We start from the raw sequence: 121,896 nt of genomic DNA, 5'->3' as shown, positions 1-121,896 counted from the left end.
TTCTTCTAAGTGACATTCTGGTGGGTCCATTCTGGTACCTCCTTGCCTGTGCACTCACCTACCCAAAACTGCCACCAGAAAGTCATTCAGGGCAAATCTAACAGATTGTCCTGGCTCAGCAGTCAAAGTTGCAGGCACTCACAGGGGACGGTCCAAGGGTCGTGTATGTGGGTTTTTCAAACCACGGCAGAAATGGAAATTGGCTTGTTGGACTTGCTTCTTCCCATAAAGGTTTCTCTTTCCCTGATCTTTTCTTCCTCATTTTTTTCTCTTTGCTTTCTGTTCTCCCTTCCTCTTCTTACCCCTTCTTTCCCCTTCTCCACTCCCCTCATTGCCTTCCTTCTCTTCTCTCCCGAGGTGCAAGCTGCCGTCCCGCTCAGGGGGTGCCTTCACCCTTTCCCTTCCGAGCACGGGGGAGCAGCAGCCCCGGGCGCGGGCGGACCCCCCGCCCCAGCCCGTGCCCGGCACTGCCCCGCGGTGCGTGCGCAGGGCGGCGCGGAGCCCCGCGCGGGGCGGGCGCCCATCCCTCCGCCGGCCGGGGCGGGCCCACCGCCGTCCCCTCCTCCAAGCCCGCGCCGGGGACGAGATCGCCCCGCCGCCGACCCGAGCGGCAGCCGCGGCCGGGAGCGGAGCGGGCGCGACGCGGATCTGCAGAAGCCCCTCTCCTCCTCCTCCTCGCCCTCCCGCCCGGCAGCATGGCCCGGCGCGAAGCGGTGGCCGCCCCCAGCCTCTGCCTGCTGCTGCTGCTGCTGCTCCGCAGTGGGGGGCTCTTTCCCCCCGCCGCCGCGCAGCCGCCGCCGCCGCCGCAGCGCGGGAGCGTGTGGTGCCCCAGCCGCTGCCTCTGCTTCCGCACCACGGTGCGCTGCATGCATCTGATGCTGGAGAGCGTCCCCGCCGTGTCCCCCCAGACCACCATCCTGTGAGTACCCGGCGGGGGCTGCCGCGGCGGCCCGGGGCAGGGAGGGGGGCGGAGGGAGGGAGGAAGGGAGGGCAGAGGAGAAGGCGGAGGAGGGGATGGATACCTGGGGTGAGAGGCACTGGGGTGGGTGGTGGCGGAGCCTCAGCTCTTTGTCTGCGGTCGGGGGAGGGGGCCGGACCCGCGGCGGTGGCTCTGCCCGAGGGGCCCGGGTGTCCCTGCACTGCTCCGGGGCTGCGCTCGCTGCCCCCGGCCCCGCTGCCCGCTCGGCCCCGCCGTCCGGCCGTGCCCCTGCTCCTGGCCGGCTCTGGCGGCGCGGGGTCGGGGGGGGTCGGAGCGGTGCCTCTGGTTCTGCGGAGCTCATAGAGGTGGATGTTCTGGTTAGCTTGCGGGCGTTTTGTCCCGGCTTAGTCGTCCCTAGGAGGATTTCAGTACTTCCTTAGTATCCTGCTTAAAAGCATATTCAGTCGGCAGGGGGATCGACAGGGACATAGGTGGCACTTTTGCTCAATTCTTAGACATGTTGGGGATACACGAGCAAAACGGGACCTAGACCCTAGGCTTTCTGAAAACTAACCCGACTCAAATTCCTGCAGAGACTTGTGAACATTAGTTAATAACCATTTTTGTAGTTCAGGCACAAATGTGTCAGTTGAAGTGCCCGGCAGTTCCTCTGGTCGCTGTTTTGGGTGGGATTGCATTGCTGTAAAGTTCAGTATTGACAATGATTGATGTTTAGTTCACATTGATTTGACTGAAACAGCTACCTTTCCAGCCATATTTCCCTGCAATAAAGGCAAAGCTCCAAGTGAACATCACACGCTATTTTGTTTCGTGGATTACTGAGAGGAACGGATTTGTTCCATTGACCTGCTTATATGTTACTTGGGCTCAGAAAGCTCTTGGCACCAGCCCTGCCCTTTCCTTGCACACACGCAGCCGTGGAAGCTGAGCAGAGCTCGGCCCTGGGAATTTTCTGCAGGGCCTCCTGTCATAAATTAACTTGTGACTTTGTCAGATATTTTCAAAAGGGTTCTATAAAGCCTTGCTCTGTTTCAGCTTCCAAGTATTATTTAATATGAAGAGTACAGTCATTTAACATTAACTGAGTCCCTCTTTGGCAAGAAGTGAAGGCTTTTGGCAGAATGGGATTAGTCCTGCAGTACTTGTAAACCTTTTAGGGAACAGTACAGGAAGTGGGTGGTTAATGTTTCTTACATTTGAAACAAAGTACATTTACAGAACACTTTTTGCCTTGGGATTACAGGAAACCATGTAAAGCTAGTTTTGTGAATCATCTTAAATGTAAAAAAAAAAAAAAAAATCTTAGAGTGTGGAGTCAAGTCTTAATGGCTTGGTTTCATCTTAAACGTAGAAGGGTCTGCAACAGCAGAAAGTATTAGATTAAACCTCTCCAGGGTGGAGCTCCCCTTACGGTGGGTATTTATAATGTTGCAGTGAGTCAGAGGAGAATGTGTGAACAATGCAAGCATTATACTCATCTAACTCCACTAATATATCAAATTGTCTAGTATCCCAATTCTGAATTATCATTCCGGTACAATGTAAGCTACCATGCTGCAGAAGTAATGCAAAAGAAGTTAAAAATATGTTTTCAGCTTGACAAAGAATGACCATTTTCAAAATATGCCTGCGGATGACCAGCATTCTTCAAAACCTAATGGTGAAAGGTCTTGTAATGATGGTCACTTGTCATCTAGTAATAAGTATTATGCTTTCTGGACAACTGACTGTGGAACTATTATAAATAAAATAGGTAGTAGTATTACATCTGTAAATACTCAGTTACTCTTTCTGCTACAGCTTTGCTGAATGGAAAGGAGCTGGGTCAGAAGATTGTCGGGCAATAGGAGTCTTTGGGACAAAGAACAATGGTACAATTTATTTAGTAATCAATAGTTTGACAGTACCAAACAGACATAAATAGCTTACCTGTTTTATATAAATTGCCTACTTTTAGCTATATGATGTACTTTCAGAATAACTATTGCATATCTGAGGTACTCACTGAATTACTAGACAGTTTATCACTCATTTTTTTAACCTGCCTGCAATGTTGAACTGTAGTTCTACACTGCAGTGTTAAGCGTCACAGAGGTAGCCCATCACCCACAGACTGGTGGGCTTTCTATACTCAAGAACAGTTTCTGTTTTAAGCATGGAAGTAAGCAGTTATTTCATCTCTGGTTTGACTCTCACTGTCACTCTTTCAAGTGGAGTCTGTATATTAAATGTATTTTCTTTAGTAGTGGTGTTGATAGATAATTAAAAATAGTAAATTAATTTCAATCGAACACCTTCCCCTTTAAGGCACAAATTTAGGAAATCCTGCAAAGTGTATTGCTGATAGGTTAAGTCCATTTTTACTGGCATTGATAAATTCCACATTCTCATCTGTTTTATTTCTTATTTACAACATAGATTGACTGTGCAATGTAATTTTGTAAGAAAGCATCACCACAAGTTTTTCCTCATTTATAAGTATTTTGCTGAGTACTGGTTCTGAAAAATGCCCCATTTTGGAAGCTGAGTTGACTTTGCTCTACTTCACATATAATTTGTTGCATGAATTAAAACAGCATGGGGCCCAGACCAATGGTGCAGCCAAGTGTTTTCCCCCACATATCAAAAATGTCTACTCAGGCTTTTTTGAACACTGTACATAACATTGCTAGTTGCTGACCTTGCCAGTGCTACTCCTGGCTGTACATTTTCTCACTCTCTCTTGCTTCTCCCACTTTCTGGCACTTCCCCCTTCCCTGCTGCAATCTGGGATCCGTGGTGTTACAGTGGGGATACTGCAACACGTGTATCAGACAACGAGGCCCGTGGAAAAGAAATATATATGGACTGATTCTTGATAGATGTTTCAGAGAGATGTTTATTTCTCCAGCCACATGGATGGCTGAGGATCTGCCAAGGAACTGCTCAATCACAGGACCCGAGGGTCCTTGCCCACGCAGGGGAACACAAAACAACCAATGGGGAACGAGGCTGACCAGGGGCAGGGAAACCCCGTGTCTCCCCCCCAGGGCCCCTCTCCCAGGGCTACATGGCAGGGGGGAAGGGACCCCAACACTTCACCCATTTATTTTTAACAAAAAGAGATTTAAAACTTAACATTGAAAACAACTGGATAAACATAACAGGAACAGCTTCAAAACAAAACAAGCCGCCCTCCTGAGTCTTTAAATGTCCAAACAGATTCTCTGGAACATCTTAAGGCTGACAGAAGGCAGACAGGACTCTCTGAGCATGCTTTGTGGGGAAACTGAGGCAGGAGAGGGTTTCTTCCATTTGTACCTGTTGGAACTCTAAACAACAATAGTTAATTTCTTCCCTCCCCCTCTTCATCCCCCACTCGGCATTGGAAAGGGATTTTTGGGGAAACAATTGTCAAAGGCATGGTTTTGTGAGGGAAACCATGGGTGAAAAAACAGATTGGGAATACACTCAGGGTAATAGGATATAGGATAAAAGGGAAAGGTGGGATTAGGAAATAGAGACTGTAGGGACTGTTTATAATGAGGATATTGTCTAACATGACTACGATTTTTAGCATATATACTGCCTTTTACAGAAACACCATCAGGTCCAGTGACCTCTGCTGCTTGTAACCCTTTTCTACCTTGCACAATTTTGAGCTCTACTACTTCTCCATCTCCTAAACTTGGGATGTATTTTTCAGGGTTATTCTTTTTAATAGCAGTTTTATGAACGAATATGTCTTCTTGGTTGTCACATCTTGTTATAAAACCATAATTTTGTTTAACATTATACCATTTTACTATTTCTAAAACCTTAGCTACGGTGATTTTTTCCTTTTTCCGAGTGGCTGCTGTTTTCTGTCTCGCTGTGTTTTTGCTTTCTCATTCTCTTTCGCTCTCCCCCGTGTTTGGACTGCCAGGGTTGTCAGTGCTGCCGGGGCCGTCGGGGCTGCTTGTGCCTGTGCGCTCTTCCCGGGGTGGCATTCGGGGCCACGCGGGCCGGGCCGGGCCATTCAGCTCCCTGTGCGCCGTCTCCTCTGCTCTCAGCTGCGCTGCCGCTGCCTGGCACCATGCCCACATCTTGGCTGGGCCCCCGAGCGACAACCCCCCCGCGCCCTGCTCCAGTGTGCGTTTTGGCTGGGCACGGCTCCGCCCCACCGCCACTGCCGCCCGCACGCCGCTCCTCTCACGGGGCTCGCTCCACCACGCGCTGCGCGGGGCCGGGCGGGCACCGCCGGATCGCGCTGCTCCTGCCGTGCCTGGCTCCGCTGCCGACACTGCAGCTCGTGTCGCTCCGCCTGTGCGCGGGAACTGCCTCGCTGCTGCTCGGAGAGTGCTCGGTCCATGTGGCCGAGGCCGCACAATCCCCAAGGAGGCAGATTTCCCTTCGCCAGGACACAGCTGACGTTACTCAACAGTCTTGGTAATTAAATAATTTTCACAAAAATATTCTTCCATCGGCATATATTTTGACTCAGAAATTAACTGTGTCCAAACAGTCTTCCAAAAGTCTTTGGTAAGAATCAAATCCCAAGAAATGTAGAAAAAGTTCTTAAACAACCATGAAAGGAAATGTTTCAGTTCCTTTTGAGCTTGAATTAAGCGAAAATTTACAAATCACTGTTCAAGAATCTTTTCAAGTTTAAGATAAATGTCCATATGCAGCTCTGAGAGCCATGAGTCTTTCCATGGTTCCTCCATAATTTAGAGATGGAACAGCAAAACGAAAACAAGATGAGAAATCCAGAGTTTCCTCACAAATCACAGTCGCTGTCCTTAGGGATCAGTGTCTTGCCAGCATTTCCTCACCATCTGTTACAGTGGGCATACTGCAACACGTGGATCAGACAACGAGGCCCGTGGAAAAGAAATATATATGGACCAATTCTTGATAGATGTTTCAGAGATGTTTATTTCTCCAGCCACATGGCTGGAGCTCTGCTGAGGAACTGCTCAATCACAGGACCCGAGGGTCCTTGCCCGTGCAGGGGAACACAAAACCAATGGGGAACGAGGCTGACCAGGGGCAGGGAAACCCCGTGTCTCCCCCCCAGGGCCCCTCTCACAGGGCTACATGGCAGGGGGAAGGGACCCCAACACCATGATTTAGATTGCTTCTGCGGGGTGGATTCTGCCAGCTTTGAAAGAGCTCATAAGCATGTGGTCTCAGCCAACGTGAGATTGTTACCTGGGTAATTTGTTGGATTAGGACCAACATCCCAGTCCTGTGCTGACTTCCCTTAAAAATGGAGACCCATGTCCAAAGTGGTTTGAAAAACTACTTCACGCCATAAGTACAATCATGGAAATTTCATTTCATCTCTGACTAAATATAGAGTGCTTATATTCACAGAAATTGCTGAAACATATTTATATTAAACCATTCAAACAGTTGAGGAATTTAAAATTCTGGGTATGCCCTCTTGCTGTCTCCTCTTCCCATAATTGTATCCTGTCTTACATTTTTTAGGGGATTTCTGTGTTCTACAGCAATTTCTTGTATGTGATGTAGGTAATTCTGACAGGAGACCTTTGAATATTGATGAAATATGTTCCTATTTGTATCTAAACGCAATCCAAATCCAAACCTATCTACAGGACTAGTTACACATACTCAGACCAATACTGAAATTTGTTCGCAGTTTTTCTTGGCAGCACCTCATTGCTCTCTTATTTCTTGCTAGCTGTACAAACAAAATTGTATTCACTGCATTTGTGTCTAACTGTCTGAAAAAGAAACTAATGTTCTGTTAATAGCAAAAAAGGTAAAAATTGACAAAAATATTTGTTATGAAAGAAAGTGGGACTTGATTTGCACTGAGAATGACATGCAAATTATTGAGAAGAATTTATTTTTCAATAAGTCATTTTGTATTTGCTATGTGTGATTATTACTTTGGGTCGCCTGGATGTCTGCTATGAATAAAAAACCTTTTCAACATGCAAGTATAATTTTAAGTGATCAAACCTTAATAAGACTTCTTAAACTGCAGTCATTCCAGCTGAACAGCTCTTGAAGATAGGCTCTGAAATGAAATTGAAGGGAACAGTCTGTGTTGCTCGTTACTACTTTTGTTACATAATTGTAACATATTCTCAACATTGGATAGTTTAGGGTGTGTACTTTTTAATTTACTCATTTATCAATGTATTTCAATTTCTGGTTTGTAGTGTAAATTTCAGAGGGAAAGGGGGAAGTGTTAGTCATTTGATTTTATGGTGACTTTCTAGAGAGCTGAGTAAGAAGTACTTACATTTTTTTCATCTCTCCATAAGAACTTTTGGTGGAATCTAATGTACGTTCATAATGCTAGTGAAAACCATTATTGATGCTTCCCAAGAGCATCTGTCTTAATACAATTAAAAAACCCACAACACTAAATTACACAAATCACACATCTGTTTGGAGAATATGTGAATCACTAAAGAGGTAGGGGTAATGGAAATGTAATGACATTTTGCATTTCATTGTTGATTTGTGCTAACATTATACCTCTTAGCAGAGGCATTTAGGAAAATGAAATGGCTGATATGTATGGAGACTGTCAGTGCAGGAGTCTCTGGGCTGTCATAGCAGAAATCTTACTGCACACTGCAGATCTGCTGTTTGAAATGATGCATTTTCAGCCGGCAAACAGCCATCCCATTTTCATCTGAAAAATAAAAGGTCCTTGTGTCTGATTAGATCTTTGAAACCCTTTTAGAAAAATTCAAGTAGATTAAAATTAAGACAAAATAAATCTACCTCATCACTGTGAAGGGCAAAGGATTGCAGTCTCAAATGTGGACAGTGAGTAAACTTGATCGCTTCATGGGTGAACATCAATTTGCATGCAGGAATTAGTCAAGAAATATGACACCAGAAGATTTAATTCAAGATGCAGGGATTTGTACATACTTAATGTTAAAAAAAGAAGTACAGATATAAGATTTATTTGAAGGGTTTGAAAATAACTTAATACTGACACAGATATTGACAGACTCCTGGCTGGGCAGCAAACTGCATTTGATGCCAGTGATGATTTGCTTGAATGACACAGAACAGTGGGTAAAGCACAAGATTATTTCAATAAAAATTATCTTCTGTCTTCCTTTATAGAAATTTTATGAACAACTGAAGAATTCAATTGGAGATTAAAAGACCTATATTTAGATCTCCATACACACGAGTTTACAGCTGTATTTGGTTTGTGAACTTCCCTTCTAATGAGTAGCAACTCTGCCAGTACAGTTCATAGTGCCTTGAGCAGAATTCAGGTCACTCAAAAAGGGACACCTTTATTTGAAAAAACAATTTCTAGGCTCAGAATACCTTCCCCAAAAGGGCCCAGGTCCCAACTGGGCCTGTGCCACAGCTGCTTGCCCTCAACAGATGTTTCAGATAGTCTAGGACATCTAACCTCCAGCAGGCACCCGCTTGTCAGACAACTGAATTAAGTAGCTGGTTGGGCAGTTTATTAATTTATTTGTTCCTTCTCCAGCATAAATGTGTTGACTAGTCTGTTGACAGTAAAAGGAGATTAAATGCCTGTATGTAGATGTTGATATTTGTCTAAACCAAAGTTTAAAGTATTCTTCAGATGAGAATGCTTTAGTAGAATTTTCAACAGAAAGAAACTACTTGCAAAGAGTAGTCAAAGGAGTCATAAACAATTAAAAAAAATTAACTTTCAAAATACATAAATTGTTGCTAAAAGGAGAGTATTTTCTCTCTATTAAGCCCCATCCTGTGTTCCAACAAATCAAGTGGATACTGCAAAAGATACCAATTCTCCCCAGCAAAGCAGCTGTGGAGGGTGTGGAGGATGTAAAGCCTGCTAAAGCCATTCCCAGGCAGTCTGGTTGTACTGCTGATGGAATGAGCCAGGACCAAGGCATGAGTTGTTAAGGAGACATTTGCAGAGCTTGCAGAATGTGTTTGGTTGTTAGCAGGGGGCAGAAGGGCACAGCATTGATAGTGTTTGACATTTACTGGGAGACGGGAGGCAAAGCTGCTGAGGGCTGCAACAGAAGGCCCAAATGAGCCTTCGCTTCGAGTCACCGGAGTCACTGGTGGGAAGATATTTTTGTCATCTCGGCAGTATGTTAGCCCTCATCAAATTCTTTGCTGAAGAATTGGGAAACATATGCAACAACATCATACCCATCATTTCCTGCAAGGAGCTTACTGTACACTTAACACACTGTCATTGGAGGAATACATTGTCATATATTACAGTGAATAAATACAATTTCTGGTTTTCATCTTGTTTTACTAAGATGTTGTCGCGGGTTGGGTTTATAACCGGGCGGAAACACCAATTTAGTGTAGTGGTTTGGTCTAAAATACTCATTACTGTTTATCTTCTGTGAGATAAGAATTAGGAGAAATGCAAAGCAGGCACCAACTTGAATGAATATAAAGAAGTTTATTAACAGACCTAAAAGAAGAAAAGAAAAAAAATTATACCACCTTTAGAACTCTCCTCCTCCCCCCACCTTCCTCCCTTCTCCCACTGACAATGTAAAGACAACCCTTAAGATGTTCAGTCTGTTTACCACTTCCATAATAACCTTGTTCAGTCCATTTAGAAAGAGAAGTCTCTTTTTGCTCGTGCTATGAAAACAGTATCACACCGAGACAGCCACCCACTTCCAAATATTGTTCAGTCCATTTAGGAAGAGGAGTTTCTCTGCTTGCGATGTGAGTCCCTTCCCCCGACTTGCAGCTTTTCCCGCAACTGCTTTCGAGGGTCCACTCTTGAAGTTTTTCGGGGTACAATTTTAAGGTTGAGCTGTTCAGAAAAAAAACAGAGGCCCTTCTCCTTCCCTGGGAGCAAAGGGTCATCTTCATCTTTGAGACTATCACTGGAAGCATCTCTAGGAATTGAGGTTTTTCTCCTTTCCTCTTTGGAGCAAAAGTCCTCATCTGGTTCATCTGGTTCATCTGGTTCATCTCTCTCTGTCCAAACTTCTCATGAAATTACAGCTGCGGCAGCATCTGCCTATTGCTTATGAGTTGAACACTCCACCCCCCATATCTTCATGAAATTACAACAGGATACTCTGATATATCATAGCTTCACAACAGACTTTCAGCTTTAAGCATCTCCTCTCTCTCTTCCCTCAGGTTTTCAGCTCTTCACAGCAATAAAAGGGTTAATCTCACCTCGGCCTTACAGCTGGAATGTGGCTTATCGCAGTTGGTCACCTGACCTCTGCCGGACAGAGGTGCCGCTTTGCTGAATCTCGGCCGCAGTGGAGAGGGGGGGGGTTCCGAGCCGCTCCGGCTGCCCACGGCAAGGCAGTGGGGGGGGGGTTCCACAGCTGGAACAGGCCCATGGCTCCAGGCTGGCCGTGGCCCGGCCCGGCCTGGCCCAAGCAGGGCCTGGCCGGGCCTGCTGGCCCCTGCACGGGGCCTGCAGCCACCTGTCCCAGCGCCGGAAACGAGAGAGAGCTTGGGGGGGGAGTTTGTCTATTCTTAAGTGTGTATCACAGAGGCGGTCACAACTTTAAGTGGCTTAAAGAATTGTCCATATTCAAACTGGCCAGCTGATAGGTTCTATCAGGTCCCAGAGGAAGCTGTAAGCACCCCTTAGCAAGGATATCCCTTCCGGGACTATGCTTGCTAACCTATGACATTCTCCACCCCTCGCCTCTGTGAAGACACATTTAAGAATTATTATCAAAATTACATTCAACTTCTGCTATATTCCACCCCTAGGTAGTTCAGTACAATTACAATATAAGTTTCTCACTATCATGCTACTTAACTTATGACCTAATACTTGCTTTGCCCAGTATTCCTCCTAATTAAGCTTTATCTCACAGATCTCATCAATTGCCCGCATTCTCCACCATTTTGTCGCGGGTTGGGTTTATAACCGGGCGGAAACACCAATTTAGTGTAGTGGTTTGGTCTAAAATACTCATTACTGTTTATCTTCTGTGAGATAAGAATTAGGAGAAATGCAAAGCAGGCACCAACTTGAATGAATATAAAGAAGTTTATTAACAGACCTAAAAGAAGAAAAGAAAAAAAATTATACCACCTTTAGAACTCTCCTCCTCCCCCCACCTTCCTCCCTTCTCCCACTGACAATGTAAAGACAACCCTTAAGATGTTCAGTCTGTTTACCACTTCCATAATAACCTTGTTCAGTCCATTTAGAAAGAGAAGTCTCTTTTTGCTCGTGCTATGAAAACAGTATCACACCGAGACAGCCACCCACTTCCAAATATTGTTCAGTCCATTTAGGAAGAGGAGTTTCTCTGCTTGCGATGTGAGTCCCTTCCCCCGACTTGCAGCTTTTCCCGCAACTGCTTTCGAGGGTCCACTCTTGAAGTTTTTCGGGGTACAATTTTAAGGTTGAGCTGTTCAGAAAAAAAACAGAGGCCCTTCTCCTTCCCTGGGAGCAAAGGGTCATCTTCATCTTTGAGACTATCACTGGAAGCATCTCTAGGAATTGAGGTTTTTCTCCTTTCCTCTTTGGAGCAAAAGTCCTCATCTGGTTCATCTGGTTCATCTGGTTCATCTCTCTCTGTCCAAACTTCTCATGAAATTACAGCTGCGGCAGCATCTGCCTATTGCTTATGAGTTGAACACTCCACCCCCCATATCTTCATGAAATTACAACAGGATACTCTGATATATCATAGCTTCACAACAGACTTTCAGCTTTAAGCATCTCCTCTCTCTCTTCCCTCAGGTTTTCAGCTCTTCACAGCAATAAAAGGGTTAATCTCACCTCGGCCTTACAGCTGGAATGTGGCTTATCGCAGTTGGTCACCTGACCTCTGCCGGACAGAGGTGCCGCTTTGCTGAATCTCGGCCGCAGTGGAGAGGGGGGGGGTTCCGAGCCGCTCCGGCTGCCCACGGCAAGGCAGTGGGGGGGGGGTTCCACAGCTGGAACAGGCCCATGGCTCCAGGCTGGCCGTGGCCCGGCCCGGCCTGGCCCAAGCAGGGCCTGGCCGGGCCTGCTGGCCCCTGCACGGGGCCTGCAGCCACCTGTGCCAGCGCCGGAAACGAGAGAGAGCTTGGGGGGGGAGTTTGTCTATTCTTAAGTGTGTATCACAGAGGCGGTCACAACTTTAAGTGGCTTAAAGAATTGTCCATATTCAAACTGGCCAGCTGATAGGTTCTATCAGGTCCCAGAGGAAGCTGTAAGCACCCCTTAGCAAGGATATCCCTTCCGGGACTATGCTTGCTAACCTATGACAGATGTATTTTTGAGCAGTAAATATTTAACATTTGAGTGTTAAAATGCTAAATATGTGTTTATTCACAGAAAGATACCATTAATAAGTAAACCCAAATATCTGTTTGACCTCATATCTGTTCTTTGAGGGTGACTGAAATGGCAGCTTGTGAACAAGTAGACAGTATAGAGCAGCATATAGTAGTTTATACCTATAATAATTTGCAGATATGGATTTTTGGGGCTAAAGATATTTCCATATTTTACATAGATCTTGATGGATCACTCCTCCACAAATTGTTTAACCTCTTTTTTCAACTAATTTGGCTGTTAAGTTACACTCATAACTTTCAGTGACAAGGAGTACTACACAAACTACATGGTGGAAATTGCTCTCTTCTCTTTGAAGCCTGAAAGTTGTTAGCTTCACTTAGTGTCACCCATTTCTTCTATTGGAAGAGACAGTGACTACTTGAACCCTCTCTATCATTCCAATGCCAGCCATTATTTTATGATCTTTCATCCTAAGTTTCTTCATTCCTTTCTTTTTAAGGTTGGAGTCTTCTCAGTGAACGGTTGGTACTCTTAATCTCTCATCATCTGGACTATTACTTCCCCATTCTGCTGTGTTTTGAGGTGAGGGAATCTTAACTTTGCCCAGTATTTGTATGGACAAATCTGGTATGAGGGCTAACTGGGCATTTATAGGACAGCATTAGGATGGTGTCTGTTTTTATTTTCTCTTACTTTCCTAATTATTCCTAACATGATATTTCCTCCTCTTGGAGTGTTGTTTTTTGTTTTTGTTTTGTTTTTTTTTTTTCCACGGACCAATCAAGGGTAGCTTAAGATCCTGTCTGCAAGTAGTAATGATCACTTCTAGGCCTGCCATTTTATTTGTAAAGTTTGGTTTTCTACATATACATTATTTTGTATTACTACATGCATTAGGTCTGCATTTTAATTGACATTCATGGACTGTTGACAGGTCTTTTTGCTGTTCTTCCTAGTCAGACTTTTTTAAAATAGATTAATATTGTAAGAAAAACTTTGTTCATTCTGTGGTTCATCACTCTTCCATTTAGGAATAAACTGAACAATGCAGAACTCAACACAGCTCTCTGTGAAACTCTACTGGTGACTTTTCCCAACGATGAAAATTCTCCATTTACTACAAATATATCTTCATATGCTCATCTGGACTGTGTGGAATATTTGCTTCACAGCTGTTTCAGAAGTTTCTCTTCTAATTCCCAAAGCTTTGGGAGTGTGGACTGTTGTCAGCAGAAGTTTTTTGTTTGTTTTATAAAGCTATAAGGTTTATGCAGATCAGTGGATTGCTTGGTGGTGTTGTCTACATCCCCAGTTCAAAATCTCAGTTTTAAACATTTTTCTGTCTTTCTGATTCTGTTTAACAGAGAGCTTCTGTGCCTCTGCTGTTACTCAGCTTTCCCAAACAACAGCATAATTAAAAAATGATGAGTTAAATGAATTTTCAGCATTACTTTGGGGAATTTAGGGGCATGAGGGACACTGAATAAGAAATTTTTGTATAGCAGAGACAAACACGGGATTACTCATTGGAAAGAGTAGGAAATGGATGCTTGGACATGAGTAAATATATTCTTTCTCTCCTAATTCCCAAAGGCAGCTGGTGGAAAAAAAACAGGGAGATGCCTATCCTTACATCATCAGCAGAGTCTGGATCTGAAACACAGGGAGAGGACTGTCTCACCTAAAACTGTGGTAAACATGTGTCTAAGAGAAAAAATATGATTAATAAATATTCTAACCTCCTCTGTTTTCTGAATAGCCCCTACTTCTCTCCCAGGTAAGGACAGTGCTCATTAGAGATGACATGGGGATGTCATTAGCCAGCAGAAAACTTCGTCATTTAGGTATTAAATAAATGTTAGGCTTCTCACGTGTACTTATGGATTGCCTTACAAGTAAGCTAAATTTAAATTAAAAGGTTGAAAGTCTAGCAGAAAAGAAAACTACGAAATACAGCCAGTAAAGAACAGAGCTTGGCATTAAGATAGAAGGAGATGGCAGAAAGAAACCAACATAATAGAAGAAATTGATATTACTACTATGACATGAAAAAATAGCAGACAGCTATTCAGGAAATAAGAAAAGAAGAAGAGAAATAGTGCATTATGTTTAAAATTGCCTTTTTTTTTTTTTTAATTATGAAATGGCCTTTACAGGAATATTTTACTGTGTGTAATGGGTAAAATGAAAATGCTAGATTAATGTTTTGAGACTCCAATTCTATTTTTAACAACTGAAAAGCAAACTAAATTTTCATCCATCTTGATTCATGTTTTAGAATGGTATTTTTTCAATTATTTCTTTTTGGACTCAAATTTCTGAGACTTTCAAATCTTACTGTAGTTTGTTTACAGTATTTTGTGATCAAATATTTTGTACACTCTAGATCTCATCTTGCAGAACTTACTCATAGCTTTGTATACAAGAGTAATCCCCAGGCTTCTGATTTTTCCTGGACATGAACATTTGCTGAGTCTCTTTCCAGCAAGCCAAAGTGTTTACATCCTTATAGGATAAGACTTCACTTGCAAAAAAGATCAATTTATAAAGGTGATATTTAAAATCTGTATCACACAATCTAAACATTTAGAGTTGCTTGTCTTTCTGGTGAAGTTTATGTATGAAAAGAAGTTAGTATTTTAAATACTTGTGTGTATGTGTGTGTCTGTATATTTATATATACACATGCTGTACATAATCTGTGTGTGTATATATATACAGTAAAAGGGAAATAACTGAGCTAAGTTGTCTTTATCATTTGTTCCATTTGGATTTGATTAAAAAAACCCAAACCAAAACAAAAATAACTTTAAATGTTTTCTTATTGCAAATGTGGGCAGGGTTTCAAGACAATCCATAGAGATGGTGCAACGAGAGCTGACGGAGCTGGAACAGAATGACTCAAATATTTCCTTTTCCTTCCTTTGCTTATCAGGCTGCCAAATTTAATTTCTTTTTGGTATGGCATTATTACTGCTGCTAATAAGAGTCAAGTGATTCTTTTAAACAGAAAATTGAATGTCTATTACAAATAACAAAGACTCAAAATTTTGAGAAAGAGACATGAAGGAGAGATTAACATGGTCTCTCAGCTTCATGTCTTTTTGTTTAATCTGTATTTACAAAGATAAGCAAAAACTAGGACATTAAAGAGTTTGTGCAGTGCCTGGCAGGGTTTCTTGAAACCATGTGAAAGTTTGTAGAATGAAAAGTGTGAAGTTTTGTACAATGTGTGTCCTCTCTTAGTTTTTTTTCTGAGTTGTTTTTGAGTTTTACTAAGCAAAGCAATGAGCAAATGTTTTTAACTCCAAATTAATTTTACTGCCTGTGACATTTCTTCCTTTTTGTTGTGATCTGTTGTTCTTACTTTCAGATTTTTTATTCTCTTTCCAATTGCCACTCCCTGTATCTCTCGGAAATATTTTCTTTCAGCATTCTTTCCCCTTAAATCACTTATTACAACAGACTGCTCATTGCCTGGCTGGTCTAAAAAAGGAAAAATATTACTTGGTACACAGCGTTACCTTAACTAATGACTGGTTTTGGTAAGCAGGATGATGACTGCTAAGTGTCAAGTTCTTTGTGTTGTGTTAGCCAGACTAGATTTAATAGCATTTTATTAGCCATATTGCTGATGGTTTCCTTTGTTGGAGAAAAAATATAGCATAAATAAGTCCTTTTGTGCTTGACTTATCTCTAGGCAGTGTGAGCATCGTGACTGGGGCAGCATGAAATTCAGTGCAGACTTCTCAAAACAGTTAAATTCAGAGGCTTATAGCCTCTGTCCAAGGTCCACCAAGCAAATACTTCACTTTTCCAGGATTTTGGTTGTCTACTTTGCTATAGAATTTCACTATTTAGTGTCTTGTGGTGGCTTCTATTTAATGAAAAACTATCATGATAATCAGATTAAATCAGTCACCAATATTCAAATCTTTGAAGTGTGTCTAAATGAATGCCTTGTAATGTTTTAAGGATGAGAAGCGAGAGCTTTTTTTCCCAGATTTTCCAAAATATTTTGAAAAATATGTGGGGCAGTGTGTGTTCTGGTGCACAGATAACTCTAGTGGGCTATTCAAAACTCAAATACAAATAAATGCCACGTTACATTGTCTGCTAAGATAAAGTAAAAAGCTAGAGTAGCAGTCTGATGGTGTTACATATGTATATAAAAGTACATGGCCTATCAAAGCAGGATGCCTTTTAAGGGATATTTTGTCAATCTTCGGGGTAATTGCTAATTTGGGTTCGAGAAAAAAGTTTTGGTTTGGTGGCGTTTTGATAAACTCTCCGAGAAATTTTTACAGACATAGACTGAATGAGAAAATTCAGATCTTTGGTAAGGTTCCAAGTCTCCAGTAAAAAGGGCCTAAGCATTTGATTTAAAGTGCCAGTAAAAGGAGATACTTATATCAGGCAAAGAGAACTGCAGAGCTGCAACAGGGCTGTAAGAGCAGTGAGAGCAATTTGATTTTGTGAGTTGGTGGCTTGCTTTGGCCAGATTCAAGGCATTAACTTCCTGATTTAGTTTTATTGCTCTGGGAAATGCTTAAGTAAATGCAATAGCACCTATGTAGGGGGTAAAATCAATAAAAATATTTGCTAGTTAGACTTTTATGTATAGCTAAAGCATATTAATTTGTAGATTGAAGACTTAATTGTTAAGTGTGTAAATAATGGCTACCAGACATTTATTAAAGGTCTGTAAATACCTTTCTTAGTATGGTAAAATCTATACTTTACTGAAACCAATTTTTAAAACTGAAGATATTATTTTTTTCTGACTTTTCTATCAATAATCTAAATCACTTGAAATTTCTAAAATGCTGATACATGTTGAAACATTTTTCTTGAGTCAGTAAACCACAGTTTTGAAAACTTAGCCAGAAAATCCTCTTATCCTCCATTGTGATATGAGTATTTTCTTAGAAGTTTTATACAATGTCAACTTCATGTACTTTCTGGAGTAGATGTTTTCTTTTTGATATCCTCTATTTTACTTCAACAGTTTGGATACATCTTGCATGGGAATAATTGAATATAAGATTTGGAAAGAAAAGAAATATGTAAAAAGAGTCTGGAATCCAGTATTCATTAGAGATTTCCAACTGAACAGTAATTAATTGGCTGAAAGCAACGTTTATTAAAAAAAAATAACAACAAAACAAACCAGCATTCAGTGTCAATCTTTATACTGGTCATATCTGTATAAAAGATATATATCCATCAATAGGTATAAGATAGAACTGTGTTTTGAAGAAATTTCTGGGATTGCCAAACACCTCAGATAGTACAGGGGAAATTTGCTGGTTTTGATGAAGTTGCAATGCGAACAAGTAAAACAGATATAAGAGGTAGGCAAGTAATTTGTGTACAGCCCCCACACTCAGGTTTGTTATGTAGGCCAGTTTTATAACTCCATGGCACGTGTTTATAATCCCTTATTCATCAGAGAAAAAAGTAAGAACAAGCTGGTTTAGTACTCACCATTTAACAATATCAAGTTGAATTCAAATTAGTTTTGTCCTTTCAATATTGGTAAAATTTTGAATTCCCACTGTACATAGAACACAGATTCCTTAGATGAGAGTTTTTCATTATCTTTCATTTACTTTTTTTTTGCCTCTGAATATCCACAAGGATTGCTTTGTAGTAGTGCTAGAATAGAGCAACTACCTGTCTCACATGTCAGACATTGTGACAGAATTTGTATCCTGTTTGGTTGGTTGGTTCTTTAAATAACCTTTATATACTTATTGGCTTTTGCGGGCTGACCTCACTTTAAAAATATCCTTATTTCTCTGAAAGAATATTTCATTTTTCAATCTTCTGGACAGTGTAAACAAAAAATTGCTTTAAAAAGAAGCTTATGATTAGAGTGGAATTAATTTATTTGGTTTTTTTAACATTGAAATTTGGAGATAGTTGGACATGGTGGTAGACCCATAAAATAAATTGGTTTTGCCATCTGGACCCACATGTAAGAAATTTCTGATAGCATCAGGATTTGTAAATCTTGTTGAATGCCTTTGCCGATTTAAAATTTGGGGTGTGTTTTGTTTTGTTTTTTTCTTGATTGGTGTCTCTTTCATTATGTAAATCTGTTGGTTTTAACTGCATAGTGACAAAGCTTCGGTGGGTGGGAAATAAAATGTTGATTCAACTCAGGCTTATCTTTAGCTGTATGGTTTGGACATGGGAAGGACTTGTCCCTCCAGAGACACGAGCAAGTGTACAATCTCTCAGGAGAGATTTCAGCCACTGGACTCCTGTAGTAGCACAACATCTGATGCCTGAGGAAATTTTACCAGTAGAAAGTTTTGCACTTAAGTGCTAAGTACTGGGTTTGTGGCTCGAAGTCTTCAGCCTCTTCAGTTCTTGAAGTGTCTTAAGTATTTGTGGAAATCCCAGCCATGAATTGGCGTTTGTATGCCTTTGGCTCAGAAGGGTATATTTGTACTTCTGACCACTCTTACAGCAATGATAGTTTAGCTGTGGGCCCAGAGGATTCTTTTTCAGTTGAACTTAAAATTTGGTGATTAATATTTCTGGGAAATAATTTTTTCACTGGCTTTTAAGCCAAATATATGACATATATGGCAGTGGTCTTAGTCAAGTGGAATTATACTAATTTATACATTTTCAAGACATGCAGATATGTGGTTTTGAGTAGTAGAAACAGTCTAAGAATCTTTTATTCAAAGATGAAAATTAATTGGTAAATATATCTGCTTATTGAAACTTAAGATTTTTAAAAAATTTTTGGCTGAAAATACTTGTCAAAATTTTTTATCTATTTAGATTGCATATTAAATGAAAATAGTAAGTCTAATGTATTTAAGTAGCTGGTCTATTTAGTATATTAATGCTAGTATATACCTACTTGTTTTATTCCAATTTTCTTTTTTAGTTAACAAAACAGATACCCCTTTGCAGCTAAAAAAAAAACCAAAAAACTCAGAAACACCCTGTGAGTGGTACTTGGCTTTCTTTTGGCTGCTGGGTACCAGCAGTAGTTGCTTATTCCTGCCCGTGGTCTTCGTCATTTCTCAGAGTTAGCTGAAAAATAGGCAAGGGAAGAACATTTGGTTTCACTCGGAGTCATTTCCCTGGTTTGGTGGCCTGTGGTATCTGAGAGAGGGTGGCCTGGGCAGATGGTAGGAGGAGGAGCTGGCTCCTGAGGAAACCTGCTAACCTGCCCCTGGCACCTCACCAAACAGGACCTGCCCTCAGAGAAAACCATAAAAATAAGCTGAATCTGTGATACAGCTTGAAGGGGCAGGTTTGGACACACAGAGAACTCTAAGTGCCCCTTCTTGAGAAAAAGCCCCCTTCCACTTTCCTTCCTTGCCAGGGATGCGAGTTCCACCAGCCCCTGCTCTGTGCTTCCGTGGGCTACTCTACCCACCTGCCAGAGCAAATGTCCTACCTCAGAAATGTCTGCAATTTTAACTTACACAAATTAATTTTTAATTAATGTCCCCTCTGTTGAGTCGTGATGCTAGGTATTAATTATGTGGATACTTTAAACCATCTGATATTCCTTAAAGGCAGGTTTGTACTTAATTTAATATTTTAGAGATAATTCTGGTATTTTCATTCTACTTTGGCAAGAGTAATCAAGTGTTTGAACTTTTTTTTTACATACACACAAGTATGAAAATGTTGTTCTTTATGTTTGAACTGAGGAAAGACCCCTTGAGAATCCACGTTTGCTATTTATTACATGTTACTGGGGCAGTAAGGCTGCTCTCTATGTGGCCCAAATAGTATTTATAGCTAGTTTGTATGGGGTAATAAAAGCAAGAATGTAAGTTGAAAAGTGTTCAAAATAGAAAATCAGATTGAATTATAACTTTTAAAATGTCATTACACTGACTGTGAAGACTGAATAAGGGTAGAATTATTTTTAATTTTTTTCAGAAATGACCTTTTTTCCATTATGAACAACATGGAAGTGCGTAAAAACATTTTTCTGTCTACAGATGTTTCATACTTTTTTCTGGTACCTTCAGTATTGTGTCAATAGGACAGAATAATTACAGAGAGATTTAAAAGAGTGCTTTCTAATAGATTGTTGGCTTAATGCTGCCAGTATTAGAACTGCTAGGAAGAGGGTGCATGACAATGCAAAATAGATGTGATCTCCTGAGGCCACTGGAACTTAAAAATACTGACAAACACACAAGACTAGTAAGATTTACTTTGAAATTTCAGATGCATCCATAATTTCCAGCAATCCAGTCTTCCAAGCTGTTTTTTAAGATGGCCAATCAATTTAATTTAGGTAGAGAAAGAAGAGAAGAAATGTGCAGGGGAAGAAGTTGTAGGCTAGTATTACTTAGTTCAGTTCTACTTTTGCAATGTGAGGTAAGACATGATGGGTATTGATTGAGTCAAGTTATGGAATATAATAAAAATGTATAAAGCATTATGTTTATTTTTAATCTTTTATTATTTTCTTGATGCATTCTGTAAGGTAACTTGTTCCCTAATGAGTAGTAGCTCCAAAACTGTGTTTTGTTTATAATTTTGATATTTGTGGGAGGATGGACATGACCTAAGAAGAAAAGGGAAGCAATAATCCGTTCCCAGACATTCCCTTCCCTGAATGTCATTTGGTTGGGTACTTTAAGGTTGAATGTCTTCTAGTAGCCACTTGCATTACTCTTCACAGGGAGAAAACAACTTCTCCCAAGAGACAGGAACGCCCAGTTGCCTGCCATGGGGCTGTCTGTGCTCATGAGGAGAGATAAATATCCGAGGAGTCCTAAGAGCCCTGTTCCTCTGAGTTTGCTTTGCCAGGAGCAGGAGGAGCTGGAGGCAGTCAGAAAGTAGCTAACTTATCTGCTCTTGCAGCCTGTCATTAACGTCAGGAAGCAGAAAATTCCATTCCAAGAGCTGCAGCTTTTTCATTGAGGTGACCTGGGACTTTCTGTGAAGTGGAAGGAAGAGCTGTTGCTTTGTCTGAAACCAGGAATCCAGCCTGCAGCCAAGTCATAGAGTACCTGAATTTTTGTTGTTACTCTTTGTGCAAGCCAATAGCATTTCCATTTTCATAGTAAAATGTCCTCAGCATTCTACAAGAACAACTATCTATATAAGTTATAACAACTCCTCTAAGTCTGTTGGAACTTATCCCTGTATTGGAAACAAGTGGGAAGTACAAAACAGTTGGAAATATATTCCAACAAAATCTCCCTTATGTAGGGGGAAGAGTGACGCATAGATTTACAATGAATAAAGGCTTTTGAGTCAAATTTAGATGTTATTTTTAGATGCAGTAATTCCTTCAATTTTTCCACATCCTTTGGCTTGATGTTGATCCTGTATTGTGGAACTTCTTTTTGAATTGAAGGAGACAAAATGAGCATTCTTTAGTAAGGTCACTGGCATTTTAGATGCTGCATGTTATTTATTGGCATAATAAATATGATACAAGCTCACGTGCACTGCATCAAGGAGGCTGCCTGCCCCAAGGAAAGAAGTACTTAAACTGCAGTGATGGGGAAACCACACTTTTTAGTTTACCTGTCCAGTTTGTTCCTTCATTCACAGCCCTCACTCTCACCCCTGTTTTCAGCTGTAGGGTCTTTGTTGCAGAGAGTTCAACCCCGCACGGATCCTTGCCCAGCATAAGGGGTACCCAGCTGGGTGCTCCTGTGGGAGAGGTGCTGATGTGTCAGAGTTAGAAGGAAGCTTAAGGCACTCTGGTAAAACACACGTGATTATTTTGTGTTGGTTTTCAATTATGAATATACACACTATTTGCATTCATTTTCCTGACAGTAAAGAGAGAAACAACTAATCTGCTATAGAAAAAAATCAGACTAATAACAGAGTTGCAAGTATTTTTTCCTACCCTCCCCTATTTGAAGTTTTATGATTGCTTTATTTATTGTTAAATCTTACAAGAACTGCTGCAAAAAAAAATATGCATGAACTTCAGTGTTTGGACTATTTTAAGAAAAATGGTCAGTGCTGTTCCTCACTTAAAGCTGTTTGTTTCTGCTGAGCAGAAACTGAAAAACATGCTCAAGCTGAAAGTTGGAAGCAGGATGAGACTATCCTATTTTTAACAGTGAATATAGTTAACTACCAGAATGACTAGGCAAATAATTAGGTTTTGCTTGGTCTTGAATCACAGTTTTATATATTTCTCAAAGGCATGGCTCAGCTCTGACAGCAATAATTGCCTTAAGACAGGAATTTCTCTATTATTGTATGACTTGTCTTGTGTGAGAGGTCAGGGATGATAATGTTTCTTTCTGGCTTTCAGTTCTTTCCTCTGAGAATATCAGTATTTCATGGATATAGAGTTTAGAATTAAGCATCCCTGTGAGACAGAGAAATGCAGAAACAGTATTTATTTTACAGAATGGTACATGGGAGGAACAAAAGACTAATTTATGACTGTAGAATAAAAGCAGAATTTCTGTGGGCTTTTCACAGTAGTAATTCACAGGACTGCTAACTTTAAAAGCAAACAAAACTAGTGCATTTGTTTCAGTAGTTCATGCTAAGCCTTAAACTAGTCAGCTTCCTATTTTGATGTCTTCTTTAGCCTACTATAGAGGAGAAACTTAATGTTTTTATTCCAAAGTCCAGTTGAAACTGGATATTCTTAAATATTAAAAAAAGGAAACCAAGAAACAGTTGCATCTCCAACTGTCACTAATCCTCTAAAATATTTCAGTGTATCATAGCTCTCTATACACAGACTGTGCCAAACATTAGATTGATCCAAGACCTTTACTATCGCGGATTTGTGTTAGGACAGCACTCAGACACAACTGTTGTGCTCTATTTTATTGGGCACAGCACAAACACAGGACAAAAAATTAGCCCTTTCCCAAGGTTATTTCTGTGAAAAATAATCAGTAATGAAACGTGGCTGTGCTGTCAACAGCCTTTTCACTGTTTGGTTGTAGCAATAGATCCCCCCGAGAGGAATAAAGACAGATTTTGCATTTTCTTGGTATTTCTCAGACTGCAGAAACAGCAATTGCATCTCTTTGAATTCTATTCATGCTGTTAAAAGGAGCAGGGTTTGGTTGTGTGTGTGGGTTTGGTTTTGTTTGGTGTTTTTTTGTTTTTTTTTTAAGATAGCATGGGAATTAGAAACCATTATAAAATAAAATTTCTAATTTCAAAATAATTTCTGTAGTGGATGGATTTTGGAAGACTCTGAAAGTGGATGAGACAAAGAGCCACAACCATGCCAGGATAAAATTTCCATGTATAATTTTTGACAATTAAGCCTACAGACTTAAAACTTTGGACCAGCAAATCCCACTTGAGTCCTTTCAATGGCACTTTTAATGGCTGGTTGGAAAAATTGGCAACAAGGGCAGCAAAGGGATCTAAAGACTTAGTAAGACAACACTGTATTGCATTTCACTGAGTTAACATTTAAATGTTTTCCTTTCAACTGTAATGGCAAAATTATTGTTAGTTAAAACAAATCCTTAGCTCTTGGAGAAGGATATAGCATAAGCTCTCCATTCACCAAAGCTGTAGCTGATAAAATAGAGTTTTTAAGACATGTGAGCATAAAGTTCCGGTCAACAAATCTTACATATTTGTGCAAATCAAATATTATTTTAATTAGATAATTGATAGCTCATCTACACTTCATTTATACTTTCTGAAGCATGGTTTTATGATCAAGGTGAGTACTGCCAAATGTTCTGCATCCTGTTCTACAGATTTCAATATTTTTGTGGTCCTACCATTTACTTTTGTTACTGAATTTACCGTATACTAAGTATTATTGACTATGATACCCCCTCACCATGTGAGAATAATGTTTTAATTTCTCATCTCAAAATGCAGTGGCTTTTTTTATGTGCTGCATGCTAATGTGCAGATAATAAAAATATTGCAATATAAATCAGAGAAAATAACATATTATATGTAATAATAACACTCGGGAAGAATTAATCCAGAAAATGAATTGCCAAGAAAAAGGAGAATGATATAATTTTGTTTGCAAAAGAAGCTCTAGGGCTAAATCTGAAAAGGAGGCAAAAAGAAAATAATCTTGGTTCCTCTGGTATTCTAGCAAATGTTACACTGTTATAGAGAGGATTACTGTAAGTAGTGCTATATCTGCAAGTAGGGTTTGGTTTTACTTTTTTTAAGTGGTGGCTGTGTCTTTGTTTGTTCAACAAAGTGACACATTTTTTTACAGGGCAGTAGTTAAAGCAGCATTAAAGTGCCATTGACATCATCCAGTTACTCCACTGACTTGATTATATAACCTCTTTTGTGCAATTTTCATGCTCTGCTCTGTTTGAATGTTTTTACTATGCTGATGGCTGTTTTTCATTTCCTGCTGGGATGACCTTGAATAAAAAAAGAATAAGAATAAAGTAGACATAAACAATGTAGTCTTGCTGGCATTTGCAGATCTTTTGTTCTGTATTGAGAAACATAGCAGTTTGGTGGTCAAGATATAGGTTATTTCTGCTGGGTAGTAATTAATCTGCAATGGTTAGAAAAAATTTTGTCTTATTTTATTCTTTTGGATTTAGCAATGGTAAAGTTAACCAGTTATAACAATTCCTACCTTATGAACACATTGGAAAAGTGCTAAACCCGTGATGGTAATTCTCTAACTTAAATTATTGGTTTAACCTATTAAATCTAATAGATCTACAAATCTAGTATTTATCTATTAAATCACTCCTGTCTTTTTTTTTTTTTTTTTTAAAGAAAAATGAGATTAGGTAGTTTGCACCTTTTTTGCAGATTCAGTATATATCATACAGCTGAAGCAATTGATATTTTTCCATTTTGTCACTTCTTGTTGCCAATCAGCATTTCATAACTAGCCTTACAGATGAATGAGTGCACTGTGTTTCACATAAACTGTGTTTCACATAAACTGTGTTTCACATAAACATCTTTTCCAGACTGTTTATATCTCTTAATATCAGAAAGTTATGACAATGAGAATTCCATAATTTTAAAGTAGCTTGCTGTCCTGGGGTGACTTTATGATGTGTATCCCCTATCGCTGCTCTATGCCCAGAAATTATTTCTGCCACTGCCTCCTTTTACTTTGTCAGATTAAAGTAATGAATATCATATTATCATACCCTTTACAATTGCTTATAGAGGAAGAGGTTTAGCTTTAAATAGTTTTCACTGGAGCTTTTAAAAGCATCTACCTTTGCAGCAGAGGTTGGACATTTGAGAACCTGTCCATTTAAAAAATACTTAAGACAGTATTGTTCTTTCAGATATTTCCATTTTGCTGCTGAGGTGATTTTGCTTAGCTGAGGGAATATCTCTAAAGTTCATTCATGTCCTAAATCAATGCTGAAGTACTGGTTAACCCTTGAAACAAGGTAATGAGATACTTACCTTCACTGCTAATAAAAATCAGGATTTGGTTTCATTGGTAAATGCTTTAGTATTTTGCTTTTAAATGAAGACTGATAATAAAAGTCATCAATGCCTCAACATGACATTTGAAGTGGATTTCATCCAAATTGCCTTTGTCTTGTCTAAAACTAACAGATACACGAATATTTTCAATTTAAAGTATGAAATTAGATGCTTTCAATATGACAGGCTAATAAAAATGCAGCTCTTCTAAACTTGAGTTTAAATACATTGTTCTAGTTTGCCAGTGGTAAATCTGATGCGTTTGCTTTATTCTGTATTGACAAATACTGGTTTTGGAGACACTCCTAGGATATAGGGGTTTTAAAAATTATTTTTGTTTCACTGACTTTCCTTCTCATGTAGTGTTTCTTAGCATGAATGTGTGAATGTGATTTTTAATCTATGATACCTGGGAGCAGTATGCTGGTCAATATATTTGCCTAGAACAAATATAACAAGTGTAAGTGCAACTTGGTGTTTAGGTTGTTCTGTTTGCATCTAATATTAAGCAAACTAAGAGGATATTTTCATTTTTGGACTAGAAAAACTTAGATGCTGGGAGATTAACAAATTGTTAAAGGGATCTTCTAAAGTTGTGAAGTCAAGGTGATATGAAATAGTAGGTCTAACCAAAAAGTATTAAGTAAGACATAGTTTCATGTAGCAGAATTGGTTGGCGTTAGTACAACTAATGAATGCTTGGTTAGACCAGCTGTGTGTCCTCCTCAGCCTCAACAGTGAAAATAATAACAAATTTATTTAATGTGAGAAGGAAATAGTATCAAAAGTCTATTTTTGCATTTATCTTTTTCAGTATCAGGAGAGGTGCAAACAGAAGATGAAATTGCACATTATGCTTAAAATCTTTCTTTTGACTTTAGAGTTCTCCTGTCAAGCATTTTTTAATAATAGGGAAAAAAGTGTCTAAAGCAAACTAAGTCATCTCCCTTACTTTAGTCTAAGATTTTGGGGCTATGTTGGTGATTCAAGCAGATGAAGTTAGAAGCTCTTTCCTTATACTACATTTTGTAAATTTGATTGTTACACCCAAGCAAATGAGCCTTAAATGAGTTACATTTTGCTTTCATTTCTGTCCTGTAGCTAGGAAGATGGAAATGGATAACCAAGAATCCTTGCAGTTGTGGTACTAGCTTTTAAATCTCTTTAACTGCCTCATTTCTGTGATACGCAGAGAGTTTTTTTGTGAATGCCCTGACATTATGCTTTGCATACATACAATATTTCTCAAGATAAATGTTTTTAATTACATCATCACTTAATACAGTGTTTCTATATCCATGTTTCAATTGGCTAATTATATGTGTATATATAGAGAGAAAGATGACTATGGAAGAAGCAGTAGCATAACATGTTAAATTTTGGTTTTAATTTCTTTATTAAAGATCTTAATATTGTGTCATGATGATTTTTTTTTCTGACACAGATTAAAATTGAAAAAATGGAAGCCATTTTTAATATACTCTCTCTAGCAATGGAGGGATCTCTGGGACATCCTCCAAGCCCTAATAAGTCACAGGGTGTGCAGTTCTCAGGCAGAGATGAGAAGTACATGGCTGGGGTGGAGTAAGCAGAGGAGAAGCCCTGGTGTCTTCCCTGCTGCTGCTCCAGTAGTTCTTCATAAGGAATTTTCACATTTGCCCTGCTTAGGATGACACCTTTTGTAGTAGTTGCTGACTAGTGAATGCTTATTACCTGAGATCAATAGGTTATCATCAGTGGAGTGATGACTGGGGGTGACCAGTTTTGGTGTTGAGTATCCACAATCTGATCCAAAGGTGGCTGCCTTTTGAGGCGCGTGATGAGAGCACGATATGTTCTTCACATCCCTACTTTAAATCCATTTGATTTAGAACAGTTAATGATTTTTCTGAATTTGATGAAGCAACATAATCTTTAGAAGTCAAGCATATACAAAAAGGGATCTGAAATAATGTTATTAAAATACGTGAATTCTAACCTTTTATGAAAGTAACTGAAATTAAAATTCTTACTTTTCACCCTGTATGTTGCTTTGCAATAATTAGAAAAAAAAAAAGAATAAAGGAAAACTGCACTTCAGGCGTTTTATATAAAAAGTTAGAGTTTTACGTTCGAGTGTGGTTTGATCTAAGTAAAAACAATCCCCTCTCTCAAAGAGATTCCTGTATTTCAAACAGAGGGATGTGAAACTTCTTTAATGAATTTTTCTTGTAAGTCGCTTGATGTTTAAGGTCAATGTTGTACTGTTTGCTGTGTACTGTGTGTGACTGTCATGTTATAAATATTTATTAAGGTCTTTAGTTATTCTAAAGGGTTATTTTGTGAACTTGAAATGAATTCATATGTCCTAATATTGCCATACCCCATCAGGATTTGTTAACAGAGAAACCCTATCTTTCATTACTGCTGTCACTGCAAGCTTTAAAGAGGGTGTCCTGCTGTGCCAGGAGGTACCACAGGAACATTGGATCTTATGGGACAGTAATGTTTTTTAATATTTATATATTTAGAAATTTTCACTGTGTTTAATTAGATAAAAATATTGTTACAAGTTAATTTTCAGTGCTGAATTGGAAATAGTTAAGAATGTGCAGTCTAAGGAGGAGAGACAAATGGATGCAGTTAGTTCCAATAAAGAATTTTTTAAGAACAGGATTTATTTTCATCCAGACAAAAAGTATCTGCAGCACATTTCTCATTTGCTTTGTGACAGAAAACATATACAAATATTGTATTTAATTATCTGCCATACATCTGGGTCTTACAGATCTTCGTACAACCCTCTTCAGGCTCCTATGTGCTCTTCAGGCACATAGGAAGCCTGCAAAGCGTGTGTGTGCACACCCTGCTTGGCACATGTCCTGACCCACGGCTGTTTGTAGGGCTGTGGGACCACGGCCATTCCAAGGCACTGGAATGTGAATCTCAAGGGCATCCAATTGCTAAATTGACCGCCTGCTCCCTGGCACGTTCTTGGCCCACGCAGCCTCGCGCTCTGCCGAACATTTCCTGGTCATGCTCCATGGATTAGCACAGAGCAGAGCTCCTGAGTGGAGCCAGGAAAATAACCCTGAGAGTATTCAGGTTACTGGCTATCATGGGCACGTTTTGTTTGTGTTATTCAGGCAAGACATAATGCTTCAAAGTGATGGGCTTAGCTTCTGTGGAAGCCTGTGTGGCTGAAGTGGATTTTTCAACTTGAATTATGTTGTCTAGCTGCAATTTTAAGAAGTAAATATTTTCAGTTTGAAACATAATAAAAGAGACAATCTCACATAGGAGTTTAATGTATTAGATCTTTTTAAAAACCAAATGCATGACATTTATCTTTGGCTTGTTATGCAAAAGTTGTTATATACCCTAAAATCCAATGCCATCATCACAGGTGTTTGCATTTCTTTAATTGGTTCTTTTAATGCCTGAGGTGGCCACCGAAAAACAGAGGCTAGACAAGAATAAGGGAATAAAGGTAGGTATATATTTGAAGGGCCTTCAAGGTACGCCCTGGGGAGTTAAAAGGCTACACTCAAGATGGACCCTGGGTCACAAGTTCTTCACACTTTTATAAGTTTGGTCTATTTGCATATCAGGATTAATTCTCCAATTACAACCCCAGTTAATGATGTAACTATCCTAAGTTTGCCCTCCTCTTCAGAGGCCTTAGTTTACATATTTTGGGGCCTGGGACAATCTAGGTGTCCTTGGAGAGCAAACCTATAGTGGCTTTTTATGTCTAACTAGCATAAGAGAACAGTAGCTAACAGGCAACAAGAAACTTCAGAGTTACACACTAGGCAGTACAGGATTTGAAAAATATAAAAGTTAAAACCTAAGGCATCAGTTTCATTTACTGTTTAGAGGTTAGGAGGGGGGAAAAATGACAGTCAACAACTGGGTGGCCTCCCTCATTCTGCTGTTTTAACCTCCTGGGGCACTCTGGCTGGTCAGTGGGAGTCAGGCTCGCTGAACCCCAAAGCACAGCATCCAGCCAGGATATGTCAGTTTGTAAAAGCAAAATGGGGAGCAATGAAAAAGGTGAAAGAGAAATGAATGGGCAGGAAACAGGCTTTTGTGAATGAAAATCATGTGGCATGGTTGGGCCGGAACTAGTCAGAAAAAAAGGGTCAAGAAACCTCATCATGCTGATTGATGGCACATTATTTTAGTAACACCAAATGCCTTTGAAGATCTGCTTCATACTGGGCTGCTTGTGCTACCCATACTCATTTTTCGTCCTTAACACAGTCCTCATTCCTGCTCTCCAAGGGGATGTTTCTGGTTGCTGTTGGGCTTTTCCTCTGAGCTCTTCTGTTCCCTGAAATCATTCAGTTATCATAAGCTGGATATAGTGTCTGTATGCTACGGGGCATGACATTTCAAGCCTGAGAAATGGTGCTTCTGATTAGTGTGGAGTGTTTTGGGGTTTTTTTTCTATGACGGTGTGACAATGGTGACTCAGGTTTTTTTTCTTTTTTTTTTTCTTCTACTGAGTCTGATTTTTGCCAATTCTGTTTGATGCTATCTTTCACTTCAATAACCAGTCTTGTGTATCTTTTCCCCTAGCAGTTGAACACGTGGTTTACAGAGATTTCCTCTATTGTTTATATGAATGGCCAATACCACACCCCTTAAACTAATGTATGCAATGTAAATTCTATTTCCTTTATCCACTTGTGTATTATCTCGTTATATAGGGAGATTATGACAGTTTGACAGAGTTTCTTCTTTAGAAATCTACTGTAGTTATGATTTAACTTTTATCTTCTTTATTTGTGAGTCACTTGACTCTTAATTTTGGGGGATTTTGTGCTGAAAATTAATGAAAATACTTTGAATGAACACTGAGAAATGCTACTTCCTTTGAAGAAGAAAATCCTCTGAAAGAATGGACCAAAATCATAATCCTGCACTTAAGTAAGAGTAACATTGTTTTTTTCCTCAAATTTTAATGAAATTGTAGTAGTAACTTTAAACAAAACATATATATTCTTTATAATTTTACTTACAGATACCAAGTGTACTGTGCTCTAGAGAAAACTTGTGTGCTGTGTTTTATTGCATCTCCTTTTTTGCATACCTTTATGTAGAATGAAAATGGATGGGTAGAATTTCAAACTTCAAACTGTGTTCTTTAGGTTTAACAGCTTCATATGAGAAGGGTAATAGTGTTAGGAGTTGAAATAAATACCACTAAATATGGTATTATATGCGGCAATAGTAAAATAATATAAATTACTTTGTTTGGTGTTCCTAATCCCCAGTTATCCTCATGACTGCAGAGTAGATTGGACACATCAAAAGGGGGTTCGTTTTGTTGCTGACCCAGCAGGCTGGCTCCTTCCTTACGTTCATGAAAGTTAAATTTTTATTTATTGTCTTTGTGTCACTGTAGGGAATAGGCTTGCTTTTCATATGGATGAATGCATATTATTTTATAGCTAGAAAAAAATTTTTTAGGAGCTAGATATTGCTACTTGTAATGGTAGTTTGAGGCTTTTGAAAAATAATCAGTTTCCAATATTCCATTCATGAATATTGAATTTTTTGCACTTTTGACTATTTTTAGCAAAACTAAAATGCTGTTTTGGAACACAATAAACTTTCAGGTAATCTAGAAAAAGCTAGAAAAGTAAAGTGGTATGTCATGTCCAATGATTCTTACAGAGGGATCAGCTGTATCTTCTTTCAGTGCAGGATATGACATTCCATGGTTGTTTAGAATATCTTGGGACCTGAGGTTCAGTGACTCAGAGGCAGCATCTCTTTCTCATCAGGGACATACATATATGAATGACACATGAAACATGTGAGTGATGAGCAAAACATAATGCTGTTAAGGTAGAACTAAAGAAGGTGCTTTTGTGAAGAACAAGTTAGCGCTCTGAAAATTTGTGCTTCTAAATCTGGAAATCTTCAATTCGCTGAGTGTTGAGTAAGGGGTCTGTCCAGCATGTCTACAGTCAGTTTAACTAATAATATAATCTAAATAGAATTAGTTTAACTAATTAATAATCTAAATAAGAGATAGCAGTTTGCATCCCTCATTTATTCCAGTCACTGACCAAGTATTTCAGTTGAGTGTAATGCAAACAGAACCACACGTCTAATCCTTTCCTTGCAATGAACAGTAGGCAACATCCTAAACCACTTATGTAGAAAAAGTCCTTCTGAGGCCATTATTCCAGAGCTGAATAAGCCCTGATGGGTGGATTAATGAGGAATGATGTTTAAGTATGCTCTTTATAAAAAGACTTCAGACAACTATACCTCTCATTAATACAGCCTCAGCCAGTTGGGTTGTATGACATTAGGATGCAGCTGGTGTTTTGTCTGCTTTTCTGTATTTCCTTTGACCAAATACCAAATAGCAGAGAGACTTTTGTTAGCATATTACCTGTTAAAATGCAGAGCATATTTATGTTTTGATTGAGACCAGGTTTGGTTCAAAGATTGCAGTTGTGACATGTTGATATCCTACTTTTTGAAAGCAACTGGTAAGTGTGTGTTCTAAGACATGGCATCACAGTCTTTCGGATTTTACTTACTTTCCATTTGCTTCCCTTCTTTTTGCTTACCAGACACTATAAGGCCCCAGTGTCCTTGGTCTGTTGCTAGAGAAGAGGACATACCTGTCCTCTATTGCCCTGCATCTTTTCCCCTGGTGCTGTAGTCCCCATCTCACCTGGGTGCTCTCCCAGGAAACCTGTCCATTTTGCTTATCAGGCAGAAAATTATTTCCTGTTTTTTTTTGGGATTCTTTTGCATGGGTTTATTGTTGGTTCTGACCAGTTGGTTAAACTAATTTTGAGCTGCTGTAATACAATAGCCAGACATGGAGCCAGGGGAGAACAGGAGGTGGTAGAGGTGAGACTGGCACAGCCATGGTGTTTCTCCACATCCCTGCTCCATTTTCCACCTTGCTCCCTGTCCCTGCTCTCTCTGTAACACTTAGCTTGAGAAATCAGTTTCCTTCCTCTTGGAGAAGTTCTCATTTAGCTATAAAGCTAACGGGAAACTGAAGATGGTAGAAACACAGAAAAATTAAGAGACAGTAAAATTAAATAAGGAAATGTCTAGCTTCAGGCAGCTGGGTTTACATGTTTTAAGAGCAAGATAACATAGGGCACTTAAGCCTCCTTACTCAGAACTAAAGAACTGAGTAGCTTAAAAGTCTTGAAACCTGTCTCTTCTTTTCCCTGAGTTTTTTCTGATCCAAATGTTTCTCTATCTGTTTATTTATAATAAGCATTTTTTTCTATGATATTCTTTACAAACAGCTTTTAAAATACAGAGACAATTCAATTTAGTGAAATACTCAACAACCCATTACAAGTTGCTTCACTGTGGAAGAGAATATACTTCATGACCACAGGTTTAACTTAGATACAGCCTTCTGCTGACCACTGAGGTTGGATTTGGTGAATCCTCTTCTTAAACTTGTCAAACAGGATTTGTCTTGCTTTGGTCAAAAGCTGTGATTTATGGACAGAGGCTGGTCAGTCATCACAAAAGACTTGTGCTTAGTTCAGTTTTTCATATGAAAAAATATAGCTTTTTAAATAACATGATTCTTCTTTTTTTTTTTTTTTTTTTTATTCCACAGAGACCTAAGATTTAATAGAATTAAAGAAATCCAGCCTGGAGAGTTTAGACGGCTTAAAAACCTGAACACACTGTAAGTTCTTTTCAACCCTGAGACCCTTTCCCTTTTGACTTAATATGATTAATTTGATAATGTGGCATATTTGCTCACTTTCCACAGGTAAGTAGTTTGAGCTCTAACATTTACACAGGTGAGAGAAGTGGGAGTGAGGACCAAAATATTTGAAGGCAAACCAGGTGTATGTCTATCAAAATAAGAAAGAAAATTATTTGCGTACTAGTATCTTGTTACTATACTTTAATTGAATTTAGTGAAAAATGCAGACCATTACTGTATAATTTTTTTTTGACATCATACTATATTGCTTTGGTGGAATATCACACAATAAACCATGGAGTTACAAAAAAGCTGTTCAAGGGCTCAGATGTGCAAATGTGTTACAGTTATAAAATATTTGACAAACTCTAATGTTTTGAACCTTCCTATTCTAATGTGCTTACCAGGACTGGCAGGAATCAGGAGGGTTTGTTCCTACTGAGCTGCTTTTCATGAAGGTCTTTGTTATAATATATGATTGTGAAGAAAAGTCTTTCAGACAGAGCTTTTACAACCAATAATACAATTAGTATAAGTATTGTCATTTTAACTTTTTATCTCCTCTATCATTTCTTCAGGCATCACTTTTAAAACAAATACATGCATGTTTCTCTTCTTTAATGTATTAGCAGGCACAAGGAGGAATTAAGATAGAAAGTTATTTTGACTTTTAAATGTACATAACTTATGATTGCAAATGTGACTGTTTCCCAGAACACAAGTAGTGTATGAACTGAAATACAGTAGTGATATCAGTGAGCTTTGGATCACTATTTGTCTGCAGGCACATCATGACAAACATACTGACACATCTTGTACTCTATATTCACACCAGAAGAAATTATAGGACTTTCCCCCCAAAAGTATATTGTCCAAATCTGTGCTGCCAAGGTATTCTTACAAACTGTCCCTATTTCCAGTCTCCTTTGATCATACCTCTGTTTGCAGGTCATCCCCAGTTTTGAGTTACAATTTCTGCTAGATATCCAGCTCAAGTTTTAACTATCACTGATCTGATATCCACAAGTCCCAAATAAAAACAGGTTGTATTAAGTTTGAGCTCCCTTCTCTTTGCAAAACTAGTGTATGATGGATGAGTGGAAATCTGTGGATACACAGTTGTGTTCCTGTATAATGTAAAGGACTTGGTACACAAGATACTGCTAAGAAACAGCTGGGAAAAATCACTTTAATGCACCTGCTAGTGACAAATCTTTGTCAATATAATTTTTATCAGTTTCCAACTGATCTGTAGATTTGATGTGGAAGGTTTCCCCTCCCCTTCCCCATTTCATCTACATATCAGATACCTGCAAAAAACAGCATTATTCCACTTCTGGGGTTTTTTTTTGGTTTTTTGTTTGGGTTTGGCTTTTTGTTTATCTTTGTTTCTTTTTTATACTATTTTTTAAATATTTTTTCTTATTTTTTTTTAAATTTTGTCTGTTTTTTTCAGGTTTTCACCTTCAAGGTAGTGGCTGAGCAGCTGTAAGCGTATAACCTTTTTTTTTCTCTAACAGTTACTCTTGGGAGAAAAGCATTTTCTATTTATTACTATATTGCACCTGCTTTTACACTTTTTTTCCCCTAGTGTTTCTTTATGTTAAAACAAATGGTTGTTTATTTCTTTTTGTAGGCTTCTAAACAACAATCAAATCAAAAGAATTCCTAGTGGGGCATTTGAAGATCTTGAAAATCTGAAATATCTGTAAGTTAAATGAGTGTCACGTTCTTCATCACTGTGTAACACCTTCTTCAGTGGGAAGTGAGATGGTGATTACTCCCTGACTCACTATATCAGGAGATAAACTGCGCTGAAAATCTGTGAAATTAATTTATGGGGTGGGGGCAACTGTGTTTCTCTAAGTATTTGCTAATAAAAGACTGATATCTGTAGGCAATAAATTTTAAAGGAATTACAAGTCGCTGTTTTTTATATGCAACTTATAATTTAAAAAGGGATACATCGATAGGTGGAGGAAACCACCTTTTCAATGGTTCACTGAAATCTTCACACAGGTTCTTTTTGCGTTTTGGAAAGTGGTTTAAAACTTGCTTGTCCAAGGGTTGTGTCTGCAGAAGCTTGTAACATATGTAAGCTTATTAGCTATCCCTCCATTTTTCACTGAATTCATAAGTGAAAAATTCAGTCAAACTCAAAATACCAGAGCATGTATATGATTTGCTGTTAGTTCTAGGTCTTCAGTCATCCTGTATATTTTAAGCCTAACTTCTTCCATTTTTAAAAAACATACCAAGAGTATGAATTATATGAGTAAACAAAAGGCATCAAAAGTGTTATTTTTGTCTGCATAATAGACTAAAGCTGCATAGTAAGTTGTCATGGTTTCTCAGCTCTAGTTTCTGGAGTCGACCTTTTGGGGTGTCATTTTAAAAAAGTTCCACTCCATTCTCTTGGAGTATTGATTGATGGTTGCCTGAATGACTGTACAGAAAAAAAAAGGTCACATTGAGATTTCATTGCTTTGGAAACAATTCAGAAGGTGAATTTTCCATGTAGTTTTCATGCATGAAGCCTGAAGAGCTGTAAGGAGGTGGGAGAAGGGTGAAAATCACATATATTTGTGTAGACACATTACCTGTTTTTCCAAGTTGTGCTTGATTACATTTCCTGCTCTCATTTTTATGTGTATTGTCTTTCAGTAATGAAATTGTTTAACCTATACAAAATAGGAGGGAAAAGAATATTGAACAGACTGTTGCCAGTGAATGATTGAAGTCCATGATGATTGTATTTGTTACAAGATATGTTTGTATGATGGTTCTGGTAGTGTAGTACATAAGGTTTTACTAAGTGAGGTTTGCTAAACTTCTTTCCACAGTCAGCAACTGTACAAAGATTTTTCTCGATTCTTATAAGTTATTTATTTTCACATGCTTGCCTTTGCCTAGCTGTAGTAAACCTGAAATAAAGCTCAACTATTCAGTGTGTTCAGTTCAATGAAAGAGCGAAAAGAAATAACTGAACTCTGGTGTTTTCATATATGTGTAGTAATGGTTGTCAGTATTGTTAAGAAGAAGATCTTTTTGCTTTCTTGTTGTTCTCTGGAAAATTTAAATATAATGCTCAGTGTAGTAATTTATTCAACTGCAGAGAGCTCTTTAAAGCTATTGGGTTTTTGCAGAAATAAACTTTAAGGGGTTTTCTGCCTGTTTCAATGGCTGTGATAGAAATGTTTAAATTGTACAGCCTTAAAGTTACAAAATTTCTGGTACTGGTCAGGTTTCAATACAGAAGGCTTAAATGTAACAAATCAATACTGTTCAGCAGTGAAAGTTTCAGCTGAGTGACTGAATGCTAACTGTATTCTGTGAAATGAAGGGGACAAACCAGAACATTTCTTTCCAATAGGATCCACTAAAGTAGAAATTAGGGGAGAGAGAGTGTACAAAGTGAGAAATACTGTTCAGAAGGTACTATTATAAAGTCAAATCATTTGGAAAAATTGAGGTTGAGTATCATCTGGTCCTGTGGATATTTGCAAACCTAACTTGTACTGTCATGTTTCATAGAACTAGATCATTGATCCATGCTGTTACTCGTGTTCTTATGAGAACTTGTACTGGATTGCTTGTGCTTCTGAAAATGTATAATTTGCTGACTAATTTTAAAAATCCTGTCATTTCTCAGTGGCCCTGATTTAGCAAAATGTGAGTATATATAAATATAAAATCTATAACAATTAGTAAACATGCCTTTATAAAACTAAGTAAAAATATTTGCAATTATATATTTATATATAAAATATATAAAGTATAACGCAGCAAATTTGCTTTTTTTTTAAAATCCAGTCTCTTAGAGATAGATATTAAGATCCATTCCTGTATGACTGCTGAAGATCAGCTTTTTTGCTTTTTTCAATTGAAAAATTTTTTCAGCAGGGTCTAAATCAGATTTTCAAATGCTTCTTTGTACTATTCCTTACTGAATTTGAGTTTAGAGTTTTATGAGGAATCTATGTTATCAGAACTATCTGTCTGAAGAACCCATTTTGACAAAGAATAAAGATATTTTCTCAATTTTCTGTGCATTAAAAATATTAATCACTGTTAAAGTTGGTCTTTACATCATAAAATTGTATACATACAATTTTTTAACCTTTTTTTAGGATTTTTTATTATCTTGTTAATCATGTAATTGAAATTTTGACAATTATAAAAGCAGTTTTGTGTGATTTTGCTGTGCTGTTTGTGGTAATAATTTGGTTTTGTATTAATATACTAAAGGTTAAAATAAAGAAATGTTATCATTGTTATGCTGTGAAACTAAGAAGGTACTTTTTTTCCTTTTTCTTTCTTCTTCTCTGCCTTTCTGTCCATCTGTGTTTATTTCCTATCCCTTAGTCTTGGCAATAAGGCTCTTTAGTATGCTTCCCAACCTTATAATATAGATGCAGATAAATTTGTGGAAGCTTGGTAGGATAATCCTTCCTAGGCCTAAAAGTCAACAGTTTATTCTCCAAGAGAGAAGAGTTGGGAATTGAGGGTAGACACATTATTACCATTTCAACATGTAGAATATTAGAGGATTTGGAATCAGAAGTGGAAAAAATGAAGGTAAGGTAAAAGAAATAATCCAGGAGGAGATATAGAAAAATATATAATATAGATTAACTATTAAAAAAACCTTTCTAGATAAAGAGAAAAGGTATTAGACATTTACAGAGCAGTGAGCTAGAAGATAGCATGAAGGAAGTGAAAGAAATGGAATTGGGAATGAAATTAACTGTGTCAACAACTTTGCATGTTCACTTGGTATGAAATGGATAGATGAGGAAACAGACATGAAAGTATTGCCACAAGCATATTGTAAATGGTAATTAAGACTGTATGAAATGTATCAGTTCCAGAAATGCTAACAGGAAGCATGCAAGTTTTGTTTTGTGTCTGGTGAATGAAGTAATAATGGTAGATGACGTGGTATAGGTTGGCCAAAATGCAGAATTTTTGACCTCACCCTTTCAGAATGAGATTGTCACATTTCCTTCTGTGCCTTCTGCTGCTCTTGCTATCTTGGTCATGTTACTTTCTCCTCTGGGCACCCCCAGTGATTCTAGATCTCTTTTCTTTGCAATTCATGTTGCTGGTTCCACTGTCTCCTTCATGTTCTTAGGTAAACTTGTCTTTGGATGTTTATTTATGTGTGAGATTTAACTCTACAATGCCTGATACTGCTGTTACTTTTTGCCTGTTTTTCTCTCCAATTCCAAACAAATATATTTGGATCTTACTTTCCTTGAATCACATGATTTTTAATTGGTATATTAAAAAAAGAAAAAAGGAAACCCCCAATAATATCCTCATAGGGAATCTAGCAGGTTTTTTAATGAAAGCTACTATTTTTCCCTAATTTTCTGGTAACTGATTACCTATTGGTTCATTTCCTAAGTATATGACCAGTACCTCTGATCTCTAGCAGCCTTGCTTGTGTTTCTGGAAAAAATGCTCTTTTTTTTAAAAAAAAACCCCACTTCTAAAAATAGGTATTAGTAACTGTCCAGAAATAATTTAATGTCTTAATAGAATATATCCCTTTTTCATCATAATCCACTGTTTATTCATCTTCTGATATTCAGTTTTGTAAGAGAGCTTTTAGGTAAATTAAATGGCAAATTATTTTTTCCCTAATTGTACTAAATTTGTTTTCTGATAATGTAACTGAGATAAATTTTGAGAATGTTGATGTTAAAATTTAGCAGTATTTACAAAGTTTTACTTGTATAACATTGTATGTGCACAGTAACATTTTAGAGAGATGAATATATTTGTGAGTGGTACTTATTTGTGCTTTGTATTCTGTCATGTCTCTCTCCATTAGGCAAATTTTTTTTTTTTTTCCTGTTACTATCCTCAGTGAAACAGCTATACAATTAAATGGAAGTTTGGTTAACACATTTGTCATAGGCCATGTAGCCCTGAGGTTTCTGGGGTTTCTCTGTGAAGGGAGGATATGATGGACTGAGGTTGGTTGAGTTTCCTGCAGCTGAGGGTTTTCTGGTCAGAATGGAAAGAGCTCTGGTTTAAAGCTGAATCCCAAGTTAAGGCTCACTGCAGTGGCTTGGTAAGAGCACCTAAAGGCTGCTTCCCTTCCCTGCAGTATGGTGGTAAAAGCCTGCAATACTACAGTCACTATCCCAGTCTGATTCACCTCTGATTTTTACTCTCTGCCTTCTTTTGTCTGCAGAGAGTAAATACCAGTTATATGAATTATTGTGGTAAAAATTTTTTAAAAATTGGATGAATTCAGAGTTTTTGTATAAAATTATTGAAATGCCCACAGGAGATAATTAACTGAGGGTGGTTATCAAAACTGTCTAAGCCCACTTTGGTTCTCTGATCTGACCAGAAGTTTAGTACTCAGAAATAAGAGGGATTTCCACACTGCCAAGTGGAATTAACTGTATTAAGAAAGATAAATAACATTTCAGCTGCTCAGTCCTTGAAATTTTCTAAGTTGTGAAAAGTTAAAATTCTCACAGGAAAGCAAGATAGGAATTTAATATCAAACAGAGAGGAATATTAAGGAGACATAACATTGTAATGACTGTGATCCTCAAATGAATGAGTAAATCTGAGTCAAAACAAATAATTTTAATACAATTTTTTTCAAATAGAATAAAAACCAATTCCACGTATAAAATGTGTAATGAATTTATACTCACTGTTTCTAAATTATTTTTAAAGTTTTTACAGTAATTTCACAACAGTAGTTTTTTTCTGGTTTTGAGTATTTTAAAAACCTCAGAAATTTTTACTTCCATGTTACCTGTTCTTGGAGGAACTCTGCTTTTTATTCAGATGCATATCTACATTAATAAAGCACACAGTCTCTGTATATTAATGTGTTGGATTCTCAGCAAGCAGTGCATTGGAAAAGTTAATTTAGACTCAAAGGAAAGATACTACTCCTTACTTTTCCCCAAAGTTGTCATTAGTTGAACATTGAATACCTACAAGCTCTTTCCTTGTTGGGGTCTATTGTGAAATGTTGCCCATTGTCACATCAGTGTAAAAACTTCCACCAGCTGCAGCAGAGCCAGTATTTTTTCTGTTGCATCAAAAGGAGTTTGCAATATTTCCAGTAACTTACCGTAAACTGTAATAATAGAAAACCCAAAACCACTACCAATAAGATGCCTGCTAATGAAGTAATTTCAGGTACAAAGTCTCTTCATCCCCTTTTCATAGAAACCCATGCCTGATTAACTGAGTTTCAAATCATTTGTCAAATAATTGTGAAAAAGTTCTTAACTGCAAACCTGTTCCTATCCTAACACAAGAAGAGTGACTGACACTGAACCCCCCAAGTATTTTCATTTGCTGCCTCCATGCAGAAACTGTAGTCATCAGCTAAACTGTGATTTTTCTCCAATACCCCTCACTAAACCATCCTTGCTGCTAAGAGCATGATGAACATGATCACATACACTGATCCTTCCTGATTTAGTTTATTTCTATAAAAAAGGTGTAGACAACACACATGATCATACTGATACTCTGCGTGTTTATTCTGTTTATATTATAGAGTATCAATGAGGACCTAATGTCCATCTCCTACACAGTGATAAAACAAATATACAGTGCTGCTTTATGGATGCAATACCAATACTCTAACTGGTATTTTTTGGTAAATATTCAAAAGGTGACACAGACGGAGTTACAGAAATTTCTCACTGTTTGTTCTCCAAGTCCAGAAAAAGACTCACTCTATCATAGTTTGAGTATTTGTGCCAGTATTCAGATATTTTAAAGAAAACAAGAGGCCTGTGGCATCCCTGCTGTGTTCCGGTAAAGGCACTTCTAATGCAATTCTGTCCCATTGAGTTGAATTTATTTTGACTTTTAGCAAACCAATCAAGAAAACAAGGGACAAAAATCCAGTAAGTAATACCATGAGCACAGGGAAGCCCGGGACCATCCGAGTATTAGCCTCAGGGCCTTCAAGGCCTCAGACTTTTGTCTTTCCTAGTAGTCATCTGGGATGAAATCTCAAGGACAGAATATTTTTATGTTTTTAGTTTTTGATTTGTATTTTTTTTCTAATATGTAGTTGAAAAACTGTCTTCACATGTCAACTTAATTCTTCTTTTCCACCTTCATGTAGCTCTTGTTTGTGTACTAATATTACTGATTGTTTCTTGTTTCAGCTATTTGTACAAGAATGAAATCCAGTCAATTGACAGGCAAGCATTTAAAGGACTTGCCTCTCTAGAACAACTGTAAGTGCCTTTTCTCTTCTGTGCTGTCATCTCCATGGTTCCCCTGCAGAGGAAAAGTGCACGCCTTGATCAGTACATCCTACCTGCATGCTCTGCATGTCTGCACTCCCTGGGCTGGGCAGAGAGCCCTATAATCATTTGCATGTGAAAAAAGCACAATTGATCTCTGTGTCAAATTCCTCATTTCTGTGTTTGTCTTTTGTTTGTGATTTGCATTCCTGATGTCCCTATACATTGTTACATAGCTTTGACAAATGAGAATTTTTGTGGGAAATGTTGAAAACTAATGTGTATTGCTTAGAGATAGATTCTGCTTTCATTTCTGTAGGTTTTTATATCACAATTCCTTTGACTGCAGTACTTTGTTTTATGCAGTGTAACTAAAGCTGAACTAGCCTCTTGAAGTTTAACCCAGTTTTGTTATACTTTGAAACAAGAATAGATTTTTTTAATAAAAACCTTGCTATTATTTATATGTGTTAATCATTTCCATATATAGATGTTTAATAAGTTAGGAAGTTTGTCATTTACAGTGTAGATGTTTCAGTAATATCCTCCAGAAAGATTGATTAAAATCAAACTTCTTTTCCTGTATAATGAAGAATAATTTCTACTGAAAAAGAATGAGGAATGCAGTCCTAAGCATGACAAACCCAGTTGTATTGATTCCATTAAGTTTATAATCACTATAGGAGAGACATTGAAGTGCTGGCATGAGTCCAGAGAGGAGCAGTGAAGCTGGTCAAGGGGCTGGAGCACAAATCCTGTGAGGAGCAGCTGAGGGAGCTGGTGTTGTTTAGTCTAGAGAAACAGAGGCTCAGTGGACACCTTATTGCTCTCTGCCACTACCAGGTGGTAGTGAGCTGGGGAGTGGTCTCTTCTCCCGGGTAACAAGTGACAGGACAAGAGGAAATGGCCTCAAGTTGCACCTGGGGAGGTTTAGATTGAATATTAGGAAAAATTTGTTTATGGAAGGAGTGGTAAAGCATTGAAACAGGCTGCCCAGGGAAGCAGTGGAGTCACTCTTGCTGGAAGTGTTCAAGAAAGGACTGGACTTTGAAGTCATGGTTTAGTGATGAACATGATAGTGGTGCTAGGTTGATGGTTGAACTTGAAAATCCTAAACGTCTTTTCTAGCCTTAACAATTGTATGATTCTATGATCAGAAAGCATTGCTCTACATTCATTGTGGTAATGTTTAGAAAAAGGAAAAAGTTGTCAATGTGTAGTTGTTTCAGGCTGACTACCAAATAACAGTAGTCACCAATGAGTTTTGTAGTGTATAAATTGGGGGCTGAATATAAATTTTTAAACTCTTGAAAGGTATCAGTGTATTACAAGTTCTCTATATGTATCATTTTCCTTGTTACTGTCAACCTCTAATGGATATTAGTAGACATAGAGTATATATGAAATAAAATGACACTTCATATGGGTACAAAATCATGCATGCTCATTTTAGAGTGCAACAGATACCTTTTGAAGGAAGAGTTTCTCTATAATATAGAACTATTAATTATAAAATATATTAAAATATGTAATTTTTTTCCTTAACACCTTTCTCTTCCTCCTCCTTTTACTCTAGAAATTATTACTGCACCGTACTACACCAACTGGTAGGGCTTACTTGCATGCTAATAGCAATATTTAATTTCTGTGTGGAATTTCAAATACTGAGGCCCATTTATGGAATTACTGATGTTTCCAAAGTTATGTTCTTCCTCATGCCACAAGCCTTATATACTGCAAGTGGCAACGTTTGTCCTTTTTTCTTTTGTTCTTTTTTCCTGTTGATCTATGTTATGACTGAAAAACATAAATCACTTTGAAATATTAATGCCTTCTGGGTGCACTTTTCCACTCTGTGGCAGTTAAACCTCTCTGCCTATGGAGATATCACACTGTATCAGCTTAAGCTCGAACTTCTGAGACATCAACATTATTCGGTATGAAATGAAATTTCCAACTCGGGGTTTGAGTCTGATCTCTAGGTGGGAAGTATGGAAATGGAGCCTGGGACAGTCACTGCTCATTGCCTGCCCATGTGTCATGGCAGCACCTGCAGCTCCCAGGGGGTGGAGGGCAGGTACTTCCCCACTGCCTGCAGCAGAACTCACTGCTTTCTAGAGCTCTTCTTCTTCTCTCCTAAACAGAGAGCTTGCCAGGAGGGAAAATGGGAGCACATGAAGCCAGTGGCAGGCACAGAAATCAATTTAATGGAGAGTACTCTTTGAGATTTTTAGTTTGTAAGAGATTTGGAATTTATGCATCTTTAGCATAAAAATATGTTCTGATTCTACAGGGTCTGTTTAATCACACTATCTTTGGAGAAAAACTGCTGAAAAGACAAGAGTTACTCTTGGCAAACAAGTTCCCAAGTGTCCTGATTTCAGTTTTAAACTGTATTGCCTACTAAGTCGATGTTTCTGCATTTGAGGTCTCTGTGGCTTCAAGTTATCAAACACATTTTGCTACTGGTTGTGTTAGCCAAATGCTCTTCTCAATGTTCAGCAGAGTTCTCAGAAGTAGACTACATTTCAAGGAAAGACTTGTTTCATAGCAATTTCTTGTACTCCAGTGAAGCAGAATTCAACTGATAGTTGCATTTTTAAAACACACCTAAACAGTAAAGCAAACACATTTCTGGTGATTGTTGTTGCTTTAACAAAAACTAAATGTAGTTAGATTTAGGAGGCCTGTTGCATGTATAAGGGACAAAAAACCCCAAGTATTTACTGCAGCTGGCAGGTTCCTCCTTAAACCTCTGCGGCAGAATTCTTAGCTGCTGATGTAGTCAAAATAGCTTTTCCTTTGGAAATTTCTGCCAAGGGAATAAGATCTATGAATCAGATCTTGAAACCCGTTTGTGCTAAATTGTGTGTTTGTGTGTAAATTCTGAAGAAAAGTCGACAGTTTTAGATACTTGAACACATTGAGCCATACATATTTCATCAGCTAACTTTTCACCTGTGGTTGGCATGAAGGGACAGAGTCAGCTGATGAAAAGTAGATGCTTAGTACCAGTTTAGACACTGTTAAATCTGCAAGACATATGTTTGGGTCTGGCAAAGGCAGCAGAAAGCTGCAGGAAACTTACATTTTTTCAGAGCAGCAGCCGGAAGGCAGACAGAACACCCGAAAGGCAAGGAAGGCTGCCTCTGTATGCTTGGGCTTAGACAACTGCTCTGTGCCTCTGTGTGCCTGTGCTTGACAACTGAATCCCACCTGAAATGTCACAAATACCCTGCCTGGGAGGTAATGAGTTTGAATCCCAAGATCTAACTCTAAATGGAGTCCATTTCCAGATGTGTATTGCTTTTCTTCCAAATATCTGGCATATTTTTGAGATCTCAGCTTATGAGTTGTATGTATCAGGGACAAAAAGTGTACTCCCCAGTATTTAAGTAGTGGGATCCCCAAACACTGATGGAATTATTAAATCTGTTTACCTAATCCTAGTTATGCATTTTCTTTTAACTTTCATATTAACATACTAATTTTGCTCTTTATAAGCTGTTATTAGTTATGATGTAGCTTATGAACATATACACATATTTATGGGGAATTTATAGAAAAAAAGCATTAACTAACATATAGTGATGCAGTTTGTTATATTAAGTTTATTTCCCTCAATTCAATTTTCAGTATTTTTGAAATGTTGCTATTTTTTGTCTTATTTTATACTACAAGTCCCTGATTTTTGCATAACTGTATGTCAACAGTTATGCACATGTAAGACAGTGGAGTCTGTGTAAAGTTGCTGATAAACTATCTATGGGAAGGAATAATGAAAGATAATTAATTAATAAACAAACAAACCCAAAAGGTATGATGGGGCCTTGAGAAGTATATCCTTATTATTCTACAATAAGATCAGCTAGGGACAACAAACTGGAAACAGATACTCATCTAGCCTTATTTTAAAAGTCCTCAGAGAGTATTCCATAATTTCCTTAAGTATCCTGCTCCAACATTTTATATCATTACTACAGCATACATTTAAATCTTTTTCCTTGTGGTTTAAAGCTGCTACTTCTTGTCCCTGAGCAGGGAAAGCTCTGATAAATGTGAAAAATATATGTTTGTTCATTCTCTTTCAAATAACCCAAATGGCAAACATGCTGTTTGAATATTCAGAACATAGATTATGCTCAGTTAATGGGTTAGTAAGTACTTCCCCAAAGATGTGATGATACTATTAGAAAAAGAAGGTTGGCATATATGATAAAAGTCCTCCCCCACAAAAAATACAAATCTACATAAAATATAATACTAAATTTAGTGCTGTGAAAAATGCCACTGGGACTGAATTTTACTGTAAATTTTTGTCCTACAAGATTAATAATAAGAAAGAAAATCTATACCATGCTTATTTGATAAAATCTTTATTTTCCTCTTGGTGTGTTTCATTTGGACTTGTTTCCCCTATAAGTATTTCCTTTCCTTCTGTTTAATTCTTTATAGTGAGTTTAGAATTAAAACAGAAAGACACATAGGTATTTAAAAATCACTCTTGCATGCTTTTGCTTTCAATTTTCATTCTGGAAGTCTTTTTAATATCTAATTTATTACATGATACTACTATTTTTAGAGTGTTCTTTACTCTGAACATAAAAGATGCCTATAAAGATATGCTGGTGTGAGATTATTTCCTGAATATGATTACCTTTAAAGTGAATTTTAAATCCAAGAAATTATCATATTAATTAAAATATTAAAACATACTTTTACATAACATTAATGTGCTACATAGAAGAAAATAATAGAAGTGATAAACCCAAGTGATAAAACAGGATTAAAGTGTAGGTCATAATGCCAAGAGTTTTTTATTCTCTTTATTATAGATTTAGAATACAATCTGGTGTCTGCATCTACTTATTTTGAATTACACTTGGTAATTATTTTGGCCAGATATTTAACACCTTGTTCTATTCATAAATTGCATGATAAGTTGCTCAGGATTTTTTAGGCCATAATTTAAGACCTGAAAAACCCAACTAGCTTGTGTAGCCCAACTGCTATGAAGCAGTTAAGAGTATTTTTCAGCTGGATTTCATGATTTGATTTTTTGAGCTACTTTAAACAGCATAATATCTTACGAGGTAAAGTTAACTGTTACAATGCTCTTCAGCATCTGAATTATTGTATCTGTGATGATGTGTGTTGTAAACAAGGCAAGGTTTATAACAGAGAGGTTTTTTAAATTTGTTTGGAAAAACAAGATGAGCTTTCAGGCACATAAAGTATTCATTACATCTGCAATTTTAATAGTCTTGAGTACTAAACAGCCATTATGGGCTGCTGCTTTGAGTTTAGCTATGTATACACTACTTAAACCATCTGAGAGAGGTATTCTTTTTCTCTCTTTCTAATTTTACCTCTGATTCATGGCCCTGAAGAAGGAAGGGGTTGTGTGCCTCAATGTGTCTGCTTTTACCAATATTATTTGTTGTTCTAATAAGAGGTGCCTACAAATCTTGCCTTGTCAATGCCAAAGAAGTACAAGAAATTGATATATTGGGAATATAAAGAGATGTGTTTGCAAGGTGCTCATGAAGCATAAAATTGCAAGTAGAATTAAGAATGTTGAATAGGAAAAAATCACTGCTGCCTGCAAAAGAAGTAGCGTATGTAATTTTTTTGCAAAATGAAAGCTGCTTCAGAAGTAACAAACCGTATAGTTGTGCCTAGTTTTTCCCTTTGTCCTTTTTCATTGCAATTTTCCCCACCTTGCCTTGCCCCCTCCCAAATGCTGCTGATGCTGGAAGGTGGATGAGCAGAGCCCTGGCTCTTGGCAAGCTGTGCCTGCCCACCTCATGGCTGGGCCATGCCTAGTCTTTGTCCTGGCAGTCCTTCCTCACTGAGGTCTCTCTTCTCTCTGGCGAATCTAATGAACCTTGCAGTAAATATCTACCTTTGAGATCTCTCATTTTAATTTAGAAGAAATTACCCTGTATTTTCAAAGAGGAGATGAAAACTGGCAGTCACAGCATGATGATGCAGTTCTTTATTCCTTATGCTAACAAGACCATACTCTATGCTCGATATACTCTGTGGCCATGCGTTGCATTGGCAGTAGGCAGACTTGACACTCTGATGTGCTTGATCACTCCTGTGCTGATTTATTGGCTTTTTCTGTGGTCCCCATTCACTGCTCCCTGGCATCGCTCGCTGGCTCGCGCTCGGCCTGGGAGGCTGCCAGGCACGTGCCTGGCTTCCCTCTGCGCGCGCCTTCCAGGGCTCCCTGCAAGGGCTTGGCCAGAATCGCCGCTTCTTCCCTTTCTCCTCTCTGCTCAGCCGCCATTTGGCTCAGCGCAGGCCAATCCCCGTGTCCTTGCCCTTTTCATGATGAGGGATTGATTTTTCAGGAGATACTGAGCTCTGAGTTGTTCTCACTGTTTTCAAATGACAGGCTTTTTCGTTCTTCAGACCACAGTGATTTCTGTATATGCACATTCTCCAGAGGTTCCTGAGTTTGTCAGAGGTCAAATAGGAAACTTAAGGAGTTTTGAATACATTGGATATAACCAGGATCCAAGGTCTATTTATAATTTTCACACTTCCTTGTGCCAGCGTTATCTATTACATCTTGTTTCCTCATCTGCAAGGTTACGGAGTATCTCCACAAAATAGTCGCTGCTGGAATGATCCTGCCTTTGCAGTCCATTTTCACAACAGTTACAGATTAATAGTCTGGCTAATTGTCTTGTTATGTTAACTTTCTCAGTTTTACAGGATTAAAAGCTGTATAGATTTATTGTTGTGTAATATTAATAGCTTACATAAGCATCAACAGAGCATCAAACAGCGCCAATTGCTGAGAAGCCCTTTGTCTAAAGTAAAATTAGTCAAACTTGGGTTTATACTACAAATTTGGTTTTGAGAGCATTAACAGCTTTAAATGCCAGTGTTCATGGACTAGAGAAGGTTACTTCTCAGCATTTTTTAAATTTTCACTCACTGAAATGAAAACATTTTTCCACGAAAAATGTTATTCTACTGGAAACTGTAAATGTTTGCTAAATAACCTGTAACATTTTTCTTATAAAAAATAATAATTTTCTCCTTTCAATAAATTTTTTCAAGCATGCATACAATGAACATTAGGCTTGGCAAAATAGTGTTCAAAGTATTATCTCCAAAATCTCCAAAGCAATGTTTGGGTATTTTTGCTTATATATGTACACACACACACACACACACACAATGTAGTGATCCACAAACCCTTCTTTGTTTGTCATGTCTTTTATTTCTCAGATTCAAGTATGAGATTCAGATGGTAACAGAAAAAAGCTGCTACATCACTATGGCCATTTAGATCTGTAAACAGCATGGAAACAATAAATTCTTTAAAATATTTCACCTTCATTAAGAAAATTGTTTCAGTATTTTTCTTTTTGTTTAACATATTTTCAGGTATCTGCACTTTAATCAGATAGAAACATTGGAACCTGAATCCTTTACTCATCTTCCAAAACTTGAAAGGCTGTAAGTTTGTTTTTCTTGGGGTAAGATTCATAAGACAGCTTGCTTCCTTGTTTGAATTAAATCAAGTGTTTGAAACTAAAAAATAATATTTTTATCATTGCCATAGATTGTTTTTAATCCAGGTTTTTTGCTGTAACTACTACATAGTCTTTCCAAGAGCACTTTGGTGAAGCTGACCTTAGAGGTGTGCAGAAGTGAGCATTGCCTGTGGTATATTTTTCTTTTGCAAAACTATTTCCCAAAGATCTGTGATTCATGTTTGGCTAAAATAAATGTTATGAATGAAGAACTAGACAATTTATTTAGGATCCTTTTTTTAAATTTCTCATTTGAATGTTTATGAACTCCCTTCCTTGTGGTTAATTACGGCTTCTTTTTCCCCACATGGACACACCCAAGTACACCTTGGAGGCCACTTAAAAATTGCAGACAATGAGTTGCTGAACAGGTTCAATTTTTTTTTTCTTAAATTTTCTTAGATTACTTTCTCTTGAAAACTGTCCAGAAGAATGTAAATGAAATGAGTGCATCACAAAATCTGAATTATTACATGCATATTTCTATGTTTTTAACAGGTTTTTGCATAACAACAGAATAGCTCATTTGATTCCTGGAACATTTAGTCACTTAGAATCTATGAAAAGACTGTAAGTAAATTGAATTATTATTGAACTAATGAAATCTTAAATAAGCCAATTAGACTGTATCTCCTCTTGCAATATTTATCTTCCTTCCAAATGCCTTTTATGGTGTAATTGTTTTAAATATTAAATATATTTTTTTTTCAACTGTACTCCAGTTGTTTATGTGCATAGATTGAGAACATTGTTTCATATCTATTTTCTTTAGTTACTGACTAAAGTTTATTTCCTATATTGAGATTGTTTGTAATCATTGTTTTATAGACTAAATAATATATATGGATTGTTCTTTGTGTGGTAAAAATAATACACATTCTTCTAATAAAAACTACCAGAATACCTATAGGCAAGTTAGCATCACCAGTATGGCATGTTGGCTATTGTCTGTGTTCACGGATAGAGGTGTTGCTCCATTTAAGACCCGTGCTGTTCCTAGCAGAGTGGTTGAGGCTTACTAACAGAGCTGTGGCTGCTCCTTGTTTTGTGCAGGCGTTTGGATTCAAACGCTCTTCACTGCGACTGTGAAATCCTGTGGCTGGCGGAACTGCTCAAGACGTACGCGGAGTCGGGTAATGCTCAAGCAGCAGCTACCTGTGAGTATCCACGGAGGATCCAGGGGAGATCAGTGGCCACGATAACACCAGAAGAACTGAACTGTGGTGAGTTTGCTGCTTCCTGATTTCTTCTTTAATGGGTTGCATGTACCTAAACTGTATATTTTTGGAGGGCTAGAATTTATTGTTCTATTTGAAAACGCTGACCACCTCTGGTTAATATTGGTTATTTCCAGAAATCTCTCTGTGTTCCTTCTCTGTTTTTGTGTGCTTCTGACAGAATTGATTGCTTTTACCCTTCAGCCTGTCTTTAAAGAAACAAATAGTAACCATGTTTGAAATTTCCCCTTGAAGAATTAAAGGTGATTATCCTGAAGGAGTTTATTTCTCCCTTTTATATTTCAGTTCTGATCATAACAGGATTGTCAGCTAGAATCTATGGTGTTGCATTAATATTATTTGGTGTCCTTTATTCCCTTATATACAAGGGAAAGAAAAGAAAGAAGCTTTACTGAATTGCTCCTGATGACACAGTTCTTGCCTTTAAAATATTTGTTGCTGTTGTAGGAATCGGGGTTGGGCCACTGAATTATTTTTTTACTCAGTAATAATTACAAGGAGTGCCCCACACAGGCACTGAAATCCTCTGTCACTGAGGATTAATGGACAAGCACCTTGGTAATCTTTATGTTTGCCTGTATTCCTTCACCCTAGGGGTGCAAAAGCTTGGCCCCATGAGCACCCTGGGTCTTGGCCCAGCACCACTTGTGTTCTGAAATCAAAATGTAGATTTCTCATCAAGCTATGGGCATTTGACTGTCCTCCTGCATAATGAAGCCAAGGTATAAAATAAGTAAATTGTCCTTTTGGTTATATGTTGGATATAACTCTGATCATGAGAACTATGCCCACAAGCATCTACAAGGTTCTTGAGAAAGATGGTACAAAGGGAATTTGGTGCAAGAATAATGCACATGGCATCCTAGAAGCTCTTTGCATATCTAAGGAGCCTGAATATGGAAGCTGCAGGAAGCAAGCTGTACAAATTACTCTGTGAGGCAAGTTATGCAGTTATGCACTGATACTTATCTAGAGGAAGTTATTTTAAAGGGCACTTGTACTTGCTGCTTTAAAGTTTTTCCTTCATAGGCAATTTGAGTCTCTGTCCAAATAAATAAAACAGCCACTTTAGAACCTGATACAAATTTGTGCAATCTATTTCTAGTCTGCTAAAAGGTCCTAAGGAACAATGAAGGAGGTCAGAAATCCCACAGTCACTTTTGCACAGGGAAAAGTGCATTTAATCCTAATCATATTCACATTTTAAGTCAAAACATTTGTGAAAAAATATTTTTTACAAAATTTATGGTAATATTTTTATTTACCAGTTTTTAGTAGTTTTAAAATAAGTAAGAGTTCTTTGTACATTTTATTGTTGATATAGAGAGGCCAAGAATTACATCAGAGCCTCAGGATGTGGACGTTACCTCAGGGAATACAGTGTACTTCACTTGCAGGGCTGAAGGCAATCCTAAACCAGAAATTATATGGCTTCGAAACAAGTAAGTATAAAAGAGGAAGAGAGAAACTTGTACATTTGCCTGTGTGTGTGTGCATTTTGGGTGCATGTCCATGTGCTGTATATGCTAATATATGAAATAGTTACAGATAAAACATACTATAATTAAAATAAGCATATGAAGTAATAATGGCCCATATCTTTTTTATTATTAATTCTAAACACTTAAGAGCTGCTAACTAGAAAATAGTATTACTCTAACACTGTTTGTAAGATGTTCAGCTGCAGTATACCTGCAAAGCTGCTCATACCTGTAATACTAAATCATTTTTATATAAGTACCAGGCAATCCACTGTGGACATGTTGCATGTAATGTTGTGGATTACTTAGCATTTGCATATGTTTTGGGGCAGAGCAAAAGCTACTTTTTTTAAGGACTCCAGCTGGATAGAATTAAAATTTCAGAGAATGTCCTTCTGGAGCCCTAGCTTCTCAGAGGCAGCTTCCCTCCAATGTGTAGCTCTGTGCCAGGAGAAGAGAGACATCAGTTTCCAGGCTCCTCAAACCCGTACATGGAGGGCAGGCAAGTCCTTATATCGTAAGATTGTAGTGTAATTCAGGTTGGAGGATGTCTCCATTGCAGCTTTCTGCTCAAAGCAGGATTATACCAGGTTGCTTTATCCAGATAGGTCTTAAAAGCCTCTAAGGGTGGAGATAGAACAAGTTGTCTGGGCAACCTGCTACATATCTTTTCCTCACCACTTAGAACACGGGGGAAGGTTCTGTAAAGGATGACTATCTTTCAACAGCCCAGGGCCAGCCTGCTGCAGAGTGCCTGCTCAGGCTGTGCCCAGAGCCTGGCTCCCTCCAGCAGCACTGGGCACAGCACAGCTGAACCAGCCTTGTGTCGGCACATCTCCCCCTTAAACTGGTGTGAACTTACAATGGACACATGAACTGTGAGTTTGCCATCAGCAAATCAGACTTTGGCTTAATTATGTTCTTATACAAATGGAGAACCTGACCTGGAACATAAATTCCCTTACAGTTTATATAAAGCATTTTAGTTTGTTAGTTGCTGATAAAATGGCATGGTTTAGAGTCCTGGTTCTGTATCTTCCTGCTGATGTCAGTGAGAATCCCATGTGCAGCAAGGGTACAGCATGTATGAAGTATGTCAAGAACATGAACTTGAATGGTATAATTATTTCATTAAAATTTTCTCTGGCTCATGTACTTTTTATAATACACAAAGAAAACTTATTCAGAATACACATGAGTTTTAAGAAGAAATTTGAGCTTGGGGTGAGCGATTATTGACTCTGGCTTGTTTCCTGGCTGCATGAATGAGAGCAAAGATGTTTGCAAAGTAGTTGAATATGGCAAGATTTCAGTCAAAAGCCATAAGCCTGATGAGGAGTATGTTCAATAGATCAGTAGGCTGGGTTTTGTACATAGGAGGTGTGATCTCATCCCTCCTCTGTGCTTTCTTCATCATGTAGTGAGGGGTGGACTGAGAAACAGTTGCTTTAATAAAACCCCTTAAGACTTAGTTAACGTCACAGAAACTCATCCATGACGTAGCCTGAAGACATGATCTTAACTTATATTTTAAACCAGTACAAATTAGAATCAGGTTCATTAGTCCTCCTAATCCAGGCATAAAGATGATTTTATAGCAACTAACCTCTCTCGTAGTAGAAAGTATCTTGAATGTTGAACTTGCATGACATACTTCCAGTGGAAAAAGTTTAAATTGTTTTGCCAACTAGAACAGCCTTTTAAAGATCAAGTATGTGTATTTTGTTCACTTTTTTCCCTGTAAGCTTTTCCTCATAAAATTGTTTTGGCTTTTCTTTTTGAAGATGTTGTTTTTCCTCTTCTTCTCTTTCGGAGAATATTTAAAGTTCTACTATTTTATAACAAAGTAAAACTCTTTTTTCCCCCCCCGCAAGCTATTTTGGGTAATTTATTTATTTTCCTGGGTTTTATTTTTTGGCAGTTTTCTGTACTTGTGATTTAAAGGTTTAACTCTAGCAGATCCTTTTCTTCTCAGTAATGAGCTCAGTATGAAAGAAGATTCCCGTCTAAACTTGCTAGATGATGGCACATTGATGATTCAGAATACTCAAGAAACAGACCAAGGCATTTACCAGTGCATGGCAAAAAACGTGGCTGGAGAAGTGAAAACTCAGGAAGTTACTCTTAGATACTTTGAGTCACCAGGTAAAGAACATTAAGTCTGAATTTTGCATTCAGATGGAGAGTTGTTTTCATAATAAGATTGTTTAAAATTAAAATACTTGGGTGCTTGACATGTAGATTTGTTGGGCTTGGGCATCATAAGAACCAGATCATGAAGCTTTAACATCCCTAGAACAAAAATGCAACACAGCTGAATAATTAATGTTTATTGTAGATCCGATTTTGTTAATTGTCTTGTAGGCTTTAGAAGGGTTAGGAAAAGAGATTGTTACATTGCAACATTTCTCAGTGCAATAATGTTCTCTCTGGATACCTGAAAACCACAAGCTGCTGAACAGGCCACTCATGGAAGCTTTGGCACACTGTGCAGACATCCTTGCTCAAGAACCTTTTAGCTCTGTCTAGGCAAGGCCTCATGTTTGCAAGGACTAAATTCTTGTCCAGGACTGTAATGTTTTTAAAACACAGACTTTGCTGTGAGAACATTTTGTTTTGACACACAGCATCAGGTAAACTTAAAATGTCACTGCAAATTACTCATGCACTTGAGAAAAGTTACTTAAAATGTCGCTTAATCAGTTTTGGCTTTTGTGCGCTTACAGCAATTTTTAGCCTGTTTGTTTTCTGGGACTCAATATCCATGCCTCTGAAGAGACCTTTATAAAGATCAGTGTAGGAGAGCAAAAAGTTTGAAAATTATTTTAATGAGAGTTGAGAAAAAATATCAGTGCAATTGTGAGCTTTTGTTTTTATCTACTGACGTCTGCAGTTAGATTAGACTTAAAGCAACGCAGAGTTTGCATTGAGAACATGGTGGAACATGTTGGAACACAGCTATTAAAACCCCCCTAGGTGTCCCCAGTTATAGACTATATTTGTCTAAATTAGAGCTGTGCAAGCTAAAAAGCTGCATTTAGGCATTGCTGTTTTCTCACAGCCCGGCCAAGTTTTGTGATTCACCCACAAAATACCGAAGTGCTGGTTGGAGAGAGTGTTACCTTGGAGTGCAGTGCAACTGGGCACCCTCAGCCACGAATTACCTGGACCAAAGGCGACAGAACCCCTCTACCAAATGACCCTCGAGTCACAATAACTCCATCAGGAGGACTTTATATACAAAATGTCAAGCAGGAGGACAGTGGCGAGTACACCTGTTTTGCAACTAACAGCGTAGATAACATCCATGCGACTGCCTACATCATAGTCCAAGGTAAATAATGTTAGGCTAGGAGCCACATATTACTTGATATTGTGTGGGTTGACAGAGCCAAACTAAAAGCATCAGGGTTTTTACTTTTAATTGTACCGTTATAGTCCATAGGGATGTTGCTATACATTTCACACAGAGTAAGATATTATATACTATTTCCCTGAAAATTTTCATTGATTATTGTCAGAAGTTTGATTTTTTCGAATGTTAATTTCCTATGTTTTGTTTGTATGGAGGAACAAACAAGCAGTGTCAAATTTTGAATAATTAAATATTTTCTGTAACAGGCAGCAATGCTAGAGATTAGAATTTGTGCCTGGAGAACTAGAAATGGAGGTTTGAATACAGATCTGTGCTACTTTTCTTCTGTAGATACTTCAGTGAATATGGAAACATTTTCTGCTGAGTGTGATAGAAATTATCATTCTGCCAGCAGAGGCATTAGCACAGCTTTTCTGCAAAGCAAAAGTCAAAGTATTTGAACTTGTGATTGCAATAATTTTGGTATTGCATGTCACTAGTGTGATTATAAAGTGTTTGAGAACATCTATCAAAAGTCCCCTGTATATATAAATAATATTTTTTTGCAAACACTTTCATGCTGGAACTTTTATTTCCAAAATACTTTGAGTAACCTTCAAATTTTAGTTTGCTTCTGTTCTCATGATAAAGTCCTTAGCTGGCAAACTGTTAAGACTTCAAATGCCTTGTTAATGAGCTCTAAAGCTGTACAAAGCAACTTGTCTGTGTGGTTCGTTCATTTATTATTTACCAATTGATAGTTGTGTTTTGAGAGCTGAACAAATCACTTCTCACATTGGTATTGCACAGTGTTGCTGCAGAATCTGGCTCACACTCCACTCATTGCATTCATGGAAGAAAACAAGCAGCTCAGGAAGGTTTTGATTACATTACATTTTCTTCACAATTTAGCTGGGAAGTTCTGAGCCAAAGAGAAGAAAGTATTTTTAATCCAGGGAACACTCTAGTTTGATTCTACAAGTCTTACCTTTTATTTTGGATCTGTGACAGTAGATCCCATGTCTTCACTGACATCAGGGCCAGGTTTTGAGGGAGATGTTCCTTTTGCACAAGTGGCTGCCCTAACTCTCTTCTCTTTAGGAGTCACAATATAAAAGAATTCCATTAGCATCTCTCTTCCCACTAGTATGAACTATTTCAACTTGCACAGGAAATAGTATGTAATTTTGTCATGCATTTTTCAGTTGTTTTTTTTTAAAACAGCTTTATTTTCTCTTTGGTAGCTCTACCTCAGTTTACTGTCACTCCACAAGACAAAACAGTGATTGAGGGACAAACCGTTGACTTTCCTTGTGAAGCAAAAGGTTACCCCCAGCCTGTTATTGCCTGGACTAAAGGAGGTAAGTGTGTTCCATTCTTACTTTTAAACTACTAGGATAGTCTAGCAGGCATATTGGAATCACTCCTTCATTGAAAAGAACCACATGTATTTGTTTAGATTCTTCAGTCTCTGAAGGGAACAGTTTGTTTTCTGCTTTAGCTGAGAAAGGCAAGGTGTTCCACAGAAGGCAGCTGCCCACACATTTTTCATTATTAAGTAAAAAGGAGTCACTAAAATATGTGTCCATAATAGATTCCCAATAATAAATGTTTAAGAAATATGTGGCAAATTGCATGTAGCAATATGTATCACTGCTGTTGTACTGCAGAAGAAATGGAGATGGCTCTCATTAACTGGAGGTCTGAAATAAGGTGGGATGTGCTCTCTTCAGAAACCAGAACAGTCCAGCCTGTAACTGGCACCAGTGTGCCAGCATCCTGTCACTTAATGCACATTGACAGACAAAACCGGGTGCACTCTGCTGACTGTTTTATCAAGTTTTGGCTCTAAAGGCATTAAGCCAAATCCAGCAGGAAGAAATACTGTAGTGGATGTTTTATCGGTAAGCAAAATTTCTGGTTGATTCAAGTGAAATAGCTCTAGGAGGCAGAACAACTCTTAGGAAATTCTAAACTATGGTACATAAAGCAGATTCTTAACAAACTGTTGATAATTTTGATTCTGATAATGTCCCTGTTTCTCCCTCTGCTTAGAGTACTCCAGCCATATGAAATGTCCAGAAAGTAAGGATAGGGTACACACACTGATGTGCCTTCATTAATCTTATATTCCATTAATTTCAGGGCCATGAGTATTTTTCTGTGGATTCTCTAGGCCTAGGCACATGAGATGAATTGTGTCTTACACACATGGCAATAATATGTAATTAACAGTAGCACATGTTGGTGTTTTTATGCCTTCTCATTTGGATGCTTTAGCATGCTCCTTAAATGAAAATACTTATTTCTACTACAAACAGAGAAAATATCAGCATTATGATTGTGTGCATATCTATAATTTGTTTTCTTTTCATGTTTATCTTCTTAGAAGTGAAGGTTTCAAACTTTTTTTCTAGGTTTTTTTCTGGGTTTTTTTTTGTTTTTTTTTTTAATGGGGTTTGTTTGGTTTGTTTGGTTTTTTTTGTTGTTGTTTGTTTGTTTTTAAGAAACTCTAATTTTTTAATTTAATTTTAATTAAATTAAAATTAATTTAATTCAAAAATTAATTTAATTTAAATTTAATTAATTAATTTAATGTTTTATCAAAGTTAAAACTTCCTGGTTTTCCCTTTTTCTGACACAAATGGACTTTGTTGCTGTAAAGAGCAAATGATGCTGTTGTGTGTTTCAGGAGGCCAGTTGTCTGTTGACAGAAGACACTTAGTTCTATCCTCTGGAACCCTGAGGATTTCCAGGGTTGCTCTGCATGACCAGGGACAGTATGAATGCCAAGCTGTCAACATTATTGGATCTCAGCGAATCGTTGTATACCTGACTGTACAGCCTAGAGGTATGTTCTCCATGTACAGCTGCTGGGAAGAAAAAAAAAAAGAAGTATTTAAGCTTACACTAAAATGCACAGTTCCATGTGTGCTTATTTCCATGCCTTTTTAGATCCCAGGTGGTTTCCAATAAATAACATGTCTGGATACTTACCAGTATTTGTACAGGGTATCATTCCTTTAGAACAGTCTTCTGGGAAGGAGGTTTATCTGATATAGTGTTTTTTTTGGTAAGAAGTGGAGGTTTGCTTTGAGGATGACAGTATTCCTATTCTTGGAAAAATATTTTATTTTGTGAAAAGTCTAGTTCCAATAAGGCTCTATACTGTTAGTTAAATAGTGTTATTAACATAATGTTTTATGTCCAAAACCAGAACACTTTAGTTTACAGAAGTAGAATGAACTTCTCAAAGAAAAGTATTCCTTATACTGAAAAAAAAACTGGCAAAAGAAAAGTCCTAAAAAACCAACCCAAAACTTTTTTTTTATGGTTTTCTTCAATTAAATCTAAGTAAGGTACTTCTAGAATAAATTATAATCATATTAACATTCATATTCATATTCAATTTATTTGAGTACTTGGATGTTTAACTGAATTCAAGGAGATAAAACATGTAATTCAAAGCATTTCTTTTTACTGACCTAATTTTAAAATGTATATTAGTGAAAAAGGCTCAAATGAGCTTAGAAGTTTGTCAGAAAAAAATTCTATTGATTTTTTCTTAGTTAAGAGTAGTATTAGGAGACTGATTTGTCAAAGTTGCGATGATATTTTTTAACCTATATAAATTGTTGATTAAAATGATATAAAACAAGTATCAGTTTAAAAAAGTTTTATAGCTGTCCAGCTGTGTTAAATTTTACTGGACCTGAGTAAAGTTTAATAAAACAATTTTTGTGCAATTCAGGTTACAAAATTCAGTCATCAAAAGACAGTAAATACAAGATTGAAGGCTGAATATGCAGCCTTAATTTGGAGGTCTCCACAGATTATTTGCAATGCTGTTTTCAATTGTGCAAGATGAGAAATTTTTTTCTTCTGGGCTTCTAACAAAAGGACTGTTCATCTGAGGAATGTCTAGTCATTGGTCACTGTGGTTAAATCAGTGTTAATGAATACAGATGGATGGTCCAGGTCTGTTTGCTTGGCATTGTGCAGCTCACATCCACAGACCCAGACTCTCTTACCTCCCAGTGCTGGACAGCTGCCTCTGGATGCCTTGTTTGAACTGGTTTCTGGTCCTTGACAGCCATTTGTGTATTAGCAGTAGGGCCAGATTTGGTTTGTCTGCAGTGGAGCCAAATGCTTCTCTGTAAAAGCACAGCCCTCCCACTCCCTGCTGAATATCAGTATCATGACATCTATAACATATCAGTATATGTTCCAGCAGAAACAGAATTCTTGATGTCGTCATAATCCTGTATGTGCTTTTCATGATGATATCTGTGTCAGGCATTAATCTGGATTTGAAGAAAATGAGAATTTAAAAATACATTAATTTTATTCACATTGGATTTAGGTTAACAGTGCACTCTGTCATTATAACTGAAGGTGATTTTCTGATGTTTTAAGGGCTGAGGCTCATAGGTGTCACAAAGGTAGGAGCTCTGTTGAGACTCAGTGCCTCAGCAAGTCAGGCTAAGAGACTCAGTTGTATGAGTTGTGGAAGGTTTTTCTTTTTTCATCTAAGAAATGGCAGTTTTTGCTACTTAAAAAATTTAAAACTTAAAAAAAGTGACAGAAGTTAATGCAATATTCATTCTAATGACTTTGTACAGATTCAGCTATTAACAGAATTTTTTTCAGAGCTCTAAATTAATGGAACTTAAGTGGTTTTGACAACTAGTTGCCTATTATGTTAGAAGTTAAGAGTGCTTTAAAATCACCCTGAAGCAGACATCAGGAATAAGGCCATAGAATTGTTAAGGACCTTTAAGATCACCAAGTCCTACTGTCAGTGTAGCACTATGCCATGTTCACCATTAATCCATGTCTTTAAGTGTCATATCCACACATTTTTTGAACACTTACAGGGATGGTGACTCTACCACTTCCCTGGACTTCTGTTCCAGTGCTTGACAACCCTTTCTATGCAAAAATATTTTCTTATATCTAATCTAGACCTCCTCTGGTGCAACTTAAGGGCATTTCCTCTTGTCCTGTCACTTGTTACCAGCCCTTCTCTGGACACGCTCCAGCATCTCAATGTCTTTCAAGTAGTGAGGGGTTCAGAAATGGACACAGCACTTGAGGTGTGGCCTCACCAGTGCTGAGTACAGGTGGACAGTCCCTGCCCTGGTCCTGCTGGCCACACTATTGCTGATACAGGCCAGGATGGCATTGGGCTTCTTGGCCAGCTGGGCTCACTGCTGGCTCATGTTCAGCTGCTGTCACCAGCATCCCCAGGGCCTTTTCCAGCAGGCAGCTTTCCAGCCACTCTGCTCCCAGCCTGTAGCACTGCAGGGGGTTGTTGTGATTCCAGGGCTCCTGGCTCTTGGCCTTGTTGAACCTCATACAATTGGCCTCAGCCCATCTATTCAGCCTGTCCAGCTCCCTCTGCAGAGCCTTTCTACTCACCAGCAGATCAACACTCCCGCCCAACGTGGGGTTGTCTGTGAACTTGCTTAGGGTGCACCTGATCCCCTCATCCAGGTTATCGATGAAAATGTTAAACAGGGCTGGCCCCGATACAGAGCCCTGGGGAATACTGCTTGTGACCGGCCACCAACTGGGTGTAACTCCATTCACTGCCATCTCTGGACCTGACCATCCAGCCAGTTTTTTATCCAGCAAAGAATATACATCCACACCATGGGAAGCTAGTTTCCTCAAGGAGAAAGGAATTTAATCTCTAAAACAAAGTTGTAAGCAACTAGAAGCGTGCAGATAGACTCATATAATCGATTAAGAAGTGTTCAGTAACTGATAAAAACAGAGTGCTGACCTGTTTTTTGATCATCTTTTGCACCAGTTGTATTTCATACTTCATCAGTGTATCATTTGGCTTTTTTAGTGACTCCTGTATTTGCCAGTGTTCCCAGTGACATGACAGTGGAGGTTGGCACAAATGTTCAGATCCCATGCAGTGCTCAAGGAGAGCCAGAGCCAGTCATTACATGGAATAAGGTACTACATATTCAGTCATTACAGAAAGGCAGTGGCCTTTCCATCTCTTCATAATGAACTATTGAAAGTGCACATTGTCAATTTGTTGCTTCCTGTGGTGTCTGAAAACATTACCTGAAGTTCAATCAGTAAGTATTTAATATGGAGCATATATATAGATACTAAACCTGAATTTTATATAGATAAATATACATATGTAGTTATGCAAATTATCATGCAGACCAGCTAAAATTTGTAATGTATGCCTTATAAGGTCTGTGTATTTAGTGACAGGTCTGTGTGAATAACCTACTAATATTCACGCTGTTAAAGATATTATAGGTATAAAACAATAAGAAATGCTGTATTGGAGCCATTTTTCACTGTTAGGTTGAGACCAACCCGGACAGGCTTTGTTTACTTTCTGGTAACCTCTTTGATTTCAATTGGTGTAATAATTGCTATATCAAACTATAGAATATTAGCAGAGTTATCAATGAATTAATGAGTTGCTAATATTGATATTAATTTTTTCTGATTATATGCTTCTCTTCAACTAGTGAATATTAGAAATGTACTTTAATGAACCTTAAATAGCTTCTAAATGCATAGCACATGAAGAACTGATACATATAGAGCTCTTGAGATCTATTTCAATTGGTCAGTTTTGAGAAAAATAGAATACATATGTTCTCAAGAGGTGCTATCTTATTTTTGGGTCATAGATTTTATGTGGTGAAAGCCTATTAAAATACTTTGATTTATAAGAATGAGTAATTTTAGAAGTAAAGAAATTACACTGTACAATTTAGCAGTACATGTGATTTTTCTATGTAAGCTTATCTAAATCTATCTGACTGTGAACTTGGCATACAAAATAGAAATGTAACATGTAAGCTAAAAACAGAAGAGAAAAAGATGACAAAAATTCATGTATGAAAACAAGTGTGTTTTGAATAAGTAAACTTTGGGCTTTCCTGCAGGATGGAGTACAGGTAACTGAGAGTGGAAAATTTCATGTTAGTCCAGAGGGATTCCTCACCATTCGCGATGTTGGAACAGCCGATGAAGGCCGCTATGAATGTGTTGCCCGCAATACCATAGGCTACTCCTCTGTCAGTATGGTGCTTAGTGTAAATGGTAAGATACATGACTGTGAGGTATGAGTTAGGTTATTAGTTTTGTTCCAATTGCCTAATCTGTAAGATGAAAAAAAGTTGTCAAAATACTAAACTAGTTATTTTATTCATATTTTTATTTTTCGCCCATGATTCTTTTCTTTCTTTTTTTTTTCCCTATATGAGTAAGATGGTAATGTCATAATCTCTCTAGGAGTAAAGCTCCAAAACCAGCTATGATTTGGGCTCAAGTTAATCTTTCAACTCTCTTCTTGAGATATTATTTAGAGCTATTAGAATTTGCTAGTCAAATATCCAGTCTAGTTTTTAGTGATAACTTGACAAAAAACTTTTCGGGCATCTTCAAAGGGACACTTATAGCATTTTGTTGAAAATGAGGCTGCAACTATTGCAAAACAGTTCAGGAAAGTCATACAGACCTTAAGAAGCTAAAAAGAGAAAACAGAAAGAAAAGGAGAATATTTCATCTTTTTCTAATTATTTGAAAGTAATAATGGCAAATAATAGTTATCAACTATTATTATGTAATAAGTGGCAATAAAGCAGCAAAAGAGGCTAAAGAAATAACTTTGCTACAAAGATTGACCATAGTGCTTTTCTGACTTACTGACTAAAACTGCTAATTTTTCAGTTTAATTTTGATGGAAAATAAAAGAAAACTATGATTTTTGTCTCTCACTAGGGAATATAAGATGATAGTTTTGTATCTTTGAAAAATTAGTATACAACAGTGATTCCTTCAGTATTTTGAAGATTGGTGTGAAGATTTCTTCAATATATTGGATATTGTTTCCCAGTGTTGTTTGGGATATTCTGTATTTTGTTTACTAAATTGATAAAGACATATCAGTGATTTTTCTAATGTATTGCTTGCCATGGTATCAATCACATGGTATCAATAAAACTATGATGTTACCTGCCTTAGGTTGCTTTTAGTAGACTATTAATCTATACTTTCTTCAATGAAAAATATTTCTTTAATCTGTAAAGATTATTCAGGAGAAAAATTGAAAGGCTAGGAATCATTCAGTAATAAGTTTCCATCTACATGTATGAAGTCAGTAAAGGAAAGAAAGTCCATGCAAATCAGTTAGTCTGACTACTCTGGAGATGCATAGCAAAAAAAAGTTTTTGTTTAGGAAAGATTAGCTAGTTCTCAAGTCATTAAGAGCCCTGAAAAATGTAATCATGAGTTGAAAAAAACCGCAGTGGAAATGAGTTTCATTCACTTAGTACAGGTGTAAATTGATCATTCTCATCTGCTGAAATCAGCAAACTACAATACTTGGTGATTTGCAATAATTAATTGTAATGTGGTTAATTTCTTCTAAACTGTAGCATAAATAAACCTAAAATTACTGAAACTACACTTAATTAATCTGCACTCCATCTGAAACGGTGAATGAAATTTCTCCTTCAAACTAGTGGGATATGAGACGCTGTTTTGCTACGCCTGCTTTAAAAACTGAAGCTCTCAGAGGAGCAAGGAGGACAAGTGGACAGATGATAAATATTGGTTAATTGCTGTGTGGATAGTATTTGTAATGCCACAGCCAGAAATGCCTAAAAATTTGCATGTCAACATCTGTTTTAAACAAGGCAATGTTTTATGAACGTTTCTAAACCAAAACACTTTCCTAAGATTGAGACCAAGTAAAGGCCAGTGTATAGAAACTGGGGACAGGTTTTGCTGTCTGTGTTGGATAATATTTTAAAGATGCTTTTCTTTAGTCATTTTCTTCTGTCCTTTTCCGTTGTTTTGTAAAAGTCATTCCCCTTCCCTTCCCAAATCAAAAAAAATATTGTGGGAGACTCTTACAAGGAGCTTTAACTTCTAATATTTATCTGTCTAAAAAAAGAACTGCTAGCACTAAATAGTCTAAACAAAAATCAAGTACTGTATAGTTAACATCTGACCAAGGTTTATAATTCAGCCCATGTATACCATTAGTCAGAAAGATAGCCCTGCAAGTAAACACCAAGTTTACATTTAATGCAGACAGCACTAAGGAAGGTAACCAGTCACCAGATTTTTGCAGACTGCAATTTTGCACTCTTCAAGTCATTCAAGGCACACAAACATTCTGCAACAACTAAAATGTAAAATTTAAGCCTGTAAATTACATTTCTTCCTAAAATAAGTAGCTTATCTGATAGTGTTTCTGTATGGTTGCTATTGAAAATGAAGCTGTCAGTCAAGGACAGTTGGTAATCAGGAGAGATTAGGGACTATGGCCCTCAGGCACTGTGGAAAGGGTCAGCTCATTTTGGATGCTGGGAATATATTGCCAAAAGCCTGAGACTGTCCTCAGGGCACAGAAAGGGGCTCCATCTACAGCTATAGAGTTCCAGGGACTGTTTTATTTGACGGTATAGATGGTTAAGTTTGATTAAGTGGGTCTAGACTATGAAAGTCATGTAGACTAAGCTGCCACTTAGGAAGGAATAATGAAAAGTTGCCTAGGAAAAAAAAAAGTCATGAAAAGCTTGTACACAACAGTTTGTACATCTGCTGATTTTATTCCAGTATATTTGCTTTGGACTTTCGCCCTACTTTACCCTTCTTCCTGTGTGACTTCTCCAATCTAAACACACTCTGGAAATTGTTAGCTGTTGCCCCCAGATCCGGTAATTCTTAATTCAGACTGAAAGAAAGGTTATTAGTCCTAGATATGTTGTACAAACATCCAGCTGCAACTGAGCACTGCATAATAAGGCCTGTGCTTTATTGAGTTTGCAGTGCTGTGTATAGTTGTTAAATAGTGTTTAAGCATGTGATTTTTAATCTAGTATTAAAAAGATAATTTTAAAGTAGGAAACAAAGTAGTGATCTAAATCTAAAAAATATTTACTGCCCTTTTAAGTTAATCTGTGTGTCTTATTATACTAAGATCAGGAGAAGAACAATGCTAATTTATGTTCATTCAATTATGTAAATTATGTTCATTATGTACCACTTGCAGCATATTCCTCTAAGCCCTTTAAATTCTTACATTGAAATCAAAGGAGAAATCTGCGTTGACTTCAGTGGATATAGGTCAGGCTCTTGATGCCAACACCTGAAACCTGATAATACACACACCAGAAAAAAAACCCTTAATGATAATAATAATTCACTTTTGTTTTTTATCATTTACACTTGAAATTGTAGGTCTAATTAATGGACAGCTAAACACTGTATGCACTTTATCTTGGTTTTGAGTTATAAGCTTGATGACTTTTAAGCTTAGGTTAACTTCTGTTTTAAATGAATTTTGTTCTACTTTAATGTGCTGTGATAGAATTCCAAAATGGTTAAGAATTTTATATTTGGATAAACTAATGATGGAAGAACAAGGGTTTACTTTGTAGAACTGAAATGATGTCGTGTCTAGACTCTGTTTTATGGAAGTATCTTTTTGCGTGTGGCCATTTAGGCAATAACATGTGAATTCCTTTTTCCCCAGTTCCTAATGTCAGCCGAAATGGAGATCCTTTTGTGCAAACATCAATTGTGGAAGCAATTGCAACTGTAGACAGAGCAATAAATTCAACACGTACACATCTGTTTGACAGGTATCTCCTTTTTTTTTTTTTATTGAGAAGTCAGAATTAATTTTGTATATACTAGAAATACTGGGAGATTTATTAAACAAGAAACCATTTTATTACTTAAAAGACATTGTTAGTGTCTGGTTGGTTCTGAAAATACTAACAGTTTAACATGTAAGGATTCCTATTGTTTATACACTCCTGCTGAGATCTCTGTTCACTGCAGCAGTTCTTCCGCTGAGATAATGTGTATTAAACTGCTACTAAATATTTAATTACTACTAAATATTTAAATTTTTATTATTTTATTGAATTTTTTTCTTCTTGGTTTGCCTTCCGTTTTGAGATGAGTAACCAAGGTATGTACTAATCACATTGCTGAACATTTACATGATTTATGTAGTATTGTTGTTTTGTAACTCCTGTGTACACTTACTATTTTTTTCCAAATTATCTATCAGTCGTCCTCGTTCTCCAAATGATTTGCTAGCCTTATTTCGATACCCAAGGGACCCATACACTGTTGAGCAAGCAAGAGCTGGGGAAATATTTGAAAGGACATTACAGCTTATTCAAGATCATGTACAAGATGGTCTAATGGTTGACCTGAATGGAACAAGTCAGTATTCTTTCCTTATTTTTCTATTTTGGCATGTATTTACCTTTTTAAGTCATTATACTTCAGGAGACATTAATTTTTTAAGGCTTGGTCCCAACTGCAGAACGATTACATTGAAATCAGTGAAGTATTTGACTTTGCAAAACTTTACCAAATTCCGTCTTTTGTTTGCACATTGTTCTGTATATAACTCTAAGCTCTCCAAGTGGAGTGTTTTTTTTCATGTTGGCATATTAGGAAAAAGTTCAGATTCAGATTCTTCTGCTGGTCAAAATCAGTATAATGGAAGTGCACAACACATCCTGTTTGTTCATTCCCTGTGTGTTAATATATTAGGACCATTGTCTCATAGCAGAACAGACTTTTCTGTTGTGTGTTAAAAATAAGCAGTGTTTTGTTTCTGTTTCTTTAAGAAAAACCATTTAATATCAGCATGCCATGGCAAGGAGGAAAGATGACATAACAAGAAGGGTTTATATACCTGACAAACCAAGGTCTCTGCATGTACCACAATAGTATTCAGAGAATTATTTGCTGCTTTATAAATGTGTGTCAGACTAAGCTAATTGCTTTGTTTAACATTGACCTGATGTAATGAGAAATACAGTTCTTGTTGCTTTTTATAACTAGCAAAAAAAAGTGTGAGGTTTATTTTTGCCTTTTAGGTATTGCATTCCAATCAAACCCATGAAGTCCAGCTGGAGTACATACAGCTAATGTGTGTAGATATATGCGTGGATAGGCTTTAAACACAGGACTGAAGCATTTGGAAATAATAATAGAGTTTTAGGAGAGCTTTGGAGACTTGAGACATAGCCAAGAACTACACTGACAATCTAGAGGAAATACTTTTACTCATTATATTCTTTTTGATGTTTATAATTGAGTATTTATTGTAACTTCTGAAAACTATAACTCTGACCATGAACTAGCAAGTATTTATAAGACAAAAGACGGCAAGCTTTTGTGAAGTACTGTCACATTTGCTAGTAAGAGAAGCTTGTTACTCATTATTAGAGCGGAGTAGATAATTTGTGATGAATTGTTTACCACAGAAACTTACTCAAAATTCTTTGAAGGCTGATGTTTTATAAGAGCAACCCAGTTTCATTTGGTTCTCTGATTAGATGCATATGCAAGAATATTGAATATATATGCTGTGAATATATAATACTAGCAATAGATAAAATATGATGGGTGAGAACTGGTTAGCTGCTTTTTGCTAGGATTCATAATAGTGAAACACCTAAAGTTTCCCAAAAACTGGCATTAAAGCCTACGGATACTAGTTAATAAACACAAAATCAGGCAACTTTCTGTGATACTAGAAATTATGTTTGCAACCAGAGCTTGCTTTTCAGACCTACAGAATCCAAAGAAACCTAGCTTTTAGGGAAACTTGAATAGTAAAATAAATCTGTCTTCATTGAAATTGCCCAATATTCCGATTTTTAATAGTAATTTTTGTCCTTATTTCATGTTATTTTGGAATGCAGACCCCATGAAAGGTGTTATATAGCACTTTTGCACTGGAAACAGTTGAGAAATGTGACAATTTCCCAGTCAGAGACTTTTCGTTTGTTGTAAAACCTTTGAATATCCCAAGGAAAGACTATGGGGCCAAATTCTCCTCTGCCATGCCAGACTGTGTAACAAGGAGAATGGCCACAAGTTGATGCTTTGGAGGTTCAGATTAGATGTTAGGAAGCAGTTTCTCACCAGAAGGCCAGTGCAGCACTAGAACAACTAACCCAGAAAGGTGGAGGAGTCTCAGACTTTGAAGGTTTTCAAGCCCGCTAGATCAGGTATACAGCTATCTAGTGCTGGAAACAGCTCCACTTCAAGCAGGAGCTTGGTCTGGATAAGAAGTCCCTTATAATCAGTATTTCTATGACTCTATGAAACATCTTCCTTGCGCTTTGAAAAAGGTAATATGTGAATTGAGCTAGCTAGCTTCTAAGCACTGGAAATGCTCAGCACCCAGCCATTTAGAGAGCAGAGGCAAAGTTAGTGCCTACAATGTGATGGGTAATTAAGGATTAGCAACTGGCATCAGAAAGCCAAAATCTAATCCATAATGAGATATTACATCCCACTTGAAATTCTAAAGAGAGACCCTGAGCCTTTTATTTTAAATTAGTACTGAAGGTCATTCCACCCAAAAGATTCACTGTTGAGTTTTGCTCACAACTTGATTTCAGAAATGGGGGTGGCAACCAGGATAACCACAAATGTTTATTTGAATGAATAATGGTCATAAGCAAAGAACTCCATAATGAATGAAGATCATTTAAACAGGAGTGTTATTATAAAGAAGTTTTCTGGGCGTAGTTCTAGAATTAAACTGGTAGCCAGGATATTTTAATGTGCTATCAATAATATCCTCAAAGAGTTTATTTTACTGCATTACCAAGTGGTGCTTACAGGTTTTGCTCTGTGGTTTGTTTTTCTTTTTCCTAGTATGGAATATTCCATCAAAAATTTTCTGTATGCCTACACGAGCATGTTAGCTTTGCCTAATGCAAGGACTAAGTCCCTGATATCTTTGCTTTGACTTGTAAACCGTGTGGAATACTCATAGCCTGAGGCTGAGAAAACAGCTTCCCTGGCTGAGCACAAGTCATGTCCCAGCTGGGCAACTGTGAGCAACCCAGTTCCTTTCAAGGCAAAGATAAAGCTGGGCTTTAAGCAGTTTGTTTGCAATTGCCCTGCATTGTGGAAATTGGCAGAGAGCCAGTTGTGCCTAGCACACATTTATGTGTTGAATTTAGATGAAGACCATTGTCTTCACAGGCACACTGGGAGCTCAGGACCAAAAGTAACATTCCCAGCTGTGTGCAATTAACTGGTACCAACCTGTTGCAGAACTGCTTTCAGTTCATATTCTTGAGTGTCTGCCATCATGCTGGGAACCCCTCAAGCCTGTGGGAACACAGTACCACTTTACACTCGCTCATTTCCTTTTTTCCTTTTGTCTTTATACTGCTTGTTTGGTTTTATCCCTGACAGCAAGCTTTCCAGGTCAAGATCTGTGATGGTGTATGATGGTTTCTAGTTAGCTAAACGTACATCTACGCTGCCAAATATGCCACCTCCTGGACTTTTTTCCTGGATCCTGGAACCTCATTCATCCACACTCTATATCTGTTAGTCATTCACGGTGTGCCTTTCGCTTTGGATCAGCAGCTCCTATTTGAAGTTGTCCCCACTTACAGTGCTTTGGTGTGATTTGTGATATGGTCTTGAACAACGTGAATTCTTTTCAACGTAAATGAAAAATTTGGTCTAGGCCCACATTCAGTCCAGGAGTACAAAGTAAAGATTTTCTGAAGGAAACCTACTCCTGGATAGAGTAGGCATGTCTTACTCAGCAACAAAAATTTCACTTTACTGACACATTTCTGTTGGTCTACACAAGTTGATATTGTAGATGTAGCCAGAATTTTTTCCCCTTGAAATTAAATCCAAATACTACTAAGTAAAAATCACTTTTACAATGATTCCTAATAGGCAGCAAGGACAAGACCCAGACTGACTCTTCTGCTGTTTGCAGTCACCCAACACTGTACTGGGAGGCCTTATGGTCTTCAGTCCTTCCACACACCATCATACCGCAGCAGAGATCATGCAGCACATAACCTAAGTTTGAGGCTCTAAAAACATAATTCTAATGAATTACAGTATATTTTTTGTATATATTATTTTTCTATGAACTGCAAAAAAATCGCAGGAAAATGGTAAGTATGTTTTAGTCCCAGAGGTGAGTGGTGTGGATTGCAGAAGAATCTGTGCCAAATGCTACAAAAACACTACTTTTCTATAGAAACTTGTCCAGGGTAATGTGAATATGAGTTACTCCACAACATTTATCCTTGAGATCATTCCATGTTTGGCTCTATTGCCAGTGGTTATTTTATTTTTTCACTGTTTTTTTTATTTTTTCTTAAAAATTGCAACTTTCACTGTAATAAATAAAGCAAAACAAAATAGTAATGTTTAGTGAATGAGCAAGTCTCAAAAGTTAAAGTCTTGATGTCCATTTCAGTGTTACAGACATTTTTAAAAATGTTTTTACTAACGTGAGGAAAATGTTCTATTTGTCTCAATATGAGGCTTTTATTTCTGAAAATATCTCTGCTTTCCTAAGTGACCAAATAAGTAATGAGCTCATTTTGTGATCATTTTGTAAAAGTTGCACTTGAATTGGCATTTTTGAAAGTTTCCTCCTGACCTAGTGGTGGTCAAGTTGTTCAAATGACCTAATGCTCAAATATACATATATGATTATTACTTTTCTTTTCTAAAAATAGGGATGTTTAATCTGGTGGGAAGTGTAAAATAAAATGAAAAATAAAATAGCAGTTCTAATACATTCGTGATCTGTGGGGGGACCATGAGTATAAATTCTCTGACTGTTCTCTTTCTCTCTTTTCTGTTTCAGGTTATCACTATAATGACCTTGTATCCCCACAGTACTTGAATCTGATAGCCAATCTCTCAGGCTGTACAGCCCATCGACGAGTGAACAACTGCTCAGATATGTGCTTCCACCAGAAGTACAGGACACACGACGGAACATGCAACAACCTTCAGCATCCCATGTGGGGCGCTTCTCTGACAGCTTTTGAACGTCTGTTAAAGTCTGTCTATGAAAATGGATTTAATTTGCCTCGGGGAATTGAACCCAGAAGACTCTCTAATGGCTATGCACTCCCAATGCCTCGCTTGGTTTCAACTACTCTGATCGGGACGGAAACCGTAACTCCTGATGACCAGTACACTCACATGCTCATGCAGTGGGGTCAGTTTCTTGACCATGACCTTGACCTCACTGTGGCTGCGCTAAGTGAGGCCAGGTTTTCAGATGGTCAGCATTGCAGTTCTGTTTGTACAAATGATCCTCCATGCTTTTCAATCATGATACCACCAAATGATCCCAGAGTTCGAAATGGTGCACGCTGCATGTTTTTCGTACGCTCCAGTCCAGTTTGTGGAAGTGGCATGACATCTCTCCTGATGAATTCTGTGTACCCACGAGAACAGATCAACCAGCTGACTTCATACATCGATGCCTCCAATGTGTATGGCAGTTCGGACCATGAAGCGCTAGAAATCAGAGATTTGGCGAGTCAAAGGGGTCTTCTGAGGCAGGGCATTGTACAGAGATCTGGCAAGCCCCTTCTTCCATTTGCCACTGGCCCACCAACAGAATGTATGAGAGATGAAAATGAGAGCCCAATACCCTGCTTTTTAGCTGGTGATCAGCGCTCTAACGAACAGTTAGGTCTTACCAGCATCCACACACTGTGGTTTAGAGAACACAACAGAATTGCCACAGAGCTACTGAAACTCAATCCACACTGGGACGGTGACACAATATATCATGAAACACGCAAAATTGTTGGTGCAGAAATGCAACACATAACATTTAGCCACTGGCTCCCTAAGATCTTTGGAGAGGTAGGCATGAAGATGCTTGGCGAATATAAGGGTTATGATCCCAGTGTTAATTCTGGCATAACTAATGAGTTTGCAACTGCCGCTTTTAGGTTTGGTCACACACTCATTAATCCTTTTCTGTATCGACTGGATGAAAACTTTGAACCTATTCCACAAGGCCATCTACCTCTTCATAAGGCATTCTTCTCTCCATTTCGGATTGTAAATGAAGGAGGCATTGATCCGCTTCTAAGGGGATTTTTTGGTGTTGCTGGTAAGATGCGTGTCCCGTCACAATTACTCAATACAGAATTAACAGAAAGACTCTTCTCCATGGCACGTACTGTGGCTTTAGATCTGGCAGCTATGAATATTCAGAGAGGCAGAGATCATGGAATTCCTCCCTACCATGATTTTAGAGTTTACTGTAATCTTTCTTCAGCTCAGACTTTTGAAGATCTGAAAAATGAAATTAAGAATCCTGATATCAGGGAGAAACTTAGCAGGTGAGCCTGAGGTGAAGAAAAAGTCAATTATCTAAATGTGCATGCAAAAACCACAGCTAAATGTCTTATCTAGAAAAAGATACTTGCTAAGAAAGACTTAAAGGGATATTTTAGGAAACTTCCATCAGTACCACAAAATAGATGTTAACAATTTCCATGTGCAGATAATTTCTCTACTTCTACATCTCTGTGAACAGTAAGTTAATATATACTGTATATGTTAATGAAATTATTAATTTGAAATGCCTAGTTTTGTAAATGCTGTTAAATATGAGTGCTGTTTCAGTGTAAGGTCATATTAAATGCCAACTTCATGCAAGTATTTAGATGTTCAGTTCCATTAATTCTGTACAGTGAAACAAACGTCAATATTGTCCACTGTACTTTCATGTGGACATGAAAGTCCAGTAATCAGTTCTTCTTTAGAGATTCAGTGTTTGAAATTAGGTCTACATCTACCTGCCACCCCTAGCTTATCTGCCCAAAATCAAGGACAGAGAATTAGTCACAGCAACAGTAATGGAAAAAGTGTGTATAGAGGGACAGGAAAGAAAAGCTATAAAAAAGAAACAATTCCAAGAAATCAGAAGAAAGCTTCTAGGAGAAAAAAACCTGCAGGGTAGACATGCAGATCCACATGGTATATACAACCTGCATTGCAGGATTTCTTGCATATACACCCACAGCTTGTTCACAAAAGATGTAGCGCTGTCACTGCATTTTCTCCTGGGAGGTATTTGTATCCCTTGCTCTTAGCTTCACCATGTACTGATTATTTTGTAAGTATAAAATATTTGTTATTCAGTATTTGTGTTTTTCAATTTATAGGTTGTATGGCTCCCCACTGAACATAGACCTATTTCCTGCTCTAATGGTGGAAGACTTAGTTCCAGGGAGTCGACTGGGGCCAACTTTGATGTGTCTGTTAAGCACACAGTTCAGGCGTATTCGGGATGGAGACAGGTACGTTAAAATACCATGGAAATCAAAATGAATTTTAAATTAAGGATGCTTAATCACAGTTGCAATGTCATGTTTTCAAAAAGACCTCCATTTTATGTTCAATACACATTTAAAACATTGTTAGAAGCCATGATTCTTTATTATATGGTGAATGTCATGCTGACCCCCAAAAACATAACAGCCAACACTTGCTGAGTTTCCTTCTGCCAGATATTCAAGTCACTTACCTTTTTGAAAAGTACATAATACTTCTCTTGCTGTTATTTAATTATTTTATTGGCAAAGAAATTGTGGTTGTTACTTAAGCATAGGTTGGAATAGTATCACTCTGTATATATAACCCCTATGCATGCTACAACACAATCCATCTGTGCACCAAAAAAGTGTTAAAAGCAAACAGGTTAATCCAAAGAACACAATTTGATAATTGTTTTTAAATTATTTTATATGCACATTGTAAGCAATTTCTCATTTTCAGTTTTTAGAGTACCTGAAAGAAGACAATAGTCATTTCTCTTGTCACAGCAGCCAGATCTCCTTTGCACACTTTCAGCGCACTTGTTCAGCATCTGAAAATCAAGGTTTCCCTCATTTTAACATAATTTGTGGCCTAGAATCCTGTTCTTTTTATGGCATGAGAGTACAAAGACTTAGGCTGATTAATTCCATCCTAATGAAAGAAAAACAGAGGAAGAATTAGGAAATTAGATTTGATTCACTTTATTTAATGTTATTTTCTTGAATTAAGTTATATAAAGGTTTTTTTATTTTTGTAGTCAATAACCCAAACCTTTTTGTATGCTTTTTGAAAGAACCCCCAAACTTTTTTACATAAAATATGTTTAAAAATTAATCTGTGAAGCATACAGCTCTAGGGCCTGGAGGCAGAGAGAGTAAAAGGAGAAGAAATATATGCAGTATGAGCCCCAGCTTACTGGTGACAAGTAACTATTTGTGTCACAACAATCTATACTGCTCTTTCTTTGTATCTGTTTGCATTTTTTCAGCAGAAGCACTTTTTCCTGTTTTGTTATGTTTTTGGTTTTTTTTTTATTTTCTGAAACAACATTTAGAAACTATAGGCAAACATTGAATACTTAGGAAATGGGATTCAGCTGTCCAAGAAACACAAATATTTGGAAGCAACATGCCAGCAAATAGTAAAATATTATTAGGCATTATGAAAGCAACTCTCACTTCTTTGAAAAGCCTTTTCAGTGGGCAGAGGATCAAAGCTGGTAACACCATGCCAAGCAAATGTGTCTGTGCATGAAAAAGGAGTGATATTTGAAGGGAGCCTAACTTCATGTCAAGATGGAAATTTGAGAATCTGATTCTAGTACTTGGAAATTCACTGGCCACTGTCCAGTACTTTATGAAAATGATACACTAAATAGGTAAAATTAAATTTGTTGACCATTCTTCTAAGGTTACTCTAAGACTGGTTTTGATTTCTCATAAAGTTTAAAGAGTCTCCTATTTTTGTTATGTTTTGTTTTGTTTAAAATATGTGGGGAAAAATATCAGTATTGATACAGCTTTGGGAGACAGAAGCAATGTCACAGTGAGCAGTTCTCATGTGTTAGAATGGTGTAAAATGTTTTCAAATTCTGGACAGTAACTTAAGAAATTTTCTTTTCCATGTGAAGCTTGCTTTTTATAGTAATGTATTATTTATATTTTCTATTAATAACAGAATTTTAGCCCTTTATGTATGAAAAATGAACTGTTTGAAACCATAGTGTTTCCTTCTTGAATATAATGGATTAACTGAGCATGTATTAGAAAGTCCCTGAATCAGTATAGTCATAAAAATAGTTTAACAGAAAAAAAATCATTAGTAAATTAAATCATCTCACTTATCTTGACAGTAAACTGGGTAGAGATTAACCATTCTTCTAATCTCAGCAATTCCATCAAAATATTTTCATAACCACAGGAAAGTTGCCTACAGAAAGAAATCATGGTCGTTTAAGTTTCTTCATTAAAAGATCCCTTAACTTGGTGGTCTGGTGCCATTTTACATGTCCAGAGATGCCCAAGACATTGAAATGAGACTAGAAGAGAAATCAAAGAATTTCTTGAAGATTTCATCCTTTTCAGAGTGTGAGCATAACACCACCTAATGCTGAAGTGACACTAGGAACTTACATTTTTGCATTTGGATCAGTCCCTTGATACAATGCAAAGTTGAGAACAGGATTTATGAGATAATTCATTTCATTCTGAACACAGTATTGAGATATCTTTGAGAAACTGCCTCTTGTTTTTTTCACTAGCAAACTTGTCTTTTCTGTGAGATTACAGGTTATGGTATGAAAACCCGGGTGTGTTCACACCTGCTCAGCTCACTCAGATCAAGCAGACATCTCTTGCCAGAGTTTTATGTGACAATGGTGACAACATAACCAGGGTACAACATGATGTCTTTAAGGTGGCTGAATTCCCACATGGATATAGTAGCTGTGAAGATATTCCTAAATTGGACCTCAGGATGTGGCAAGATTGCTGTGAAGGTCTGTACAGAGGTGGATTTGGGGGCAATGATGTGTGTGCAGTTTGTTAAGCGTCTATTTTATTTTAAGAAGATATTTTACTATATTTTGGGTTTTGGGTTTTGTTAAGATGTTACAAATTCTAATCTGAAGCATAGCCCCTGTTAAGTGGGAAATCATTCCATATTTTATATTAAATAAACACTGTAAAAAATAGCATAGATTTGAGCATTGCATGGTGTAGATAATTGTTTACTTGTTTTCTTTCTTTTGTGGATAAATATTGTTCATTGCCATCTCCTTCAAAAGTTAGGAGCATGGGGTGATTTTTTTTTCCTGAGAAATAAGCTATTTTTCTCCTGAAATAGGATTTGCTTAGCTGCATGAAGCACAGGACACTGCTTGGTGGCCTGTATGTTGGCTTCTGTCTCACAGATTTTCTGTGTGGCCTCTCTTCAGCCACCATCACATCAGAATTCACTGCAGCTGTAACATAGTTAGAATCCATTCCCAAGAGAATCTTCTGGATCATGCAGAATGATTTTCAGTAGCATCAACAACAAAATGCTTCAGAGAACATCACAATGACCTCTTCTTATTGAGATCTCCCTGACAATGTTGTTACCATTTTCTTTGGACAAAATTCAATGACATGCCCAGGCTGTAAAAGTATACTCAGAAATTTTGGGAACTTTTCTCTTGAACTCTGACTATTGAGAAATTGCTGTCAAACAAATTACTAGTATGAAAAGCCTTGCTCTTATTTGAGAGGATAATGGTAGTATTGGTTGATAATTATTAGAATCTTATTATTTCCCTGATATATTTCAATACTAATATGTTGTAGATTTGCTGATGAAAGGTATCCAGATCTGTGTTCTTCATCTTTTCTATTGCTGATTCTCTTGAGTTTACTACTGCTGAGTAGGCTATTTAATATTCTGTTGAAAGATATGCATGAATAAAGAACTGGTGGATTGCATTTTTGAGAGAAGTCACAATCTTCCACTAGTGTCTTGGCTATTTAACTCTTATGGTAAGATGTAATTGTCCACGATGACAAAGTTCTTTTGTGATATGGCTCAGAATTTAAAGCAGGAGGCAAAAGTTGAACTGATGGAAGATATCTCTTCAGGCTGCTACAGATACAGTAAATACTGAGGAAGGATTTTAAGTGCTGTGATTGTACCGTGAGAACACACTCTGATATCATTAGCAATTAAAAAAATAGACTGAGATTTACTATTCAAAGTTACTGCATAACTTAGCTTTTAAACTGATTACTTAATTGTCTTGTCCAGTAAACAAGTCTAAAAAAAAAATCACTCTCTAAGAAAATTCTTTCTTGGAAGACTCTGTTCAAAATGTCAGTTATCTGTGTGAGACTAGCAGAAATAAATACTTTAAATTTCAATAGGATCTTGTACAATATCCCCCATATACAAAATCTTTCAGGCCTTACTCTAATTTTTACAGCTTTGTGGGGTTTTTTTGTAGGTTATTTGGTTTTTTTAAACAATGTTTAGCAGTTTTGCCATTCCCAAATTAATGATAATAGCTTATGAAAAGCTAGATATGATTGACACATTGTAATTTCCAGAATCCATTAAAAAATTCCCTGACATATGCCAGAAACATTGTGAGAAAATCAATTATTACTCTTTAAATGCTTTACCATAAATAAAGCACATTCTGCCAGTTCAAGGTAAATTCACTTTGCCGTGGTTCATGAAGCTTGACAGACAGTTTCACAAATGCATTTTTATATTGATTTGAAATAATAGTAAGGCTGTTCTGAGAAATTACGTGTTGATTCTTGAAATGTTATGTTATCACCTGGTCCTTTTAGAACAGATGTTATCTTTGGAAAGTCTTTAGTATTCTTGTGTTCAACAACCCAGCTTGTATTTTCATTCAAGAAAGTTGCTACCAGAGAGTACCACTGGATGCAGTACAGTTAGACTACTGCCAAGCAAAAGAAAGGGTAAATAATTACCAGTTAAAAAAAAAAGCCTATCTCTATCCCCTTTTTCTGAACTCCTGAAGCCTTGCAGGGATTAATGAAGAAAAAGCGAAGTACGCATGGCTTGAACTGCTTTCTTGCATGGATGAATGACTGTGACGTTTTCTGCAGGAATTCAGTTTAAGCAACTGATGTAAAAAATTTCTTACCTTCTGTGGCCACCACTCCTCTGAGGTGGGGGCATACACTCAGGAACAGTATTTACTTTGAGTTGAATACATTGTGAAGGTTTTTTTTTTTTTAATTTGTTACTGGTTATTATTTAAAAGAAAAAAAATGAAACCCTTCTCCACGTTCAAACTGCTTCTAATGATTTTATAATTAAAATTATCCTAAGTTAAAATTTCAAGTACAGAATACTGCTCTCTGTACTTTATGCATGTTTCATAAGTTACCCATGTGTTCAGCTGTTTCAGCCCAGTTAAAAACATGTCTGGTTTTGTTGTCCTTCCTGTTTTGTTAAAAGTCAAAATACTTTTCCATATGAACAATAGAAAAATTTCTTAGTTACAAAAATCTGCCTTGTAGATGTTTTGAGTGAAGCAAGTATTTACTTCTTGCAAAGCAAAGCATTATTCCTCTTTATAATAACAAAACCAGGTTAACTTTAAATTCAGTTGGCAAATCATACAACAGAATTACTAGTTTATGATGGCAAAAAGTAGGAGTTTCACTGAAGTACACCAGTTTTCTTCTGCTTTCCTTCACTTTCTTTGTCTTGTCAGAGATGATGGGTTATTGCTGGATTTGCTGCAGCTCTTTATTTGGGCAAAGAGCACTCAAGCTTCACATTTTCCAAACAAGACACTTTTGGTGCTTTATTTCAGGCTTTCTACTGCAAAAAGTGTATCTTGAATTTGTTTTTTTTAAGTAATCAGTGTAAGCTTTCATGATTACTCAAATGTGAGTCTTTGAAAGTTTCACGCTTGGTTTGTTTTGGTTTGGAGGTTTTTCTTGTAAGTTGAAATAAAAAATTTCTTTAACCTTTTGTTTTATGTCAAAACCCATGAGGTTTTCACATGGACCCAGGAGGACAATAGACAATGACCTTGGAGGAAGTGATTCAGATAAGATACAAATCATCCTAATAAGTGTAAAATTATTTCGGAAGATTTCTTTTAACTGTTTCTCAGTTAGCAAACAGCATATCTCCTCTGTCAGATATTGTTCTGTTTGTTTGTTTGTTTAATTCAGGAATACAGCCTTATACAAATTATGATCAGACATATTTAAATCCCACTGAATTTCATTAGAAGAGTTCTCAATCTGAATGCTTTTATACATGGTCTTTCAGTAGACTGGATCTATATTTATGAACTCCTGTATTTTAAGACCAGAGGAATGACTATGCTGTCTATTGCTTCTTTACTGACAACATTAATCTCTTATTAGGTACTTCTCATTATGCCCTTTAATCTTCAATGAAAATACTAAACAGCACTGGGCTAAACACTAAATTCTGTGGAATACAGAGGAAATAACATTTTAAAATGTTAGCAGAACTCTTTTTGTCAGACTGGAAGTTCTTTTTTGACAAAGCAAATTGTTCACCAAGAACAATTTCAAAGTACTCAAAATACCAAAATGATGTGATTTATGCCTGAAAAGGTTTTCTCTTTACACATAACTTGTTTGCCGTGGTCAGGTCATATATTTTTGCTTTCTACATTCAAATGTATCTTTTTACATCTAAATTTACATTTAAGGACCGTGGCTGTTAGCTTAATAACAATTCAGTCTACACCAGGCTACTAAAATAAAGTTCCAGGGTCTATAATTTTAAGGATTGCATCCTTTTTATCTTTGAATGGAAGTACATTTAATATAGCCCAGTATTTTTGCATGATTACAAATTTTATTGAGACAATCAACATTTTTATTTGTATTTCATCCAAACCAAAAATATTTTATCTTTCTCAGGTATCTGTGATCTGTGAACTACAATTCTACATTCATAAACATGAAATAAGGAGACTTAATGTATGACATTGCTTTGTCTTTGCTACCAGGAGTTTCATGCCAGTAGTTGCCATCCCTGGTGAAAAGCAACAGGGGAACAATCGGCTTCAGTCATTTTGTTTAAATTCAAACTCCTGAATGAGTTGCTAGATCTGTCTAAGTCCCACTGCTGGCAATATAGAGATATATCTAGAGGACAGTCAGGCTGCAATCTTGACTTATGTCAGTGTTCATTGACTGTAAAATTAACACAGGTAGGAAATCCTCCTAATTGAAGTATCTCAGTGTTTTCTACAAGTCAAGGCAGCTGGAAGATTTACTTCTTTCCTGTCTACTTTGTTGCTTTTCTAAGACACTGTTCACTCCACAGTCTAGTGGGCAGAACAGTCCTTAGGGTCTTTATTTTAAAAATTTCCATGGATTTTCAGTCTGTCTGAAATTACTTTTTCTTATTGATTTATATTCCAAAAGCTGCATGTTTTTGATTTTCAAAATCCTCCAACTAGTCCTATTTAATTTTTCCACTGGAGAGGTTGGATTTGCTTTGGTTTGGTGTCAAGAACCTGATGTTTCTCCTGAATCTACTTGCAGACCATCCAAGACCTATTCAGATCACAAAAGTATGATATGTTTTTAATGTCCTTTGTCTATCATTAGCTATATATTAACAAATTGGACATTTGCTTTCCCAACAACATCTGAACCTTCTCATTCTGACAGCAGACGGATCTTGAAGCTCAGTCTGTCAGCTTTGAGATCAACTCCAGGAAACATCTTTATTCTTAAAATTCCCCAGTATATCAGCTGGCAGATGACAGTCTGGGTTGTTACTTCATCTTCTACCTTCTATACCTTTTTCTTTTCAGATGTTTAAGTAATCTTTATACAAAATACATCTGTTCTGATCTGAGCAGATTCCTGTTGGATTTTAGACCACCACATTACATTTTTGGTGGTGTTTAATTTATCTTTTGTTAGAAAGTCTTATTCAATAGAACAAATGAATAGATGCAGTGCAACCTGAAGGGTTGTGGCCCACTTTGGCAATAACAAAACCAGCTATTTTGAGTTAGAGCTTCATTTTGTGTGAAAAGTCATTTCCCTATGTTGTGCAATTTTTATGTAGCAGCTTTGTGAAAACATCGACTCAAAAATATCTTTTTACATTAGATATTTTCAGTGTTTCTCCACCCTTTTATTGCTCCCACTGGCATGTCTACAAGTTCTTAATACAAATGCTTACAGTAAGAGCAACCTAATTCACTACAATAGATCTCAGAGAATCAAACTAGTATCAAATAGATATATGTGCTTTGCTTCACATTTCCTCAGTCTTTCAAGTTGTTTTAATCTACCATTAGATTAATTCTCCATGGACTAGATTTTGAGGAGTGATTCATAGAGAATTAAGAGTGCTCAATAATTCTCTGTCAGGTATTTTATTATCCAATTTACATTATAGTTGCATTTTTTAAAACCTTGTGAGAAACGGGATTTTCAGAAGATATGGACATGGCTTCCATATACAAATGGAAATACCAATTTCTTTATGGAAAGGGTTGTTGTACATTGGAACAGGCTGCCCAGGGAGGTGGAGTCATCTTTCCTGGAAATGTTCAAGAAATGGCTGGATGTGGCACTTAGTGCCATGATCTAGTTGACAAGGTGGTGCTTGGTCAAAGGTTGAATCTGATGATATCAGGGATCTTTTCCAACATAAATGATTCTGTGGTGCTGTGGGATTCTGTAAATGGATCAGCTTGACACTTGCAGTGTAACAATAGCTAACTTCTGGAAGAAAAACTGTCCATAGAGAAAAAGAATTCTTAGGTTGCTTTCAAACATTCACTTTTTCTTAAGAAAATTAATTGGAATGGGTGTAGTTAATTTTGGGACACTTCAGTTAGGCTGAAAAAAAGCAGAATTTCAGGCTAATTTTTCTTATTTACTGCTACTGGTAAAGTATTCTTCATTAAAAATAATTAAAAAAAAAAAAAAAAAGAGAGAATAAATTTCTTGATTTAGATTTAGGCTTTCTGGAAGCTAAAGCATTTTGTCCTGCACCTCTCAGCCGTGACATTCCTCCCTGTTGTACCTGAAATAGAAACCAAGAACAAGAGCTGTTAATTTGGCAAGTTGACACATTTGAGTTTTAAAAAAAACACAGAAAGTCAGATCTGTGTACTTAAAGCTGTCACTGGACATATGGTTCTCATATTTACCAGTCTAAGGTGATGAAACCTTGATTTCAGACCTTTGTTTCTAAGAAACAGCCTAGGAATAAAAAAAACAATGGGCCATTGTGTTATTGTACCAAAAAAACCCCTCTATTATGCAAGATGACCATAGCAGTTATTGAACAAAGGAGGATTGCAGAAACCTTTCACATATTGCTTCCAAGAGAAACTAGAGGTTTTGTGATACTCAGGAAAACTTTAAGCAACACATTGCTTTAAGAGAAAAATTCCTCTGACCAAAATTAGTTCTTTCTTCAGGAACCCTTCAGTGTGATCCTTTTTCTCACCTAAATATAGAAGTGTCTAAGGGTGTTCAAAAATGCCTTCATGCCAAGCTTCTTACAGACACTTTGGTCTTTTCCCATCTGAGAGTTCACTTTCTCAGTGGACAGCAAGGAGATATGTGGGAAACAGCAGAACACACATGAAAAATGAACAATATGCTGGCAGTAAATGCCATATAATTCTTTGGTGGGTGCTCTTATTATAGGAGGAAAGTAATACATTTATTAAAGAATGGGACAAACCCCAAGGAAAGAAAAGGGAAGGGGAACTGTGGATAACTTGTGTTCAAGAATGATCTGTAGATACTGTTTTTGATCTCAGAATTTTTTTTCGGTCAGTCATCCTTTTTCTGTGTCCTAAATGATATTAAGCCATTAAGCCAAACTTAAGTCTTTCCTAACAGGGAAATTGTGATATTGTAATTTAACTAAAAGTCCAACACAATTAAAAGTAGTCCAAGATACCTAATTTCATGTAATCAGAGCAACCTTACATTTGTTTCTCTAGTTGCTCATTTCAGCATTGTTTATAGACTTGAAACTTTTGCAGTAATTTTTGTTGATACTTTGGGTATTCAATCTAAATTCCAGAAAAAATACTTTATAAATGCTATTGACTTCCTGATTTGTTTTGGTGAAAATTAAGAGAAACATTATGGAAAATGACTCCTTCCTGTGTTCAGTTTCTTTCATGGCTCATTCTGTTAATACCAGACTTAGGTGAGAAATGTGTGGCATCCTGTATTTAGGCTTTCCCTTCTGTTTTAGCAGGCTCCGCTTCTAGCAGTTGATCATGCAGCTTGTTCCTGCTTCATCTTAGCCCATTATAACTTTTAGCTTTAAAGCTTCTGTTAAGAGAAATGACAGAACTTCTATTTTCTCATTGTCTCCTCTGTCAAGTGCTGTTTGTAGTTTTATTTTGTTTTCCTTTTCTTTTTTAAATGGGACTCTGTCCAAATGCTCACTATGTTTGGAAGGCTAAATAAAGTGAACTGGAAGAGAGACATACTTCATCCTGTCAAGATGTCCTCTTAGGATCTTAGGAGACTTCTGTTTTAGGTCAGTCTCAGGCTTGAGATTTTTACTCTGTGGTGGAAAGAGTTTTAGTGTCTGGTGATACCTTCAAATTCCTCAGATTTGGAAATAGGACTTGTCAACCTATAAAGCATGTCTGCAAATTTGGAATTTAATTAAAAATTCTCTTTCAGATGCCAAAAATAGCAAATAATAATGCCTGGAATAGATGAGGAACCCACAGAGTGGTTTTTCTGTCTTTGTTTTTCTTCATATGGGGTTGCCCCTTTTGAAAAAGAGAAAATAATTAAAAGCCAAGAGAGTGAAAATTTCAGAAGTGGAAAGAATAGTTAAAGTAGCACTATATAGGTTTGTTAAAATAGTATTTATTCCTTTGTTTCATACTAAAAAGCTGGTCTGCAGGGAATCACATTCTCTGCATCTAATTTCCTTAAATGTTCTATCACTGAGACATGTTCATCTGCCAATGAATTGAATGAACCCATTCCAGAGGGATCAGACTGAATGTATGACTTGCCTTTAAATTCAGAAAACATTGCAAAACCATATTAATACTGTAACTGCTGAAATATACTGTTTATGTGTAATTTCTTGTCCATTTTCAGACTGTAGAACCAGAGGACAGTTTAATGCATTTTCATATCACTTTCGGGGGAGACGTTCTCTTGACTATAGCTTTCGGGAGGACAAGCCCCTGAAGAAAATGAAAATGTCCAAAACAGTAAGGTGAGAATTTTTTTTTAAGAATTATAAAAAAGCATTTGCTTTCAAAATGGAATGGAACTGAATCATTTCTTTGTAAGCACATACCACTTTTTTTCCAGTGTCTGCTTTCTCAAGTTTATGATTGATGTATTTTATTCTGACACTTCTACATATCTACAAAAATAAACCACTTTTTTCAAGCTCAAATTAGTTTAAAACTCTTTGTGAGTAGTATAAGTATAGTACTTTTGTTCTTCCTGCAGTTTTCGTGAAAAAAAAAACATTAATGAAGCGTAATTTGGGGATTTGAAATGCCACATACCTACAGTGCCTGCAGTAACTAAATTAATCTAAATTATTTCTATTTCCTTTTCTATAGCTCCTTTTCGGAGCTTCTAGATTCTCCTGTAGAAATAGGAGGATACCAAGTGTTGATTTCACTTGCATAAAAATTTATGGTAACGGTAAGGATTACTTCTGGTACCAAAATACTCAGAGCAGGAATGGAGAACAGCAGTGCTAATAATATTGTTTATAACAACCTAATCCTCAAAATACAGCAAGGAAGTAAATCACAGTTTCAGTCACAAATTATCAGCTGCACAGGGTCCCTGCCCTTTCCAGGGAATAAAAACTTATGTATGAGTTAGTGACATGAAATGAGTTCTGCTCAGACCATTTCTTGATGAACAAATTTGAAACATTTGAATTATAGCTCTTTCTATTCAGCATGCATTTTTTTAACAAATAAAACTCTCTGAGTGATGATGATGACGAAGTAGAGTTTACCCACTCCAGCAAGGAAAGCATCTAGACAGATACATAAAGAGCTAAATGTATTTCAGCAATTTCAAATACTCTGGAGGTGTTACAGTACCTGAAGAAACACCATGATTATATTTCACTTATTTGAGAGGAATCTGGCCTGAAATAAAAAATCCTTTAGGTGCTTAGGATTTTAGACAAGAGAAGACAGCAGCTAAGTATAAGCTGGCTTATAGATGACATGAAAAGGTAGGTTCCTTTGAGGTAATCCTTGAAGAAGGATGTTTTGTCTGTCTTTACAAGTGAACTGCTAGAAAAATTTACAGAACAGCAATTCACTTTTTAAGGATGCTAGTCCCATAGTTCTAAAACTGTAAAAGGTGTTAAATTAAATAAAAATGAAAGCAAGAAAAAAAAATGCTTACATCTAAGTACAAGCTTGTTTGACTGTGTTTCAGAAATTACTGTGTTTCAGTCCAATTGCTAATTAGGAATACAAAATAGTAGATGTACAATACTTCATTTGTAGCGTAAAACTAAAACAACTTCAGTCACTGAATGTTCCCATCAGCTCTCATGCTCAGTGTTCTATTTTAATTGCATTTGTGGTGAGAAGGGTTTTTTCCTCCTTTTTTTTTTTAGCTTCGATTTTCAGTAACTTGAACAGGTGGGGAAGATTAAATCTTTTGTTATGCAATAGCAGCTGGTTTACTAGAACTTGTGCATGTTATGTTGTTTAGAGTTCTTTTTCTCTAATTTAGATGAAAAACTATGGGAAACTCAGTAGCTTGAACCCCTGCCAGTAAGTGCTGTTTTAATTTATGCAGAAAGATTATAAATCCTGAGCCCTGATATATGAGAATTTTTTGCCAGTTCATTCTTTGAGTATCCCTTAGCACTGGAGATGACATGTTAACAAAATAGTAATGCCTGGAATTATTAATAGATTCAAGGATCTGCAAAATAGTAATAGATTCAAGGATATTAATTAAAATTAGTGTTATCTATGCTTTTGAATGCATGTTTTTTCAAATGGTGCCAGATAATATATTGTTAGTTATGGACAGTTCCTTTTGTTACTCTTCCTCATCAACAGATTGAATTGATTAACACAATTTAGTGTTATATATCCGTTATGAGATGTCAACAAGAAAGTACTGCAGACAAAAGACTTTAGCTTTTGTGTATCATAAGCAGTATTGATGGCAAATGTTAGTAAAAAATATGCGTATCTAGAAGTACTTCTCATTTATTTATGAAACCAAACTTTCTCCTTTTTAAAGTCATATTTCTTAAAATACATGTTCTGCTAACAAGCCTGTAGAGGAACAATATGGTTCAGAATGTGAAATGTGAATTTCATATCAGAAGGAACACTTTTTAAGACTCTTTCCCTTTAGTCTGCTTTCATACTGGAGGCTCAGGGGTGAATTTAAGGTGGTGCTCTATAGTGTCACTGGTGACAACTTTGTGTGTAGCCCTGCATGAAATACATAAGTTTCTAAGTATAAGAAATTCTCTGTTGCTAGTGATAGTCACAGCAATCTAGAGCTCACCTGTCCTGAGTCTGTCTTCAGCACCAGCTGGTCTTGTGTGCTGCTGTGGTTCATATTGTTCCTACGTTTGTTGGTTGCTCTTTTTTTACACTTTTGTTAAGTGTCCTAGAATATCTAGCCAAATAAAAATGAGTTAGATGAATATCCTGACTTGGCATTCATGGCATTCATTTGTTTTAGTTCTGTGAAACAGAGTAAATATTTCCGTAATGCCACATCAGCATCTAATGAAAACAGAAATGTACCTGCAGTGAATGACTTCAAAGAATTTGTTTTGGAAATGCAAAAAACTATTTCAAGCCTCAGAAATCAGGTAAGATGCTATCATGAACTAATTCTAGTCTATCAAGTCTAATTGTAGATTTAATTAATAATGTTTTCCTAACATGTGTCTTACATTTTTAATATTTAGACATCCCCTGCAGACAAAACCCACCACATAATATCTCAAACAAAAACCAACACAGAACACTGTGTGTTATTATTCTTGATTTCTGTGTTCTTTTGAAATCATACTGAAATATTCTACAGCTGGATCCTCTTGACTTTTGAACCTGAAGCCTTGTGTAACCATTGTATACTAAACACAGAATTGATCTTTCTCTAAAAATTTGTGTGTTGTTTTAATAACATCTTTTTTACCATTTGAAACTTATACAATCTGTGTAAAGCAATGATTAAAATGTAGACTTCATAAGAAGTAATATGCCAGACTACAGCTGTAAACATAGGTAAGATCTAGATCACTTAGAGAAGACTTCACAATGTTTGCAGGTAAACTCTATTCAGCCATAGTGGAATCCCATTTTTAAAATGTACACCATACAGAAGTTAATAAAAAATTCAAGTAAATATTTTAAATTAAGGTATTTAAAAAAAAATTTAAAACTCACCTCCTTTCCAAAACATTTTTGACAGTTTAAATTTGTTTTTCTGTACATGAAACATGTAGGTTTTTAATCTTTGTATGCTCTAGGTGAATATTCCAATGGTAGGAAAGATGTATTTTCTGTTAGCCTTCTTTTGAAAGACTATCTCCATATGTTTTACCTGTTTTTAATCTTTTAGCATTATAAAAACTAAGTAGTGAGAAGAAAAACCCAAACAAGTATAACAAGGATTATATAGCATGTAGCGTAAGGGAAAAGATAGAATACTTTACACAAATAAAAACCTTTCTTTGATTCAGTTACTTTACTTTTTTAAATGTTTTCAGATAAAAAAACTTGAATCACGCCTCAGTAATTCTGATTGCACTGATGAAGAGGGTAAATCATATTCCAGCAATGAAACCTGGAAAAGGGACCCTTGTACTTTGTGTGAATGCAAAGTAAGTATGTGGAAATTCACTTTGAGATAGAATTATAATTCTGCTTCTAAACCAGCAGTTCCAGTTTTGTGCCTGCTAATTTCTGTGTAATACTTGCAAATTTCTTTTTATGGATCTTCAGTTATTTTGTACAGAAAATTATATTATTCAGATATTCCTGCCCTGGACATTGTTTTTCAATCCAGCCATTATCTATTTTTATTATATTTCTATTTTCATTTATGTAAAGCTAAATGGGAGAAATTAACTGCAAAGCAAGATGCTTAATGAAGAAGTCCAAAAAAATGCATAAAAATCAATAAAAGTTCATCTGACTTAGTGTTAGATTGTAATTTTCTTCTATCAGAGAGAAAATTTTTAAAAGGTAGTAAAAAATATGTTAGCGCTTGGTACCCCAGTCTCACCTGAATGTTAGACAAAAGCATATTTTCTGCTTTATCAAAAATATGTGGTAATACAGACAGTGCCTTAACCTTCTCAAAGTAAGTTGATATTGAAACAAACTATGTGGGGTTATAGTATTAGTCAGGTTCTTACAGAGAATGAATGAGAATATGTTCTGCAATAACATAAAAAAATGTATTTCTTGTTTGGAATATGTAGCTAAGTATGTTTTTGTTCTGTTATTTTTTCTCCTGGCACAGGTTGGTCAGATTACCTGTTTTGTAGAATCATGCCCGCCAGCTGACTGCAAAGCACCTGTGAAGGGAAAAGGAGATTGCTGTCCAGTCTGCTTGCAACAAAATACTAATAAAAAGAAGCCATAAGTCTCCTTTTTAAGAATTTAGGGTGCATACTCCTCAAATCATATCAGTGCCTGCTGATGGCAAAAACAGGTAACTACAGTCCTAACAACAGCAGGAAACCAAGATTTACAATATTCTAATGGTGCTGTAACAGTATAACATAATGTATCATTTTATTTTCTGCCCATGAAGGTAAATCACAATGCAAAACTTAACAAAAGGGAAAACAGCAAACAGGTCAAAGTTAATTGTGTGTTATACTTCTCAGGTTAGAGAAACTCAAACTGGTGCTACTTTAAAAGAACACTGTCAGGTAGTTTTCGGTACCCAAAATGACTGGGTTTAGGATTTACTCTGAAATAAACACTTTGTTTCCTGTCTTTACTTAGCAACATTAAAAGTTTACCGTCCCTTTCTAGTACCAGTCTGTGTTGATACTTAGCTCTTTGCTGTTATTTAGTAAAATGCCAGGAAAAGGAAAACACAAGGTCACTGTGCCTGTAGCAATGTCACAGCAGGCCAGTTTCTGCAAACATCAATGCATGGAAATTCTGTTAAATCACACTATCACTGCTGGGTCTGGACCAGCACAGAAATAAACAAAGCTACTTGACACCTTTCAACATCCTTTCCTTAATTCAAGGAGCAAAATAAATCAAAATTTTCAAAGCAAAAAAAGCTAGAATTAGTTAGGACATATAAATAACTGTAATTGGAAGAAAGAAAAAGCAACTGAATGTGTATTATAGATGTAATTGACAGTGTTCCTCATTCTAGGGAAACATGCATGACAGAGTAGCATTTGATCTTAAAAATTAACATAATCCTTTTCGTCAAAACATACGTAATTACTTGACAACATTTTTTTGTTTGTTTGTTTCATTTATTTTAAATCTTTGTAACATAACCATCCAGGTCAGTTTTAAAGCATGCTTCTCTTGATCTCAGATCAGCTCTTGTAATTGTATGGCCCTGTTTTGAAAATGTGAAAAGATGTCACATGCCATTTTGTATACAAAGATTCCTACTGATTCATTGTACATATTGCGAATAGACATATGTTCCTGATTATATTGTGGCACTGTTGAAAAAAAGAAAAATCAAAATCAAGCAGCATGATTAATTGTGGATTGACTACTTTTTCTGATAAGGTATTTGATTTTTATTTTTTTTTCCAGTTTCATCTAATGAATATATATTTTTACCTCAATATTTTTGTCATTTGTGTTAAAAATGGTCTGCCAGTGGACTTCATCTCCCATTTAAATCTTGAACATTATAGAATATATGTCTACACTAGCATTTCAAAGTTATGTACTTTTTAGAATGCAAACTGCATATTTTTGACCAGGAATAATGTTGAGTGAAGGACAACTATCATACCTCATTTTACAGCTTTTTTTGTGTTTATTCAGAATTAATTGTTTCCCTGAATACTTAATTTGCTAGAGGTTATTGCTCTGTCCTTTAGTCCTAAATCAGGACTAGCTAGAACCAGAGCTAGCTGCATAATTCACTGACTTCTGAGTTTAAGCATTCAAATTCAAGGGACAGAGATTGGGGTATCAAATAAATCTGCACAAAATTAAACCTTCACATGTTAAACATTTCAGATTATGCAAACAGACTGAGTACTTAATTATTGCATGGTAGAACAAATACCTATCTAATAACTAACCTAGCACAGCAGTATGAAATCCACTATCATATTTTGGCACATAATTTCTCTACTAACATTAATAATTTCTAATTTGATAAACTATTACCATGACACACATTCAAACTTTTGTGTAACTTTAAAGCTTAATACAGAAACTTTGTTTCGTGCTATGGTGGAAGCAATATGTACATGTGAGTGCTGTGTTAAAGGTGTGTGGTACACATGGAATTGCAATTTATATTTTTGAGAATATTTTAATTGATTTTATATACAATGTTTTATGTAATATTCTTTGTTAATACTTCTAGAAATTGTGTGTGGCGAGCATGACTGAGTATCATATGGTTCCTAAAAACTGTCATTCTTGTATTTCTTTGATACTCTGGTATTTTGTTGACTTTTGTTGAGAGTCCAAACCACATGTCTCGTCCTGTAATTCCAACTCAGATGGAACTCCCATTGACCTATAGCAGAAATTCCTCAAAGAGGAAGGGTTGCAGAGCTAAACCAAATGTAACTTAACTGTCCAGTTAAAGGTGGCAGTAGTACATCCAACTGATTACTACTTGCATTCTTCCTTTTCAAGTTTGCATTAAATAAACTTTCTCAAGATTTCCGCTTATAGGAGAAGAGAGTTTCCATTTATACATTGTAAAATAGTACCTTATATCTGATTGTTCCTTTTCTCCAGCCTCCAGAGTAAAGTGGGAGGTTTTCTTCATTGTTCACTGTTTATTCATATGGTATATAAAATGGGCTTAGGAGTCTGGATATGCTTAAACAAGTGTAATAAGTGTAATATTGAGTTATTTTCCACCATCCATCTGCTTATAAATCAGGAAAACCAGGTCTTTATCCACAGTCTAAAATGTAATCAGTCATGGATTGTACTAGTTCAGTTTTATTGCAGTATCTCTAGAATCAATGTTGATTTTAACATTTCTAAAACAGTGGCCAATGGCTAGATGACCATTTCCTCAGTATCCATTGTGAGAATATTGCTGTAATATGATGCAAATTTTACATATTTATTTTCTTTTTTTAATGTTACCTAAAACAAAGTCATCGTTGTTGTTATTTTAATCAGTAAATTTACCAAAGAACTGTTTGCACTGTATAATGAATGCTTTTCAGTTAAAATAAAATGGGCCACATTTCCAAGTAAATTTCAAGTAATTTCTTCTTGTACGTGTATTTTTTGGATTATTTGCTGAAGTTCCAAAAAATAGGCTTTGATAAATTGCTAGATACTAATACTGTCCTGACCAGCTGTTGCATTATGATGTACCTAATCAGGAGATTGTATTGAGTCATGAAAAGGCAACATTGTTGTTTAATAGCATATTTTAAAGCAGACATACTAAGAATATCAGACTGTTGTTTTGCAATTGTCCTGGCTGCTTAGTTCACAGAACCATATACTCAGCTGAGTTAGAAGGCACCCACAAGGATCACTGAGCCCAGTTCCTGGTCCTGCATTCCCAAGAGTCACACCATGTGCCCAAGGGCATTGTCCAAACACTTCTTGAACTCTGTTAGGCTCCCTGGGGAGCCTGTTCCAGTGCCCAGCCACCCTCTGGGTGAAGAACCTTTTTCTGATACCCATCCTAAACCTCCCTGACTCAGCTTCATGCCATTTCCTCAAGTCCTGCCTTTCATTACATAGTTCCTTTACTTTCTTTTTTTTCCCCACTTACCCTGCTATGACATAGCAAGGAAGCCTCTGCACCTCCAGCATCCTTCTCCTTTTCTTTTGGGCCTGATGTATTTGCCATCCAGCTGGCAGTGTTATGAATGGTCCTTTCATGGGGCTTAAGCATTACAGCCTGCTAACAGATGGAGCACAGTACAGCTCAGATATGTCTAAGTGACAAGAAGATCTGGCTAGCTGTGCTTAGCTGAAAAGCTCTGAATTGAGTATCTCTTCAGATTCAGAAATAGAACAGCAATTCTTGCAAGAAAGGAATAAACTTAATTGTTGCATTCGGTAAAGACGTTTGTGTCTTTCTGATGCCTCCCTCGATACAATTTTACATTCTCACAAGTCATGTGCTGAGTTGCCAAAACAAATCTCATTATCTACTTATATCTTTATGAGATGCTGTAAGTGGTTAATCTGATGTGCAGCCATTCCAAGAATTGAAATGGCAAAGTGCTTCATGTCTCTTTTCGTAGAGATAAGCAAGAAAAAGGTGTCCAGAGGGGGAAATTAAAGTAATTAGGAATTGTCCAGAGAAAAGGAAATAAACTGTTGCTTTGTTTTGGCAGGTAGAAAAAAGGAAAGATTTCGCCAAGGCCTCTGAATTTTTTCAGGTAGATGGAAAAATTCATTAGGAATATATGAACAGATTAATTATACCAAAGCAACACATATACTAGACTGCAATAGAGAGTCCTGAGGCACTGGGAAGCAATTTTACCATTTATTGAGCTAGCTACTAGTGATAGTAAGGCATGCTTTTAGTCCCCTACCTCCACTCTGAGGAATTGCCTCTCTTGCAATGAAGATCTTTGTTTTAAATTTTTTCTTTTCTCCTGTCCTGCCTGCTTTCACAGCTAAGGGACTTAAATATGAACCCAGGACTGAAGGTTATTGGAGCAAATCATCAGCCTGACCCAGAATGGCAGGTCCTGTCTGGTGAACAAGGACAAGAGAGGCCTGAATGAAATGCTTCGGAGGAGGACTCAGAGTCAGCCAGTTAAAAACATTGCCCAAAGGGGTATTGGGGCAATACTGGGGTTCCTGGGCTTGGGTGACAGATTTGGCACTGTTAGTTATGGATTTCAGTAACACAGATTTCACACTTCCATGGAACTTTGCTGGGAGACACCAAACTGAGAGCTTGCTCTTTCCTAGGTCACTCTTTTTGTAGAAAGACATCTTCTTGTTACACCTGAGAGGTAAGAGTGACAACTTTCATGTATAGAGAGCAATTCCAGCTGCTGACAGAATACTCAAGCTGTTTTAATCAATGATTTTCTCTACCTCTGGGTGAAAATCAGTTGTTTAGCAATCTACATTTTTATTTAAAAATTCAAATGCTGTCATGGAAAAGGTTTTTTTTTTAAATTAGGCTTTGTGGAAGTAGCTCTCTTGAAGGTATTGCAGCAGACTGGAGACATTGTAGAAGTGTAATAAATGTTTTCTTCTATCTGAAATGTCTTGGCATGAATGCATACAGGCTTACATGTTGCCAAGCTATTCTCTTATATTGAGAGTATATAATTTTGCTGTGGGATTACTTTGGTTTTCTTTTATATCAACAATCAATTCATGCAATAACAAACAATCGGTGCCTTGCAGTCAGAAAAGGACAGCTTGTTTCTGCTACAGGCAAATGTTAATGTAGATTTTAAAACCTTCATCTTATGTTCTTTTTTTTTTTTTTTTTCTGTGGTGGAACGCTATTGATACCCCAAATCCTACCTCACAAGCAGCTAGTATTTTTTATTTGATCTGCAGATATATATCAGAAAACATCACCTTACTTTTTTGAGTTCAAGGATTTTGCACATTGGAGGTGATAAAAAGGGGCATAGGTCCTACCTATTGCTTTAGATTAAGACTTTTAAAGCCCCAAGAAGCCACTGTTGCCTTGTCTAAAAAACTCAATTCGTCCAGAGTTTCTTACACGAAAACGCTATCTTGTGTTTGAATAGTGACCTAAAAAGACTTCCTGTCTTGATGAAAAATTTTAAAATGTTACTTTTGCACCACCATAATTTAAACTGTAATAGGAGGTTACTTACTCTCACAAAAAAAATTCAGCCTGCAATAGTTTTGTATTCTGCTACTGAACTGCTCATCCCAACCCATAGTTTCACTTTTAAAATAGCTCAGCCTTCTTTTTTTTAATTTGAAAACTACAAGGTTTAGATGGGTGCCATTTGCAGTTTAAGATTAACTAAAGGACACCAAGTATTCATGTTCAGCCAGCTCTTGGAGATGCTTTTAGCTATTTTATAGGCCTGAATTTTTTTAGCAGGAGTTGCATTCTTTATTCCTCCATGAATGATTTTGCATTTAATTATGTTACTCTAAGCAGATAAATAGTCTAGAAAGTAAGCCAGATTTATCAGTCATTGTTTTAATTTTCTTTATAGGAAGTAATTTAGTTAAGGTTTCAAGTTATTTAATCTGGTATAGATGTCCTGATGCAGCTACAGGTGAGTCCATCTTGTAGATTCTTTGTAGCAGTAATTAGCCAAGTATGACTGACCACACTTGAGAGAATAAGTGTGAGAGAATAAGAAACTAAGGAAAAACAAATGAAGGCTGAGCTGCTGCTTCCCTTCTGTGGTGAGAAGATGTTCACAAACAAAAAAAAGCTGGTGATGGTCTCTGGATTTTTTATTCCCCATATCTGCTGCTGTTTGCTTCACTCTTGATGCACTATTTAAAGGTACAAGAGAGAGCCTTTGATAGAAAGTTAGGATTGACACTGTAGTAACACAGAGTGCAGGTTGTGTGTTCCTAGTGATAATCTTGTCTCTCCTTTCCCTTTCAGCTTCCCTGTGTTGCAGACCTTAGTTCTGTCTCTAATTTAAATTAGATTAAAACAAGAATAGCCCACACTTATGAAAGAGCAGAAAAATATGGCTGGGGAAACTGTTTATATTAGAAGTTTAAAGAGTTTGGGCTACATGAAGCTATAGCTGTGGTCAGGAATTTTGCATATTTTAGTGCTGGATTTGCACCACTGGAAAATAAAATGCCTTGGCCTGCAGAACAGCTGTGGTTGGCAGATGTGAGAACTTCCCAGCGCCTCTGAACTCCACCACAGCTCTGGAAAATTACTCAGACACAGATGAAGACCTGAGTTCATTCAAGCCTTGGTGTCTCTGTTGAGACTAACACTGCAAGTAAGTACCAGTCTTGGTGGGTTTTGTGGCATCACTTGTTTACAAGCTATTACAAAGCAGTATGTCTCCATTCTGTGCTGAATTACTGGTCATGATTTTTCTTCTCCACTAGAAACACTGCAAACCATCTCACCTGTCTTGTAGAAGCATTCACATTAGCAGTATTTAACTATGGCCATCTTAAAATCCTTAATATTTATTATTTTGACTATTAGAATATTTATGCATAGAAAAGTTGCTTAAATGGTATTTTTAAAATTAATTACTACTTTAAATAGTAAATATAAAAGGGACAGAACCGAAGAAAATGGAAATGCCACAACAATGACACAGTTATTTTGTAAACCAAATCTTGAATAGTTGACTGCTTATTACTAAATACAAACTAGACTGTTAATCCCAGACTTTCACAGAAAATGTTACAGTTTTATTTTCACAGGTGCTTGCAAAGTAAACAAGATTCTAGTAGTACTAAGTCTGGTCTGAAGAAACCTGATGCCAGTGACTGTGCCAGCTCATTTCAGCTGTTTTAAAATCATCACCTTAATCTTCCTATGGGATTATAGAAAATTTAAGTACTTACAATTTAAGTTCTTAATAAGGTATGGTTTTAGGGAAGCAGTTTCTAGAAATCTTCCCTAATAAGATTGCCAGGGATAATACGTGACTACAATTTAAAGACAAGATTTCACTAAATGAATTCCTTTTACAGGATACCAATAAAAAGCTTGGTGATATTATCCTAGAAAATATTTTTAAATTTTGTTTTCTAGGTAGTTTTTATTACACAAGGTCCATCCTTGTGAGTGCTAGCTACAAAGGAAATTGGAATCCATGTAAAAACTAACTTTTGTGATTTAGGCCAGATATCAGGAAATCTTTCACTCTTCAGAGGATACTTTAACTCTCCCAGCAGATTCAGAGAATTCTTCTAGACAGCTTGCCAGACTGTCAGGATGATGGCTGCTATCTCAGATCTCAGCACATTCGGGTCTTCAGTGAAGATTCCCAAAGCCTGTTACATCAGTCTTGGCACAGCACACCAAGGAAGCATGCACAGGACCATGACTTACATGAATACTTTTCTTTCTTGGGCCCTGAATAAAACCTCTGGCAATCAGAGATTGCCTTCCCTTTTGTCTTGTAAACTTGAGAGCCAATTAGTTAAAATATCTATACAGAATACATGAATTTCCAGCTGTAGGCAGGAAGGAAATGTCCACTGAAAATGGTATTCCTTTATTACATATATTTTCTTTTAATTATGAAATATATTAATATGAGTTAAAGTCTTCTGTGACTGTAGTGATTATGTGTATTATTTCTAAGTATGTGTATTTATTTCTAATATATTGCATATATTTCTTATGCCTATCTAGTGACCTCTATAGTCCACATGACTCTCTATTGCATGACACTGGTGACCCTGTACCTAAACAAGTGATCCAAAATCCTTGCTAAAGTGTTCTGTCAAAGGGGATGGATGTAAGAGAAAACCAGCATTTATGGTCCCTTGGGGACTGGTTTCTTAAGGGAGTTGACAGACCTTTTGCCAAATAACCATCATGAAGTGTCCAAACATGGCAACAATTCACAATTATTTTGAAAGAAATGTTTGGAAAAATGGAAGGAAGAGATTTTTTGAGGTGGTTTAAATAGAATGCAATTTTGGGAGGAGAAAAATGGCCATTGAACATTGAGCTACCCTATTCAATTCTTCAGAGTGTGGAATAATCCCTGAAGCAACCTGAAGACATTAATTTGTTCACTCCATGGTAAAATTTACCCAAAAGTGAGTTCAGGATGCACAAAAATAAATATATATTAAATCGTTCATTTTCAAGACTTGCAGCGTATCTAAATGCATAATACCTGCTTTATGTAAATGCTGAATCACTCCTCATCATCTAGAAAGTCCTGTTCTTTGTGAAAAGAATACCACCATGTAAGAACTACCCACAGTATTCAAAGCAGGTGGGTTTAGGTAATAAGTTGCAATTACTGTGTATAAATTGTATACTCCTTTGCTAATGATTTTATCATGACAGGATGTCATGGTTTCACCCCATCCAGCAACCAAGCCCCACTCAGCCTCTTACTCACTCCCCCTCCAGGGGGTTCAGGGAGAGGGTCAGAAGGCTAAAAACTAGAAAAAAAGCTAGAAAACTTATGTGTTGAGATAAAGACAGTTTAATAGGGAAAGCAAAGCAAAACAAAGAATGAATTCACTGGTTCCCAACATCAGGAAGGTGTTCTTCCATCTCCAGGAGAGCAGGGCCCCATCGCACACAATGATGACTTGAGAAGACAAACGTTCCCTCTTCTTCCTTCCTCCCCCCACTTGATATACTGAGCATGATGTTGTATGGTTTGGAATACGCCTTCAGTCAGTCTGGATCACCTGTCCTGGCTGTGTCTCCTCCCAAGCTCCCATTCACCCCCAGCCTCCTCACCAGTGTGGCAGCATGGAAAGCAGAAAAGGCTCTGTCTCTGTGCAAGCCCTGCTCAGCAATAGCCAAAACATCTCTATATTATCAACCCTGTGTTCAGCACAAATCCAAAACACAGCCCCATACCACCCACTGGGAAGAAAATTAACTCTACTCCAGCCAAAACCAGCACATAGTATTATCCTGATTAGGAGTCTTGTTCCTAGTATCTGATATTAATAGTTATTTTTTATGTATTTATCCATATATTAGTTGCTTTTCATTAACTGGAGTTTCTATTTCCTATTACAATTCTGTTTCTCTGACCTGAAGGCAACAGAGACCTGTGTACTGAGAAGTGGAAATGAACTGTTTGGGAGTACTCTACAGTCTGCACAATATATCCTTTTTTTTTAATGTGTTTTACATACATGATTGAATTAAAATAAAATGTTTTTTAAAAAGTAAATGTCAGAGGTAGAATTAGTTGCCCAAACTAGAATAAGAAATGAAGAAAATGGTTTTCAGCTCTTACAGTCAAGCTGTGAGTCAGCCTAAGCAGTTAAATGGAATTTAGGAGGAGGTTTTCCTCTTAAACACATTGGAGAGGACACTTGGCTAATGGAGATGCTCACCCTCCTGTCTCCAGAGTTGATGGATTCTACATTGATACTATTTGACATCTTGATCATAAAAAATATTCTGGATCAAGGTAGACAGAGGGAAAAACATCTAACTATTGTGTGGCTAGATTTGGAACAATTGATTGAAGGCAGGATGGTCTTGAAGATAAGAAACAGGTTGGTTTTGTTCTTGGGTTAGCTTTTGGCATGCTCAGGCATTAATTATGCTCTCAATATTTAAGTCCCCCATCTGTGAGAAAGACATAATAATGGAGGCCTCTTAAAGTCTTTTAAAATCTCCAAAGCTCACTGGTGGCCTGTTGTGTCTCATAGAAAGCTTACTGTTGTTCCTTCTTATGTGTTACTTCCTTTCCCTGTTTGTTTTTCATTTTGGTGATCTTTGCCTTTATTTTGAGTAAGAGTTTGGTTGATCAAAGGAAGACAAATCTACCATGTACAACACCTCCATGAACTTTTAACCAGAAGTGGGAGCTGACTCTTAGATGATCTGATTATGACAGAAGTTTTCCAGGGCTGGGAGTGGCTGATAATGGCCTTGCAGGGCCTGTCATTTCCTACCAGCTGCTCTGTAGTGGAGATTTAGAGTTCCCTGTCCTTTCTTCCTTCCTCTCATGTAGATGGAGTTAGGCATGTGAAGAATTAGTGAGATCATACTTGCGCATATTTAATTCCTGTCAGCCTAGGCCCTTAAAAATAAATCCTCAAATCACTTGAACATCAGATTACCCATCTGAAACTAAACGGAAGGAAAAATGCCAGTTAATATAGTTTGAAAGCAATTATAGAACATCCCAGAATTTCACTGAACCCCAGTGAACTAGAAATCATCATCAGACAAGGCACAGACAAGCATATTGTCTCTGCTAGCAGATAGAAATAGGTTTTCATCAGTTTAATTTTCTGAGATGTTGGATGAGTCTTAAATTCCACCTTCCATTAGAATTTCTGATCTTCTCAGACAATCTTCATCCTAAATTCATCTGAAAATGTTGTTTTCACATCCTGTTGGCATCTTTCCTTTCCTTAAATTTTCCCAGGCAAACATGGAATCAGACAAGATGTGCTTCTACTTTCTCAAAACACTACAGCTTCTGCAGCCATGCAGTGTTCAATCGTCCTCAACAACAAGTTTGTTTCTTCCAAGTTCTTCATCAAGACTTCTTGATAAAGTTGTAGAGATGCCCCTTTCATAAGTGTATCTAATGAAGGAAGAGAGGTGGGCTAATTTCACAGCTGAATTAAAATTCTTCTGACTGAAGATAGGTATATCTTTTTAGCATGAATTATATTTTCATTCCCTTCCTCCAAAAGAAGGAAGCTTTAATTCCATTTAAGAATTTCAATTAGAGATTTCCCTGTAAAAAGTTGTGCATAGGTAGAATCAAGCAAAGTATTTCTTAGATATACCAATACTGTCTGTCTGTCTTCGAATTCCTTATCTAGTTTGCATGGATGTTTTTACTAAAAGATTTATATGATAATCACCAGTGATCTTGTTACCCTGTGGCAAATTTTCTGAGTGACCAATAACTGCTTGATTTCTTAACATGAAAAGTAAATTTGTATTTATATATACTCCTAGTAGGAAGAACAACCATTTGTAGTTATCTAGATGCTGTTGACAGAATTTACTGTCTACAGTGGTAGACACACAATCAACATAGTATTTTTCTAGTGAGTAGAAATCTGTCTGAAGACAGCTACTTTTTGAGAATTACCACTAAAATTATGGTCAGAGGAAGACATGATGTTGGATATTAATATAATGCACCATGACAGTTAAGAAACTAAAAATAGGCTATATGATAAAAGAATATGCTTAGCAGTGAACAGCCCACACTAACCCAAAGGGACATTTTCTTTTATGTAAGTGGGAAAAGGCATGCTAGTGCTAATTCTCAGTTCTTGATAATACTTAATTTAAAAATCTACTGAGACTTTTAATTTTTTTAGTGCTTTGACAGTAATTTGATGGCTTCTAAAGTGGCAGAGGAGTGATGCAGCAATGCAGTTTTGCATATGTAACTCATTATGCTTGAGAGGTTGAGAACTAGGTGGTGTCTAATATTAAATGTTCATGGAAGGAAGACAGAGAAAATTCATGGACTTGAGAACAAATTTATCCAAAGGCTAGGCTCTTCTGCATGCAAGAACACCTGATTGTAGGCCAGGGCAGTGATGCAGACATGCAGCTGACTCCAAGGGATCAGACTGATGAAGCTCTGTATGACAGTAGATGAAACAATGCCCAGCTTCACACCTGCAAATGAGAGTTTTTGTTAGAAAGAACCGGCACATTCCCATCTCACTTTCTAACTAGCACTTTCCAAAAAGTTAGCACAAACAGGCCAATCAGTTTTAAAAGAGTGGCAATTTTTAGATATCTAAAAACCAATGGACTAGATAATGCCTGGGATAACTGGCAATTACATGAGCTGCTTGAAGACTACAGCTCTATGTAATTTCTACATTAGCTGACAATCCCTGTTTGGATCTAGCCCTGCTGTCACTTCTCTGATGCACCCTTCAGTTTGCCTTCTCTACTGCATTGCCACCTTGGTTGCTTGCTCTACCCCCTCCTTGTATCCTTAACTGCTCATCTTAATCCTTCTCCCATTAGATTTTCATCCAAGTTTGCTCGTCTTGCTCCCACTTTGCATCCACATTGGGCTTAGCTGGAAAAATCAAGCATGTCTGCACCAGCAGAGCAATTTTGAGTCTAACATAGGCAGACATTGCCTGTAAACCTAATGTCTGGATTATATCCATGATGTAAGGATGACAAATGGCTTATTAAATAATAAACTCTATAAATGCATTATCATTTCATTGAAATGTTCCAAAACATTTCTGAAAAGTCAGTAAAAAGTGAACTGTAGTCCAATTCTCTGCCGAGCTTCACAGACAGGCCTAAATCTAGGTCCATGTAAGATGCTGAAAAAACTAGTTGGCACATGATATCATCACCAGACGCTATAGCCATCACCAGAGATAGAACTTGATGTATTTCTTGTGGTTAGAGGGCCACAGTATTCCCCTTTGTGTGAAAGCAGTGATACATCTGTTAGGAATTGCACTAGGCCTTTGGGATTTTCAAATGCAGCTATGCAGTTCTGCAGATGTAGCGCATTGTAAATTGTTAGATAATGAAGATTTAGATTTTGAGGATGGTGAAGGGAGAAGAATGTATTCCATATTTCATTTTCTTAGTATTGTAACTAAATGTCCTTATATTCTAGCTCACTTAGCAGAGGAGAAGCTTGGAAAAGAAACATTTTATTTGGTTTATTTCTTTTCAAGAAGTGCCAGCTTCTCTCAGACTGATCCCTTTACACAGCACTTTGCCATATAAATGTCATAATTTATATTTCAAAGATGAGATGAACTTACTGTGGTAAAGAGTTGGTCTTAAACAATGGCCAGCACATACGAACAATGCAGGAATTTTGTTAGTGATTCATAAATATTTGTTACAAAATCGTATTTTAATCATTGCCATTCAATCTCTGAAATGCAGACACAAAAGATAACTTCAGTTATACTTGGTATTCTCTTGGCAATAGATGCGGATTGTTTTCTTCGAAATTTTAGAGTTCCAACAAAGTGGAAGAAATAATTTCAATGAAATATATAGATCTGAAACCTAGTTTGGAAATTCCAGTGAGTATGTCTTGCAGCTGAGTTGTAGAATGTAAAGGAGAAGTATAATCAGGATTGTAAAGCCTGCAACCATAGCTGGCCAGAGAGTTCTCTCTTTTAGGATACTATCTACCCAAACATTACTTTTAGGCCAGCAGCTTAGGATGTCTGGTGAGAAAACTGGTCTTTGCATGTGCTGCTGAAATGTGTTTATCTTAGACAAAACCTCTTGTCTCCGACAAGTGTTTTTTGCTGTATATGCTATGTCCTCTCTATTCCCAGCAGTAGTCAAGAAACACCTTACTTCATTTACCTAACACTGATGACATTTCAGGATAATGTGTGAAAATAATGCAGGCAAAACCTTGTATATCTGAATGTGGGAAAACTCTGGTCAGCCTGTGAGGACGTTTTAAAATGCTTTTTTTAAAGTAAAAAGTTTCTCCTTGACCACCTGAGAAATCCTGGATACTAAAGCTTATAAAGTTGCATTAAAGGCTTATCTCTCCTGTCAATATCTGGGTTCTGTAGACTGGTCTGTAACAGCCCATGGCCTCTGCATACAGGAAGATTCTTTATGCACTGCCTTTAAGAACCAGTGGCTATATAAGAGAAGCTCCATCTTGAGCCAACTTGGGAATTTCTTGTTATGGATGCTACCACCTCTGAGGCCATAAGATCATACATGAACAGAGCAGCAGATGGAGCCTTGCAGCTTAGCAGGGTCTCCTCGGATGCTCCTGATCCCTCCCTGAGGCTTTGCTCCAGCTACAAAGTCACTGTTGGTAGATGATGTCCATCGATTCAGTCTGCTCCAAAACCCAAGGCTGTGCACACAAAGTTCCTCTTTTCAGCCTAAAGACAGACAGAAGCCTATCTCTCAAAGAAGTGAAAGGGGATTACAAAGGATTTTGCCACATTTCATTATATTGAGGTGAAGCAAAAGAGGATTTCAGCAAATATTATGGCTGGTGGTATTTGTATATAGGAAATAGTTTGCCAGTTAATTTCAAGGGCATTTGCAACAAGCTGAACATTCCTCAATCTGGAGAAAAGTCCATTCTTTGGGCTGCCATTTGACCTTGGCCACTTTTTCTTTTTTAAAGATCTTTTGCTCTCAAAAGTGTAAACTTCAAGTATGTATTTTCCCCAGTGAAAGAATTTAAGAAATTTAAACCAAGCCTTATTAATTTTTTCTAACTCCTGCTAAAACTGCCCTAGTTTACACTGAATTGCACACAGGTTTGAGGTCTTCTCTCTTAGTTTTCAGGTTTAGAGGACAGGTCTGAAAAGTACATTCACAAATCCTTAATGCAGCCCCAAACTGGAACACTAGGCAAGCTACTCTGTGTTGATTTTAAGCCTTGCAAGCGTCCTGACATTTTTATGTCCTTGACAGAAAGCAGCAATTATATGTTTACTATTTGTTTTGCAACTGAAAAAAATCAGAAATATTTTCCCTTTTATTAACCAGACCAGTTTGTGGACACCAGGGAGTCCTTGTAAACCAGCTTTTTTCAATATTTTACTTTCTTCCAGGTGGCTGAGGAAAATAATGCATCTGTTCCAAATCTCAGCAGACCCACACATTACAGACGTTACCAGAGCCCTAAAACAAACATGTTGTGTAAGGCTGGAAATATTTCAAGAGGTTCATTCATATGATATTCACTTGAGAAACATAACAACTTGGAAGAAATTTTCTTTCTAAACTAGCTAGCTGCACTGTCATGCTCCGGGTTTAAGGTGCTGGATGGTGAGGAGCCGTGACCTTCTGAAAACGTCTCCAAGGCGAAGCCGCTCGGCAGGACCACCACACACACGCGTACATGCACACACACGGAGAGCTCCTTAAACTGGGTCAACGACAAAGAGGCAGGAAGGGTCTTCGTATGGGGTTCCACAGGAGCAGTTTATTGCAGCCACATGCGTGAACGCTTTGACGGATGAAGACAAAGAACATTGGAGGGTCCATGTTTAAATATGGGAGCGGATCAAGCACCAGAGACCAATGATCTGAGGGCACAGGGTCAGTACAAAGGCGGGACTAGGGAATGAGAGCCAATGGGGAAACTCTGGGGCAGTGGTGATGGGGCAAGGGCCAATGGGGGGAACTTGGAGTGGAGAACCTTCTAAGGCATGGGACATATAAGGTAACAAAGGGCAGGGATGCCAACGGGCCAACCGGGGAAGCAGAACTGGGGTGCATTAACATAGCAAAGCAGAGCATCCAGGGGAAAGCCTCTTTTGTCACCCTAACTTGGGGAGGAATCTTTGGTACTAGACTAGGAATTTTTGGGACCGTCCCACCAGTGGACTCTTTCTGTCCCTTGTACCACAGGCCCACCGGCCTCCACACTGCACCTACATTTTCCTCAGTGTGTGCAAAGAAGGCAGTGAGATAGACAGATGGGTTGAACAGTGTCCTGTACTGAGCCAAAAAGGGGCAGAGGATATTCCTGCCAGCCCAAGGTCTGTCAGGGGTAATAAGTTACCAGTCCCAGGTTTTACTTTTCTCTGGTGGTTTGAGCTGTAGTACCCATTGACTTAAATTAACAGTTGTTGGAGTGAAAGCTTCTCTGGACTCAGGCCCAGAGGAAAGCCAAAGCACAGGGGTTGAATAAAAACCTTTGGATAAGCTGAGATACATGAAGTCACACCAAAGTGAAATAGAAATAATAGATTTTTAACTTTTAGTAGAAATATATGCTAAGTGCCTTAAACATTAAAAAGCTGCATCAGAGACCTTAAACACAGTTCTTGCTGCAGCAGTGTTACCTTTTCACAGAATTCTTTACTTTAGACAAAATATAGATAGAACTATACTGTTCACATTTTTTAGATAGGGTGTTCATATGAACAATAAGAGCTGATAGAAACTGTACACCAAATCTGTGTAATACCTATGTAACACTTGTGTAAGACTTAAGACTGTTAGAATTAGACCAAGATAGGTTAAGAAAAGGAAAACTAGAATCATGTGTTAATCTTATTGGTCAATTAACAAATAAAATCCACACTTCGGTAAGAAAATAAATATATAATGGAAACTAGAATTAGAAGAAGAAGCTGGTTTTTGCCTGCTGTTGCTGTTGCTGCTTGGTTTTATCATGTAACCCCCTTGAACTCTGCCTTCAAGAAAGCTATGAGACTATGAAGTAAAGAACTTAGCAGAACAGCAGCCTCCTCTGCCCTTCTGCCCTGGCCCGAGAAGGAAGGGTACCCCATCAAAAGCTCAACAAACAGTGATACATGAGGAGAGAGCAACTTCTCAATAACTCAGAGTAGATCCCTTCTGCCAGAATTAATTCCTTTGCTTACTTTATTGAAGCTATTTGTACATTGTTTCATCAGGAAAATCCTCCTTGTGACACACTTCACTGTTTCAAGGAGTTTCTGGAAAATCATTATGACCCCATGGATATTTTAGCTTGTTTCTACCTGGGACATAGCCAATACCATTTATGTTTTCTGTGACAAGGCATTTTACAAAAAGTTTTTTAAAATACTTTTAAACAATATTTTTATCCGCATTTAAACAGCAATAAGTGTTCACCATAACAATTCTGGGCCATTTTATGGTAACATCATTTTCATGCATTAGTTTTTCTTGATTGTTCATCTTTATAGATGGCAAAGTTAAAGCATATTTATCTCTTCAGCAGTGTCTATACTTTTAACTGCCTTGCTGTTGAGACATAATACAGTAAAAATAACTGTGCAAAAATTAGTGTTGCATTAACTTAGTATTATTTTTAAATGTCACCCTTTGTCAAAGACCCAGAAAAATACCATTGCTTATCAATATAATTTTTAAAAACCTGGGTTTAAGTATCCTAAATAATACCTTTCTGAGCATGAGGAAAATTTATCTGTGAGGGATAGGACCTGAGGGAAATGCAAGATGCAAGAAAAAAACAAGAGAAAACAGGGGAAAAAAACCACAAAACCCAGAGATTTTACTCTGTAGAAAGGTTTACGCTGTTGATATGACCAAGGCATTTTTATGACTTCTTTTTAAAAGTGACTGCCTTAAATTATTTTAAGTCCCATAGCTTGAACTGATGTCAGCCTGTCTCTATTTAGACTGCTGCTTGTTTTTTGACTTATGCATGTTTCCAATTTCTGCTTTATTGTAACCTCTTTTCATCTTTTTGTAGTTATTTTTCTTTATAGTGTTCATTAATTGCCCTCCAATTTTTGGCCAAGAAATGTGTGGCAGGGAAGAGCAATGATCTTCAATCTGCCTTTGTACAACTTCCTTAAGGCTCTCTCTCAGCACATGCAGGACTGAAAAAGAGCTCTTCACTTGGATACCTGAACTGGATGCCCAGCCCAGGATTGTTATCAATATTTGCAGTCCTCACATTGACTGAGAGTGAGGTCTGTTAATCCAAAGATCTTGTTCTTTCTCTTCTTTTTGTCATGCTCTACCAACAGTTTTGTGGATGATAAAATCCAGTGTGACTGGAGAAAAACCACAACTTTGTAAACCCAGAACTTTTTCACTATGTGATTAATGATGCACTCACGTGATTGAAGTGGCGCTATTCTTTTCCCCAGGACTCTGCAGACCTAGGCACTTTCACTGATTTTTTTAAGATACACTAACTGACCTCATACTGTTAGGGATGTTTGAAGCATATGCCTAAGAGCAGCAAAAGATGTGTCTCGACAAAGGGGACAGGATATAAAAGGGTGAATACAAACGTTCTTGCTTTGCAGTTTTGCCCAACCTGGATCTTGCATCCATCTTCTTCCTGCTGCTGCTAACACCATCTCATCACTTTTCTGACACTTGTGTTCTCCAGGGAGAGAGAAGGGGTGTTGGAAAGTAAATAAATGCAGTAAAAAAGCATGAGGGATTTGGGCTCCCTGCGTCAAGAGAAGACAGACAACAATAATGGTAAAAATTTCTGCCTCATAAGAGATGAAAAATATAATTTCTAGATTTGGAAAGTAAATTGGTACATACTATCAATACGCTGATTTCTTTACCAAATGGACATGTATGAATTTGAGGATTACAGGGACCTGTGAGTATGATTTGCCTTTTATTAGCCACTAACAAGAATTATTACAGTGAAGACCAGTAATGCATGATGTATATTGAGACTGCTGTATTAACTGTGTTGTGCTTATGGTTCACTGAAAGGTCATGTTTTGGATGGACCAGACCTAGTGCAAATGTACACTTCAGCTCTGAGAGGTCAGTCTGTGCATCACATCCAGTGGGCTCCATGTGTCCTAGAACTCTGTCCAGATCATTCCACATATGGTGGAATTCCAATTTAACCATATGGAATTCCAAAAACGAGCAAATGTACACATATTTCTCCCTAGGAGGTGCCATGCAAAAATTGCCAAGAAAACAGTTTCCCTTACCTAGGGCAGGAGGAGATCGTGCTTCTCCTCTGGTCTCAGAAGCTTTGGTAGTTCAGTTACATTTATTGCTAAAATTCTGGAAGCAATGTGCAGGAATGAAAAATACATTTTTTCTCTATGTAGTACACTAAATGTGTTGAATTTTTTCTTCTGCCTTTTCAAGTAATGGGAGAGAGAGATTTCAAAACGCAATGCCTGCTGAGAATGATGAGGCGAAGAATTTCTAAATTTGCATTTAGAGACATTGTTTCCTAGATCAGAGACACAACATAAAGGGTCCCTTTCAGAGGCAGTCATGTCTCTGGTGTGCTGCCCAAAAGAACTCTTCAAGTTTTAGAGTGAGATGAAAGAAAATATTTTTCAGCAATCATTTGGTAGAAAACACTGTTTGGCTACTTTGAGCATTGTGGGATGTTCTGTTAGTGATTTAGACAATGACTAAAATCAGTTATGGCTATGAACTGTTCACTGTTACAGTTATTAACACAGTTGTATTCTAGTGACATTTTTATATATTTTGGTGCATAGATATGTTTTTAGAAAGTGTATTTAACAGACATTATTTTAAATGTTTGGTACAAATTTGATGTTCAAAAGTTAATTCATGTTATGAACTTCAATTACTCTGCCAGGTGTTCATCTTCCCCAGCTAGTTCCTCCAATTCTCTGCTGCAAATTCATGCTCCAGATTCTCTTCCTTTCTCTTGTGTTCCTCAGGACTGTTTCCTTCCTGCTCTCTGAGATCTCTACAGCAAAAACAAGATTACGTATCTTCACTATATCAAGCCAATCTCTTATGTATTCAACATTATGAACAATTAATATTTTTCTCTATGAAAATTTGCATAAGATTATGCTGTGACAAGAAACTCAGCTTAGCGAGTTCTGGTGGGAATGCTACAGATATTTTATGCTCGTGGTAATAGGTACTTCTGCCCTGGAGTAAGGAAATCCTACTTATGCCTGGCAGTGGCTTGGATGCACCTCTAAAGATGACTGATGTTGGGTGCTGAGTAAAATGAGCCGTGGGACTTTGTTCAGAGGATATCCAATTAGAAATGCTGAAAGAGGAGAGATTAGTCTATGGAAGCCTTGGCAGTAGCAGGGAAATAATAATTACAGGCTGAAAATTAGCTCTGCACCTCAAGCCTGATCATAAAACCACAGAACCTCGTGCCAGCTCTTTATTTTTCATCCTCTTTGTGATACTTGGATCTTTGTTTGCATACTTGAAGTTATAATGACAGTGTACATTACTTCTGGGAGACTGCAGAGGTCATGCCTTTTCCTTGCTCTAGTCAGAAAGGGTCTGTTTTTCTCATAGGATTTCTTTTCCACTTGTCCTCAGAGCAACTGATTGTTCCTTTGGTTACCATAGGGACTAGAAAGACATTCAGTGTATTCATACACAGTATTTTTACAGGCTGCCTTAAGCCTGCACAATTCCAGTAGCACGACACCATGCTATCTTTATTTATGTAAGACTTTATCTCTTCTCTTAAGGAAATTAACATTATGAACTCTGGACAAGCTCACAAGAAGCAACAAGTAGCACTAGTCATCTCATTAGCTCATTTTTTTTCCCATTTCTTCATTCTGTTTTTTAAAAGAAACTTAAAATAAAAACAGGGGGGAAAAAAGTCAATTAAAATTGACTTTTTTAACCCTTTTAAAACCTCTGTGTCCAAAAGCAGAGATTTCTCTTAAGCCAACAGAATTATAATTACTTTTGTCTTACTCTCTTAGACCTAAATGATGTACAGATGTAATAGAGACTAGAGAGTTAACACAAAGGCCATTTCATTTGTGTTGTGGCAGTAATAGAACAAGAATCCTTCCATGTTATTATTCATTAGATCAAAGCTGCATTATGAAGGAATGTTGTATTTATGTTCTAAACTTGGATTTCCCTCAGCAAAGGGCTTTAGGCCCAAGCTTTGGTGATTAAATTAAATACTGAGAGTTGATTAAGCACTTCAATGAAAAAAAATTAAAAAATACTTGTCCCATGGTTCACATTTATTTCTGCCCTATTTTACTGAAAAAAGTAGGTTTTTTAAGAAGTACCCTAGTGGAATATTTTCCTGTTTGTTTTTTCAGTGCACCAAATCATTTACATGTCAAGTGTTTTTGGATGTTTTGGTGCTAGAGCAGAGACTTTAAACTGTCCTCTGCTTGGCTTGCAAAATTTCAGGGATCAAAAATCACTCAGCAGTTTAGGGATCCTTGCCCTGTCTTTAAAACAGTGCCCTCTTTAAGTGGAAGCTTGTTGTAAAATTGTTCTGTGGCTAAACCAGTAAAACCTCTATCCCTAACACTGGGAAATTTTCTTAAATGTTTTCCTTACGTTTACTGGGCTTTGGCATTGTAATAAATAGTATCCTTATTCTTTTTGGACATAAAGGGAAATTGAAAAAGCTCTGGAAAGTTCCATTTCAAATTTGCCCCTTTCTCTTACATGAACAACTATGTCTCAACCCAGACATTCTCAAAAGATGACCTTCCCTGGGCTTTCTTTGTAAAGCTGACCCTGTTTTACTTCTACTGTGAAGGCACTTAAAGGCTGCTTGTCAGATGGTCTGTCCAAGAGAGAAGAAATAAGGCTTCATTTCTGGGCATGGGTCAGAAAACTACAGTAGACCCAGCAGACAGAAAACTTCCCCTAAGAAAGAAACATTTTCTTAGAGCCACATGCAAAAGACATATGGCTGTCTAAAATGCACTGAACATCGAGCTTTCCCCATGCCATCTCCAGGTTAATGAATTTAACTCTGCCCTGCAAAGATATGCTATACCCCAGCTACCATAGCCCTTCCTACTTCTCTTCTCCATTTTAATCTTACAGTATCATTTGCCCCTGGACTGGAATATGCAGCAAATGTTTGTCTTTAAAACACTCAGCAGCAACCAAGTTGTGTGCTTAATCTGATACAGCCTCACATCTCTGACTCCTGTGAGCTGTTCATGCTATGAGGTTACGTGAGAATTCATGCATACTTGGATGCGATGGGCTTCTAAAAATAGCGAACTCCAATGTACATGCACACTGACAGCAGAAATGCCAGACATTCCTTGCTGCTCCAGGCTTTTCTACTGGATGTGTGTGCATACGAAACCAGTTTGAGGAATGAAACCACCTCCCATCAAGGCAGCACTCTAAGAATTGATTTAGCAGTTTTGTTACTAATTGTCCATAGATTCTTTGTTTCAAATAATTGGCAGCTGTAGCCCAAAGTACTGTAGGTCTCCTCCTACCTTTGGCTATTCTGTCAATTTGACTAACTGAAAAAAATCAAAGAGAGGGCTGCAGTCAAAGGAAATTTGTTATTGAAACAAAAGTGGATCTGCTTCCCTGCCAGACTTTCCATGGACAAAAGGGTATTTGTTTTCCCCTTGGTACCCACTGTGGCATGGCTTTCATTAGAAAGTTAGTGGGCCAAGGTTACAGCTGTACAGGATTGCCAGCCAGCTTTTGCAGCCAAACGGTGTAAAGCAATCCATGAGAGCACAGCTGTCTCATAGTACAATGAGGTGAGGAGCACATGATGAATAGCAAAGTCTGTGTCTGTGGGGGAAGTGGGGAAGGAGAACAGATCACCAAGGATATTGCAGAATGCAAGTAATACAAATTATTCAGAGCATTTGCTGTCAGTGAAATGAGTTATGTATCTGTTAGTGCCTGAAAGAACAGATGGATTGAAACTAGTATGTCACATCCAGCTCAATCTAATCTGGCCAAGAAGGGCAGGGAAACATTTGAATTCCCAGCTTCAACATCATTCCTTTGCTTATGGTTTCCAGTAAAATCCCAAAGCTGGAAGAGTCTGTTTCCCATTTGAGATACAGCCAAGATTCTCAAAAAACAACAATTCTCAGGAGATTTCATGAGATTTTTTTCCAAAACCACATAAGTATTAGGGAAGATTTTGGCACGGTTGGTTCTGCCATCAACCCAAGATGTAATTTTGGTAAACTTAAACTCCAAGCATAAGTCAAGACTAAAAATCTTTCTTTTAGCCCATATTTACTAGAAAATATATTATACGTTTTTCTGTTGGTAGAGATGTCTATATTTGAATTCAATAGTAGTGAACAAATAATTGTATTTATTGAATTTAATCCATCTTCCTTTGGACTTTAAATTGCTGTGTAGCATCAATTATTTTTAAGTACAGCTACTCTTAAAATCAGTCCAATGTGTGTTAAATCAAGAATACGTCATCTTTTTCATTCCTTGAAAACCTTCCAGTGCCATTTGAGAGCTGATAGACCTTGATAATCCTGCCTGGCCTTCCACAGCGCTGCCTGCAGGGCCAGAACACCATTACTTAAGCTTGGCCACAGCCTCTCTGTCCCTGCCCAAACAGTTTTGTGTCTGTTGCTATTTTCATCTTTTTTTGCCATTGATGGGATCCTTGGCATCAGTTGTGGACCTGGATCTGGGGCTGTTGACAGACCCTGCTACCAGCCCAAGCTTCTGCCCTCCTTGCTCAGCCCTATAGGACTGCACCTGCTTGGTGAGGGCATGACTTGCCCTGGATCACCTTCACCCTCATTGCACTCAGGCAGCAGATGGCCCTTGATAATCCCTGGCATCAGGTTTTAATCGATGGATTTCTTTTCTTTCCCTTCTTTCCTTTCTTTCCCTTCTTTCCCTTTCCCTTTTCCTTCCCTTCCTTCCCCTTCCCTTCCCCTTCCCTTCCCTTCCCCATTCCCTTCCCCTTCCCTTCCCTTTCCCTTTTCCATTTTTTGTGCACAACCCCACAGCACTACTTAACTCTGAGCTGATATTTACATGTGGATTCTGCCTTTAAAGAACCAGAAATATGTCAAACTTCGTCACAAAATGATTTGTGTAGCTTGCCTCTGACTCAGCTCTTGATGTGGTGTAAACACTCTTTGTACAAATACAAGCTGATGCACAGTATAAGGAAAAAAAAGCTACAAGATTGGACAGTCCTCAGTCTTTGGCAGTAGCTCCATATTTCCTGAGAGCCTTCTGCTGCCAAGCCTAGCTCATGAAGGGTGAGCTAAGCAGTAGTGATGGCTGAACTGGCTGCATGGACCTTGCTCCTGATACACATGCATGGGAGAAATAAATCATAGTGGCCAAAAGATTAAGTCATGCCAAGTTTTCTTCTCTCAGCCCTATCTGGATTGCCCAGTCCTAATTCCTTCAACATTTATGGGCCATGTTTTTAAGACCTTCAGTCACTTCTGTTGCTTGTCTGGACTGACCCACATTCTTCTTGATCTGCACTGCCCAAAAATGGACATGGTGCTCCCCCTGAGGTCATGCTACTGACAAGTTACATCATGTGTTTTGAGAAAAAAATTATTGTTTATCTCTCCGAGTGTGGTATGTTCTGCTTTTTTGTAGCAGCCTAACACAGAATCATTTTTATGACTCACTGTATTTTAGAGACCCCTTTCTATAGTACCAAAGATCGTAATTATTCAGCCTGTCATTATACAGCTGATCGCTCTTATGTACAGAACTTGACATTCATTTCTGATGAATTGCATTGTATTCTTTCCCAGACAATATCTCTAATATTGCTCAATGATTCTGTTGAAAGCCTATTTTTAGAACCACTTTTGTTAGCAGAAGGTGGCTAAAGCCACTGTCACTGATGCCAGATTATCACAGGTAATGTTTGCAGTGCCAATTCTGTCACTCCACTTTAGAGTAGCCCAGACACTGATGGCACAAAAGACACCTCCACTTAGATGCTTGGGGGCATTAGATACTTTGATGCATCTACAGGCATTTGAAGCACTGAAACTTCCACTACAGACAATGAAAATATGGTTCAGTGTGACTTATGAATATTTGAGGATTATTTACTTAATCAGCAGTCAGTACAGTGATTCCTGTGTGTCATTTGAAATGCCCCAGCCCAGCTCAGACATCTGCAGCAGAATGACAGAGGTCATACAGGAACTTGGGAATGCCTGGGCCCTACTGGATGGCAGCAGGGTGTAAAAAAGGAGATCCTTTCAAAAGTACCTGAATGGCTGGATCCCTCTGATAGGTGGAATCAACCCCTCCACAAATAATATAGGTTAATCTCCAGAGGTCACTTTCAGCTCTAAGTATTCTGTGATTTTGTGATGGTCAGTGAAAGGAGGCAACAGCCACAAGCTACAGCAAGAGCAGCTCCAGCTGGATATGGAGACAAACATTTCATTGTGACATTGGTTAAGCACTGGAGAAGAAAGGCTATGGGATCTTCATTCTTGAAACAGTAGAAGCTCAACTTGACAGGGCCCTTAACACCCTGACCTGGCTAGGTAGCTGGCCCTGAGACAGGGCTTCGACTAGACAGCCTCCAGAGGTATCTACCAACCAAACTTTTTTTATTCTAAACAGCATGCAATGTTACTGTAATTCCTTTACTATTGCATTCACATCACGTTTAATTAGGCAGTAAAGAGACAGAAGAAAAAGGAGAAGGGTAGGAAGTAATTGAAGCTATTGGGTTTCTTTAATTGAGAAAAAACCAAAAGTCCATGGCAACAGAGGCCATTTAGTTAATTCAGCACCCTTAATTAAAATTAATAGCATTTTTTTATCAAGCCTCTTTATCAAGTTTATGGTGTATTTATATCTTACATGACACTTCATTACTGTCAGGCATGACCTGAGAAACTTGACAGATGGAGAAAGAACAGCAGTTCACTGGCAGAACTGGAAACAAAATGTGCTCTTCCAGTGTTCAAAGCTTTAGACAATTTTGCCTGTTTCCTGTTGGGAGAGCTCTTTTTTAAACTGCTGTTTTAATGGATGTTCAAAACTAAGTGAGTGCTGTGCATGTTCACACTTGGACAAAACATGGCCAGCTTGCTAGGTCATGTTAGAGAGCACTTCACCAGCAAGGATCTCTGCTGATGTAACTTCTAATTTATTTATCTTAAATGACATTAATGTAATCTGAGTCCTCATGTTCCAGTGAATTCCTGAACAAAGTAAAGGGAAGTCACACACTGAGTCTGTTTTTTCTCCCAAGATCCCAGAATAAAATAGAAATGGGAAGAAATAGCCACCATAGGAGAAAGCTCTTCTGTTCCAGCTGTTCTATTATGACAGCTTGAGCCCCTGAACATTCTGTCTCCCGTTGAGCTACTCCTTTTCCTGTCTTGTTTTCTCCAGCCTGACAGCTAATTTACTGGCTCCCTATTAAATTTTGCCTTCCTTCAGACTTTTTTCACTGCCTGTTTTATAACATTGCTATCCTTTATGCATTCATTTTTGGGTCATGGTGGTGTAGACTCCTGGCAGGTCATTGTAATTAGTCACATGCATGAGTCCAATCTGCTTTGCCTGTCTGAGGAAAACATACAGTGGGATTCCAGTTTTCCTCGAAAATTTTACTGTTTGAGCATTGGTGTATTCTCAGTAAGCTTTGACAGGACAGGATATTTTACTCTTTGACTCTACTTTTTCATTTGGCAGTCAGACAGAGAAATCCAGAAGTCAGGCACTATTGCTTTACTTGCAAAGTTTGTGCGGTTTATCTGGATTTATTTTTTCCCCTGTTGGCTGAATGGATTTCTTATAATTGAGTTCCTGACTTGGATGCATAAACCAATTTGTTTCCCACCTTTTTTTGATATGCATTCATTTGTACAGGCATACCTGAAAAAAGATGATAATAAACCATGGGCATGACACTGGCAAATTCACTATATTAGGACTGTGAGTAATTGTGGGAAATGTTTGCGAAGAATGCTAGTAATGGTGAAAACAATAAAAGATGTTAATTATTGTCAGAGAAATATGTGTGTATTTCTGTCCAGCAGTGGTTGGAAGCAGATGTTTCAGCTTGGTGTAACAAGACAGCTGCCTATGGGGAAGTTCTTTCTCCTTCAGCAGTTGGAAGCTGGTTCATACCTAAAACCTGAGGACTTATATATCAAAGAAAAGTTCTGTGACTATTTTCTATCCCCTGGATAATTTTACTATTCATAAAAAGGTCCGATACATTGGAAAACAGCTAAGCTATTTGGCTTCAGTAATGTCATGTTTGAATCTTGTAAAAGGTGTTCACTCTTCACAACCCATAAAACATATGGGAATCTCTCTTAACAAAAATCCTGCAGAAATGAAACAGAACAAAACACAGTGTTTAGAGAAGATAGAAATTCTGCTAAAATTGTGAGCTGGAATGGAAGGAAGATCTGGATTTTTCAGTTTAGTAGACAGTAAATGAATAGCATTGGAGCAAACATAATGTTGTTAAGCAGAAGTAGTAACATCAGTCTCCAAAGGAAATAACTTGTTTTAATCCCCATATCCAACTTTGTCTTATATCATTAATAGCTGCAAATGATGATCCAGGGTAATAGAAGATTGTAGGTGTGTTAAGATGACTACTTCTTGGAAAACTGGAAAAAGTATGTACTGTGGATAATGTAAATCTGATTTGTTCTAACAACAGTGATCATACAACCCTAGAACCAGTTAATGAGCACAGACTCCACTAATCACACACAGAAAAATCTAGGCATTTGTGGAGGAAAACAGAAAAGAAAAACAGTTGATAAAATACAGTACTTTGCTGAAGACTGTTTCAGATATGGAACTGTGCTAATTCTGGATGAGATCCATGTCACCTAAAACATCTATAGCAATAAATTAAATAGTGCTATAAAGATCCAGTTTACAGTTTGGATGAAGCCATCCTGCTTCAGCAGGGTAAAACCATTTATTATTAACGACACAAACTGGTTGCCTCAGTGCTGAAAGCAGTTCCTGGGCATTTTTAATTGAGTACTATAGCTGTAGTCCTAAGGTTCCTTCCTTCCCAAGTAAGAATTTGAATGCCTAAAATCATCTGTGTTTCAGACAGGAATCTTAACTTCAAGATGTCCTAAAATTCTGTGCATCAATATTAACTAGGCATATTCTAACATAGCTTGGGAGTTTCCAAGGTCCTTTTACAGATATTTTTCACTCCATTCATCTGCAGAGGGACTGGTCTTACTTCTGGCTTACTTCTGTGCTCAGCATTTTGCCTTCAAAAGAGAATGAAGGCAAGGAGCTTCCATCCAGATACTCCATATTTATGTGCTTAAAGATTTCTCTTTTGAACAAAATTGAGACAAGAATTAAAATTTCTTCTTTGCTGCTGAAATTCTCTAATCATTAATCTGTTAGGCCAAAGAAAAAAAAGCCCAGTGAATACTTGGTCTTATCAAGAAAAAGCCAGGGATAGGCTGCATACTTGTTCTGTGAACTTTTAAAGGCAAATGTAGACTTCTAAATTACCCAGGGCCTGAAGAGGGAGGTGGGCTTGATTTATGCCACTGGAGCTGCAGAAGGTGCTTCTGCTGGGCAGAATGGCTGTCCCTTTTCTGGTTTACAGAGGTGTGTCCATCCTCTAAACAGGGAAATCAGGCACTGATTTTAGACAGTCATAGATCATGTTCACAAAGATTATACTTTAAATGTTATTCAGATAAGCTGCCATGAGTTCTTTAAATGCTTATTTCATACCTATGAAATGTGAGACTTCATCTGGAAAAAATGCTGCCTAGACCATTCTAAGCTTGAAAGACAACATGCAAAACTACGGGTTTCAAGGTTTTTTCATACTGTCCTTTAGAAAGCTGCTAGATTTTTTTTGCAGTGCTGAGATCTTAAAAATCCAGGTTGGAAATAAAAAAAAGAAGACATTAAAAGGACTGAGAAAGATTCAAGACCTACTCTGACCTAAATGTATTTATTTTTACAAGGAGCATGTTATACCAAATAAAACTGTCTGCAGGAAACTTATATTATCAGGATCACAATATGAAAAATGGACAGAAAACTGGGGTTTATAGTACAAGGGTAATTAAGCCCAAATTGCAGCTTGAAAATAGTCAGCTAAAATGACTTTGCTCTGGGAACAGTTAAAACTCGTGGCCAAAAATGTGAAAGGACATTAACTGGCTAAGAATCTGAGACATTAATTTTGAATGTGTCTTTATTTGATCTGACACAAAAGGCTACATATTTACAAGGCAACTATGCACCTGGGACTATCCTCTGGCACTGAGGCCAAGGGGCAGAGAAGAGAATCCACTATCATCTTAGACACCAACGCAGGTGGTACATCCTTTGAGATGAGTTCCTGGACTGCATTAACATTCACGCCATACCTGGAAATTGTTTGATAGAGCACTTGCTGGCCCAGGAACAATGGTGCCTGGGAATGTTCTAAGGGTTTAACATATTCAAGTTCCAGTGCCCAGGAATGTTCCCTGGCAGTGCTTGATTTGTTAACACAGAAGTAGCCAAAACCTTTTTGTTTTAGACACTTAAAATGACACTTGAGACACCACTAGCAGAAGATGATCTCTATAGAAAATTAAAGTACTCACAGGAGAAAAATAACACAAAGCAATTGAGAAGGTGGTGGATGAGGGGATATGAAAGGTGTAGTAAAAATTATAATTTTTTATTGGATAAATTACTGAAAAATTAATATTATTAATCTTGATTTTAAAATTCCAAGACAAACAATGGCACTATGTTTTTAGAACTGTCATTCTGATGGTATTATGCCTGTCCATTCTGAAGCATTACTGTGATTCCTTCCACGTACAATCAATATTCACCATCTTCTTTTGCATCTTCTCTATCATTTTATGGATGTACCATTGCCATAGAATAATAGACCTATGCAACTTTAATCCTTGTGTACTGAAGTGTTCTTTCTCATTGTCCTTATTCTTGTTGTGTTTTAATGTTTTATATTCTTTTCCTTCCCATTTTCCAACTTCTAATTTATATTTTTTTAGTATTAGTTTTTTGAACTTTCAAGATATCGCTCTAGTTTTATAGCTCTCTTGTTATTTTGTTTACTGTTTTTTGGTTTGGTTTGGTTGGTTATAGGCTTATTACCTTTTGGACATGAAGCAAAATATCCGTAGTTAATTTCTAATTGACATGATTTTTCTGCTTAAATTCTCTCTGCCAGGTGACTTGGCTCATAATTCTTTTCAGTTCTGGGAAATATCTCCTTTCAAAGCACTAATTATGTATATTACTGCTTTGGACTTTATTGTGCTTAATGTAGCAAGAGTGATCAAACTGAGTTTTTGTACTTAAACTGTCATTAATTTTTGCTTATACAACAAATATATCTTTATCTCTCACAATGGGATTTCAATTTCTTGCATATCATTCATATAGAATAAGAGAATTACTGTATAATGCATGCTGAAATTTCAAGGGTGTTTAAGTACTGTCAGTGTTACATTCTTGTATTCCATACTGCTTTCACCATGTAAGAGATTTCCTTAATCATTGGGCTGATGTTTACATGGCTGCTCATTCTGCTCTATAGAATGGATCAAAGATTTTCAAAAACTCAACAAACAATATTCTATCTTGTTGTCTATCTTCTACAGCATTGATCCTTAAAACTAGGATTATTTTTTGTCTAAATAGTTTCCCAGACAATGATTTCCATATTGATTATATAATACTGATCTTAAGATTCTAATAATTGATTAGATCAATTTCATTGAGTGAATGATTTCATTTCATATCCAAGGTATTTATTCCAACTTCAGGTAGGGAAGAAAATAGGATCTAGATCACAGCTGATGTTCTACTTGCCATAAGAATGAATTTGGAAACATAATTTCTTATTTCGAGGTTGTATACTTGGAGAAGTTGAATAAGTCTGTTGAATTGTTTGTGCTTCCTTATTATATGGTGTAGAGCTCAGCTACACTTCTATAATTTTTCATTTACCTTTTTAATTTTAATTTTCTTACTTCCTGATCTTTTATTTATAAGCACTGTTGTTAAGAGCTATTGATGTGAAAATATCCACATATATTTTTTCTGTTCTGTCATCTATGTTCTAAAAGATCTGTGAAAACGGAGATGGAGTTATTTTTTTGCCTATAAGTTATAGCTGACAATACAGAGGAATATGAATGAAAGCTCATGTGCAATCTGATATTTACAATTTTTTTGAAAGCATGTTGCAGTAAGTAAGAAGACGATGAGTCTTCACATGTGCATTGTCCATCACCATAATAATTATCACCTAAGTTCAGATAAAATGGATGTTCTCTGATCTAGGGTAGTGATCACAGGCTATATGACATTTGAAACTACTTCTAAGAAAGAAATTAAAACCTTATATGGAGAATTTCTCTGCCAAATGAGGGCAAGTAGAATAAGTTTTCAGAAAGCTCTATCACTCAAGCTAAATGAGAAAAAACTGCATGTCATTCCTTGGGTGAGGAAACAAGGGTTGTGTAGAAAGAAAGAAATAGGTACTCTTGTTTCTGTAAGCTCAGTGGAGCAATCCTCAAGACTCTTTCTATTTTAATTGCATTTTTATCTTGATTAAAAATGGTACTGTCCGCAGTTTTGGTTACTTTTTAAAATTCTTTTCCTAGAGGACCAGCAGGATTGCTGCTTGTACAGTTTAAGTATCAGATCCTACTCTCTAAACACCAAGATGCTGAAAGAATTTAAAGGTCACAGGTGTTACTGATGAAATATAGCTTTCAGGAAGAGAATATCATAAGCAATCCAATTTGTAAGTGTTCCATATACAGGAACAGGAATGGTGTGTGCCAGAAAACATTGCTGGAGGAATTTTATTTAGATATTTAGAAAAATCAGAGAAACCTTCCAAATGAAACTATAAACTAATAATTGTGAACTATATTCATAGCCAAACCAGGAGAAATTAAGCTAATAGATTTGTTCTTTTAGTATATAAAGCTGGCTGTGCCCTGGAAAGCTTCAAACTGCAGTCTATAATTGTCTCCCTAATGGCTGCTGAATTGCTAGCTCCCATTCACATATTAATTCTTTGCAAATGTTTTTTGGTGCAAAGACTCAGGATGTTAAGCCTTGAAAAAAAGGCTCAGGCTTCAAAGCACAGTTTGTCTTTCCCTCTCACATATATGCCAACAAGAGTTTTTTTATATACTAAACAGTGGGAAATACCTTTTTACTGTGAGATTTACTGCTCCTTACAAGTATCTGACAGCTAACCTTGGCGGTCATTTTATTGCAAGAGGATGCAAGAAAAATTTCTGAAAGTTCTGGGGCTCTGTTCATCTGGCAGCTAAAGGATTCCAGCAAAGCCTTGCTTGGTCTCAGTCTGAGAGTAGGCAAGCTTTAATTGTCCATGTGAATACCTTAAACCAAAACGAGCCTGATTGTTGAGGGGCATTTCCCAGTATATCTGCCTGAGAGGATATATGTTGGAGAGTTTATCTGTTCCTGTAACTATTTCACAATATTTTAGTTGTCAAAATCTGTTGTACTCGTTTGCATTCATTGAGTAATTAATTGCACTGTATGGCTATTAATGCGTATCAGGCACTTTTCCCTATTCATTATTTTTCTCAAAATTCTAAATCATAAAATGTAACAGTATGATTTCCTGTTGATTCCTGGTATAATTTGGAATGATTTGCAAAAACTTTACAGACTCATGCACACTGATATTATTGGGAGTATTTCCTTTCCAAAATAGGCTGAAAATCACACATTCTGGTGAATGTAACGCTTTCAAGAAATATTTTTGAAACTTTTTTAAGAACATACAAACCAATCTCAAAGCTATGAGAATTATAATGTGTGGCAATAAACTGCTTAACATCATAAGTATGCAAAAGGAGTCACCCAATGATAATCACACAGAAATCAATGTTTTAAAGTTTTTTCTTATCAGGAATTTTTATGTCCTAACTTTTTTTCATTTTTCACTTAGTAAGTCACTTCTTTTACCATCATTTATCAGGAACTTTATACAGATAAGCTTACTATGGTGCTATCACGTTGTTGTCCAGCCATGAATGCTGTTGCATTCACAAACATTTGTGACCAAGGAGACAGTTCTCCAGGAATAGTCCATCCCAAGTCAAGAGGAGGTCTCTACACCTTGTATAGGTAAAATGCTATTCTGTGAAGAGTAGCAGCTGTGTCAGCTCTGTGCGCAGGAGCAACATAAGTAGGAATAACACTTGGAGGATCCCCACGTAAAGCTCCACAATTCTGTTTAATGTGAACTTTAGCATAAGCCTCATTGGATACCATGTGGTTTTGCTTGTGCAAACATCTGCCTTCAGGAATGTTCCACTTGTGTGAAGCAGTGGCTTTCCCATCTCTGTGCTGTATCAGATCCAATGACAGGAGAATAAGCTAAAAAATCCATCTCTGTGTTCTTGGACATGAGGACTGGAGAACCAAAGAGCATTGTAACCGGGTTCTTGCATCAATATTTGCAGTGAGGTGAAGTTTGTACCAGCTGAAGAGCCAAACCATGTATTTTAAATATTGGGTTTCTGCTACTTTTTGTGACTTTAGTTTTGAAATGCATTCTCTATATGCAGGTCTAGCAGAGATAACATTAAGGAATTATGAAGGATAAGGGGCTATATTACTTGTAAGAATTGCATCCCAAGACAGACTTTTAATCTTGGCAGAGAATCACAGGTTTGGTTCAGGAGAAAAGCAGAAATCAGCCTGACAGTGGGCCAATACTAACTGGACAAATTTGACTATTCCTAGGGATTTTTGCATAGTTACATTTCTGTTACATTAGTTATAAATCAACATGTGAATACAGTAAATAGTTAATTAGAAAAAAACCTGTAATCTGTGAAAAGAATAGTTTTATTTCTTCCCCCTCATACTGAAGAAAATGCATTTAAGAGCAGTTGTCTCTTAAAATCAGGGAGGAGAATCTATATAAAAATCATTCATAAGTGTAGTATATGAAGTCAAATTAAGAACTGGGGAAACTGTAAAACCAGCAACACAGATTTGCTGACAATTTAATGACTTAAAGGACCATGAAACAAAGATTTCTGCATATTTTCAGATTCTTGACCATGTG

At 37.2% G+C, this 121,896-nt stretch overlaps 1 protein-coding gene and 1 long non-coding RNA gene across 4 annotated transcripts; both read left to right on the top strand.

Annotated features, from left to right (window-relative positions):
- Positions 1–608: 608 nt before the first annotated feature.
- On the top strand, positions 609–91,245 carry PXDN (peroxidasin). 3 transcript variants are annotated; one of them, XM_069011512.1, is made up of 23 exons: positions 609–919; positions 33,154–33,225; positions 34,886–34,957; positions 41,418–41,489; positions 48,906–48,977; positions 49,553–49,624; positions 50,108–50,277; positions 51,617–51,734; positions 53,749–53,918; positions 54,835–55,107; positions 56,373–56,489; positions 57,821–57,979; positions 60,986–61,098; positions 62,061–62,217; positions 65,663–65,771; positions 66,209–66,366; positions 70,808–72,311; positions 73,140–73,274; positions 75,582–75,790; positions 83,913–84,033; positions 86,514–86,646; positions 87,550–87,663; positions 88,308–91,245. In XM_069011512.1, exons 1-23 carry the CDS (start codon positions 696–698, stop codon positions 88,428–88,430), a joined length of 4,467 nt encoding a protein of 1,488 aa, XP_068867613.1. In that variant the 5' UTR covers positions 609–695; the 3' UTR covers positions 88,431–91,245. The 3 variants fall into 3 exon arrangements, with proteins under 3 accessions (XP_068867613.1, XP_068867614.1, XP_068867617.1); XM_069011513.1 differs by lacking the exon at positions 41,418–41,489; XM_069011516.1 differs by lacking the exons at positions 609–919; positions 33,154–33,225; positions 34,886–34,957; positions 41,418–41,489; positions 48,906–48,977 and adding an exon at positions 49,163–49,425.
- Positions 9,195–13,898, top strand: LOC138108612 (uncharacterized). Its single transcript, XR_011150030.1, has 2 exons — positions 9,195–12,737; positions 13,187–13,898. It is a non-coding gene; the product is annotated as an uncharacterized lncRNA (long non-coding RNA).
- Positions 91,246–121,896: the final 30,651 nt, after the last annotated feature.

The sequence above is a fragment of the Aphelocoma coerulescens genome, chromosome 3, assembly GCF_041296385.1.
Source record: "Aphelocoma coerulescens isolate FSJ_1873_10779 chromosome 3, UR_Acoe_1.0, whole genome shotgun sequence".
Classification (NCBI taxonomy): Eukaryota; Metazoa; Chordata; class Aves; order Passeriformes; family Corvidae; genus Aphelocoma; species Aphelocoma coerulescens.
Note: the sequence above shows the minus strand (reverse complement) of the source record. Positions and strands in the feature narration are given on the sequence as shown.

What these genes read in the sequence shown, in the direction of transcription:
- PXDN (XM_069011512.1), top strand. Translation starts at nt 696, where the DNA reads ATGGCCCGGCGCGAAGCGGTGGCCGCCCCCAGCCTCTGCCTGCTGCTG. An exon ending in CTTGCCTCTCTAGAACAACT is followed by an intron (nt 41,490 to 48,905) that starts GTAAGTGCCTTT and finishes ACATATTTTCAG; the next exon opens with GTATCTGCACTTTAATCAGA. An exon ending in CGTACACATCTGTTTGACAG is followed by an intron (nt 65,772 to 66,208) that starts GTATCTCCTTTT and finishes ATTATCTATCAG; the next exon opens with TCGTCCTCGTTCTCCAAATG.